The sequence below is a fragment of the Tasmannia lanceolata genome, unplaced genomic scaffold (assembly GCF_043159265.1).
Source record: "Tasmannia lanceolata isolate RefF3 unplaced genomic scaffold, GAP_Taslan_0.1 ptg000012l, whole genome shotgun sequence".
Lineage (NCBI taxonomy): Eukaryota > Viridiplantae > Streptophyta > Magnoliopsida > Canellales > Winteraceae > Tasmannia > Tasmannia lanceolata.
In genome coordinates, this window is record NW_027518689.1 from 19,368,923 (window position 1) to 19,513,101 (window position 144,179).

At 37.9% G+C, this 144,179-nt stretch overlaps 1 protein-coding gene across 2 annotated transcripts; it reads right to left on the reverse strand.

Moving 5' to 3' along the window:
- Nucleotides 1–21,227: 21,227 nt before the first annotated feature.
- On the reverse strand, nucleotides 21,228–85,736 carry LOC143887097 (uncharacterized). 2 transcript variants are annotated; one of them, XR_013254032.1, is made up of 19 exons: nucleotides 85,275–85,736; nucleotides 76,170–76,409; nucleotides 72,378–72,441; nucleotides 72,154–72,283; nucleotides 71,919–72,063; nucleotides 54,279–54,536; nucleotides 54,104–54,188; nucleotides 50,379–50,481; nucleotides 50,037–50,162; nucleotides 49,850–49,963; nucleotides 49,307–49,425; nucleotides 49,062–49,149; nucleotides 48,867–48,959; nucleotides 48,646–48,735; nucleotides 48,421–48,540; nucleotides 48,193–48,284; nucleotides 47,849–47,918; nucleotides 47,672–47,729; nucleotides 21,228–21,620 (listed from the first exon to the last, which is right to left on the reverse strand). XR_013254032.1 is itself a non-coding variant. In XM_077391210.1 (18 exons), the coding sequence occupies exons 1-18, from the start codon at nucleotides 85,450–85,452 to the stop codon at nucleotides 21,564–21,566; spliced, it is 2,160 nt and encodes a 719-aa protein (XP_077247325.1). In that variant the 5' UTR covers nucleotides 85,453–85,736; the 3' UTR covers nucleotides 21,228–21,563. The 2 variants fall into 2 exon arrangements, 1 of the variants encoding a protein (XP_077247325.1); XM_077391210.1 differs by lacking the exon at nucleotides 47,849–47,918.
- Nucleotides 85,737–144,179: the final 58,443 nt, after the last annotated feature.

Consider the following 144,179-nt stretch of genomic DNA (forward strand, 5'->3'; position numbering starts at 1 on the left):
AACTTGGCTCCATACTGAGCCACAGTCAAAGATCCCTGCTTCAGAGACGCAAACTGAGATGCCAATTCCCTCTTAACATGGTTAGGAAAGAATTGGTTGTTGAACCGTACTTTGAATTCGGTCCACGTCTCATTCTTAGCATAAGGATAATTTTGCAGTAAGGATCTCCACCACACTCCTGCTTGGTCCTTTAGTAAAAAGGTAGCCAAACGGATTTTCTGAATATCACTGCACTCCATCACTTCAAAAATTCCTTCCACTTCCAAAATCCAGTGGTCTGCAACCAAAGGGTCTCCCACTCCTGTAAACTCCGATGGCCTGTAGTCCCTGAACTGCCTGTGCAGCTTAGTCGGATCTGCTGCAGGCGCATGGCGAGCTGCTAGAGTGGTTGCAATGTTCTGCAAAGCGGCCTGATTAGCTGCTTGGTTAGCAGCCTGTGCCTGAGCTTGACCTCTAAGGAGATCAGCAATCATGAGTAAAGAATCTTCTCCTTCACCAACATGGGCACCACCACGACCTCTCCTAGCATTACCTCGCAACTCTCTTTGATCCATCTGTCAAAAGAACACACAATTGTTAGTTCATAAAAATTCTAATTTACTTAATTTAATTATGATCATGTAAATTGTGGTTAGGTTGTACTTTAGCTAATTAGGTTCAACTACCCAACCTTAGACATATACCCAGACTCGCACTAGGTTCCTCACTGACTAACCTAGATAAGCTCTGATACCACCTCTGTAACGACCCGGATTCTCAGGCTAAATTTTGAGGCAATTCTGAGCCTAGCTCTTTATAAAACAGAGCAAACGAGCCCCGAAAATCCGGATTGCTACGCCTCTCAAAAAAAAAAAAAAGAGGCACAAAACACATTCATTCTTTCATACAGCGGAAGTCTTAGTAAAAAACAAATCATTTATTTAATGAAATAGAGACAAAAATAAGGGAAGAGAATTTTATTCCAATACTTTCAATAATAACTCCACAAATTTGCCAAATTAAATATCCATGCCCCAAAGGACTTTGGAAAGAAAACTAAAAGAAATAAATAACTGCCTAAACTATGCCATCTCTCCCCATCCCATTGCCTAGGTCATCTCATCAGCAAATGCTCCTTCGTTTTGATCGATTTGCTGGTTTTTTGGATTTTCGCCATTAAAGTCTGTTGAAAAGTTTTAAAGGTCAGGATGCAAGAATAACGGTTATGCAGAGTAATAAAACTTAACTTAGGCAATTGAAGATGTAAAGATATAATCATCTCATATTAGAGGCATATCAAAGAAATTTAGCATATCAAGAAAGACATGGTATTTGGTGCAACAATAAGCAATAATATAGAGGTTTTTCTGATAGCACCTTTGAATTTGCAAAATAGGACTCTTTGTTCAATATGATTGTTCATTAGAGACTATTGCTCTAGTCATTAGAATCTAAGGTTCTAAAATCGTTTAGAGACTATGCTCTTCCCTTTCCTTCCCCATTAATTTCTATACACAATGATACCCATGTAGAATTATAACCTTCGAACTGTTTTTATACGAGGAGTTCACGTAGTTCTTTTGACCTTCTCGCCCCTTTTTGGGTACGAGGGAAATGGTATCAAGGGTATATGAAACTATGGCCTTTAAATCATCTCCATCATAGGGTTTGTGGGTTTTCAATGAAAGCCATGAATTGGATTCAAGAATCAAGAAACAAAAACATAAGAGGTTTTATCTAAATTTTCAAGAACTCTAGTTATAGTGTAGATTACAAAACATAATCCGAAATCTTGCCTTTGCCTTTGAATGGATTGGTTTGATTGATGTGATTGATTACTTGAATTGAGAGAATTGAATGAAGCTTGATGGATCTTGGAGTTGAAAGCCCTTCCTTCTTCTCCCTTTCCTTGAATTCTCCTTTTCTTACTCTCCTCAGGTTTTAGGGTTTTGATTTATGAAGAACATTAGGTTATGATAGTGTATATATATGGTCATGAATCTTTTTAGGGTTTGTTTGGGTGTTAACTCACCCAAAAAGGATGGAAATCGGCACTTCATAGAGAGTTTGGAAACTCTCGGATTCTCAATCCGCGACATTCTCGGAGTTCCGAGGCATTTTCTCGGAGTTCCGAGAATTCTCGGAGTTCCGAGAAATGCTCTCGGAGTTCCGAGAACCGGATTCCAAAACTACTGTTCGATTTCTCGGAATTCCGAGGTTATTTTCTCGGAGTTTCGAGATCTCTCCAGTAGTTCTCGGAGTTCCGAGAATTATTCTCGGAATTCCGAGTTTTAGTTTTTTTTTTTTTTTTTTTTTTTTTTTTTTTAAGGGTTGTTACATTAGCCCTAAGCTAATGCAGGTGATTCCTACAACCTATGTGTAACTAGGCTGTATTTCCTAAGGAAAACAAATAGTGGACTAACGTGCCCTACACTAGTCATCACTCGGCGATGTGGATCGCCGACTGACCGGACGGAGGCGCTCCTATAACTCTAGGACAGACCCCTAACTCTAAAACAAGCACACAACAAACAAACAATCAAACAACCTATCAAAAGAAAAACCCTAACTCTAAAACTCTCTATCTAGGAGAAACTCCTAACTCTAGAGGAAGATCTTTTGACAACAAGATTTTAAAGGTTTTAAAAGAAGGTTTAAAATATTATTTACAAAAAAGTTTGGCTGGACTTGGGATATAAATCTCAAGCTGCACTACGTACCTCGGAAGATGATCAAGCCAACGTAGTTCGAAAACGAACTCTCCTAATTACTGTTTCTAAAACACTCAACACTTTAGACTTTTTTAAAGCTTTTTAAATGTTTTTTATGTTTTAAATTTCTAATGTTTTTTAGTTTTAAATGTTTTAACATGTTTTTGAATTTTAAAGTATTTCAAAAAAAAATTGATTTTTAAATGTTTTAACATGTTTTTTAGATTTTTAAATTTTTGATTTCACCCTTTTGGTCAAAGACTGGAGGGAACATACAAAGCAAAATCCTAGGGCTAAACCCTAAGGAAAATAGGGGAAACCCCTAAACAAAGTAAGCTAGCGCCAAAGACGAGAGAATGATCTAAGATCACAAATAAGAAAAGCTCTAATGAGACTGCTAGTCTCCTATACATAAAGGACAGGTGAGTCAAAGACTCTACAATAGCTACCAAAGGATAAATGAGTCAAAGACTCTCTAATAATGCCACCTAAAAGGACGAATGAATCAAAGACTCTAATAATATCACTAAAAAGACAAACGAGTCAAAAACTTGCTCTAAAAGAAGGGTACTCTAACACGAGGCTAGATAAGCCTCCTAAAAGAAAAACTCCTTAATGAGACAAAACCTGTCTCTTATACAAGAGTGATAGACTACTACCAGACAAAGCTGGTCTTCTACTAACAGGGGAAACAAGTTAGGACACAACTTGGAAAATGCTCCACAAATGAGGCGAGGCACCCCTCCTAAGAACTAGCTCTCTATACAAAACCAAGGTATACCCTCTAAGGGATAAGCTCTAAGCTACAAGGTTTGTCTCCAAATGAGAACTACCTTAATGAGACAGAGTATATCTCCTAGATAGGGACTCTGTAAATGAGGCAAAGCCTGCCTCCTATGGACAAACTCTCTACCAAACTAAAAAGGTCTTTCAGAAGGGAGGTTCTAAATAACAAGGCTTGTCTCCGAGGGAGAAATACCTTAATGAGACAAAGCATGTCTCCTAGTTCAACTCATTATTGAGACCACAGTGATCTCCTAAACAAAAGTCTCCTCTATCTAAAAGATATCTAAAAGACTTAGAAAGTTTCCTAAATAAAAGAGGGGGACGTCACTAGGACTGATCAAGTCCCCTAAGGATAGGTTTTTTCTATAGAGGCACAAATTGTCTCTCCAAAGGGGAGGCTCCGACTATCGCCATCATCGCCCTCAAAAAGAAAGGGGGACCTAAGATTTAAAGATCTTCAAAAGACTAAATAAGTCTACAACACACAGGAGAGAGTAATACTTGGACTCGGTAAGTCCTTTAAAAGACGGGCCTAGGCTGAAACAATCAAAGGGGGAAATGCATGACCTTAGAGCACCATCCAAAATCGCAATTATAAAGCATATAAACTATAGGTCAACAGATATGCACTAATGGACAACGGATATATGCCTTTTAATATCAACCAAATTACAATTATGAAGCGCAGAAATCATAGTACAGCAGTCATGCATTAGTGGACAGCAGATGTGTGCTTTTTAATATCAACCAAATTACAATTATGAAGCACAGAAATCATAGTACAGCAGTCATGCATTAGTGGACAGCAGATGTGTGCCTTTTAATATCAACCAAATTACAATTATGAAGCGCAGAAATCATAGTACAGCAGTCATGCATTAGTGGACAGCAGATATGTGCCTTTTAATATCAACCAAATTACAATTATGAAGCGCAGAAATCATAGTACAGCAGTCATGCATTAGTGGACAGCAGATGTGTGCCTTTTAAAATCAACCAAATTACAATTATGAAGGGCAGAAATCTTAGGACAGCAGTCATGCATTAGTGGACAGCAGATGTGTGCCTTTTAACATCAACCAAATCACAATTATGAAGCGCAGAAATCATAGGACAGCAGTCATGCATTAGTGGACAGCAGATGTGTTCCTTTTAACATCAACCAAATCACAATTATGAAGTACTGGAACTATGGGACAGCAGTGGCGTGCTTTTGAACCCAATAAAGATCATAATTGTGAATATTACTTCAATGAAATAGGCTCAAGTATAAACTATGCTATACACAGTGGTGATAATATTAACAAATCAACAGAAGCATGACTGTTGCCATTCCTGTTGCCATTCCTACTACCACTTCAATCATGAACCTGTTTTGCTAGACATACATCTAAAAAAAATCATGATAGAAGATACACAATTCTATAATATTTTATCATTATGCTTTGCCAGTTATCAAAGCCACCTTGTTTCAAATTTTTCAAAAAATAATGAAATTATGAGGGTGATTCCTAAGACATCCTATTTTTCTTTAAAACTGGCTTCATCACCGTAAAATTACAATTTCCAAAAGAAAACCTTTGCAAAACAATATTTGATATGGAAATATAGTGCTTTGATTAACTCTAACATAAAGTCTAAGTACTTTGATAAGAGAATACAAAGATAATATCACAGACACAACTAAATCAAATGATTGATCAAACTCATCAACTTTCCAGCCCAGCTACAAAGCAGGACAAATTCGCGAGACATGTAGTTAATTTTTAATTCCCAAAGACATGCTATTTCAACAGAACTTGGCTATAATATACAATGCCACAGAGCCTGTATTACTTTAAAACATAATGATAAATTTACTCTTTTACTGGAATATTAAACTAGGGTACATAAAAAACAAATGATGCCAATTACTTCAACGTATCAATTAATGTTACATGCACAGCCTAGGTTGTATAAACTTCATCAATTCTTTTTTTTATTTATATATATATATATATATACAAATAAAAATAAAGTAGGATTAAACCTATGACCTTTTCATTATCCGTGAAACTCAAGTAAAACAGGATTACCAAAAATTGATTTTTAAAATAAATCGCTGTTCAAGAAGATACTCATAAGCGCATTAGTTTCAGCCATTCATAAGGAGCATGATCAATTAACACTGCATATGATGAAAAACATTTAGATGGCCCATGCTAAATGACAATATGAATAATTTTTTATTTGACACTAACACCTTAAAGAATAACTACCATAGCAGGGCTTTTATCAATTTTACAAAAAAAAAAACAACCTGCAATCACCATTTTTACACAATATACCCAAATTCCATTTAATCTATACCATAGGCTTATCCTGTTCAATAATTAGGAGATGGCTAGACCCCTTTATTTATGATAAAAATAAATGCTACATTTTAAATGGCACACACCCAAAATTCTGGGAGTAATTCTTCCGTCAGTGAGCAATCCTACCCAACACTAATCTAACCTTTCATTTCACACTCCTCTTTAAACCATTTAAAAACGACCACCTGATCCAAGAAACTATTAAACCTTAAAGCTAGTAATCCTCTTACAAGCTTTCTTCTTGAAACCAGACATGCGTGATATAGAATGGCTCAATCATCCTTTACCATATTTCCCTCAATAAGAAGAATACATGTCTAGCCTAACCAACGGCTTCAGGGCCCAAGCCTGACTTTCATCCAATACTCCATCTAATGTTTATTCCCAAGCCCCAAAAGGTCTTAAACATTAAATTATATTTCCCACACAGCCAAAGCTCATCAACCATAACACATTTTCATACAAATTTTTACTATGGAAAACTACATAACCCTAATGCATACATCATTAATCTGAACTTTGATCAAAGCTTAAAAGCAAACACGCAAATAGGGATCACAACTATATGTACCACTGCTTTGCCCTAAAAAAAAAACTTTTGTTCATCTTGTCATATATTTATTTGCTTAGAATACAAATTTTACAAGTAATATTGCAAATAAGTGAATCTGCCATCAAATCTTAAGAATGTAGAACATACATATCTGAACCATCATCACAATAAAAATGAATGCAAACATTAATTCCTTAAGACTGATATATTTCACAATTATGATCACACCAAAGCATGCTCCTACAACTCATTAAAAAAAAAATTAGTAACCCCAATTCTTATAGAAACCAAAAATTACTAGATAAAACAAGAAAAATTCCACATAAATAATGTTATCAGATCTTGAATTAACCAATGTGCATGGTCATTTAAGGTTACACATTTCAGTACAATTACAAACACAGATCAATACACATTCAACCTTTTGACTATACCATAATGTCTTTTATCTCATAAAGCAGACAATAAAGGACCAAATTTCAAAACCATATAGGGAAGACAAGGGCCTCCACTATCAAGAAGGCAGGGGTTGCCAACATCACAAAGGGAAATGAGGACAGAAAAGAATTTTAAGATGAATTTACCACTTCCAGTCATAATGTTAACAAAGTAAAAACAAACTGTATCATATCACACAGAGAATAAATATTCTCCCCTCTCTACAGTTTTTCTTATATATATATATTTTTATTTCTTATTTAGTTTCTACTATTCAATTAGTAACAGAAACATCCAGAAGATGATATTGAACATTATTTATTTATGCTCACTACGAAAATCATTCAATCTAAAATATTCAATTAAGAGTATTAAAAAAAAACAGGATTCAGTTTTTTTTTTTTTTTTTTTAAATATCCAAGCAACAGAGCTGGTTTAAGCACAATCAATAAATATGTTAAGGTTAATCAAGGCATATTACTAATATTTTAACACTTGATTTCACTGATTTTCAGAGGAAAAATAACACAATAATATTCTGAGAACAAATCCACATCTCGCATCACATCATATGATTCAAGGACCAAACACAAGCCATTAACAAGATTTTTATTAAAAGAAAATTACAAAATGCAAAATCAAAACATTAAACCTTTAAATCAAGTTCTCTTTTCACAAAATCCATCTCATATAGCATAGTAATCTACCGATCGATACCAATTTTTAGAAAAACAAGAGTCTTATGAATATTCACCTAAGAAAATATCATCAATCTAAAGCCGATTTCACATGCAAATTGAATAAAGAGTATATACAAAGAGAAAAAGTACCTGATATAAGAATTTCCTTTACAGATGATGCAGGTTTAAAGCTTACTTTCTCACCTTTTCTTCTTGAAATTTTAATCTGATCTTCTGTCCTCTCTGCGATTGAAGAATATTGCTCAATTTTGATGGAAATTCATCAGATCTGGAGTTTGTGGCTTTGGCGAAGAAGATGATACTTGATCAAAACAAAAAGGAAAGCTAGGGTTTGGAAAAAAACAGGTTAAGATTTTAAAATTGAAAGAAAATCTTAAAGATATGAGAATATGATGAAGACAAATTTGCAAAGATCATCAAACAAGGTAGCTTGAACAAGATCGCCAGCCGGATCTTGATCGGAATTTGAGGAAATGGCCAATCAGAACTAGGCCAAAGCTTTAGTAGGAAGATCGGAGAAAAAGAAGACTAGGAGTTAGGGTTTCAAAGAATTTCTCTCTCTCTCTCTCTGTCAGATCTGAGATCTCAGATCTGAGATCTCTCTTTCATGGCCGGAGCTCGGAGGCGGGAGAGATAGTGGTGGGGGTGGAGGAAACTGGAAGAAGAAGAAGAAGAAGAAGAAGAAGAAAAAAAAGAAATCGGAGCTTGGTCGGAGGCCTGCCGGAGCTGGATCGGAGAATACGATCAGTGAAAAAAGAAAAACCCAAATTTCTCTCCTTCCCTCTCTCTTTCTCTCTCTCTGCTCTTTTCTACGACAGATGAACAGTGCCCCTTCCTTTCTCTTGATTTTTCTTATATACATCAAAGTATAAGCGCTGATATCAGCACCCCTATAATTGATAAGTGCACAGCATTTGATAGGCGCGCCAATATTTGATGAGCGCGCGAAATCGGATCAGGCTCGGACGGGTTTATGCACCCCCCTTATACATGAAAATGATATCTTTACCTCCTTTTCCCCCATGGACAGCCCCCTTTTCAGATGAATCACCCTCCTTTTGGCCTGCATGGCGCTCACTCTCCTAGCTCGTTCACTGAGCATACGCGCTTGGATCTCGACGAAATTTTACGAAGACTTATGGGAGGCCTTCAACTACCCCAGGGTTCAATTTGGGACTCCACCTCATTGATTTGACGAGGCTTCGCACAAGCAACGAATTTGGGTCCGGTCAAAATGGGGTTTCTACAGGCACATACTATACTTTTTGGCAAGTGGGATTGGGAATTAGGGATCTGCTAGGGACTATTGATCAATTAAATGAATCTGAGAGCAACCACCTTTGTCCCCAAGTTAATAAAATGAATAAGACAAAATCTTAGCCTATGTGTGGGTTGTGTGGCTACTCTCACATGCAATAGCCAAACCGCAACATGCCTGAAGTGATTGTCCCTAGCAAATCTTTAGTTTTAAACCTAACATTTAACAAATTAAAGTGAGAAAGTAAAGTGATTGTCCCCGAAGGATGCGGGGCGGGGAAGGGGAGGGGATGGGGATTAGATATTCCCCGTGGGGAGGGGAGGGGATTTCCCACCATCCCCGTAGTGGGGAGGGGAAGGGGAGAAGGAAAATTCCCCGCAGAGGGGAAGGAGTAGGGGACCCCAACATCCGGCCCCGACCCGCCCCGTTGCCAGCCCTAATCCTAATCTACAACAATATGAACAAGAATAAATATTGGTAGATGAGGAACAACTAGAACCATTAGAATGCATATGATGATAAACATGTTTGTCCTTTTCTTCTTGTACTCTTTGGTTCTTTTTAGAGAGTTCTTCATTTATTAATTTTATCTCATTTAATTGATCTTCAAGGTAATTTATCTTATGAGATGAATTAGTTTTTAATTTTTCTTCATTTTCACAGACAAGTTAATATTTTTCATTTAAATCCTTGTTTGTGATTTCAAGGCTTTATTTTCTTTCTCAAAAGCATTACATATTTGAATTAAGTCATCATTTTTATTTATCAAGATTTTGCTCAATTCATTCCTTTTTAAACTTTCACCAATTTCCATTTTTAATCCATCAATTTGATTCTTGAAATTGGAAATTGAAGTTTCAACATTTTCATTTTTGCAAAAGATTTAAGAGTCTCTTTTTGTTCAAGAATTTTATCGTTTGAAAAGAGACAACTATTTTTCTCAAACTTATTTTCAAGTGTGGTGCAAATGTCTTTTGCATTTAAACATGTTGAAATTTTCACAAAGATGCTTGGGGTTAAACTACAACACAATAAAATCATTGCTTTTGAATTCAAGAAAAATAATTTTAAATCATTTTTACTACATTTCTTTGAAATAGAAAATTCCCTTTCAATGACATCTAACATGTCATAATCTATGGATTTGAGATAGGCAAAAAATTTTACTTTCCGAGCTCCAAAATTCGTTCGATCAAAAAATGGAGGAATTAGAGCGGATTAGCCTAACTCAAAATCTATTTGGACTGTCACGGATCTTTCTCTTATAGATTTTTAAATTTAAAAATCTCTTTAAGAGCCTTAGCTCTGATACCAAATGAAATACAAGTGTGACAACCCAAGAGGGGGGTGAATTGGTCAATTAAAAATTTTGGGCTTAATTAGTTGTATTATTAAAATTAATTTACTAATTAAGCACTAATTAATTTAACTCTTGTTTTAAATATGCAAGACAAACAATCTAGGGTTTAGATGTTACTTTAAGCCTATATACTCTAACCCTTGTTCAATAAAATATAGACACAAATAAAGGGAAAAGATTACCAATCACCACACGTGCAAGAAAATAAGGAGAAGAGAAGCAACCACATAGAACACACGATTTATAGTGGTTCGGTCTATCACAAGATCTACTCTACTCTTCCAAGTTTACCTCCTTGGGATCTCCACTAAAATCTGAGATACTTCAACGGGCGAATCTCAAGCCGTACACCAACGCCTCCAACTCCAAAGGGGTTATACCCTTCCTGCATGAAACCTTGGCGAGGGCGCACTCACTCTTACAATCATTCACCTTTCTTAACAGGCCAAATCGGAGACTGTCACAACGTCTTCACCTTTGTTACCGGGCCGAAGAGAAGACCTTCAAATACAATGAAGAAAATAAATGAAAGAACTCTCAATGCCTCTTAGATAGGCGGATTACAACTTTCAAAGCTCACAAACACTCCAAGGAAAAATAAAATGTAAAGCCTATGGAGTTCCGCTTGATAGAATGTGCAAATGCAAGTTCAAAGAAGTTTAGCTTTTGATAGAAAGGTTTTAACTCAAAGAAATGGGATTTGATCATTTCAAAAATGTTCAAAAGCTTGTAGAGATAGGTTTTAATGATGTATATATAGTGTATTTGAAAATATGACCGTTTGGGGTAAAACTGTAAATAACTGGCTTGAAAAAGTCAAGCTGAAAACGCCCCAACGGCTAGTTATCTCGATCAGGCGGTCGACCGAGCCTATCGAGCGCCCTTTTTTATTTTTTAATTTCTTACCGTCGCAGTCGACCGGCCCTATGGCAGTCGCCCGGCGAGGTCAACCTGTTTGCTCAAAAATTCGGCTCAAAAACCTATCTTGGTCGACCGTCCTACGGCAGTCGCCCTCCCAAACCCATGTCGGAATGTTCTATTTGAAGCAGACACATATCCACGGTCGCTCGGATTGACCCAATCGACCGGGCCGATAAATTTCGAGATGTCCTGGAATTCCAGGTATCATCCCACGGTCGCCCAGCCTATCCCGGTCGACCGGCCCTGTATAAAATTCCATTTTTACTTTAAGAGATTAGGGGCTTTTGGTCTTTGGGCTTAAGTCTTAGGTTTTCAAAACACATTTTTTGGTGTGTGTATGGTTTCCAAAGATGTAAAAAATCAAGTATGAAACCCATTTGAAAACCTTTTGAAAGTGCAATTTTACAAAATATCAAGAGGACTCTAAATACATTCTAAAAATGATACCGTTGAGTCTTCTTTGAATGTATTCGCTCATTTGCACTTCCTTGGACTTCTTTAGCTTGAGTGAACATCTTCAACTTGATTCGGCTCTTGTGACTTCTCCTTCAATCTTCAATACATGTTGAAAGGTGCATGAGGTGTCACCATGGCATATTCAACTCCAACCTCCTTCTTGACACTTGCTAGGAACTTGTGGAATATTCATGTTGAGCTTCTTTACTTGAGCATCTTTAAATGATGATGTCTCCAATGTATGTGCAAGCTCTTGGTTCCTTCGATCCTTTATCCACAAGCCATGTGTTGTGAAGAGTTGTGTAATGGCAATTATGATATGAAATTCCTGTATACAACACAACATCTCAAAGCAACACATTAGTCCATAAATGCTAATCAATTTGGTTTCTTAGCATCAAAACAAGAAGGTAAGGTGAATGATTAACCCATGGGAACCCTTGGGCTTACAATGATCTTTAACTTCCTTCCATCGGAGAAGAGAAGACTTGTCTTGTTCCCTGCATTTCTTCAACAAGTCTACCCATAAGAGATAATATCATCTCAGTCTCTTGGGCCCGCCATACAGTTTCTTGGTGGCACTAAACATAATAATCATGTTACTCCTCAAGAGCATCAATCCATCGTAGACAAGCGACCTCGTAATCACCATAAGAGTAACTGGCATCCAAGCGATACATATAGTGGAGCCCTCGATAGTGTTGCAAATCAATGGTCTTATCAAAGATCAAGGCTAGGTAAAGAGACCAGATTAACTCGAAAATGACGGTCGATGATGCCTTTCTACTCTTCAAAACAAATCTTCCAAGCAACTTCAGCTGTTGTTAAACTCTCGTTCAACTCTCACTTGAGTTGTGTCTGTCCTGTAAGATTTTGCCACTAATGGTGGCTGCTGAAACTGGATTGATATTAAAGCTGATACAACTTCCAGGCTGCATGAAACTGAATTCTATCCAATGCCTAATAAAAGGTCATAACTGGTTCCTCGACATGTAATTTTCAAACATGACAATTCATGTTAGGTCACTAGGAAACAAGACCTTAATGTCAATAAAATATCTGGCGTGATAGGCTAACAACTTCATTTGTGCTCAGTGGAAGCCTTATGATTGTCTGCACTTCAGCAAAGAACAAGGCCAATTCAGATTCTGACCATGTCTGAAATCAAGAAATCAAGCATGTGACAAAATCCAAATTTAGGAAATCCAAGATGGAATTCGAATTCACTGTTCTTTCTAGAATTCTTAAATATAGATCTGACTAAAAGTGTGACACTAAAACTCTTCCCCAATCTCGTGCAGTTAGATTTTAAAGAAAATTAATCGATGGTTGCCCTGCCAAACCATTCAACAAGCTTCATTAATAATTTTTGGTTGTCTGGAGTTCTGTTCTTTGTTAAGCTAAAATTTTTTGAACAAAACTCTTTGGAAAAGAGTCTCAGATGTGAAGGAAGAACAATTGAATTACATAGTTATAAGCAACAAAATTCGGCTCGAGTTTTGCTGGTGCTAGACACCGTTAGTTGGTCTTTAATAATACTATTTAGTTTCAATTCAAGCCATACACAACTACCTAGTTCCACCTATACGGCACTAAGTTCTTTTATACTTTGGTTGGGAACCGCTCCTCATTAAAAATTGATTTTCGGACTCAGAAACCAATGACAGTTTTGGACTGACAATCGATTCTCAAAATAAAAAACAAAAACTCCCTAAGGCGATATAGATTTCTATATGATCTGGAACATTTATGGCTCAACAATATTGACCACATAGATGTGGTTGTGGTATGAGCTGTTTGACCACATATTCATTTCCTTAGACTTATGGCTTTTTCCAATTAATCCACCCTAACTTTTCTCCTAAAATAATTTTAAAAAAAAATGGAGGATGAGAATTCTTGGAGGATAAATCTTCATAGGACAACACTTCGAAAATGGGATTCAGTTCAGAAAATACAAAAGTTAAACAAACGACAATTTGGACTTTTCCATAGTTTTTTCTTGGTATTTCTAAGGATTTGTGCTCCCTTATTTGTTCCCTTGCTCAAGTGTCAGGATAGAGGATATTGTGCTGTTTTTGCAAGAGGGAAATCTGTCTTGCTAGCAATCAACTTAAAATTTTTATCATCAGTTTTGCACTTAAAATCGGTTCTCAAGATCCAATAGGGACAGGCCTTAAAGGGATTTGCTAGGGACCCTTGCAGAAGGCAGTTTAAGGCTGAGCTGTTCCATGTGAGATCGAGCAGCCAGCTCATATGAGTTAAATGAATTAGACAAGAGCAGCCACCTCATATGAATAAAATGAATAAGACAAAATCTGAGCCTGTCTGCCTACTTTAAATGCAACAGCCCAACCGCAAAATGCCTTCTGCGATGGTTGCTAGGAAATCTTCGATAATTACTGTGTAAAGATACGAGCTTTTATGATTTTGTACAAACATAGAGATTCCATTAGAAGAGAGAAACCTTTTCTTTGGCCATTTTTTAACGCCGGAGGTGGGAAAGTTGGGGCAACTTTTTCTATGAAGATTGAAGGTACAGCATTTTAGGTGGCCCCACCGCCCCACTACTCAATTAGTGAAGAAGGAAGAAACCCTATTCCCCATGGGAAGTTATGCTTTTATTTTGTGGTGGACATCTATGGGTGCAACTCGGGTGAGGTTGAGGCCAACCGACTGAGGAACCATTTACTCAACCCGAACGCGCCCCAGTTCCAACCCGATGAGTTCCAACCTGACCAGACATGAGGAACCCTTTTTTCCAACCCGAACCCGACCCGAGTTCAACCCAAACCTACTGACCAAACCTGATTTTTAAGCCTACTAAAAATAAAAAATGCCGGGTTTCACTCGAGTCAGGTAGCCGAAGCCCTCAACCCGAACCCGAACCCAACCCAACGGTTTCAGGTTGCACCCCTAATCCAATGCAGCAAGAAATTAGTTTTCTTTTGAAATTGTAAGAGAGTAGAAAGATTAATTTCCACGAAAAACAATTTCCAATAATATTTTACTATGCATCCAAACAGCTCCTTTGACTAAAGCTCTGTTTGGATTTCAAGGCTACTGATATTTGCAGTGCCATGTCTTGATAGTTGATAATCACACAAACTCACCGTCTTTTATTATTTAACCTAACCAGCTGTCAAATGCTATTACAATTCCAAAAACGCTCTCTGTAGCCAATTAGAAAAGTGAGTTTGTGTCATTATCAAAACATGATAGTCCAAATATTAGCAGCCTTGAAGAAATTTTTGACAAAAGCTTGGAAAAAAAAACCTTCTCAAGAATTTCCAGCTTTTTCATTGTTTTATTGCATCTGGAAAAAAGGTATCTTGAACCACACAGTTCAAGTTTTATTTAGAATCACCTTTAATTTATAAAAATACCCCTCTAAATTAGCAATAACTATTCCACTTTATCAAGTTTCGGAACAAAAAAATTGCTAGGAAAAATTTTGTTGCAAGAAAAGTTTTTCCTGAAATCCAAACTAGGCCTAAAGGGCAAGGAAAGCACAAAGGCCAACGGTAAACTGGATGAGAGTCTTCTACGTAAAGGGAGTGCATTAGAAAGTATAGGCTATGTTTGAACAAAAGGGAGCTGGATTTGGTATGGTCCCACACGTTTACCCTTGGATTCTCTTTGATGAAAACGAAAGACAAGAAATAGGGGGCATCAATTACCTATATAATATAATATAATATTTATATGGTACTCGTGTGAATGCGTAATCAGGACTGTTCATTGATGGGCCCCACAAATTACAGTGATTGAAATCGAATAATCATAACGGTCTAATCAGCAAACTTTTTCCATTCAATTTAAACCATTGATCGTCTAGTATGGTTTAAGATGATTTTATAATATGACTTTTTACATTGAATGCGGTGAAATTTCAAAAGCAAAGCAAATTGATTGTGAGACAAACTGCGGGTCGATCGAGAATATCCTCCCCTTAAATCTCGGACGCGACAACGTCCTTTGAACCTTATTGAGTCCATTTTTGTGTGCCACCCCTGTCCACACCACGAGAAACAAAATCCACCACCAAGATTAAATAGAGAGGCTTGCAAGAAGACTGCGAGGATGTCAGCATGCCCATGACTACCACTCCTGGCATGCCACACCACGTAGGTTTTATGACACACATAAAGGATTCATTAGCCAACCCCAACTAGTCTGGAACAAAGGCTTAGTTGAGCTGAGTGTGTTGGCCGGGCATTCTAGGAGTAGCAGCTCTAGGGTGACAATCTACCATGCTTCCTCAAAGCATAGACTAAGAGACTAGGGGAATAAGTAGAGATGTTATTATCAATATAGAGAGGATGAAGAGAGAGAGAGAAAAACATCATTCCCAATATTTTAAGAAAAATTCTATCCTTTGGTACATTTTGGGTGGAAAGTCATAAGTATGGATTTAAATTTCAGTTTAGGTTTAAATTTCAGCCCTTGGTCGAAACTAAAATTTCGGGCGAAATCCCAAAACTTAGGCTGAAATCCGGTTAAAAAAAGCAATATTTTATTATTTACTAAATTTCAGACGAAAATATTGAAATTTCTGTAATTTCGGCAGAAATTTTGGAAAAACATTAATTTTTTGAACGAAATTTGAATTTCTTGAAATTTAGGCTGAAATTCCTGAAAATTCCGCAAAAATTTGGGTAATCCAAAATTTCAGTTTCGGTCCCAACTAAAATCTCAAATTTTGGCCTGGAATCCAAAATTTCAGACTGAAATTTAAAACCATGGTCATAAGTATGGGGAAAAGAATTCCACCTCAGCACACATGCAATTGATCTCAAGTAGTCTCGCAAGAGTTCAATGATATACTAGCAACCAAATTATGAATGTCATCCCAGATCTAAACAAAATATGACTACCGGAATTTTGTTCAACCAAACCGAGCCTCTGGCCTTATTAGTAAGGCGACAAAAAGCTACTTCAATCTAGGAAAGAGCTTGAAACTCAAGCGCTAGGGATGCTTTATTAGAATTCGAACTACGATCAAGACCAAGACTACGAGTAGTATGAATGGATAGGCTGGGTTTGCCATAAAATAGGTGTAGAATAAACTATACCCTGATTTTAAAGTGAAAAACCCATTTTACGTCCAATGAAATCGGTGCCTAAATAAATTTGCAGGATGCTTTTATCACAACCACAATTTTCTTATGAAATTTTTTGTTTCCATAATTTAGCAGAAAATGTGGGACCTTTTTTATTTCCAAAATTTGGAGGAAAATGATAAATTTTACGGATATCATTATAAATTAAAGGCCCCTCAAACGGGCAGAATTTCCATTACTCCTACCTTTATCGGATGATTGCTTTGGTAGGCCTCCTATAATGTCTTGCTGACATAGTGACATGTAGTCTCGGACTGGGACTACATGTTCTCTAGATCAACCCTTTGTTTGTTTGGGATTTTGAGAATCGATTTTGAGTAAGAAACGGATTATTTGATTCAAAATATTGTTTTTGCTTTGGATTTTAAGAATTGATTTTGAGTCCAGATCTCATTATTGCACCCAAAATTAACGCAATTTTTACTCCAATTCTCAGTTTTGGACTCCAAATCAATCCTCAAAATTCAAAACAAACAGGACCTTGATTAACAAAGTCTCATGTGGGACCCAATGTTCTAAACAGCAATCATTCAGTAAAGGGAAAGATATATTCCTTTTTTGAAGAGAAAGATTGCTTGGAAAAAAACCCATGGAAAGCCATTTCCTCCTTTACAGCAAAACTACACTGTAAACATATTCCTTTTTTGAATGGAAAGAAATCACTTGGAAAAAACACCACAAGATTGCGGTATCTAGCATCTGGGTTGTCTAGAGAAAGGAGCTATAAAACCCCAAACCAAATCAAAAGAAGAAGTTTTTACCAAAAGAAGGAAATCTTGATGCTAACACTAGTTCATTAGAACTTGGTTTTTGGCCTATGAAATTGCAAGTGTAATGGGGCATGAGAAGACTGGTAGTATGGTATATGTCACAATTCTTGTGTGGGCAATCATGGCGTTAACGATATTTGAACTCGTGATCGCCGATGACACAACGGCAGGAATTCCGTCCACAGGTTTACTATGCATAAGCGAGTGCGCTACGTGTCCTGTTATTTGTGCTCCACCCCCACCTTCAGTTGATTACTCGCCACTGCCGAATTATGGTACACAACCACCTCCTTACACAAATGCTTACTCTTTTGCAGCCTCTCCTCCTCCTCCCCCTCCACCTCCGCCTTTCAATACTATTGCCGTCCCATCTATTCAATCGCCGCCTACCATGGAGTCGAGGGGTGGTTACTCGTACCCTTACTACTACTTCTATGCCTCGAGTGCGCCTCGTGGGTCATCGTCATGTTTCTCATCTATGTTTTTGTTCTTTCTCTTCTTTCTCTACTTATTTTCAGTGATGAGTTGAATCTATGGTTGAAGAGTGTGTGAGGAGAGATGGAAGTTCTTATGTGTATTTGGTTGCAGGAAATTTCTTCTTCTTGTTAATAACTTGTATTTGCTTGTCTTCTTCTCTAATAGTTATGCTTTGATTTTAAGATCATGGTATATTATGAAAATTTCAGCTTTCAATGTTGCTTTTGTTTCATGTGGATATTCATTGAGTTTGATTATGCTGACGGTCACTGTTAAGATTGTATCTTAGTGATCACTAGGTCCTATGTACATGGGACATGTGGGTGTAATCAGACCATTGATCTCGTGGACCATGGCGTGCCTATGGGAACGGAATCTGTATAAGATTTAGATCTACAAGGATTACTGAGCTTCTGTTTGGGAACCCTATACAAGCCTTATAGATCAAGTGGCTAAGATCATCCGATCCAGGTTGAGGCAGTGGCAATGAGCAGAATTTTGTTTGCTAGAAAGATCATTGGATCCATTCATGTCCAAGTGGCATGTCCGGTGCCTATGGTGATCTCAAAAATGAAAAATCCTAATAGTGGTCTACTGGTCTGGTTTTATAACATTTTCCTTGTTTGCCGACGGATTGATGAACTTTAGGTAGGTTCGCAACTCGGGTCAAGGCAGTTGGGTTTTCTAGAATCCTACCCTACGCAAGAAACCATCTCAAGTCAGGTTGAGTCCAGTTTCTAATGGGAAAACCCAAGATTCATAAAACTTACCTTACCCGAGATAATTTCTTGAGTCGGGTTGGGTCCAGTTTCTAATGCGAAAACCCGAGATTTATAAAACTTACCTTACCCAAGATAATTTCTTGAGTCAGGTCAGGTCGGGTTTTTCTACATTCTCTTCTATCCTGCTCTACTTAATGTCAGTGATGAGTTGAATGTCTGGTTGAAGAATGTGTAAGTAAAGATGGGACTTCTTATGTGTATTTGGTTGTTGAAGAATGTGCAAGGAAAGATGGGACTTCTTATGTGTATTTGGTTGCAGGGAATCTTTTCTCCTTGTTAATAACTTCTATTTACTTGTCTCCTCTAATTGATAAGCTTTGGATTTAAGATCATGGTCTATTATGGAAATTTCAGCTTTTCATGTCATTTAAATTTTCTCCATATGGTTATACATTGAGTTCGATTACGCTGAAGGTGATCACTGAGTTCTACATGGGAGATGTGCCTGTAATCAGACAACTGATCCGGAGGACCGTGGGGCGCGTTTGGGAATTGAATCTGTATAAAATTTAGGCCTAAGAAGAATAGTACTGAGCTTCTCTTGGCGAAGATAATCCGATCCAGGTGGGGCCAGTGGCAATGGGCAAGATTTTGTTTGCCAGCAAGATCAATGGCTCCAATCATGACCAATTTGGATCCGATCATGTCCTAGTGGCATGCCTGGGGCCAATGGTGATCTCAAAGATGAAAAAAACCTAATAGTGATCTATCTTTAAAACATTTCCCTTGTTTACGAAGGCATTGATGAACTTTAGGTAGGGTTGCAACTCGGGTCATGCGGTTTGGTTTTCTAAAACCCTACCCTATGCAAGAAACTATCTCAGGTCGGGTTTGGTCCAGTTTCTAATGGGAAACCCCGAGATTCATAAACCTTGCCTTACCCAAGATAATTTCTCAGGTTGGGTTTGTCTGGATCTTGCATTGAGCTTTATACAAATCGAAATGTAACCTTATCTTAGACGTGCACATTAAGATGGTAAATGTTAATTTTTTTCTCTTTACTAAATTTAAATATCTACACAACTCAACTAAGCCTTTGTCCCAGACTAGTTGGGGTCGGCTAATGAATCATTTAGAAAATTTTCATGAAGCAGGTGAAAAGATCTACCCGGCACAAATTGACTAAGCCCAATCATGACATTATTTAATTGATGACATATCTTAAAGATATTAAAAAATCAGAGATATATGATACCATAGAGAAGTATATAATAAGGCATCATAATAATTCTTTTTTTTTGAAATGGCAGGCATCATAATAATTCTAATGCACGCTTTTTTAATATTACGCATTCAATTGTGTTTTCTCACGGAAAAACCTAATTTTAAAAGTACAAATATACCATGCAGAGAACTATAGTTGGATGCTTTGATGCCGCCATCCGGATTCAGATAGGAAGAAAACAATTTGTCAAAAACCAGAGTCAAGAACATAAATTTCTGGTGCCAACTGGCTTGATTCTGTTTGATCTAAATAAGCATTTACCATGTCTGTGGGACCAAATATCTTCAGATAAAAACCCTGGGAAAATTGCCAGCGCCAGCACATAATCTATGCTTTGTGGTAGCAATTGTTTGTTAGGTCACAATTGGAAATTTAGTAAAGATATGCAAAAAGAAAGAAGCATAATACCTGACAAGTTACTGATGTTGCTAAAGAACATTAATAAGAGTCAGCAGGAAAACTTTGTGAAAGTTCGGTAAGGCTTCAAGGCCATGAAGATGAGAGACTAAGGCTCTGTTCATTTTAGATTATGGCAACTGATTGTGAGTCCAAAACCAATAGTTGGACTCGAAACCACGTTGGCCATGGCCATGTTTGTTTAAGATTGTGACAACCGATTGTGAGTGCGATTCTTGGACTTAAAATAACGTTTAGGTTTGAGTCCATTAATCGATTTAGCTCTCACAATCGGTGGCCATAATCTAAACAAACAGGGCCTTAACTTTGAGTCAAATAATTGGTTTTCGAATTACAATCGGTTGTTTTAATCTAAAATGAACAGGGCCTAATTTTCTGACCAAACAACCATAGGTTAATGTCATGCAGCAATCAGTTAAGGTTGAATACAATATGCGTAGTTCTCCTGTTCCTTTAAGCAAGCTATTGATGAATGAACTCGTCCATTCACCAAGAAAAGCTGAACCATTAATTTTTGAAGTCCCCTTTTATTAAGCATGCATCTCATGCATGGATAAAGACCATGAGTTCCTCACTCACATCTCATAGATCTCGTTTTCCCATCATATTTGTCATCCAAACAAACTATTTACAAAAGAGCAAAGCTAGCAAATGGGATGAAGTTCTGTTTTGAAAGTGTTTTCCTTTACAAAAAGTTAAGGAAAATAATATCAGCGCTCCAATGTTTTGATAATTCCGCTCAAGTTTATTGTCATTTAGTATTTAAAGGGAAAGGTTATTACAGTTTCCACAAAGCTCTCACAGTCACAAGCCCTTTAAATACTAAAAGACAAGAATCTTGAGCAGAAATATCAAAACATTGGAAGGCTGATATCATTTCCCAAAGTTAATCAATGGTATCAATTGGAAATAAATGTTCCTGTAATATACCCAACAAACTGATCAATAGCACTGATATGCATTTGTCTACCACAGTTATCTACAATCAAATTGATGGAAATGGGGGCATTAGGTGGAAGGATGGTTACTCTTTAACTAAACATTTGAGAAACCTCTTTATTCTTGAACTGATATGTCTCCATTTGTTTATAAATTGGGCAATAACATGCCCTCAATACTGCCAGCTACACATCATATTAACACAAAGAATGAGAAGAATACATTCTACTTACTGTAGGTATTTACATATATGCCGAATGATCTGATAAGCGCAACAAATACAAATACGCAGCAACGGAAGTAGCCAGCCAACCTACGCGTTTGATTCGCCTATCTGAATTGTATCATCTTTCTCATAGCCATGACCATTCTGTTAAACATGAAGGGTATGATAATTTGGAAGATAAACTGATACAAATTATTTAAGTATTTAGTCATTGGAAACAAGATTACAAATATTGGCTCATTAAGCTGCTAATCATCCCTTCTATTTTCTAAAACACAGAATTCCTTCATGCTTCCAGAACAAAGTGTCATGAATGAATGAACTACAGAAGTAGGATTATCCAAGTTCAGAAAAGTTAAAGAGATCCGAAAACACAATTTCTTCTCTACATGTGCCAGTACCTGCTATGGCACACAAAATCTGCTTGAAGAAACAGAGTTTCAGAATTAAATGTAAAGAAAGGGATCTTAAAAAGTATGAATGAGATGGATGCTTGTTATCCAACCATTCTCGTTAGTCCGTATCCCAACAAGGAAAATGGGTGATTTCATAAAAGTTTGAGTTATTGATTCCTAGGAACATAACTATAATTTTCTTTTGAAGTTTCAATTTAGAGGCAAATGTATATTCATCGACAATAGTTAATGCAACTTATGGAAAGTGGATTTGGAATCAATCAACAAAACATAGAGAGAGGCATCGGCTACATGAAAAGATGGCAACTGCAAGTTTAGGCCATCAGTTTTGGATTTTCAGACCCAATTATGAGTACAAAACTGATTACTGGACTAAAATTACATTTAATTTTGAGTCCAACAATCAGTTTTGGATTCACATTCAGTTCTAAATATCTAATAACAAACAGGGCCATAGTAATTTAAATAATTAATGTGGCTGGTAAATGGGCCGGTCATGGGCCTCGTTTTGGTCAAAAAAAAATTTAGACCTGGCCCTTTTGCCCCATTACAAGGTAAATTCTGTAACTAGGAGCATGCTCTGCTCCAAAAACTCAATAAAAAGAAAAAAAACCTCAACTTTCTTGATTTCTTTTCTGCACGAACACACGAGCATTGCACTTCAAAAACTCAATAAAAAGAAAAAGGTTCACGAAAAATTTGGCTCAAAAAATGTATTCTTGATGTTAACTTACCAACTTCTCCAAAGCTTAAGCTGTTGGAGAAACGTGTTATTTATCTTTTATACTTAAACACTCCCCCGCACGTGTGGCCCACTTAACAAACACGTGGCACATGTGGTCCCACTTTGGGCCGACCATCGCATGTGGATTTTTGCTATCTGGGAGGTTTGAACTCGAGACCTTTGGCTCTGATACCATGTGAAACAACCAGTTACTCCAAAAGCTTAAGTTTTTGGAGAAGTCGGTAAGGTTTTTTTTTTTTTCTTAATGGAGAAGTTGGTAAGTTAACATGGTATCAGAGCCAATGGGCTGATCCTTCGAGAAGGAAAGAAGAAGAGTCTATCTCCCTCCACGCCATCATCTCTTTCTCTCGTATCCCTCTTTATCTCCCTATAGTTTCTCCTCAAATCTTCCCTAAGATCTCTCTCTCCTACTGTCTCTCATATTTCTCTGTTTTTTGTTTCAAACCCCTAAAATCTCTCTCAGTATTTTCTGTGCCGTCGTTTCTCTCTCGGCAAACCCATTTTCCTCAGCTGTATTTACTCTTTGTCTTGTTTGGGTTGCCGTATGGAATGTTGTCTTCTTGTCCTTTATCCTCATCTTTGTTTTTCTCCATCTATATTTGTTATGTTTCATGTTTTTTGTCTTCCTCTCCAAGGTGCCCACCAAGTATTTGATAAAATGTCTCAAAGGGGTCTTGTGCCTTGAAAGTCTTCTTTTCGTTTCAAGTTTAAGGCCTTCGGTATCAACTTGAGGGGGAGTGTTGTCTTGTATTATTTTTCTTGTTGTCTTTTATTGTTTCTTGTGGTTCTCTTATTTATTTTGTGTTGGCTGATGTCATCTATTTCTTTACATCTCTTTCTTTACATGGTCTTTTATGTATTGTTTTCTATGTCTTTTATGTAGTTCTTTAAGGCGCACAAAAGTGTTTGCTCAAATGTCTAAGCGAGGTGTAGTGCCTTGTTTGTCTTCGTTTCTTTTTCTTCTTCAAGACGCACACCAAGTGTTCGATGAAATGTCCGAGAGAGGTGCGGTGCCTTGTTTGTCTTCATTTTTTTTCATTGCAAGTTGAAGGTATTTGACTTTCAACTTGAGGGCGAGTGTTCTCATGTAGTTCTTTGCGTCTTTTCTTGGTGAAGTATTGTCTTCTTGAGGGAGTGTTGCTATGTTGTTATGTTGTCTTTTCTTGAGGGAGTGTTATCATCTTCTCTTTATGTTATTCATTAGTCCCCTTGGTGATTATTATCGTCTTTCTTGTTTTCATGTCTCTTCGTGTTGTACAGCTTCATACCTTATCTCTTCGTTTGTTATTGTCCTCCTTGTCTTGTCATTTCCGGGCTCATGTAGTTTCGCCCTAGGGGGTGTTGTTGTGCTCCCTAGTCGGTCTTTTTCTTGTCAGCTTTATGCCTTATTTTCTCTTTTCCGGGTGATGGTTTCCATATCCATCATTGGTCAGCTCTTTTCAGGCGACGATGGTCATGTCGTCGACCTAATCTTCATACGATGGTGTCCTCATCGTTGGATGGTTTATCTTCTCCCTCCTTTCCTTCCTATCTTCAAGCGACGATGTTTATGCCATCGACCTTGTCACCAGACGATGGTTTCCCCATCGTTGGATGGTTATCCTCGTCTTCTTCTTATCTTCAGGCAACAGTTCTCCGTTGACCCAGTCTCTAATGGTTTCCCCATTAGTGGTCTTCTATTGGCATGGTGCTGCTTAGTTGATGTTCTTCCTCGTGGTGCTTCGTTGTGTCCCATGTGCGCGCCCTTGGTGTGCCTATTTTGCTCGCTGGACCGTTGCCGCTTACCACTGTTAGCCCAAGGGCTCCCATGGGTTCATCCAATCACCATGTTTTGATTATCAACAAACACAAATTGATTAGTTCTTTTATGGACTAATGTGTTGCCTTGAGTGTTGTGCTATAGACAGGTTTTAACATGCTAACATATGCTAGCACATCACCATATATGGCCTATGCTTGAGGATGATCCAAATACAAGTCAAAGGAGCAGGATAACACTTGAATCATCTTGCCTTGGAGGTACAACCAAGGAGGAGCTCAATCTCAAGCATCCAAGCAAGTGAACATTCAAAGGAACATCTTTGAAGGCCAAAGCTTGAGGATCGACATGCACAAAGGTCAAACGAGCTTGAACACATTGGCGGCATCATCCTTGGAAGATGTCAAATCAAGAAGCTTGAGTTGAAGATCCCACAAGCAAGCCAAGAACATAAAGATCAATGAAGGCTAGTTGAAGAAATGTTCAAGAGTGTGCATAGAATGGTAGATTGTACACTCCATCTCTTGTGATGTCTTCTAAGGTCAAGGCAGTAATAAAAGGACCTAAAACACACTAAAAATGCCTCAAAATGTTTTCAAAAGTAACACAAAACCAAGTGGCCCTAAAGCCCAAGTGCTAAGTTAAGTTATAAAATGGAAAGACATGAAATTAGCACTTGAAAAATGGATCCAGCACATAAATCGTATCATAACTGGTCCAAAACATTTTCAAATATTTTTGAAAATATTTTTAACAGAAAGATCTCATCGTTTCCATTCAAATCGATTATAAGAATGTCGAAATCGGATAAGAAACGAATGAGATATGAATTTTACAGGTTTCAAGCTGAAATCTGGAATCCAGTTACGGAATTCCATGCACCCCACAGCGTTCTTGTGAAGTGCGCTGGAACTTAAAAAATATAGTTGTTGGAGTTCTAAAAGTTGCACAGAATTACCGTTTTGCCCCTGTAACGGCTAATTTTGATTTTTGTATATATGGGTTTAAACTTGTATTTTAACTTAAGATAACGGTTTTTCAACCCATCTAAGGCCTATACAAACACTTGCAAACTATTTTTGGCTAACATATCTCTCCCCAACCCTTGTGCCTTGATTTTGACAAATCTTCAAGAGATTTGGAATAGGCTTCACTTGTAATATTTTGAGAGAGTTGCAGTGAGCTTTGATTATTGTATACTAAGCCTTCAAGAGACTAAAAGAGTGTTCTTTATTATTCGTCAAGCTTTGTAAAAGGGTCTCCGATTTGCCCAGCTAAGAAAGATGAATCCGGCATTGTAATAGCGTTCTCCGATTCGGCCCTTGAAGAAAGGTGAATCCGGCGTTGTATAAGAGGGTTTCTTGATCCGGCCCGTTAAGAAAGAAGGATCACATAGTAGAAGCGCCAAGGAGGTCTTGGCAAGTGGATGTAGACCTTAGTACAGAGACTAAGGTTGAACCACTCTTCTTCTTCCTCTCTTCTAACCCTAGTTCCATTTCTAACACTTGAAAACAAACTCAGAAATCTCTAGCAAATTTAATAATAATACATAGTTAATGTACACACATTGACCCACACCTGCACGCGCTACACTTTCATATTCCATTCTATAGTTGGCATAAATCAATAGGAATGCCAACTAAGTAGAGTTTATTTATTCATAGAAGCAAAAAGATGATGAATTTGCTTGCTGATGAGAAACTGCTTACACCTCCAAATAATGTTATGTAGGACAACCTGGGGGAAATGATCCACGTAGACGAACCCAACTGGAGCCAGGATTAGAGCCGGGTAGATTCCTTTCACCTTCTCTATGAAATTTTTTTAAAGGATTCATTTAGCCGACCCCAGCTAGTTTGGGACAAAGGCTTAGTTGAGTTGAGTTGAGTTGAGGACAATCTGGGGGAAAAAAGATTGAGGAACAAAGGAAATGGACTATATGGTTATGGATTGATTGATGTATCCTGAGAGACTGTATGTGATTTGACTGCTTCTTATCAGTATGGTTATAGTTATGGTACCGGGTACCCATACAGTACTAACATATAGAAGCAGTCACAACAGAGGGAATCATATGGGTATGTGATGCTCGATGCCATATGACTTATATGCACTTGCATATGGGGATGAATCATCTTCATACGAAGCAGCACCAAAAGCAACTGGCCTTATTGCCATGTACCGACGTTTGGAATTGTTGATATAGGTTAAGCACTATGTCTTTGATTATTATGTCCAGCAACACCAACAGACATATGCGGTTAATATGTCATGGCAGGAATATTAGTTTTTTGAAGACAAGATTGCTCAGTAGATGCATCGTGCCCATCATGACAGAGAGGGATGATAGATTTGAACCGCCTTGTAACTTGATGTCGTATTGACATAGACGTAGCATCCTTGGAGGGATGATGGTCATTATATTGTCTCTATATTCTTCTTTACTTTGAGTTTAGAATTCACTTTATTGTTCCAGTCATGTGCGATAGCACATATCACTATGCATTGACATTGTTAAACTATTATGGATGGCTTTCTTACTTATGTGATGGTTTCTATGTGTACATTTGTGGTTATTCTAGCATTTCCTGAAGTTTAATCTTAAAATTAAATCACTTGCATATGTTTCTATTCGAAGCTCCATTGGAGAGAAGGACGAAAGTAGAGAGAAAAGAGAAGAGAGAAGAATGTCTTTCCCTATTAAACATGTATTATATATGTGACTAGGGTTCATGTACAATGACTAGAATAACCTAACATGGGTATCTAATTACACCACTACATCCAACACTCACCCACAAGCTGAAGTGTATATATCATACATCCACAGCTTGGTACACATATCACTTAGCCTTGCTCTACCTAGAGGTTTAGTAAACATGTCAACTATCTCATGATGACGAGGATAAGCCAATCTCTAAAAAAACTGATCTCAATCAAATTAATTCACATGTATGAACCATGGCACTGTACTCTGCTTATGCACTTGACCTGGCTACCACATCCTGCTTTTACTTTTCCATTAAACCAAGTTGCCCCCAATAAAGGTGTAGTACCCCTGTAGTAGATCCCCTATATGCAAGTTGGGACCTCTGGTCCCCAATGTAACTTCCATAGTATCAATAAAATTGTCATCTTTCAAAAAATATATCTCAAAAATCTGGGTGAATGCCGTCCAATGAGATTTACGTGGTGAGCTCATGAACTGGCTAACTACACTGATTGTAAATGAGATATCTGGACGAATTGCAGTAAGATATATTAGCTTCCCAACTATTAGTATGTATCTGCCTGGATCCACTAGTAACTCCCCCTGATCAGGAAGGAATTTGATATCGGGGTCCTTAGGTACCTCAGTTGGCGTGACTCCAAAAAATAGTGTGTCTTCCAATACATCCAATGCATACTTCCTCTGTGATAGAGATAATCCACCATGTGAATATCCACTCCAAGAAAATACCTAAGGTGGATAAGATCTTTGGTGCTTGTCCTTCTGAAGAAAATCCTTTAGTCTATGTATGCCTTCGTTGTTGCTCCCAGTAATAATAATATCATCCACATAAACGATTAGAAAGAAGCACACTTCTTTAGACTAAGACCTAAAACGAGAATGATCAACAACACATTGTTTCAGGCCAAATCGCGTTACTGCCTCACTAAACCTCCCAAACCAGGGACGAGGCGATTGCTTAAGGACATACAACGCTTTACTCAAACGACAAACTGCATGATTCATCTCCCCATGAGCAACATACTCAGGAGGTTGCTCCATGTAGACTTCTTGCAAATCGTCATCCAAGAAGGCATTTTTAACGTCCAACTGAAAAAGAGGCCCGCATATGTTCACTGCTTGAGAGATCAAGATCTTCTCCCGTGGATGTTGGCACACCGCTGAACCACGTAAATCTTTTGTGTTTCTTGCGTGTTGTGTTCTTTGCATTGTTTTCTTTACATTTTTGCTGCATATCATGTTCAATCCTTGTTGAGAAGGTATTTCTCAGTTTTTCTACACATCAGCGCATGGATTGGTATTTCTAGCTCAAACACATGCATGTTGATATCCATGCCGACTCAGATTCCAATTGTGAAGGTATGATCAAATAAAGACAAGACCTGGTTATTTTGCTATCATAAATGTTTTGTGTAGCCTCATGGAGCAATAAGAAACAAAGGATTGTTGCTAGAGCGCGCGCAAAAACTGTGTAGATCAACAGCTGCAGCTTGGTTACGATACTTAATAAGAATGTCAAGATCATGTGTTCTTCATCGTGACAACCAAAATAAAATCAAGTTATCTCAAAGTCAGGTTTCCCATGCTCGATGTAGACACCAAGGTTATCAAAATCATACGATTTACAATTCGAATCGTACAATTCGAATCGAATCGTAGAGCCACTGATTCAAATCGGATTACTGAATCAATTTTACAAAGAATCGTACGATTCATTCTTGAATCGTGCGATTCGATCTTGAATCGTGCGATTCAATCTTGAATCTTACGATTCAATGGAATCGTACGATTCAAGTTTAAACTCATTTTCTAAACTCTGTGGGCCCCAACAACTTAACGTAATAGGTATAATACGTTGTTTTTAATCATATCCCTCGACTTTTTCCATCTTCGCCGAATTAGGGCTCGAGGAGAGAAAGAAAACCCACTTTGCCGTCGACTTTGGGTTTGCTAAAACCCCTCCTCCATTCGGTTCTCCTCCCTAAGGTAGAGAAGAGAAACAAGAAGAAGAAAAAGAAGAAAAAGAAGAAGAAAAAGAAGAGGTACGTTCTTTTCTTTTCTTTTTTTCTCCCCTTCCACCTCTTCCTCTGCTCCTTCCTTTCCCCTTCTTTTTCATTTCCCCTCCACGTTTTGTTTTGGATTTTGAGAACCGATTGGACTCCAATCAGTTTTTAAAATCCAAAACAAATAGGGCTGGCAATCTGTTATAAGGGGGCTCTGTTTTTTTTTTTTTGGTTTTTGAGAACAAATAGGGCTGGCAATCTCTCCCTAAGGCTCTGTTTTAAAAAAAAAAAAAAACTAGAATGGGCTCTGTTTTTTTTGGGCCAAATAATCTGTTATGGTCTCACAATCTGTTCTCAAAATCCAAAACAAACATAGCCTTAATTTTGAGTCCAAATCATCATTTTTGTAACTTACTTTTGAGGCTCTGTTTGTTTTGGATTTTGAGAACTGATTTCGTGTCCAAAATTGATTATTAGACCCAATTTTACATTTAATTTTGGCTCAAATAATCTGTTATGGACTCACAATCTGATCTCAAAATCCAAAACAAACAGAGCCTTAATGTTGAATTCAAAATCTTCATTTTGTAACTTCATAGCCCTGTTTGTTTTGAGTTTTGAGAACTGATTTCGAGTCCAAAACTGATTATTAGACCCAAATTTATGTTTAATTTTGGGTCAAATAATCTGTTATGGACTGATAAATTTGAGGTTGTGTTTGTTTTGGATTTTAAGAACTGATTTCGAGTCCAAAACTGATTATTAGACCCAAATTTACGTTTAATTTTTGGTCAAATAATATGTTATGGACTCATAAATTTGAGGCTCTGTTTGTTTTGGACTCACAATCTGTTCACAAAATCCAACAGAAACAGAGCCTTAAATTTTATTGTCTTTTGTTGGTCAAATTTATTTCTTTTGGATTTTGAGAACTGATTTAGAGTCCAAAACTGATTAGGCTCTGTTTGTTTTAGATTTTGAGAACCGATTAGACTCCATTCAGTTCTTAAAATCCAAAACAAATAGGACGGACTGACCCCTTTTAGGCTCTGTTTGTTTTGGATTTTGAGAACTGATTTAGAGTCCAAAACTAATTTTGAGGTCAAAATGTTCAGTATTGGATTGCTTTAATGTGGGGCATTGGGGCTGTTTGATTGCTTTAATGTGTTGCTGTTGGATTGGTTTAATGTGGGACCATAAGGCTATTTTTCCTTTTGTCATCTATTTTTATTTCAGGCATTGGATTTACAAGTTTGTATTTCCTTAAGAAGTTTGAAGTGTAGTATAAAGAAAGATGGTTAAAGCTACAGAAGTCGATGTGACATAGGAGCATTGTACGACGGTCGTTCCCAATAACAAGACAAGATTACGATATAATTATCGTTGGAAAGAGTATTCTGGAGGTGTCTTTAGAATGAAGCATCATTTGGGACGTACAAAATAGAATGTAGCTGCTTGTACACAAAATCCGTATGACGTTGTTGATAAATTTAAGTTACTATTGAAGGAAATTGAAGAAGAGAAGGAGAAAAGAGATGATGCAAAGTATGATGTGGGGCGGCCGGACTTCTATTATCAAGATAGGGAGGAAATAGAGAATGCACGTGTTGCTAGAGGGAAGAGGAAAATGGATGATTTTGTAGTGAGGGGGGACAAAAAAACCGGCAAGCAAGCAACTATCAATCAAATTTGGAAAAAGGGGGATAGGGATAAAGTTTGCCAAAACATAGTAAGGTTCTTTTACTCGAATGCATTGTCTTTCAACCTTGTTAAATGCCCGTTTTTTGACACCATGGTTGAATCCATAACCCATTTTGAACATGGATTAAAAGTCCCAAGCTACCATGAGATGAGGAATACATTCCTTAAAAGAGAAGTACAGAACATAGAGTCTATGATGGATGAATATAAGAAAGAATGGAAGAAGACGGGTTGCACGCTTAGGTCAGATGGTTGGACGGATGGGGTGAACAGATCCATTACTAATTTCTTGATTAATAGTCCAAAGGGGACAATTTTTTTGAGATCAGCAGATACCTCTGATATCTCAAAAAATGCAGATAACTTGTTTGCTCTACTTGATTCGGTTGTGGAAGAAGTGGGAGAGGAAAATGTACTCCAAGTTATCACGGATAGTGCGGCTGCATATGTGAGCAGGGGAGTTGTTAATGGAGAAGAGGAAAAAATTATTTTGGTCTCCTTGTGCCGCTCATTGCATAGATTTGAAGCTTGAAGACACCTAAAAAATTACCAACCCATGCATAGACCATCGCAAAGGCCAGGATGATCACAGTGTACATTTACAATCATAGTTGGGTTTTGCATCTAATGCGTAAGCATACGAAAGGGGAATTGACAAGGCCAGCTGTGACACGTTTTACAACGTGCTTCCTGACATTGAAGAGTCTAAGAGAGAGAAGGGCGGGCTTGATGCAGATGTTTGCCTCGGATGATCGGCAAAAAAGCCCATATTCCAAAAAAGCCGATGGGAGCAAGATATGCGGAATTGTGTTGGGCGATTCCACATTTTGGCCTAGTGTATATTAATGTTTGAAATGCACATCCCCATTGGTGAAAGTCCTACGCTTAGTGGATTCAGATGAGAGGCTTGTCATGGGGTACATTTATGAGGCTATGGACTGAGCCAAAAAAGCCATTGCAAAGAATTTGGGCAACATAAAGAAGAAATATGAGCAAATTTGGAATATCATTGATGAATGTTGGGATAGGCAACTTCATACGCCCTTGTACGCAGCGGGTTACTTTTTAAATCCGCGGTTTCAGTATGAGACTTCAAATGACGTGGACAATGAAATTAAGGTGGGGCTATTGGATGGGTTAGAAAGAATGATTTCAAGTTCAAAAGAGAGGGTGTTAATTGGTAACCAAATTGATAAGTTCAAGAAAGCAGAGGGTCTCTTTGGACGGGAAATGGCAAAGTTAATGAGGAAAGAACAGTTACCAGGTAAATTCTTTAACTAAAAATTTTTAATTGAATTCTTATCTTATGTATTTAGAAATTATCATAATTATTTTTTGGAAAAAAAGGTTTATGGTGGCCTTTGGAGATGAATGTCCCAAGTTGCAAAATTTGCAATTCGAATTGAAAGCCTGACGTGTAGTGCTAGCGGTTGCGAACGCAACTGGAGCACATTTGAGCAGGTAAATGTTAGTAAGTCTACTTTTTTTATTCATATCTTTTTATTTGTATCCCTTTAATTTTTATTATTAACGTTTTTTATTTTAGATACATTCAAAAAGAAGAAACTGACTCGAACAAAAGAGGATGAATGCACTTGTTTTTGTCAAATACAATCTTCAACTTTGAGTTCGCAATTCAAAGAGGAAGGACAACAAAGGATTTGATCATATTTCGTTATCTGACATGGACTCAGACGATGAGTGGATAACAGAAAAGGATGGACTTGTGCTTCCAGAAGACACGACTTGGTTGGATATGGGTGAATGTTTAGTGGAAGAAGCTACAGGAGATGAGACGGGCGCCGGCTCCAGCCATGCGCCTCAACAAAAGAAAAGACGTAAGCTATTTGTAATTTCTTTTCTTAGTAATAAAGAGTTAAAGACATGATTTATTGATATTCATTCTTGTAAATGTAACAGGCGTTAGAAACCTCAACAAAAGGAAGGACAAGCACCAACTGCAAGATGAAGAAGAAGAATTTGGTTCTGCTTCCGACACAGATGATGGAGATGAGGGTGTTAATATTGAGGGAAGAACTACCGATGCCGATGACGAAAATAATGATAAGGATGTGAATGGGATCGACGACATCCACGATCTATATTTTATACAATCATGATATGTTTCATGTTTTGTTTTGTGGTTCATATGTGAGACTTTAAAGTTTTTTTTATCTTTTTGAGATCGTTATAGAGAGAATGAATGGATTTTGCCATTTTGGTAATGAATGGTTAATTAATTTTAATTATGACAATCGGTTAAGTGATTATCAAGCATTTCATGTTATTTATATTTTAATGGTTTTGAATGGAAAAGTGATAATTACTCTTTTTATTCTTATTTATAATTTTTCCTATTTTTTATTATTTTTTTCTGATTTTTATATATAAATCTGAAAGATCTTACGATTTAGGATTCGACCCCTCTTACGATTTACGATACGATTCCGATTTTCAGAACCTTGGTAGACACATTGAGATTGATTCTTGTGCAAACATTGTGTAGATCAACGGCTGCAGCTTGGTTATGATACTTGATAAGAATTGTCAAGATCTATAGTATTAGAGGCTCTTGTTAGGTGAACTAATACTTGTAGCCTTAGCAAGATGCAGCTAACGTTTTACAAAAGAACATCAGGGGAATTGTATAGGAGTATGCAATGGAACAGTTGAAAGGAATTTTTGTACTTCATCATTTTGGTTATCTTTGAATTGGTCTTGGGTATGCTCATGCCAAAACATGTTAATATCTTGTATTGCAGGCTTGGACTCCTGGTCCCGAATGCTATCTGAATATTAATGAAATTTGTCAATTTTCAAAAAAAAGAATTGTCAAGATCATGTGTTCTTCATCGTGACAACCAAAATAAAATCAAGTTATCTCAAAATCAGGTTTCTCATGCACGGTGTAGACACATTGAGATTGATTCTTGTTTTAATCAGGAAAAGGATGAAGTACAAAATTTATTCTTACTGACTTGCGGGGCAGCACTAGAGATACTGTTTTTTTCACTTGTGAGGCCCCAACCCCAATGGCGTTTTCATCTTTTGATACATTCATTTGTAACATGTTTAAAATAGGTTCTGATCTATAAACATATTTATACATTTATAAAATCAGATCACTTTAACTCCCAGTTTAATAACATCTAAGGGTAGATTAGGTATTATATGTAGTATAGAGGGTATTATAGTCATTGTACACATGTTGCCCTATTTGGGCCTATATCTTCATCATTTACATGAGCTCCCTTAGTGGAGACTCTCCATCTCTCCATTCCTCTTCTTCTTCCTCATTAACCTAATCCCCATTAGTAACATGGTATCAGAGCTTTAGGGCTGATCCTCAAAGAAAGGAGAAGAAGAAGAGTTCCATCCCTATCACAAGCCATCCACGCATCTCTCTCCCTCTCACGTGTCTGTTTTTTTCGCAAAACCATTCTTAGGGTTTTTCAATTTCCCCAATTCCCTCTTCTGCGAAAATCTCTCTCAAATCTCTCCTTATGTTTTCTTTCGTCTTTTCTCTCCTCATTTACAACTCCATTGTTGCCGTAAATCTCTCTGCCTTACTTTTTTGCGCAAAACCCTTTTTTTGGGGTTTTTGAGTAAAACCCCCTAAAATCTCTCTACGCATCTCTCTCAATGCACACACCTATTTTTTGGATTTTCCAAAAATCTCTCCCTAATCTTGATTTGCACATTTTTTTTGGGTTTTTTTTGTTTTTCGTAACCTTATTTTCTCTCCATGTTTTGTCGAACCACAAATCCCTCAAATCTTTCCAATTTCCTCCTCTCTCTCTCTCTCTCTCTCTCTCTCTCTCTCTCTCTCTCTCTCTCTCGAACAAATCTTTCTCTTGCACTATTGAGCAAACCCACCCTTGGGTTTGCCGTAAATCCCAAATCCTTTACTACTACTAAAAGGGAAAATCCCTGAAAAATCGTCTGCTTCTTTCATACTATTTCCTTATGCGTCCCGCCTTAATTTCCCTAAAACTCCCAAGTATGTCCTTTTTCACTACTTCTTTTTCGTCATTTCCGCTTCTCATATGCCTTCCACAAGAGTTAAAAAAAAGACACCAGTTGTCTCCTTTTTGCCTTTTTTGTTCGTAATTGTCATAATTTTTCAATTTTATTTGTACTTTTGGCCATAATTGTCATATTTTAGTACCCTCGTTCGGTATTTTTTTCGTAATTTTTCTGCTTTGCTTCCATTTTTAGTAATTTTTCATTTAAAACTTAGTACCCGCGCATGATTATTATTTATTGCTATTATGTATTGCTAGCCACCTTTGCACAAACCGTACTTCGCAGCAAAGGATGGGCGAACAAGCAGAAAAGTACGCTCGGCGAAGGTGGCTAGCAAATCCCTATAAAAAAAAATCTTCGCTCGGCGAAGGTGGCTAGCAAATACCTATAAAAAATTCTTAAAAACATACGTCAAAAAACCGGTTGACCCGCGGGCCGAGTGCGGGTCCAAGCCCAATGACCCGTAAAATTTCTCGTCACTTTGACTCGGCCAGTTTGACCCGTTTCCCCATGATTTAGAGGGAAATTATGTGATTATGAGAGTTTTTATATATAGTGTAAGTCCTTACAGTGAGTATTGTTCTTCAAAAAGCACTGTATAACTTACATCTTAGGATGATCCAAACTGTCCATTTGATGGGCCACAATGTAAGTAGGTTGTGTGCCAAAATTCATTTCCATAGGATAATTACAACCCTCCAATCAATAAATGTTTCCTAAATATGCCGTTCCTCTATAGACTGCATGGCTAGGATCATCGCATGGAAATGTGTTTTTTGGGAACATCCCATTTATGATGTGGCCCATCAATTGGATGGTTTGGATCATCCTATGGTGTAAGTTATACAATACTTTTTTTTTAATAGGGAGTGTAAGCTTTGTCACAAAATTCTTGTTACAATATATATGGTGTAAGCCCATGTAGTGAACTATTTTTTAATAAGCCGGTAGGGGTCCCCACAAAACCCCAACTTACCTATCAAAAATTGGAGTGAATATTTTACCGCCTACACCATAGGATGATCCAAACCATCCATTTGATCATTCCGAAATGATGATCGCATCCCTACAATCTATAGATAATCGACATAATTTGGAAACCCCGCAACTGTATTGGGATCATCCTATGGAAATGATTTTTGGCATACAACCTATGGTGTAAGTCCGTACAATCAAGTATTTTTCAGAAGAATCGCACGCCTTGTACCATAGGATGATCCAAACCGTCCATTTAATGGGCCACAGTATAAATTGATTGTTCCCAGAAAATAATTACATATGATAATTCCATGCCCTTCTTTTAGAAAAACTTCCTACTGTATGCTATTAGCTGGGGGCATTTAATTCATTTTGATGCTAGAAGTTTCTCGGAATGAGAAATGATTTGAGGGTACAATCGTCAATTGCATAAGAAAAGTATCGACATATGGTACCTGTCTATGACAATTACGAAAAAAAACTACCAAAAAGAGGTATAGACATATGACAATGACGAAAAAACTACGTTATATGACGCATTAGGGACAAGTTACAAAATATTGACGGATGCCGAGCACCTGAAGAGGAACAACAATTATGGAAACCTCTATCGATTGGAGAGCTACGATCAGCCTATGGAAATGATTTTACGGGCACAACCGATTGATGTTGTGTTCCATCACATGGACGATTTGGATCAACCTATAACCCTCTATAGATCGGAGGGTTAGGATCAACCTATGAAAATTATTTTTAGGGCACAACCTATTTAGGCAGTGGCCCATCTAATGGACGGTTTGGATCATCCTATGGTACGGGCCATACCGTACATTTTAACAAAGTGAGGAGTGCGATCATCAAAATACGGTGAGTAGTGCCATTATAAAATATGGCAGTGAGGACATTAGCACTATATATAATTTGAAACCATCGATGTTCTTGGATATTCCCACGCGGGTCGGGTTCAACCCAAATTTGGGTTGGGTCGGGTTAAGATTTTTCACAAATCGGGTTGGGTTGGGTTGGGAAAAATCAACCCGAATTGGAAATCGGGTTGGGTCGGGTTGGGTTGTCGGGCAACCCGACCCGACCAGAAACCTGAATTTGGGTTCCATCTGAAGAAGTTCTGTATATGTGTTTTTCTTTTTCAACATTGAAATAGTCTCCACAGTCCACAATGAACGGTTTGGATAATCCTATGGTGCGGGCCATACCGTACTTTAATCAAGTGAGGACTGTGATCATCAAAATATAGTACTGCGGATAACATTTCCCTTTGTTAATTGTTAGTCCCTGTTTGTTTTGGATTTTGAGAACCGATTGTGAGTTAAAAACTGATTATTGGTGACTCACTATTGGATCCCAAAATCCAAAACAACCCGGCTTCAGTTGAGGTGGTCAACAATTGGTACCATATCAAATTGGGTCAACCCGACCCAACCCAGCCCGAATTGGAAATCGGGTTGGGTCCGGTTGAGGAAATTGCAAATCGGGTTGGGTCGGGTTGAACCCAACCCGGTTGGACACCGGGTTGGGTCGGGTTGGGTTGGAAAAATGGGTTCCTCGGATTGGCCTCAACCCGACCCGAGTTACACCCCTAACGATGACGAAAAAACTACTTTTCCTTATTCACTATGTGAGGGTCAAATTACGGAAAGTTTGATATTACGAATGCAGGACACCTATAAAAATATTGACGAATTCCGGGCACCTTAAGAGGAACAACAATTATGGAAACCTCTATAGATTGGAGGGCTAGGATCAGCCTATGGAAATTATTTTATGGGCACAACCTATTTATGTTGTGTTCCATCAAATGGACGGTTTGGATCAACCTATGATGTGGTCTGTACAATTCTTTGTCGGCCCGTGCATCGCACGGGGCCCTTGCCTTCAATGCTGCAATGTCCCTACCATTTCACTAAGTCGGATTTGTCTAGGGTACTTTCGCCATTTCACTGCTGCAATGTCCCTGCCATTTGCCATGTTATTTGTGGGAATTCTTATTTCTGTATATTTTTTTATTTCTCAGTCGGAAATCCCGGTCAGGTGCCTATGGTTTTCAAAAGAAAATCCGTATAGACAGTACAATATCTATTTTAAATTGATTTACATTTTATTTTTATCAATCTTAGTAGGTAAAATTGTCACTAAGAGCCCAGTCTCTCCAATGGATCAAAAGCTTCGGGAAGAGTTGTGCGTGTTCTGCTGATGTTTTGAAATAGGGTTTGGAGATTTTTATCATGCTTTTTGTTCTTTTGGTTCTTAGAAACCGCTAGATAGCGAGATCTTGTTCGATGGTGGAAGCTGGCAATTGGAGAATTGCATGTTGATAGGTTGCTGAAATGATAGAATTAGGTTCTGCTGGAACTATCATTATGATTTGATTTTTTATAGATTCAAAACTTGATGCAGATTTGCTTAGGTTTGTGATATGTATATGATACATTTACAGTCTTATCTCTCTGCCTCTCAAACACTCTCTCCTCCTTGCAAAAAAATATCCCCTTTCTTTCAAGAAGAATGCTGAATTGAAGGGAGCCTCTGGAAAAATGCAGTTTCAGGCAAACATTCGATCAATGCCACCCCACAACATTTATTTCTTCCTCCAATAAATCAGAGAAGTTTATTTGTTTTTTCAAAGAAATTTTTTCCCTGTTTCTTCTACTAATTGATCATATTGTCATTTCTTTGATTATTCTAATATAAAATTTCTGCTGAAATTAACAATAATTACGTAGTAATATTGAACAATATTTGAACAATATTTTTAAAAACTTATACTAATTCATTAATAAATATTGAAATAAACAAATTGTAAAATACCTTAGTGGCACGTGCGGTGCACGTGCATATTTTACTAGTAAAAAAAACAAACAAACAAAAAAGAAAAATAAAACTCAACTCTTGTTGCCGTGAACCCTCATTCCCATACCCATTTTTTTTGGGTTCTCCTCCTGTCCTCCACCACCTATTCCTCCATATTACCCCAAATCTCCATTATACAACCCAAGACCCCCAATCTCAACCTCAAATCCCTTATTTTATCTTTTCTATATTTTTTGGCTTGTCTTTACTTAGATCTACTTCCCAAAACCCTTTTCGATTCCCAAAACTCCACTCCACTCCAAATCCTTTATTTTCTCTTTTCTATATATATATATGAGGAAATGGTTTGTGTGCAGCTGCACAAATAAGCTATATGTGCACGGCTGCACAAACTATGGGGGGCCACATTTTGTGGGGGATCCAAAGCATTCATTTGGAAGGCCCTTCCATGGATAGGGTGTGTACCAAAAATCAGGGCTTTAGGATCATCTTAACCCTGCCATTTGTGGAAGGAAAAAATGGGCACACACAGTGTTTGTCCATTTTCCCCTCCAACTTTGATTGGGTTAGGATGATCCTATAGGGCTGATTTGTGGTACAGACCCTATCCATGGAAGGGCCTTCCAAATGAATCCTCTGGATCCCCCAAAAAATGTGCCCCCCCCCCCCATAGGGCCATGCACAGATAGCTTATCTATGCAGCTGCACACAAACCATTTCCTATATATATATATATATATATATATATTGCCTCTATAGCCTTTGCCTTTCATCTCCAAGGTCCCCAAGTGTTTGATGAAATGTCCGGGAGAGGTAAGGTGCCTTGAGAGTTTTTCTTTTCATTTCAAGTTGAAGGCCTTTGGCATCAACTCGAGGGGGAGTGTTGTCCTATACTCCTTTGTTGTTGTCATGTAGTTCTTTGTTGTCCTTTCTTATCTTGGCGTTGTCTTCCATGTTGGTGTTGTCTTATTGGTTGTCTTTTCTTGTGTTGTCTCCAAGCTCATGTAATCTCGCCCAAGGGGGAGTGTTGTTGTGTTCTCTTTACATTTTAGGTCTTTATTGGTTGGTTAATGATTGTTCTTCCTCGTCTGTCTTATTGTCTTCTCTAATTGATGTTTGTTCACCCTTCTATCGTGGTTTTGTCTCTTCCTTGCATTGTCATTTCTTCCTTCGCATTGTTAGTTGTTCCATCGTTCTTCACATTGTTTGTTGTTTCTGCTTCGTGTTCTAGGCATAGTTTTACGTATTCCTGTCCAGCTATATGCACAGTCATTAGTGTTGCTTTCGGCCTTATCTGCCCCGGACGGCGTGCTTTCCGCCGACGTTGGTCGGTGTTCTCTCCAGGCGACGGTTTCCTCCGTCGACCTTGTCTCCAAACGATGGTGTCTCCATCGTTGGTTGGTTCTCTCCAAGCAACGATGTCCTGCCGTCAACCTTGTCTCAAGACGATGGAGTCCCCATCGTTGGTTAGTTATCTTCAGGCGACAGTTTCCCTGTTGATCTTGTCTATCTAGACAACGGTGTCCCCCGTCGTTGGTTGGTTTTGATCACGTTTCCGGTGGTTGCTCGTTGGATCGTTACGAGTTCCCTACCGAGGTGCCTCCGTTCGATCCTTCGTGGTTTGTAAATTTATTTGTCGAGATCTCATTCAAGGAGAGGCCCTGTTCTAATCGCTCTCACCATCACTGATTTAGAGGGAGCTACTCTTTTTGATGCATGTTGATCTCGCTGCTATACGCTTGTGGCCGTTGCTTTTATTATTACTATGTCTTTCATTATGTATTCAGCACACCAACTTGAGTGTTGTACCAAGCTGGATGTGTATATGAGATTATTGTACTTTTTGTTGTTTTTAGTTGGTTGGTGTAGTTTTCTTTGTAGCAAGCTGGAGTTCCATAATATATACACTCCAGCTTGAGGGGGAGTGTTGAATAACATGTAAGGGTAGATTAGGTATTATATGTAGTGTATTATATGTACCGTAGATGGTAATGTAGTCATTTTACACATGTTGCCCTATTTGGGCCTATATATACATCATTTATATGAGGAGCTCCCTTAGTAGAGACTCTTCCATCTCTCCATTCCACTTCTTCCTCATTAACCTAATCCCCATTTCTTTTCTTTTTTTTTTGAAAAATGAAAATATCTTCATATACTGAGATCATTACAAGGCAAAGGCATAGGATTGATTCTTATGCCCAAAAAGAAAACCTACTGAGTCTACAAGGAGACATTACATTTCCATAAATTAACTTAAACTTAAACCTACTGTATCTTCACCCAATCATTCATAAAACATTTCAGATACCCATTCACACTAGCAAAATAGAGATTAACAGAGGATAATTCCTCCAGCAACGTATGGCCAAATTCCCTCAAACACGCTCAGATAATCTCATTATCATCCGATTCCTCAATTAAGGTAAAGGGTTCAGTAACCAAACCAATAACAACTTTCCTCCTTCCATCTTCCACCAACATCCAAACCAAACAACCTTTTTAAGCCTTCGACAAACAAAAATCACCAAGACAACTCGCAGAAATCCACCAAAAAACATTTATACCTGAAGAAATAATACCCCTCACTTCTTTAAAGCCTTAACTCCCGGCTGCCCCTACCTGGCATCTTCCCCTTTTCCACCGCGTCTCGCTTCTCTATGTCCAGAAGCATCTCCTTTGTTTTCTCCACGTTTTCCTTAAAGCCAATGCCCAGCGACTTACACATTTCTAACATCTCATCAAATTCTTCCAGGAATGCCTGCTTCTCCTTGTCTAATAACTCCACATTTTCTTCCACCGAATCATGTTCAGCCATTTCCAGACAACCTTTAGTCTTCCCACTTAGATCTGCATCCATAGAGTCTCTAGATTGAGCAGTCTCTTGAGAAGGCCCCTTACTACATCCTCCCAATCCTCCTCTGAGTCTGTCCCCCTCTTCCAAGGCATTCTTTTCTTCCACCAACACGTTTTTGAACTGGGGGAGCTCGTGGAGAGGAATACAGACATCCTCCATCGTTTTCTTGCATGTAAGGGCTTCAGTCACTGCTTACCATTTGCATCAACCATAATTTCCCTGGTATCGCTAACCTCATGTGGTTGCTCGCTAAAAATATGCCACGTGTACAATGGAGATTGTAGGAACGACCTCTTCTGATGAGACCCCGTGAAACGCGCGAACTATATAGCACCAGACCTCTTTTATTAATATGTACAGTACAGCCCCATCATGCCTCCATGCATAAACATATCATTGAAGCATGAAGAGTGGGTTTAGCATGGTGATGCAGATTGTAGGCCCAATAAGAGGCATATTTGCCCAATAGGACTTTTAAATTTTTATTTCTTTCTTGCCTGTAAGGGCTTCAGTCTCCGCTTCCTTACCCTTTGCTGCCTCTATCAGTTTCTTCCACTGGTGCTCCAGATAAGCCTGTGCGATTTCCCCTCGTGAGGCTCATTGTTAACGCTTCGTCCTTTTAGCATGGTGATGCAGATTGTAGGCCCAATAGGAGGCATATTTGCCCAATAGGACTTTTAAATATTTCTTTCTTTCTTGCCTGTAAGGGCTTCAGTCTCCACTTCCTTACCCTTTGCTTCCTCTATCAGTTTCTTCCACTGGTGCTCCAGATAAGCCTGTGCGATTTCCCCTCGTGAGGCTGATTGTTGACGCTTCATCCTTTTAGCATGGTGATGCAGATTGTAGGCCCAATAAGAGGCATATTTGCCCAATAGGACTTTTAAATATTTATTTCCATGTTATTTCAGTTTCCAGGATTTATTTTCCATATTATTTAGAATTAGGAAGGTTAGTCTTTTAGGGATTCTTAAAAGCCTATTTATAGGCCAATTTATAGCTCTATTGTTAACTTTGATGATTATTGAATAAAGATTGATTGGCTTCTCCCCTCTACAGGTTTCTTCTCCTTCCTCTATTCCTATTCTCTTCTCCCCTAATTTCTTCTTCTATTCTCTTCCTCCCCTACTCTCCTCGTATTCTCTTCTTCTTCTCTTTTTCTCCCTTTTCTTCTATTTCCCTTCCTGGCCCTACATCAAATTTGGTATCAGGGCAAAAGATCCAAGAGTTCAGGCGAATTTATCTGAGTCAAAATATCGAACCATGCTGGAATTTTTTTTCGCCCCGTAAATCATTGGGATTTTTCACAACACAACCAGCCGCCCTATCCCCTCATCTCAAGACATACCCAGTTAGCAAACCTACCCTTTTGGCCATAAACACCCTGCAGAAAACCCGCCATAACAGCAGCCCAATACATTATTAAACCCTAGCCCTAACTGCCCAATACATCATAAAGTGCAGAAATCTACACTTTCATCTCCACCCCTCTTGCTGACCAGGAACACCTACATCGACCACACCCAAAACTCCCACCATGAACCGTAATCCTAACCCTAATTATCAGCCTCTTCTAAAAAATCTAACCATTAACCCTAACCCTAAACCTAGCCCTACCCCATCCCTTCTTGACCGAACACAACCCCAAATCCTCCATTTGGAACCCTCTAACCTCAGTTTTCAAGGTTCAAACTTCAAACCCCATTGACATAAAACCCCTCTTTATCTCCATCACTACCACCTGCTGCTCCATCTTTAGGCCGAATCATCAACCGGGTTCACCATCAGATCGTTGCTGATCGAAAGCTCTCCATCAATCGTGCGACTTGCCGAAAGAAATTTTTTTATTGCAGCCACCCCAGCAGATCGCCATTGTTTTCTCTCCGTCCAGATCGATCATGTAACCCGATTGAGATGTAAAAGGGGGCGCGATTCTCGTCCTGAAATTTTGCCTCTCTGATCTTATCTTTCGTGCAAGATAAGCAAGCGTGTGAATCAAGAGTTTCCAAGAAAAAGAGGCAACGAAATTAGTACGTTTCCTGGGCTAGGAAAGGATATAAGAGGCAAGGGTTAAAAGGCATCTTGCACAATATGTTTCCTGGGCAGTTTCCAGCGCAGGTGATATAGAGGTAAAGTACATCTAATGTCTTTATTTTACCTGTAACTTGCAATCACAGGTAAAAAGAGGTTTAGTTTTCTTTACCTGTTACGTGCAATAAGAGGTAATAGACAGGGTTGCTTGACATGCATCTATCTAACTTTATCTGTAGAATAGCTTTTAGCTACAAGAGAAGGCACATGTCCAACAAAACCAAGGCACTGTGATAACCGTAGCTTGGTGCAAAGGTTACACAGTGAATCTGTTCCGCAACAGAGTTACGTTACCTGAGAAAAAAAGCGAAAAAAAAGAAAAAATAAGAGCGACTTTCTCTCTCTACATTCTCACTCCTCTCTCCATCACATTTTCTCTCTCTTCATTCGGGTGATTTTTGCTCAAAATTGGGTTTTGCCGTCAACACGAAAGTTGTTTGAAACAACATTTCGAGTATATCAAGCCCACTTTCAGTGGTCAACAACGAGTGCAAGCATTACAATGACCAACTTCCATCGTCCGTCCATTTTTGTTTGACCGCTGATCCGAGCCATCTGGGAGATCCGAGATAGGCATTGTGTACCTTTTGACATGACAGACAGATCAGACGGTTGATTTTATTTTTTGACGCCGATCCCAATGGCTCCACCATATGTTCCATATTTTGACGGGTACGACGATAGTTATTTGAAAGGCTAGACTCACTATAGCTATTATAAGGATGCATGTCTACAATGGATCTATACTTTTGATGCATATTATGTGTACTACGACTATGATGACCGCGCACCCAACTACTGACTCCGAAAAACTGTAAGAGGACAAGCTCAGTCATTTTGGACCCACATGGTGACACAGCGCCATAACTTAGGCAAACCTCCATAAAGTCGATGGGAGGATGTCCGTCATGATTTTTTGAGAGCTTATGCGCCAGTGCCTCTTTATCGCTACAAGGTGAGGTGGGTACACGAGGAGGCAACCCGTCGTGCACAAGAGGCCGAAATTGAAGCAGAAAACAGATATTTGGAGCGCCGCATGCATGAGAAGGAAGTTCTGAACATTATTGAGGACCTAGATGCTAGTGTTGATAAGTCCTTGAGTATGTCAGATACAGAGTCCATGATGACAGATACTGAGTTAGAGATGTCCGATTTAGAGCTAGAGAGTCCAGTGATTGCTGAGGCCGACGTCGATGAGCATGACGACTCAGAGATTTCCTCAGCATTGGTTACCAAGCATCTAGAGAGACAACCTGACACTTCCACAGTCGAGGCAGATATTGTGGCAGGACCACGTGAGGCAGATCCATTGACAAAGTAGATCGAGCACCGTCATGGGTCAGAGGCGACTGACCTGACTATTGAGCACCGTCGATGAGCATGAGCCAGATCCATTTACAGCGTTATTGTTGACTTTGATGATTATTGAATAAAGATTGATTGGCTTCTCCCCTCTACAGATTTCTTCTCCTTCCTCTATTCCTATTCTCTTCTTTTCTAATTTCTTCTTCTATTCTCTTCTTCCCCTACTCTTCTTCTATTCTTCTCCTTCTCTTTTTCTCCCCTTTCTTCTATTTCCCTTCCCGGTCCTACATCACATGGCCATGTCTTTTGAATGAAATTTTTTCTTCCACACCTAAACCTTCCTCCCTCGCCATCTTTCTTTTACATGTTCTGTCAAATCTTCTTTCTTTAGCGGAGGAACTGGAATTCCCGTCCATGTTAAAGGACTCAAAGAGGTAAAGGAGGGTAGAGACCAATTTCCTTCTTTTTTTATTCGTGTCTGTCAAAACCCGTACCCTACCTAATTTTATATAAGAGAGGGCCGACTCTTGAGTGCCTTGAGAAATTATTATTCTCATTTTCATAACTAGGATGGATGTAGGATGCGGGATTAGTACGAAATCTTTTCATACACTTCTTTCAGTACTTTCCTCGATTTCTAGGATCGGGACGCGAGGCAATCTATCTGTGGTTATCTTTTCGAAGATCCAACTGATGGTTATCTTTTTCAGGTGAATTGACTTCCTTCTCCTGCCTTGGGACCCAGTGAAATTTTAGACCTTGTTTCGCCAAACCTCTTTCTTGGCTTTCCATTCTCTCCTCGCCACGTGTAGGGTCATTTAATGCCCTACGCTTAGTCATCTCCAGAGGCCGACCTTCTTCTGCCACATGGTCCCGTGTTCTCAGCATACCGGCCAATGAGGATTGAGCCTCATTAGAGCCTAAATCAAATTTGAAACTGAGGTGCAACTTTCCTTTGTCCTTGCCCTGATGGAGATAATTTCTATCTTTGCTGACCTCATCAAAGGAAGCCCTCTCCTCCGGTGCTGGAGTACTGGTGATAGGCACCACCCTTTCAACTGGATTCCGATCCACCCCCTGATAACTTACATCGTTTTCATGCACATGACCTCCAATAATGACTTATACGAAAGGCATGGTTCTTATACAAATTAAATAGATTTTGTCCTCTACTTTCATCTTAATAGATGGTGACACGTATTTCCAATGTGAGGTAAGGACCTTAACAGAAGCAAACTCTAAACAATTACCATGATTCCCCGATAGTTGGACCTGAAGAACCTCCCCGAAGATATTCCCAAGGGTTTCTGCTGTAGATAGTGTTCACGCGTGGAGAGGGATACCATAGAATCTCAAGCAGATCGTTTTTGCTCCATTTTGAAGGGTCGGGGTCCAGGTTTGTAGTTTGTACGCTTTCTATGTAAATTCTCATCGCGTCACCACATTCCTGAGGGCTCGAATGGCTTGCTTTTCTTATTCGAAGTAAAAAAGAATCGCTGACAAGTTAATAACATATGGTTTGGTAAGGTGAGGAAGATCCCATGTTCTTCTCACCCAATGCCAAACCTCTTCAAGTTTCCACAAAGCTCCTTTCATTCGACCCACTAAGCATTTTTTTAAGGATCTACTTCCGTTCTTCCACCTCTTTTCCAGGCACAGTAATTTCCGGGTGTCTCTCAACAGGCTCCGGATCTGAGTTATCCCTTTCCAAAACCCTCCCCCTCCTTTCACGATTGGACTTTCTACCTGTTGCTGCATCCTCTCTAGGCAGCAAGCATTTTCTGCAGCAGCTTCGACTACCAAAATTATAGTATCCACATTCTGTACACGTCCAATCGCCATCCAAAAGATGATTTGAGCTTGGACTTCCTCTCTCAATCCATCCTCCTGACCTTCTGCAATCAGATAGTTTCCTCCTATCGGGGATAGGATATTCCCCATCATTGCTCAATTCTGAAACAGGTTTGTGTAAACTCCTTTGTGACGATCGGGGTGAAGAGTTTAAACTTTATCCATTACTTAGGAGAATAAGGTTTTTCCTACAACAGTTTATGTGGATCTCCAGCGATTGGAGAGCTTCTGATAGAGAGTAGCCAGCCGCGATGATGTCTAGGTAGACATCTTTGAAACTCTCTATTCTATATCCACAGCTACACAGTCCTTTGGCTATGGTACTACCCAGTAGGAGTACCCCCGGAGAGTTCTCCCGTCGGCGGCCAAAGAACTCCCACACCCCATCAGATAGTCAGTGTTTCCGACCTAATCCTCATTTCTAACACTCCCTTATCATTACTTTATTCACATTCTTTTTTCTCTTTTTTTTGGTAGGCATTCCACTTTGCCTCATTTTTCACTTCAAAAAGGAAATGAAATATCGACACATGTAGTTTGAATTACATCGGAAGAATGTGTTTGTGGCTTCTACTTGGACATTAGGGTTGGTTCCATTATTGACAGATGAGTCTAGTTTGAATTACATCGGAAGAATGTGTTTGTGGCTTCTACTTGGACATTAGTCTAGTTTCCTAGATGTTAACTCTTCTTTGTGCAGTGTACAACTTCTATAATATTTACTCGTCTTTTGTCCAATGAACAAAATACAAAATCTGGTGGGTTTCTGAATCATCATTGAGAGAATAAAGGAAAAATAAAACAGAGCTTCACAAAATAGGATATGTTAAGATATTTAATCACTTGAAATGCATGAAAATTTATGACAATTATAAAAATTGCTCATTCTGGAGAAAATATACTTACATCCACAGGAAGATTGGCAGGAAACAAATTTATGGAACCAGGATTGAAACTGAAACCACTGAGAGAAGAACATATGATAAGTACAAGTCAATAAGGATTTTGAAACCATAGGTGGCAAGTAAGAACACAGCTACCAAAATCAAATGCAACAGTAAATTGAAAATAGAGCGATGCTACCATTTATCCAAGACCATATCATCAGAATGGGGTGAAGATAGAAGTATAAGTTGTGTAGTTCTTGTAATTTCTGAGACAATAAGTTCCAAATTGGTGGTCATGGAAGTTCATAAAAAGAGGTTTTTCTTCAAGAAAAATAAAAAATAAATAAATAAATTACATGAAGAGGTACAGCTTCACATGTAAACATTAATACAGTTTGCAGCACAAAAAATTTAGTACCAAGCCAGCTTGTTTCATAGGTTAACTCTTGAACCTCTTGGGTTTGGATCTTTTTTGTTGGAAGCGTAAAAGGTAGACATATTGAAATATAATCAATTACAACAGAAAAGTAGCAAGAATACCTGTGAGATAGAACTAATTTCCACACATATGGGATAAAGAACTCCTCAGGATGATTCTCTTGCTCATATGTGAAGCGTAACTGGGTAAACATCTGTTCAAATCCAAAACCCAAAATTTCCCTCAGTGATTGATTTGCATGTATTGCAATGTTAACTAAATTAAAACGAAACTCATATAATGACAATCCTATCACTTTACAAGATTAAAAATGTTCAATTCCATTTCACCTTCATCCCTTCCCCACGCCAGGATCGGCAATTAATGATTATGACTTGTAGGACTTTCTCCACCGACCATTCACCATCCAGTTTCTGTGCATCCATCCGGCTATTGAAGAAATCCAATACCTACAAAGGAAATTAATCATTCAAATCTGTTGTGCTCACATGAATAGGAAGGTTTAAATCAATTCAAGAACAGTAATCATATAAAGCATTAATTAAAAAATATACCGTGTAAATGTTTTCAAGGAGCTCATTAAAGCGTGGGTGATTCTTGAAGGGCTGAAGGACCTCCTGTCGGTGCATTATTGCATATACAACCTGTCCAATCACAACAAATGAGGAAACAAATAAACTTGAAAAGTGACGGGATGATTTTTATCTTGAGCACAATCCAGTTTCATATACTACCCAATTGAAAACAATCGCAACAATTACTAATTAGATAATACCTCAGGATTCCGAGGCAGAGCATATGTAAGGATTGCATTTAAGATTTCCAGTACAATTCTTAGGAAGTCGGTATAAATGTGCAGCTCCGTTGACTGCAATTAAAGTGGGAGAATAGAAAAAAGTGAGCATAGAAATATGTAAACCAACATTGTCAAGTTGATGATTTTTAAGCACCAGAACTATAGAAAGACTACCATATCTTCTGCTATGCTTTCCCCTTCTACAGAATTGGCATTAGCTTTAAAGATCTTATCATCACTTAGGTCTGCTAGTTTGGTATACCTGGAGGAAATTTGAGGACATAAAACCCACAAATAAATAATAGTAAGAAACCACAACTACTTCTATCTCAGGGAAGTAAAAGTGCCATAAATATAAAAAAGCCATAATTCCAACTGTGAAAGAATTAAAAGTAAAAAGGCTGAAAATGGTAGCATACTTGCGCGACAACATGTCAAAAAGGCTAACTAGCCTCTGTGATGCATAGGCACTCAACCTGTGAACATGTGGTGCCATGTTTGCCAATGTTGCAAGGCAGTTTGTGTGGAGGTAGATATCCTGCAATTCCATAGATACGTAACAGGGAACGGATCATTATGGTAACAAATAATTAAATATCACAATCACATCCCACATCTTTAGTTTAACGAAACCCATAGGACACATCCACATAATGCATTAAAAGAATCAGAATAGTATGTTAGAAGGTTTATGCCTAAAAAGTTTAACGCATATCGCAATCATGGTTTTAAATTTTGGCCGAAATCCAAAATTTCGGATTTCTGTTGGGACTGAAATCTGAAAATTTCGGAATTCGGTTTGGATTTTGGCCGAAATTTGGTCATGTTGACCGAAATGACTGAAATTTAAAAATAAATTGGTTTCGATACCGAAACCAAATTTAAATCCATTATTGCAATACACGAAAGGTTCTTCATGAAATTCTCTGAGAAAGCAGCTAGATGGATATTGAAAGATATACCCGTAGCTTAGAAAGATTGTACTTCACAGTCCTTATGAGTACTATAACCATCAGAGAACCAAGAGAGGTATGATGGAGAAGGCGTTCTTCATACCATGGTACATTTGGGAGCATCTGTGAAAGAAAAAATAGTATTAACAAAACATTCAGAAGACATGCAAAATGTGATTCTGGAAGCAATTCTTACCAGTTTATATATGCTGGCATTGAAAGAAGAATCCTGACTTAGAATGAGAAGGATAATCAGCAACATATAAATTTGATTAGAAGTCCTCCTTGAAGCATTATAAAGTGTTTCGAGAATAGGCATCAGCTGTTGAGTCCATCGCCACAGAAATACACATCTCATATCATAAAACCATTCTTAAAGTCGGCAATAGTTTATATCCTAATTTTGAAAAAGGTACCTATTATTCTAGTGCAACGATAACCGATATAAAAGATTCTTTGTTATTTAGGACAAACAAAACTATTTTGAAAATTCAATAACCACAACTAAATTGAGTGACTGTAAATTGCGGAAACATACCAATGTGTCCATATCAGTTCGCACCAAGACATACTCCAAAAAGTCAGAGTTCCCATGTACCAACGAGTAGAGGAGTAAGACAGAACTCTCATCAGCCAAGCACCTGCACGGTCATACCAGTTAGGACAAACTTGGAAAATCAGAAGAACTGTAGAAGAAGCAAATAATGTCCCAAGCAAACCTAAGAATTGCTTTAGATGCATAAATCAAAAAGATCTTTTAAGTTAGGTCCTAACTGGATACAAAAAGAAAAATTCTTTGGATGGTCGTTTTCCAAATATAGATCAATACAACAACACATTATTTGGTACTTTATAAAATATGCAACTGAGATTTTGGAGTAAGGAACTCGTTAATTTTTCCTTTAATCTGCACGCCATATATCATGGAAAGTTGTGTTTCAACCATCCCAGAATTATACAAGATAATAATATATAGATTAAAAGCTGAAAGTTGGAATAGAATAAAAATTAATAATTTACACCAAAAGTTTTTTTGTTATGGTTAATTTACACCAAAAATTTCACGGTCATATGGGAAAGTGAACTCCAAGGTCTGGAACCGGGGGGTTGCTCCAAGAAATCCTTTCTTTCTCGTCCACTCTAGAGGATGAGGACACACCTGTGCGGATTACAAGTGACGCGTAATGGGAAAGTGAACTCCTAGGTCTGGAACCAGGGAGGTTGCTCTGAGAAATCCTTTCTTTCTAGTCCTCCACAGTGCATATCCATACTAATAATAGAGAAATTATATGGTTGCTAACCATGAAATCCTGTGAAGGTGGTACGTCAGACGTACAACCTTAGAAGCACGAAGCGGGGGCGGGGCAGCGTGGGGTCTAGAAGAGTCTAAGTTTGGGAGGGCCATGGGAGCGTGTAATGTAATATTTTCTTCATATATCTTTCAAAATTCAAGTACATAAAAAAATAATAGTTTCTAACCATTTTCATATGTGTCTTTCAAAGTTAAGTACATCAAAAACCAGTAATTTCTAACCATCTTTGAAGAGTAATTTATAACCATCTAAATTTGGGAGCGCCTCGTTCTTCGTGCCGTCTGAAGATGCACAAGCCTTTCTGCTTGCTCCAATGAAGTACATTAAAGAGTTGGAGTTTGATGCATGGAAGTTGGTGATGGTGGGACTTATGGAGTAATAGAAGCACTCTGGGAGCGTCATGGGAGCAGTTCCCGCTCTTTGGGGTCGTGCTCCCTAGAAGCTTCTTCATAAGGAGCGCCAAATTGAGGTTCCGAGGTGGGAGCGGCACTCCGAGGGAAGATTCCTGCTTCTAAGCGTAAAACCCTTGATATTTGATCCAACAGCAGCTTTTTAAAAAGTGCACTGCTGTTGGATCAAATATCAAGGCCGGTACCTCTTTCACGGTACTTGACGATCGGGCACCATATAAAAACTCCTAATAATAATGCCAAAAGATATTTATTTCTAGAGTCAAAACTATCATGCCTATAGAAACACCGTCAAAGATCTATTAACTTCCACAAAAGCACCATGGGAGAAGAAATGACACCACCCATGGGCTCATGAGCTCACACCAAGTCACGTGGATGGAAACTAGCTATAATCGTAATCCTATAGTATCCACCATGCCAAAATGATAAAATCTTGAAAATCATATTGAGGCTACGAACAGACTAATAGGTTTAAAATCTTGCCAGTTCTCAATATCTTCTTTCTTAGGCACTGAAACACCATCGATTTGTATAAATGTGGAACTTATAAAGAAACACAAGCAACTTACCATTGACAATCTCTTAGCAGGCCTATAGAGATGTCATCAAGAGACCATCCAAGCAATGACATCAATCCCTGACAACAGGCAAGAAAATCGCCCCATTGGAGGCGTGGGTAGTTGACCTTTTGACATAACTTTAAGGACGATCACCGATCTTGTTTCCCTTCCTAGGATTTTTTTATAAGGTGTTTGACTTCCATTATGTTGTTGATAGGAGTTGGGCTCTAAACCCCACAAGGATATTTTTTATTAGGTCTTTCATTCATTGTTTGGTGAAAGGGAATCAACCAGCTTTTAGAGGATGCTAACTTGGAAATCTTATACGCCAATCAAGGACCAAGGCTTTTGCTGGACGTTGGTGCCCCAAAAGATTAACAGACTTGATATCTTCAGGAGGACAAGTTTCAACTTGGCAAATATGTGTGTGCTTTGTCTGAAAGCCTAGGAGTCATCTAATCAAATATTTCTTCATTGCAATATGGCAAGGAGAATACGGTGCTACATATTCCATATCTTTGGCATTCAGTGGGTTCTACCATAGTCATTCAGGGAGCTTCTTGAGGTTTGATAGTGTTGGCACCTTGGGAAGAAGGGGCAGTGCATCCTTAGGATGTTATCTTCATTCACGGTGGCTTGGTTTTAATGGAAAGAATGACATAGAGGAAGTTCCACAACAAACGAGGGTAAAGTTATTGGTGAGGTTAAAGGCCTCCTCTTTTGTCCAGCGATTGTTAGAAAAGAATTTTTTCATTACTCCACTCGAGACCTTTATCAGGAGTGGGGATGTTAGCGGACAAGGATAAAAGGAAAGTGAAATGGACCCCTTCCCCTCTCAGCACTATAAAGTTTAATTTTGATGGTTTTTTCACATCAATCCAAGCCCGGTAGGGGTTGGGGGCATTTTCAGGGATCACACAGGTGACATCATGTTTGCCTTCTCTGGTATGATGAGGAGAGATGATACAAAAAAAGTTGCAGATGCAGGTTCCCCTTTGGGGGGGGGGGGGGGGGTGGGTTGTGAAATGTAACTCCTAGGGCATAGAATCTCTCCCTTGGGACATGGAGAGTAGCTGAAATTACCAAAGAGATTTCTGTTCAATATTATTTCCAACTACTTTTCCCTTGCTCATCTCCCAATGTGCGAACAAGATTGTTGATCGTTTTAAATCTCGGTTTAGGTTTTGGACTCAGCCGAAACCGAAATCTCGGCCGAAATTCAGTAAAAAGATACGAAATTTCATTTCTTTGGGCCGAAATTTCAGGCGAAATTACCGAAATTTCAGTGATTTCGGCCAAATTTCAGTAAAAAATATAGAAAAAGGCATTTTATTGAAATTTGGAAAATTTTGGAAACTCCGGTTTCAGTCTTGACTGAAATCCGAAAGTTTGAATTTCGGTCAAAATTTAAAACCATGGCGAAGGTTGGAATGTATAGTCTAGGGAATCCATGTATGTGGGGCAATCTCTGCCCCCGTTGTAAATGTTTCTTGCATTTGTTTTCCTATACAGCTTCAAAAAAAAAATATCTATCAAAATCACGCAGCTCTAAAACAATAGGGACCAATAAAATCATTAGAAACCAAAAAATGTTTAACTAAGAGAAGATATCACAACGGGAAAGTATGCTACTAATCAGAGGCCAAAATCAGGTGGCATGAATTGATATCCTGGTTATCAGACATAGGTGCATAGATATGTTCTGCACATATTGACCTAATCAGAGTCAAAACCTTTGCGAAGATGAGGTTGATGAGTCTAACTAAAAGATATTGCCAGAGAAAGTATGCTACTAATAAGTGGCCTAAATCAAGAAGAATGCTAACTAGAAACGAAAAACAGAAATTTGGTGAGTGGAAAAAGTAGTGTAAATTCAAACACATGCAGCAAATTTTGTTGTGTATTGACTCTGAAAATAAAAAACCTGCTTCTGAATGTCTACAAATATAGGACCCAAAAGGTATAATAGATACTTACACTCCAAGGGTGTCAAACAAAGAAGCAAAAGGCAGTCTCACAAGTTGTCCAACGTGTGCATTTCCCTCAATGTCTACACGATCAACTGCAAGAAAGTATGCATTTGCATAGCACTGGATTTAAGCAAAAAACAAAATGCCCAACCTCCAAAAGAGTAAAAGAGAGACGATCCTACATTCAATATCCTTCGCATTTTCTAAGGCCTTGCAGTACGGGTTCTCAGAAAAATATGAATGCTCTTTCAGTAGAGAGTCAGAGTCGGTACCATCGTCCCTTCTATTTTCCAAGGACTCATCCACCAGAACGCACTTCCGATAATGAATGAGAATAAGCAAAACAAGAAGACTACTATCTGCCAATGGGCTTCTTGAACCATCAGCACTTGAACTTACAAGATAGTTGAAAGTGTAATATGGCAATAGTACAAAATTTGCTGCAAGACCAGGAAAAACACATGATTGGTAGTTTCGAGTACCAAAAAAAGAAGTTATTTATCAAAAGTGAGGAGTAACATTGACAGTATTTTATAGAACTGTTAAGCTTTAAAACCATCAAAAATAAAAGGCAGTTCTGCAGAGAACAAAAGAAGAATTTGGTTCCAAGCAAATCCGTTGCATATCCACCCTTTTTGTTATGATTCCATAGAAAAACAGTGAATGAGAGCAGGGCAATCATATGACCACTTGACAAGCACAAAAAATAAAATGAAACAAAATGGTGTATGTCCCGGAGGCTAATGTGAGCGTGTAATGCGCAAGTCTGAATAAGGAGTAAAGGATTGCATCAAGATCACAGGATAGATGCCACAGCACGAAGCCTAAGAATAGAATAGAAGTTTAACCTCAGGTAAATGTTGTAAGGAATGAAAAATGAATGCTATTCATCCAACAAAAGTAGTATCTCTACACAATGGCGTGGAAAATCCAAGGGCTTGTGAAAAAATGGAAACAACAATTTCAATCCAATTATTAAATCATAAGCTCATAAAGTTTAACCCTTTAGATAAAGAAACCTTTCCTAGTGAAGAAAGGTTATCCCCTTCGGGCAAGATCGCTATGCGCAACGGAATCAAAATCGAATATAACTTTAGATTTTTCTTTTCGATCTTGCAATTGCCCAAGATCCTAGAGTCTAGATTACTTAATTATGTTAATAAAAAATAAATAAATACCCCTTTGAAGAAGAAATCAAGGAACCACGTTGCTTGATTTACTCATCGAACGGTTGCGAACGTTCTGAACGCCGCGAACACCGCAAGTTGAACCGATGGATTCTTTTTCTATGCACGGACTATTGTGGATGTGAATAACTCTTATTCACCTCTTTAAGGTCTGATCTAATCAGTCCTTTGTTGTAGAGAATAAAGAAATTGATTGGAAACCTTTCCCTTTGAAACTATTTCAATTGAAAGAGAGATAGAGAGAGAGAGATGGAAAACGATTTTTTCCAAAGGGGGAGCAAGGGGGAACGAATTTTGGAGTAGTCCACACTTAAAATTTCGTTCATCCCTCTCTCCTTTATAGAAAATAGAGTTTTGGTTTCATAAATCCTTGTTTCTCTCTCCCAATTCCTATCCAATTGATAAACCAACTTAAATTGAGACTCCTCGAGTGAATGGGACTCTCCCAAACCTCCAAGGATGTGTGGGGACACTCAAAATACATGGGATAACGTGTATGGATGCTTCTCTCCAGCCCTTGTGGCCTTATCTCATAAGAGTTGGTGTTGGAAACAAATTGCTTGCTTTGTAGATCCTACAATTTAGCAATTCTTATCCAAAAAGGAGTTTGATTGCAACTCAAAGTCCTTGAGCAATTGGGACTCTTTTCCCCAACTCTCCAACTGATTTAGGAGTGTTGTGGGCCAAACAAACCTTATACAAATGTGTAGTCCTATCCCAATTCCCAATTCTGTTCCAATTCCTCAACTTTTGCAAAACCGGTTTGCGAATAACGATCCTCATTTGGATTACACATTATTATACTTATTATTAATCAAATTAATAATACATAATAATGTATAATAATTAAACAATTAATTAATAAATTTATTTTGGGAAATTAGCTCTAGGATATAGTTATATCCGAATGTGACTCTAAAAAGGAATCACTATAAGATAGACTAAGACCCTAGAACGGAGCCGACAGACCAATAAGATCCCTCATGTTTAAGGACATGTTAAGGGTCCTGACTGGAAGAAAAACTTCATACTTTCTTGTCCACAAGTTGTTCTTTATTTGATCCGGTTCGGTTGCGTGATTCAATCGTCGCACCCACTCTTCTTGCTTAGGGTCCACTACCTAGATGACCCAGATAAGTCACCACACGACACGTGCATGTAGGCAAGACTGGTGCTAGTTGTATATAGAAAGAGATGTCCAGTCTCTTTCCCAACTAAGAACTATTAAGGCTTGCATAGAACCGAGATGCCATATCTCCTTGCTCTCTTGGATCTGTGAAACCTTTGAGCATGGCATTTCTACAATGCTACCTAAGGATGAACATGTGTCAATAAACAAGCACATCACACACATTCATTAATATAATCACCCATTTATGTCATGAAATAAACCTTTATTAATTAATAAATCTCATTCTTTTGGCTTTTCAGGGCATATACTCTAACAATCTCTCACTTGCCCTCAGAGTCAGTCATGCATGTAACTTAAACACATTCCCTCCAGATGCTTGTCAAATACCTTTTGACTAAAGGACTTGGTCAAAAGATCTGCCACGTTGTCCACTGAAGCTACTTTAGCTATAGTCACATCCCCTCCAACGATAATCTCACGTATCACATGATATTTGCAAATGACGTGCTTTGACTTCTGATGAGACCTTGGTTCCTTTGCTTTGACTTCTGATGAGACCTTGGTTCCTTTGCTTGAGTGATCGCCCCACTATTATCACAATAGAGCATAATAGGTCTCGCAACAGAGGGCACGAGCATCACTCGCAGCGATGTATTCTGCCTCGGTCGTGGAGTCCGCCATGGTGTCTTGCTTGCAACTCCTCCATGAAACTGCTCCATTAGCTAAGGTGAAGACAAAACCTGATGAGAATTTCATGTCGTCAACATCTGACTGAAAATCCGTATGGGTATATCCAAAAATGACTAATTCATCTCCTTCATATACTAGACAGTAATGTTTAGTTCTTCGGAGGTACTTAAAGATATGCTTAACTGTTGTCCAATGCTCTGAACCTGGGTCTGATTGATATTAACTAACCACGCTTACAGAGAAACAAATATCTAGCCTTGTATACAAAATGGCATACATCAAGCTTCCCACTGCCGAAGCGTAGGGAATCCTGTTCATTTCTTCCTTCTCTTCAAATGTCTTAGGAGACATCATCTTAGAGAGCTTGATTCAATGCCTAAAAGGTATTAACCCTTTCTTGGAATCTGTCATATGATAGTTGGCCAATATCTGATTTATCTAAGCTTCCTGTGATAGTCAAGTGTTCTATTCCTACGGTCTCTAAACAATTTAAGGGCAAGCATATAAGACGATTCACCCAAATTCTTCATAGCAAAGGTACTAGATAGCCATACTTTTGTATTAGACAACATTCCAGCATCATTCCCAATGAGTAGAATGTCATCTACATACAAAACAAGAAATGTCACAGCACTACCACTGATCCATTTGTAAACACAAGCCTCATCTATGTTTTGAGTATAGCCAAACTCTTTGACTGCTTGATCAAAACGAAGATTCCAACTGCGGGATGCTTGCTTTAATCCATAAATGGATCTTTGCAACTTGCACACTTTCTGACTTCCTTCTCCGGCAGCTTCAAAACCTTATGGCTGGATCATATAGATATCCTCTTAAATGTTTCCAATGAAGAAAGCGGTTTTGACATCCATCTGCCATATCTCGTAGTCATATCTGCCATATCTCGTAGTCATAGTGTGCTGAAATAATTAATAGAATCCTAATAGACTTTAGCATGGCTAACGGTGAGAAGGTTTCCTCATTGTCAATTTCAGCCTTTTGACTATATCCCTTCGCCATTAACCGTGCTTTGTGGGTCTCTACCTTACCGTCAGGGCCTTTCTTCCTCTTGAAGATCCATTTGCATCCAATGGGCTTAATGCCCTCTGGTGGATCAACCAAAATTTAGACCTACATGGAATCCATTTTGGATTTCATAACTTCCATCCATTTTCCCACATCGATGTCTAACATCGCTTCTTTGTAGTTAAGGGGGTCATTATCATTTTTATCTGAAATCAGATCCTATTTCTCACCCAAGTAGACTAATCTATCAGGTTGTGTGATCACCATTCTACTACGTCAGAGTGTTTCTAAAGGTATTAGTGGGTTCTTGCTCAGTGTCTTCTTTTTCAATTGGAGTTTCAGGTTGCTTTTCCAAGGCAATCATATCCCTCTTGACAGTATCTTGGATGAACTCTTCTTCCAAAACTACTGCACTCCTGCTTATAAAAGAGTTTTGCTCGCTTGGGTTATAGAATATATAACCCTTTTTGTTTCCTTAGGATATCCAATTAAAATACACCTTTCGGTTCTTGTCTCTAACTTATCAGCACTTATCTTTTTAACATGTGCGGAACACCCCCATATCCTTGTATGATTCAATGAGGGTTTTCTGCCTATCCATATGAGATATGGAATAGATGGTACTGATTTAGTTGGGACACGATTTAAGACAGAGCGTCGTTTCTAGGGCATTTCACCATAGAAACAGAGGTGCTTCTACGAAACTCATCATAGACCGGACCATGTCTAACAAAGTCTTATTTCTACGTTCTGAAACATCATTCAATTCTGGAGTTGCAGGTGGGGTCCATTGAGAGATGATTCCATTGTCCTTTAAGTAATCCTTAAACTCATTCGAGAGATACTCTCCACCTCTATCAGAGCGAAGAGTCTTTATTCTTTTATTTAACTGATTCTCTACTTCATTCTTGAACTCTTTGAACTTTTCAAAGGTCTCAGACTTACATCGCATAAGTTACAAATATCCGTACCTTGAATGGTCATCCGTAAAAGTCACGAAGTATATCAGCCCTCCTCTTGCCGGATGAGAAATGGGACCACATACATCACTATGTATAATCTCCAACAATTCTTAGGATCTTCCACTCTTGTCCTTGAAGGGAATTTTGGTCATTTTACCTTGAAGACATGGTTCACAAGTTGGAAAGAATCCCACTTGGATAGAATCCAATGAATCATCTTTTACCAATCTTGTAATCCTATCTAAGTTAATATGGCCTAATCGAAGATGCCATAGATGTGTGGGATTAGTAGTATTCCTTGCCCTTTTGAGATTTTTGAATAGGAATATTCTCAATGTTACTTACATTTTCTAAGGTATTTACTATAAATAATTCGTCAACTAATGTACCTTCTGTAATTAAGGAATTTTCGTGTTTGATAAAAACACTACATTTATCAAAAGTTGTTGAATAATCATCAATCAAAAGTTTATAAACTGAAATCAAATTCCTTCTAATGGAAGGTACATAAAGACAATTATTTAAATATAAATATCCTCATGAAAATGCTAGTAGTAGATCACCCACAGCTTGGACTGCAACCGTTGCATCCGTTCCAACCTGCAGGTAGAGTTTGCCCTCAGTCAACCTTCTGCCTCTCCTGAACTCCTGGAGAGGTCTTGGTTGACTTCTTCTTGAAAGTTTTCTTGTTCTTGACTTTTGAAATGTTTTTCTTAGTACCCTGGCCTTTACCCTTTCTTTTTCCCTTGCCTTTCGGTTTGGGAGTTAAGACTACATTAGCTTCAATTAAGAAAAAGAATTTTTATTCTTTTTCTGAATATCTTCAGTAGATTGAAGATGATTCAACAACTCTGTCAAAGTTATTGACAGTTTGTTCATATGGTAATTCATGACAAAGTCATTGAATGATGGTGGTAGGGATGCTAACACAATATCGACTTGCGACTCTCCATCTAACATGGCCCCTAAAACTTCGAGCTCATTTAGATAGCCCATCATCTTCAACATATGATCTCTAAATTGGGTTCCTTCCACCATTTTAGTGGAAACCAGGCATTTAATCGCTATTTGTCTGGCACTGCGATTTTGTTCTCCAAGTACATAAACCAATAAAATCATTAATTATTACATTGCGGACTTTAAATTGCTACATTCCAGCAATATCAAACTATAAAAATAAATAACAAACATCCACAAATGTTATCCATATGCATCTCATGCATGGATAGAGGTCGAATAAACCTTTTTGCCCAATTTTCACCAATAGCGATCTAATCATGCTGAAATTAAATTAAATATTTTTTATTTCAACCATAAAAACTTTTTTTTTCTTACATGTAAAGAAACTTGATATAATCAATCCTTACGATGTCAAAAGTCACCACAAAAAATTTCGAGTAAAAACAAAATCGTTTGAACTAGAAAAGCTCAAAATAGTGGTTATCGGGAACCCTTTCAAAATAACATAATTTTCGAATATTTTAAGTGGAAGAAAAATTATTCGGACTACCATATTAGTTACTGATTGTGCTTAGAATACACCCAAATAATGTTTGAAAATTTTAATCTTAGGCTATAATTTTTTTCTAACTATGGAGCCATTCTGAAATAAAACATGTAATTCCGGAAATAAAAATCAGCAAAAGCCTGCACTTTTGGCCTAACTTGTAAAAATCTTATCTCCGAATCTGCTCTTCGGATTTTGATGATTCTTGATGCGCTGGACCGAGTCTACTTTTTAACCTTCAAGGTTGATCAGATCAAAAATCACATTTAGTAGATCGAAATTACAGATCTTTACAAAACAGTCCATATGTTGATTAATTAATACTACGGACTAACAACCTCGGATAGCTGGGATAGAACGTCCGGACTCACAGCGGATATACCACATGATCTATCTTTGGTTAATTTAATCCCCTAATCTGAGCCCTAGTTGCTCTGATACTACTTGAAGGAAGGTTATCTCCTTCCGGCAAGATCGTTATGCGCAGCGGAATAAAAATCGAATAGAACTTTAAATTTTTCTTTCCGATCTTGCAACTGCCCCAGATCCTAGAGTCTAGATTAGATAATTCTGTTAATAAAAAATAAATAAATACACCAATGAAGAAGAAATCAAGGAACCACGCTGCTTGATCAACTCCTCAAACAGTTGCGATCATTACGAACACCGCGAACCCCGCAAATTGAACCGATGGATTCCTTTTCTTTGCTCGAACTATTGTAGATGTGAATAACTCTTATTCACCTCTTTAAGGTCTGATCTAATCAGTACCTTTGTTGTAGAGAATAGAGAAATTGATTGGAAGCCTTTCCCTTTGAAACTATTTCAATTGAAAGAGAGAGAGAAAGAGAGATGGAAAACGATTTTCCCAAAGGGGGGAGCAAGGGAGAACGAATTTTGGAGTATTCCACACTTAAAATTTCGTTCATCCCTCTCTCCTTTATAGAAAATAGAGTTTTGGTTTCATAAATCCTTATTTCTCTCTCCCAATTCCTATCCAATTGAGAAACCAACTTGAATTGAGACTCCTCGAGTGAATGGGACTCTCCCAAACCTCCAAGGCTGTGTGGGGACTCTCAAGATACATGAGAGAACGTGTATGGATGCTTCTCTCCAGCCCTTGTGGCCTTACCTCATAAGAGTTGGTGTTGGAAACAAATTGCTTGCTTTGTAGATCCTCCAATTTAGCAATTCTTATCCAACAGGGAGTTTAAGTGCAACTCAAAGTCCTTGAGCAATTGTGACTCTTTTCCCCAGCTCTTCAACTGATTTAGGAGTGTTGTGGGCCCCACAAACCTTATACAAATGTGTAGTCCAATCCCAATTCCGTTCCAATTCCGCAACTTTTGCAAAACCGGTTTGGGAATAACGATCCTCATTTGGATTACACATTATTATGCTTATTATTAATCAAATTAATAATACATAATAATATATAATAATTAAATAATTAATTAATAACTCACATCCAATGGGAGTTATTTCAGCTCCAATTTGTCTTCGAAAAATTCTCTTACTGTCTCTTCTTACTTAACAAAGACATGTATATATACATACATCAACATATATATATACTACATTAATATCCACATTAATTTAACAGATCATATCCGTCCGTGCAATTACATAAAATGTGGAACCCTAATCCGTTTGGATGTTACCGGGTCATTCGAGTTATGAGTAAGATCGTCGCAAGGATCCGACGGTCGATCCTACAAAACCCTATGGTGGGCTCCACTGCGATCTCGCTTTGTAGTTAAACTACATTCGCATTAAGTCAGTGGCCTCCATCGAGACATAACCCTGAAGATGACCGTCAAATCATCTTACCCCTAATCAGATCATGTATGTGAAAGTCCTTTCTTCGTAACTACATCTACTGAGTTGAGTCATACGAAAGGTGGACACCATTTTCCCCCTTGGCCCACTCTTGGTATACCATTTTGGTCAAGCGGTGTTCTGCCTCCACATGCATTTGTAAAATCCTTCGAGAACAATTCAATATTTCATAAAACTTTCCGACAAATATTTTATCAAATCCGCCTGGCCAGGTTATTTAATAGGCCTACCGCTCTGACAAAATTGTAGATGTCAATCTCTAAATTTTATGGTGAAGAATCCCTTGCAGAGTATCACTATTGGTCTCGAGGGTTTGCTCTAGGATATAGCTATATCCGAATGTGACTCTAAAAAAGAATCACTATAAGACAGACTAAGACTCTAGAACGGGCCGACAGACCAATAAGATCCCTCATGTCTAAGAAAATGTGAAGGGTCCTGTCTGGAAGAACAACTTTATACTTTCTTGTCTACAAGTTGTTCTTTATTTGATCCGGTTCGGTTGCGCGATCCAATCGTCGCCCCACTCTTCTTGCTTAGGATCCACTACCTAGATGACCGAGATAAGTCATCTCACGCACGTGCATGTAGGCAAGACTGGTGTTAGTTGTATACAGAAAGAGATGTCCAGTCTCTTTCCCAACTAGGAACTATTAAGGCTTGCATATAACCATGGTTTTAAATTTCGGCCGAAATATTCGGTTTCGGCATAAAACGAAACGAAATGTACATAGTTTCGAAAATATACAAAATTTCGGCCAAAATTTCAAAAAATTTGGCCTAAACGTTTCGTTCGTCCGAAATTTCGTACCGAAACCAAAACCAAGATTTAAAACCTTGCATAGAACCAAGATGCAATATCTTCTTGCTCCCTTGGATCTGTGAATCCTTTGAGCATGGCATTTCTCCAATCCTACCTAAGGACGAACATGCGTCAATAAACAAGCACATCACACACATTCATTACTATAATTACCCATTAATGTCATGAAATAAACCTTTATTAATTAATAAATGTCATTCTACTGGCTTTTCAAAGCATATGCTCTAACACCTTAGTTCATGCATTTGGCTTAGCTGTATGACACAATGATTGGGACATCAACGAAGGAGGAGGATTTAAAGTTGACAAGCGAAGAAAGAATCGTGGGAAGGAGGACTGATTTTTGCATGAGATGGACGTTCACACATGCTACATATACCACATGTGTTGTGCCACATGCCACATGGCGTCCACTCTATGTTGATGTTTTTCTTTTCGTTGTTTTTTTTATTATTTACTTTCTATTTTCTTTTAGTTGTTTTTTTTTTATTATTTACTTTCTATTTTCGTCATTGTATTTGTAGCCTACTTTTTAGGTATCAAATCTCATCCGTTTAGCTTGTTTTTGGTATTATTAGAAAGGTTTTTCAATTACCTATTTAATGGGCTCAAGATCACATGATTTGGATGTGATTTGAGCAAGTTATGAGTGTTTTTAGGAAGTGGTATATGTCTATTACGGGATTATTATTTTAGGTAAATTTTTAACTTTATTTAGTTTGCTTTGAAAAGATGAATAATTGAGAGTAGTTGCTTTGCTTAGGTCTTAGGTTATCTTCTAGGGTTTCTTTTCTTATAAATACATCTTATGAAAGCAATGTAAGGGGCTTTTTAATATTGAAGAAAGAATTAAAATTTTGCAAAAGAAGCTATTGAAGCTTGGAACTTCTTCTCTTCTCTCTTCTTGGTGACTTGGAGCCATTCTTCTCAATCCCCTCTCATCTTCACTTCTATTCTACTCTCAAATCAGCCATAAACAAAATTTTATTACTGTTTTCATTGGATTACTATTGATTTATCATCCTAAATAAGGTTTAATTCATAGGTTTTGGTACTGTTTTAATTATTCTACTTGGTCGAACGTTTAAAACCCCGTTTTAGACTAATTTTGCCGTTAGCTGGTTACCCGAAAGGTCTTCTAACTGCTGAGTACTTTGTGCAAGGTTTATTTAATTGCTAATTGATATTTTTCCATCTCTTATTGTTGTTATAAGCCTTGATATTGCTATTGTCCGCAAAATAAATTCACAATAAATCAACCTAAGTGGTTCCCGTAGGTGCCTTTAGCCTTTAGATTCAGCCCTAAGAGTTCCTATAGTCTTTAATCCCATTAGGAGTGTAGGATTCTCCCTAAATTAGGTATGGTCCTGCATCACACAATCTAAGATTCCAATGGCATCAAGATATAGCATCTTTTATGAAGATTAGTAAGGTTCTAAATACAGTGAATTCTTTCAGGTAGCCACTGCCACCACAAGGATTCTACTTTTGGAAATGGACTAAAAGCAAAATTACCAACAAAATGTTTCAATCAACAACCCGAATTATCATTAAATAACAGTAATGACTCAGAGCTGTTCAATTTCCCAAAAAAATAAGAACATTCTAAAGTTTTCCTTCGGGTGTGTCCATCACGCAATTCAGAATTAGATTTTCTTCTAAAGGTTTCCCCTTTTCTCTTTTAAGGATTCCACATTCAGGCACGGGCTATTACCAACATTACCAACCAAATGTTTCAATCATCAACAGCATGAATTATCATAGAGTAACAGAAATGGTTCATAGCTGTCCAATTTCCACAAAAATATGAACATTCTAGAGTTATAATATGCCTGAATTAAATACCATCACTAATTAGGGATACTGAATAACTGAAGCCTTGTCAAGAAAAGTATAATAGCATCCTAAACACTTTGACAAGGTGAAACCCCAATAGGCAAACCAAGAGGGGGGTGAATTGGGTCTAATTAAAATTCTCTACAATTTGCAATTTGTTTAAGCCCTAGAAATTTAAAGTGCGACTAGCCATTGTTGATTAATGAATGAACAAGTAAAAGATATTACCACAATCTTGCACAAAGGAGAGAAGAGAGAAGGAGACAATGTACACGAGATTTATACTGGTTCGGTCTATCACAAGACCTACTCCACTCTTCACGTCCACGCGCGAGTTCCACTATCTCGATCCTCCTTCAAATGGCCGGATCAATGAGCCAATTACAATGATCAAGGTTCTCCTTTCGTGGGCCGTAGCGTAGAACCCTTTACAACCAAGCTTTTCTTTTCTCAAGGGCCAAAGCGTAAAACCCCTCTCACAAGCTTCTCCTTCCTCAATGGCCGAAGCGTGAAACCCTCTCCTCAAACAAGCTTCTTCTTCCATAGGGTTGAAGCGTAAAAACCCTCTTTACAAAAATTGGAAGAAAGAAAGAAATGAAAGCTCTCAAGTCTCTTAAAGGCAAATACAAACAATCAAAGCTCACAAACACTCCAAGGAATAGATACAAATGTAAAGCCTATGGAGATCCTCTTGATATAAAGTAAAAATACAAGTTCAAAGAGGTTTAACCTTTCATATAAAAGTTTAGGTTCAAGAAGATAGGATTTGATCTTTGCAAAAGATTGTTTAGAAAGGTTTAGATACTGTATATATAGCCCACAAGGAAATATGACCGTTTGGGGGTAAACTGTAAATTACAGGGTTGAAAAAGTCAACCTGCGAAAGCCCCAATGGATCTATTTCCAAGCTGCAGTGATCGACCGAGGCACGGCGGTCGCCCTCCCTTATCGGGCTCTTCTTTTGAAATTCAAAATTCATACCGGCGCGGTCGACCGGCCCAAGGGCGGTTGCCAGGCGAGGGCATCCTGTTTGAATTAAATTTTCTGCTCAAAACACTATCGCCGTCGACCGGACCCATGGCGGTCGACCTCCAAGACCAACCTGGATTGTTTTTGTTTCAAACAGAAAAATATCCGCGGTCGTCCGGCTTACCCCAGTCAACCGGCCCGCTAAATTTCAAGATGCCCTAGAATTCCAAGTTCCAGCTCGCGGTCGCCCGGCATAGCCCGGTCGACCAGCCCTGAGTGAAATTACATTTTTAACTTTAAAAACCAGGGGCTTTGAGCTTTGGTCTTTGGGCTTTAGTACTAGGTTTTCAAACACATTTTTGGGTGTATTGATGGTTTTCAAAGATGTAAAAACTTAAGTATGAAAACCTATTGAAAGTGCATTTAAAACATAAAACCAAGAGGACTCGAAATACATTCTAAAAATAAGAACCTTGAGTCATCTTGGAATGTCTTGGCTCCTTTGCACTTTCTTGAACTTCTTCGGCTTGAGTGAACTTCTTGAACTTCGTTTGACTATTGTGACTCCTCCAATCTTCAATGCATGTTGGAAGGTGCATGAGGTGTCATCAATGACTTGTTCAACTCCAAGCTTCTTCTTGACACTTGTTGGGAACTTGTAGGATCTTTATGTTGAGCTTCTTGACTTGAACATCTTCAAGTGAGGATGCATCCAATGTAGGTGCAAGCTCTTGGTTCCTTTGCTTTCTTGATCCACAAGCTATGTGTTGAGAAGAGTTGTGTAATGGCGATTATGACGTGAAAATCCTGTATATACCACAACACCTCAAAGCAACACATCAGTCTAGAAATGCTAATCAATTTAGTTTGCTAGCATCAAAACAAGAAGGTAAGATGAATGATTAACCCATGGGAACCCTTGGGCTTACACAAGGGCTTCACAGAATTATTAGCTGTATCTACCATGCCCTGGAGAACCAATTTAAATTTCTCCAAAGAAAACACAGCGCTGCTGCTCTACATGTCTATAAGAGCATAAAGTGAAATCGATAAGGAGATCTAGAATCTTCTGTTACTGATAAAGGAAAGCACTATAAGGTGCCAGTAAAATCTGTTACAGAATGTGGAGGAAACCGACCGTTAAATCTTTCCTCCCAACATTCTGATGTTCTAAATGCCATCCCTTGAAATTTTCCTGCTATATCTAGAGACAATGATGATGAACCATCAGAGTGGCTTCTTAATTTGATTAGTAGGTTGTTTGCATAAAATAAAAAAGCCGTGAAAACTCAGTCAACACACGTGCAACCTGAGGCATTTGATTTTACTTCCATTAATTATTATCTCGTGGATATCTTAAACCTATAAACTTTCGGGCACTGATGCTCATAAACTTTTTCTAGTAGTTTTATGTGACACTTTTTTTAAACCATTCAAAAAAAAACTTAAGCTGTGTGATGACCACAAATTCATGATGATTAAGACACCCTTAATTCCATTAGTTGGTGGGCCCGGAAGTTAGGGGAAATTGATTAAAAAGGGATTTCGTAAAACCCAAATTTCCTCAAAAATAGCCGTACGCACACTCCCACTTTTGGGAGTGCGTGCACGCATGGTGGGCCCCACTCTTTGTTGTTTGTGTTTGTTAACTTACCAACTTCTCGAAAAGCTTAAGCTGTTGGAGAAAGGCGTTATTTATCTTTTATACTTCAACACTCCCCCACACGTGTGGCCCACTTGGCAAACACGTGGCACATGTGGCCCCACTTTGGGCCGACCATCGCATGTGGATTTTTGCTATCCAGGAGGTTTGAAATCAAGACCTTTGGCTCTGATACCATGTTAACTTACCAACTTCTCCAAAAGTTAAAGGCGTTATTTATCTTTTATACTTTAACAGTGTTGATTAAATTAAAACCTCAAATCCACTTGAATGATTTGACAAGGACACCCTTCTTTAATTGCTAAAATCTAATTAATATTCGAGTAGGGAGCTAAAAGAGGGAGAGAAAGAGTGCGATTAGGAAACCCGTAAAGGTGGGGGGGTGTATTATAAACTACTCATCTTGCATGAGATTATTTTTCCCACGAAAATAGCCGCTAGCCACTTTCTCCCCACAAAAGTAGCTGCACGCCCCTTTTCTCCTTCTTCCAGTCTCAGCCGAGAGAGTGGAAAGAGAGAGAAAGGGAGAAAAACCGAGAGCAAAAGAGGGAGGGAAGAAGAGAAAAAAAAAAGGGGGAAAGGAAAGGGAAGAGAGGAGGAAAGAAAGAAAAGAAGAGGAGAGAAAGAAAGAGGAGAAAAGATAAAGGAAGAGAAGAAGAAAGGAAAGAGAAAATTAGAGTTGTCCGTCGAATTTTGATTCTTTTTCAAGTAAGTACCCTAAATCATGTCTTTTTATTAAATTTGGGTTTTATTTGTATTTTAAGAGCGTAGATGAGTTCTTGAAAGAAAAAAAAAAGAGGAGTTTTGTGATTTTTGTTAGGGTTTGGATGGGAAATCTTAACCTAGATGATTAGAGAAATTGTTTTTCAAATTAGGGCCATTCATGAGACCCATATTAATTTTAATTAGGTCTTTTTAGTAAAATCAGCAGTTTTTAAGGGTTAATTTTCGAAGAAAAAAGTGTGTATTTGCTATGTGATGTATATGTATGATTTTCCGAAGTCGTCGCAGTGTGGTAGTGAGTCGGTGAATTAGGGTTAGGTTTTCAAAAAAATTAAGCATGCAAAAATAGGTTTTAAAGGGCTGTTTTGGAGGGTACTTTTTTGGCTTAATTATGTTATAAATTATGTTTCTGAAGCTATGTCGAAGATACTATATAGGTGGAAGATATGAGAGTGTTTGGATGTAGTTTTGATAAAAAATCAGCAACAATAAGGAGCTGGAATTTTGTTTAAAAACCTTGTTTTTGGAAGGATTTTATGTAAGAGAGTGATGTGTGAACGTATGTTAATGTAAAGTAACGTTATGTAAGTATTAGTTGAGTTGGAGGATTTTTGTTGGGTGTAATGATAAAATATAAGGGTGATTAGTGAGAAAAAGAAAGAAGGGGTCAAGTAAGATAAGAGTTGTAATTTCAAGAGTTAGTTGTATACAAGGATAAATTAGAAATAATTATACTAAGGAAAAATAAATAGAATAAGGGGAACAAATGGAATTAAGGAGATACTAAAAACATTAGGATAGAAGGGTTGACACTTTTGATACTTGAATTTACAGGTAATCTCACGAGTGACCTGTAGAGCTCGAGACTTCATTTATTTTCCACACAGAAACAAACAAGGCAAGTGCTAGTGACTGTCATATTAATAGTTCCCACGAATAAAATCGTATTATAATTGTATTCATGTGATTTTAGGTAGTTCCCACGAATAAAATCGTATTATAATTGTATTCATGTGATTTTAGGCTGTTTTAGTTAATATTAAATTGTAGAAATGGATAATATGCTCGTTTTTTTTTTAGATTATTGATGAATATAATAGAAATTGTTAAAGACTAACGATGTTGGTACGACTAAGGCAAAAGCCCTCATCATAAAGAGGAAAAGAGTTATGTATAGAATAAGGAATGCATGCATGAATAAAGAGGGAGGGCGGACTAAGGAGGCCCCTTAGATCCAACCTTGGGCATAGCACCAAAAGCTATTCCGACTGAGAGCGTACGACCTCGGACTGGCAATGCATTTCAGGTGGTCCTGTATAGGGTGACCCAAAGAAAATCCTACAGAGGAGCACACTCATACGTAGGTGGAGGGTCCTTGATGGTCGGGAACCAACGGCAGGTATGAATTACCAATAAATGAATTTTGATTAAATAAAAGGGTGGTGGAATGCCGTATGGTCCTGGGGTCGTTGAGCATATGTGATTGTATCTTTTATTTTCATGCACTTGCATCTTTCCTTTCTGACTTACATTATATTATTATGATTGTCTAACCTATATCTCGTTCGGATTTACCTTTTCGATAAATATTGTGCAATGCCTGTAATCATGAGAAAACTTTTATACTACGAATTTTGTTTTTGGTGGACTCTTAATGTGTGAGCCACAAGATGATGTTACACAGCTTTTGGTAACCCCGTTTTCCTCCACATGTTTCGAGGGAACCGAGGAAGGAGCTTTTACGAATGAACAAACATAAATCAACATCATGGGATCGGGAAACGTAATCGTAGAGTGGGAGCTTTGTTGTCATATCCAGTAGTCGGATATTTAGTTATTCGTTTTATTTTCAGACTTTCAATAGTAGTTGAGATAAGTTGCAGTTTATTTTATTAGTGGTCATATTATTAAATTTGAATTGGATAATGTTATGGATTTTAGTAATGGAATGAATGCAAAGTTATTTTATCATAAATGGATCCCTCTCATGTATTTATGGTTTTTTTTTTAAATTGTGGTTTTTATTTGTTTCTTTGTTCGTACCAACCACTCTGATTGAGGGTCGTTACATATGCTCATAAACTAAGTACTCATTTTGAAATTCGGCTAAGTTGACTTAAGCTGTGCTCTGAGTATTAAGGCCAAAATCATTTTTTTCATAAAAAACAGACAAGTTTCATTTAGATTGTGGAAGACCAATTGCTCAGATCAAGGATTGACATCTGACCATTTTATATATAGTTTATAAGTAAATTCAAATGATTATCAGCTAAGAGTAGATATAGATGTGGTATTCTAGTCAGGCTTGACAAATTGCCCGTAATTTCATATGCTGCTACAAATGGAAATACATTAGACCAGTGTTTTAAAATGCGGATGCGGACCACAATTCGGCCAAAGTAAATCCTATTTGACTTGGTGTGGCGCAAAAGAGTACTCGGTTGACAAGGTCATAACTCGGGAGAGTCAAAAGAGTTTTGACTGACTTCATAGAGCAAAATGTGGACTCAGACCTGAACACCTATGAAGCACGGGTACGGGGTGCTGGTACGACACGACACGGGTACGTGGGTACGTGATTTGCCAAAAAAACTGGATGCGGGTACGTTCGGGTACGCCGAATATAATAATATATTTTAATATTTTATTATATATTTATAAAAATTTTAAAAAATAATTGTAGAGCAATCAAATAACAATAACATCACCAAAATGGAAAATTCTAATATACTCTTCATTTCATAAGTGATTAAGTTCCATATTTCATAACATGAGGCATCAATACATCATTCATTAGAAAAAAAAGTCTGTCACCAGTGTGTTGGCCAGTGTGTTGACCAATGTGTTGACCAATGCCTGACAAGATAAATAATTTTTAGAGATCAAATTATGAGACTTTTTTTACCGGACTTTTGGGATTTAATAATGTTTGGACACGATAGATTTTATGAATTTTTAAAATTTGAAAAATACCCCACCGTTTGGAAGTTAAGAAAGTTAAAATTTTGACCCGACCCTTTTTCTTTGAATTTTGTACTAGAACAGGAGAGTTGACTTTTTTTCCTTTTAGATTTGGGTCTTGAAACTATTTTTAATAAAGCCAAATGGGGGGTATTCCGTTATTTACATGTAAATCTTAAGTAAATGGACAATAAAATAGTAGGCACCCCATACGTGTCGGGTGCGGGTGCTCCGGGAGAGTACCCGTGCTTCCTAGCTGAACACGGTCAAGATAAAAGGGAGTCGACTCCTGACGCGAGAGAGTTTTGAAACTATGCATTAGACACATGTGTGGAAGTCCATGTTACTACCTGCATGGCATCCCTATCCCAACCATATGGCATCACACCAATGACAATAGCTTGGACTTCTTAAGTTGAACCCAATGGAAAATAAAGAGACAGAAAGGGAACCAAGATAGAATTCCTTCTAATAAATGAGCATCAAGTGATGGAAGCAACATACCAGCGGCCGAACCAACTCTTTGCAAAACGCCAGCTTGACTTCCTTCAGAAAACAAGGGATAAGATGCACCATTTAAAGGGATACGTGGTCGGGCAATGTAATTAAGCAGTAGCCTGCAAACAACAGAACCAACCAAAGCACTATCCTGCAAAAGAAAAGTAGATTGTTAAACTATTACAGTTAATTTTAAAGACTCCTGAACCACTAAAAGAAGTTAAATTTACTCTATTATTACCGAAAGCATTGCTGCATTGATGAATGGATTTACATCTTTTAGCACCGGAGATGGCCCGGAACAAAGTTGAGTTGACATGGCCACAAGCATCAAATTAAGCAGTTCATGATGGAGGAGGCATGTGTGGGGGCTTGCAACCAAAATATAACAGAAAATTAGGATCACAAAAGGAGAAACTCAAGTATACGGGAACTATTTGAAGGGACAGAAAAAATAGAATATACCTTACATCTGACATGCCAATAAAATTAAGCACACCACGCATGACAAAATGTTCGATGCTTTGATCTATATCAAACAAACCAAAGCTGTAATTCTTACAAATTTAACTACCAGATAAACGTGTAATAATAGAAAGATTGCCAAGACTTAACAGTGGTAGGAGGAGATTCCATCAAGGGCCTCTCTCTCTCAGTGGACAGCTAAACAAGGAAATTGTGGGTTCACAACATACATGGGTATTCCAACCAACTTCAGACCTAGACATACAATTAAGCACTAGACATCTTAAAAAGTGGATAATGCACCATAATTATATTGCAAATTATAAAAGAAAATGATATAGGAGAATCTAGAAAACTATTAGATATAATGATTTTCTGCACTTTCTAAATATAGATCTCCTCTCAAAGGTCTCGAAATCACTAATTAGGATGGATCTTAGCAATCTCAACCAAGATCGGACAGATCCAACTGTTGGCTTCCAAGAAATACTCTTATTAGAAAAGCAGATATCTGAGATCAATCTAATATGATCGTTAGATAACAGATCTGAACCATCCAGATTAATAGCAATAACACATTTATCAAAACACTTAAATAACATGAAACAAAGAACTAGCGACGAGTAGTCGTGGGAAAGATCTTAAGCCTCAAATAAGAAGAACAAAGAATGTTTTCTTGGGTGAAGATCCTCACTGATTTTAAGTTCATATAGAGTTTGACCAATGTTACCTGGAACGCGGTTCATTCCGGTACGGGAACAGGTACGGGGTACGATGGTAGCCCAGTACGCTGTATGATGAGGGTATGTTGGTTCACTATTTTGGGTTCCGGGTCAGTTTGGAGCGCTAATCTGGGTCGCTTTGGTGCTCTCTCACTCTAATTTAATGTTATGCCAAGAGATGCTAAAGTATTGTTAGGCCTTAACTTAAATATGACGGTCAAGCATATTAACTGGTGGCTACTGATAGTTTTTCGGGAAAGGTAATCACATTTGACAGGTATTTTAAAAAAGATTAAAACTTTAGTGCCAATATCAGTTTTTGGGAAAGGTAAAAACATTTGATAGCTATTTTGATAAGAAGTTAAAACTTGTCATGGCCAAATTGCCAATATCAGTAGGCTTGTTGTCGGATTTTTTTTGTTTAGGGTTTTAAGTGGCTACATACCTTCCACGGTTTCCCTTTTCCCTCCTCTCTTATGCCATTTAGAAAAAACCCTCCCCTCTCTGTTTCTCCCTGCAAATGAAAGGAAACAGGGAGAGGGTTTTACAATATTGTACATGGATTATATTTCGACAGGTGATCTTCAGTGGAAGTTTATGCCGGAATAACATCTGTTTCAAGTTAGTCTCTTTACCTCATTCTTTGTTTCTTCTTTTTCTTCTTCCTTTTTTTTTTTTTTTGGCCTCCAATGAGGTATGATTAAATTAAAGCGGGGAAGGAAATTTTTTTTATTCTCTTTCCCCCTTCTTCCCAATCTCTCTCTTTCTATGCATCTCTCCCTTTCCTACGGGTCGCCCGGTCACCATTTTTTGCAATCCGGGTCGCAAATGACCCATGTTTGGGGTCGGCGACCCCGGATCGCGGGTCGGAGGATGGGAGGGCGATCCCGGTAACCTTGGTTTTGACCTTAAACGAAAATGGAGGGAGGTCTGCTTAAGCAAGGAGCTGGCCTAGGTTCCCTTCCTCATCATCCAGGTTTAGTAAAGCTTAACTTTGACAGATCAAGCTTGGACAACCCGGGTCCAGATGGAGTTGGGGGCCTTCTCAGGGGCGAAACCGACTACACCAGTGGGTTTTTCCTATCCCTATTGGGGCCACCGAATCTAATTAAGCAAAACTTAGGGCAGTGCTTTAGAGCATCAAGAGGACAATATGATTTGGGTTGGCTGATTGTGGAGGGAGACTCTCTCAACATCCTAAGGTGGATGGATGGGAGTTGACCCCCATCCATGGAGATATGTGAACATGACCGAGGAAATCCATGATCTGGTAGAGAGGTACCCAGTCCGGTTCCAACATGTTAAAAGGTTGTAATGTTGTTCGATTAGTGCCAGCGGGCGTTGACAGTGATTGTTTGGAGATCTTTGACTTCCTTCCCCCTTAGGTTTTTCTTTGGCTTTGCTTAGTTTGGTATCAAGTTTTCTTCGCTTCTCCCTTGTAGTGACCATCTTGGTCGCCTTTTTGCTCTTTTCCGTAAATAAATTATCTATTATTTTAAAAAATTATAAAAAAAAACTTAAATAACATCAAATAAAGAACCAGTAGCAAGGCGTCGCCAGAATGACCTTGAGGTTCTAAAGATAAATACAACAAATGATTCAGTATTACCTTGGAATGATAGATAGAAGAGGTATTTTTTTCATAGCAACAGATGTAATTCCCACGTAGAAGAACCCAACTAGAGCCTGGATTAGAGCCGGGTAGATTCCTTCTTCATGAAATTTTTCTAAAGGATTCATTTAGCCGACCGCAACTAGTTTGGGACAAAGGCTTTGTTGGGTTGGGTTGAGTTGAGTTGAGTTGAGTTGAGTTGAGTTGAGTTGAGCAAAAGATGTAATTTATGAGTAATGCCAAACTCAGGGGTGCCCTTGCAGAAATCGGATGAAAGGGTGGCCCCATTGGTTGGAACTTGGAAGTCACCAAAATGCAATTAATGCTTTTCGACTTTTACATATCAAAAATGCAGTTTGGTAACTTCCAAGTTCCAACCAATGGGGGAGCCCTTTCATCCGATTTCTGCAAGGGCGCCCTTCAGTTTAGCATTCCTTTTTTCATAATCATATTGTTGAATGCCCTGAGGCTATATATTTATAAAGGGACTCAATGTTTCTGAAACCCTAATCAAAAGCAGATCTTTTTGCCCTTATGAAATCCAAAAGCTATTTCCCTTCCCTCTTGAGCAAAAAAGCGGTATTTCCCTCTTTATTGAAGTCAAGAGCATGGGTGGGCCCTATTTCATGACTTGGTCACTAAGTGATATAAGTGACGAAATTAAAATACATAATTTGCCCTTATTGAATTAAACATAAATAAAACCTTAATAACAATCCAATTGACTCCCAGATGGAGCTCACGCTTTCAACTCTTCACTTGAACTCCAAACCAAGGCTTGGGGTTGAGTGGTTTAACTAAGGGTGCCCTAGAAATGACCATTCTGCCATTTCTTGTGCTTATGCTTGCAAACTTTGAATTGATCCTTAATAGAAAGTATCAGGAAGACACTACAAAAATGAAAATTAGGACTCAAGAAAATGATGTTCCACCATGATCTTCTAACAAATAAATTGAAATTGATATTGTTGAAAGCAGCTATTCCTAATGCCCCTGACATGGCTAAATACCAAGTCAACTCCAACAACAAGAGGGGAAACACCAAATTTGACTGTCATAATACATGAGAAGATAACTCTAGGAAGAATAATCTTCATTGTGACTTGGTAACGAATATTGAAGAAATGCGTGAATTCAAGTTGCTCTGATTTTGACAATAAATAGACAATGCTACAATAGCATGCTTTCTTCTCTAGTAGGATCAAGTGCCCAGAGATATTCTGTTTCCTAAATCTTGTTCTACAATACAGCAAAAATAAATATCACAAAATTAAACTTTCTCTGGTGCTACCTATTTTAGCTATCCCATAAAACAGAAGATATTATATTTCTCAAAAATAGAAGACAATATAATGAATAACAAGAAAATTGTAAATATAGATGGTGTCTTACAAGTATTGACATGGTAGAGACCTAATAAAATATTTGTAACCAATGAGTTAAGAACTGATCAATTACCATGTGGGAGACCTTTTTGTGTTGCTTCTCCTTCATCAAGGCAGAGATATAATTCTTGAAAATCACCACTTTCGGCATTTTCAATTAAGTATTTTAGAAATATGGATGATATGTATGCTGCATTTACAGCCTTCATATAAACTCTTGATGGCCCAGCCAAAGTCGACATTGAGTCTTCCAAACACCAAACTAGATGAACCACAATCTTTGCAAGATGCCTTGTGTGGTAGTTGTTCTGCGCTGCACAGGCATAATAGAAGAAAACTAAATGAGCAGACAAATTGCAGTAAATACTTTGTAAACAAATTCACAAAGAATCAAATTAAAAAGAACAAGCAGAATGAAACTATGAGAGGCAGATAAGAAGCCTATTCTGGGCCAACGCAAATGACACTAGCATGATCCAAACCCAAATGAAATTAGCATGATTCAAACCCTCAATTACATAGGTTGTATTACTGAGACAACATGACTAGAAAACCACATTTATCAATCCAAACTGTCACTCACATATCTTTTTTTGTTTGAATGATAACCGATTAATTTATTGCCAGTGAAGAGAAGATCGAGACGGTCAAAGTACAAAGAAAAACAAAAAAACAAAGGAGCCGAGGCACCCCAAAAATACAAGAATCAAGAAGGAAGAGCATCGAATAGAGCTAAAACATCCCTAGAAACTCCATCTCTCGCTAAGGAATCCACCACTGCATTAGCAGATCGACGAACATGCTGAAAGCTTGAAACACAATCTGATTTGATCCAATCCAATCAAGGATGACATTTTAAAGGAATCTAGCCAGTAAAAAAAAATCAAGGATCTCATCAAATAGACTATCGAATCTCCAAGGATGCTTTTGCAGGCCTTTTAGCAAACGGATGACATTTAAAGAGCCCCCTTCAACCACTACAGTAGTCATTTGCTCTCGCTCCAACAATTTCAAGCCTTGGTGAACTGCAAGAACTTCCGCCTCCGTCGCATCCGCTACCCCAATTGGCCCTGCAAAGGCCATAACACCTCCCCACTATAGTTTCTGAGAATGCCTCCAATCTTATCCAATCCAAGATTCCCCAAGCTAGATCCATCAAAATTCAACTTAAGGAAGCCCCTTAAGGAAGCCCCAGGAGGAGGAGCCCAATCCTACACAACTTTTTGTTTTATCTCAACACTGGTGCACACTTCCCTCCACCCTTCCCATAAGTCAAAAGCGGAAACAAATTTAAAGCAGGGGAGCATCTTAACCCACGGAATCATTAGTGCAATTGCTTTGACGAATAAGAAGGAAGAGCTTTTAGAAACTCCTTTGAAGACCCTTGGATTTCTTTCTTTCCATAGAACCCATATTGTAGCTAAAAAGGGACATGTTCCAAAGAATCTTTCATTTTCTCTTCCATGGGATGAGCAACCAACCGTCAAAGAGATCCATGAGATTGGATGGGAACACCCATTCCATCCCAAATCTGCTAAGCAATTTTCCCCATACTTCCCTAGCCATTTTAAAATTCAAGAACATGTAATTTACTCATTCTTGATGTGATCCGAGGGGGGAATAGAAGATTGAGGGGAAAAGAGAAGGAGAAGGGGAAGAGAATAAGTGTAGAAGAAAGGAAGGGGAAGAGATAAGAAGAAAGATGAGGGAAGACAAGAAATTAGAGGGGAGAAATAGGAAAAGAAGAATAAGAGAAGAAGAGGAATAGGGGAGAATCTCTGTTCTCAAATCATTCATCATCAAAATCTGAAAACCCTAATAGAAGAGGCCTATATATAGGCAATTAAAATACCTTGAAATAAAATAAAATCCGTAAAAACTAAAACCCGAAAATAAAAATCAAAGAAACTAAATGACATGGAAATAAAAATCCGAAAAATGGACAAATATGCTACTTATTGGGCCTATAATACGCATCATTCTCCCCTTGTTGAAAAGAACTCGCCTCGAGTTCTAGTCCACCTGGATCAAATATATATATGGCCCACTCTCGCAGCAGGAGTAGAAGGCCGTCGAAGTCACATCTAATAAAAGCCATCAGAAGCGATCCATCTAAGTGAGTGAGACGGACTGGAAAAGTGGCCACCCGGCTGAGGCCAATCATAGACTGTAAATGGTGACTCGGGGTAGCTGCATAAAAGATCGCGACCGTGTCAAATATAAAATCCATAAGCATCACGATATCCACATGAACAACGTCTGTCAAAACCTCCTCTATAACAGTGGGACCATCTGCAACATCAGTATCAACATGCACAATGCTCATCATGGCCTCTATGTCTGCAATCTCTGTAATAGACTCAAACTTAGTATGCTCAGCAACTGGATCATCAATGTCAACCTCATCACCAAGAACATCCGGCCCCTCACTAGCCTCATTTGCGTCTGGCATGTCGTGGGAGTCGACAATATCGGTCGTGGCATCTTCCACCCCTTCTTGAGATGTAACCTCATCAACAAGGGAAGAAGGAGACGGGTAGGCTAAGCATGAATTCCTAGTAGTCGTGGCCTCCCTGGGAGCCTTAAGCCCAAGATGCTTGGTAATGAGATCCAAGGTTGCTTTCATATCAGCTATCATGTCTGAGTGCTGATCCAAAGTAGCTTGAGTGTGTTTTTCCCAATCCCCTCGTGGCTGGACTTGTCTTTGCCTCTGATGATATCAATAATAAGCCTTTCGAGCATATACCTTTGTGAACTCACCACGGAGATCTTGCCATCGACTAAAACAAGGCATGCCTAAGTCACTGCGCTCTCGCAAGAAGTATCTCCATTTCACCTTGGCATCTCTGCATATTGTATCCTTGACTCGACGAATGATCATTTGATGATCATAACCATAGTACGTATGGTATGCATTAAGAGCCTTGATTCATTGTAGGCACGCAACATCGTAATCTCCATAGGGATAGTAGTAGGCATCGGAATCATAGAAATACGGAACCCATGGTGCAACCATTGTGGGGAGAATCAATGTCGTATGACCCCAAAATGGAATATGAGTGATGAGAGAGTAACGATGAAGAGATTGATGTTCTGATCTCTTCGATTTTGAGAGCCGTCACTATTTTGCGGTATGATCTAATGTTCTGATCAGATTCTTAAATCCAATTTGATGTGTACGACGAATTATGCCTTGATCCGATGAAGATCGGCACTCGATCTAAATCGACGGATGAGATCAATCCTTGATCTGATAGTGGAGGCGTGGAGCCTTAGAAGCACGAAGCGGGTGCGGGGGCGGGGGCGGGGGCGGGGGCGGAGGCGGGAGCGGGGAAGCGTGGGGTCTAGAAGAGTCTAAGTTTGGGAGCGCCATGGGAGCTTGTATGTAATATTTTCTTTATATATTTTTCAAAATTCAAGTACATAAAAAAATAATAGTTTCTAACCATTTTCATATGTATCTTTCAAAATTTAAGTAATCTAAAAGCAAATTTCTAACCGTCTCCACCGTCTTCATTTGTGTGCACTCGTTCCTCGTGCCTTCTGAAGATGCACAAGCCTTTGTGCTTGCTCTAATGAGGTACTTTGAAGAGTTGGAGGAGTTTGATGCAAGGAAGTTGGTGATGGTGGGACTTATAGAGTAATAGAAGCAATAGAAGCAGGCTGTGAGCGTCATTAGAGCGATTCCCGTCTCTCTGGGGTCGCGCTCCCTGGAAGCTCCTTCCTAAGGAGCACCAAATCGAGGTTCCGAGGTGGGAGCGGCACCCCGAGAGAAGGTTCCTGCTTCTAAGCGTGGAGCACAAACAATTCTGAATCAGAGAGCTATAAGTGTTGTGGTATGATCAGATCGTTTTAATTCAAATTCCTGCGCAAAAGGTGTTTGCAACGGACCCCACCTCAATCTAATGAAGTTTCCCACTTGGTCCTAATAAACGGCTGAGATCAATCTTCAATCCGATGTCTGGCTGGCTTCAAGAGTTCAGACGGTCTGCTAACAATGCCAGGAGCAAAAGTGCCGAAGAAAATGACACAAAAAGATGGCCCAAAGTGCTCCTTTAATTCTCCTCTGTTTCGTCGCAGGCTACATCAATGGGTGGCCACAAAGACTATTGGATTCGGGTGGCTCACAGCTTACCAAACTGTAGGTAGTATCACTACCTTATGGCTTTCCTCTCGTTGTTCAAAAATGGCAACAGAACCAACATTAGCCCCTTTTTTCACTTGGTATGCATTTATGTGCCTCATTTTAGGAGCAATACAAAACGCCTTAACATATTTTCCGATAATGCCACCACCCCCTTTTTCTAAACTTCCTTTTTATTTTATTCTCAGATAGGTAACAGAGAAGATTTCTCTTATTACCTTAGTGGGCACGTGACCACTTAAGGCAAGGAGGTGGAGAAGTAGCCTTTACCTACTAATACAGGTTACCATAAGGTCAAAAAGTAAACATTAATGTTTCTGACCTGCCACTGCAGACAAGAAGAGAAAGTATTCCTTACCTTTTCACGAGATATCCTTGCTTAGCATTTATTAGGAAACTTGCTTGGCAAGTTATCTCATATCCTTAGTATCTTTAGAAAGCCAGAGACGTTAGGAGATTGGGTGTTCTTTCATTACCAATTATGTAGAGAACAAGAAAGGACGCTCGCGTCTCCTCCCCTCACACGGCACAAAGAAAGAAGGGAGAAGTTGAAGTGGTTTTGATGGGGAAGAAGATGAAATTGTGCTGGAGAATATGGTGACAGTTGTAGAAGAAGATTCTCCTCCTTGGACTGCCGAAACGAAGAGGTAAGGTTGGCTGAGAAATATAGCCGTGGCAGAAAGAATAAAAGATTTTGGATGGGGTTTGGGTAGGTGAAAGAGGGAGTGAAAAGTTGAAAATAGGGTGCCACAAAAGGGTATTGCCTATGGGGTTTGCAATGGGCTGTTTCAAACAAGGTTTTAAATTTCGGTTTCGATACCGGTTTCGGACCCCCTGGAAATCGAAATTTCGGCCGAAATCCGGCGAAACAAAGAAAACAGTATTTTATTTAATATAAAATTTCAGTAATTTCGGTCGAAATTTCAGTAAAATATTAAAATAACTATAAAAAACAGGTTTTTTTGGTGAAATTTCACCCAAAATTCCAAAATTTCGGCCGAAATAAAATACCGTTTCGGATAAGTGTGATTTCGGTGTCGGTCTCCACCGAAATCCGAAATTTCGGATTTCGGTCGAAATTAAAACCATGGTTTCAAAGGCTCGGGCTGAGAGTAAACATTCAATCGATCGAATTTCTGGGTTCTATTAACAATCGTAGCAAGGGATTTTCGTGGGCCGTTGATAGGAACAAAAACTGGGTTTAGGGGTTTGGGGACAGGTTATGGGATGGCTGAGAATGAACAGGCATAAAGATGGTGCGCGGGACTGGTTTTAGGACGTAGTCTTGAGGGGTAAACAAGGAAGATGCAAGCGGCTGTTGTAGGTTGAAAGACAGACAGCAAAGGGGCAGTTTCTGCATCTAAAACTAAGGGACTGGGGGTAATTTAGGAAGTAGTTTTTGGCTGATCTATAGAGGGCTGAAACATGTGGTGTTTGGCTATCAATTTGAACCATAAACTGGTACTCCGGTAGCAGATTTTGGGGGCCACTTTCAACATGAAAGATAGGAGGAGAGAAATAGAATTGGGATCTTAGGATCTTTGGCTTTGATACCAAACTAATGTGATCCAGGGAGGGGGAAATAGAAGATTGAGGGGAAAAGAGAAGGAGAAGGAGAAGAGAATAAGAGTAGAAGAAAGGAAGGGGAAGAGATTAGACGAAAGAAGAGGGAAGACAAGAAATTAGAATGGAGAAATAGGAAAAGAAGAATAAGAGAAGAAGAGAAAGGGAGGAAGAAGAGTGATAAGGAAGAATTTTTGTTCTCAATTCATTCATTCATCATCAAAATCTGAAAACCCTAATACAAGAGGCCTATATATAGGCAATTAAAATACCTTGAAATAAAATAACATGGAAAATAAAATCTGTAAAAACTAAAACCTGAAAATAAAAATCCTAGAAACTAAATGACGTGGAAATAAAAATCTTAAAAGCTCTAATGGACAGATATGCCACTTATTGGGCCTACAATACGCATCAATTCTCCATCCTCAATGCATAAGGCACAATGGTCCCCATACTTCCCCACACTCCCATATATATATATATATATATATATATATATATATATATATATATATATATAGTAGAAGAGAAAAGAAGAGAATTTTTTGAATTTTTTTAAAATTCTATGAGAATTACACATCACTTTTTTTGACTTTTTTCAACAAATGCACCCATTCAACCCACATATTTTCAATCCTACCCCTTCCTTTATGCTTTTTAACAAAGGCACCCATTAAAGCCACATAATTTCAATCTTACCCCTCTCCTTTATGCTTTTTTAATAAAAAATCTATAGGGTGATCTTAACCATCCGATTGAAGAATTATGGAAACCTCTATAGATTGGAGGGCTAGGATCAGCCTATGGAAATGATTTTTGGGGCACAAACTATTTATGTTGTGTTCCATCACATGGACGGTTTAGATCAACCTATGATGTGGTCTATAGAATTCTTTGTCGGCCCGTGCATCGCACAGGGTTTTTTGCTAGTGTGTGTGTGTGTGTGTGTGTATATATATATATATATATATATATATATATATATATATATATATATATAATATAATATAGACACACACACGCACACACACACACATAGGGCGCTGATATTTGCACGACCATGTTTTGATAATGAGACAAACTCATCTTGTCTTTTATTATTAACTAGCTGTCAAAAAGCTATTACAATTCCCAAAAAGCTCAACCAATATATAGATGAGTTTACTCATAAAAAAATATAGATGAGTTTGTCTCATTATCAAAACATGGTCTTTTTTAATGAATTCAGCTGCCATTCAAATATATATATGAGAGAACATTTCCTACACACTTGTGTAGGTAAGTTACCTACACACTACCTTAAAATACAGTGGGGGCCCACATTGTTTGGGTGATCCAAACAATTCATTTGAATGGTCCTCACATAGATAGGGTGTCCACAAAAAATCAGATTCATAGGATCATCGCAACCCTACGATTTGTGGAGGTAAAATGGACGTGTATAAACCTTCACAAATTAGTCCATTTTTTGCCTCCATAGTTTGAATGGTTAGGATGATCCTATGGATCTGATTTTTTGTGGACACCCTATCTATGTGAGGATCATTCAAATGAATGGTTTGGATCACCCAAACAATGTGGGCCCCCACTGTATTTTAAGGTAGTGTGTAGGTAACTTACCTACACAAGTGTGTAGGAAATGTTCTCTCTCTCTCTCTCTCTCTCTCTCTCTCTCTCTCTCTCTCTCTCTCTATATATATATATATATATATATATATATATATATATATATATATATATATATATATATGGGAGTGAACTCACAATGTATCATTAGGTGATCTACCAACTTTGCATCCACCTCCAATTTGTAGATGGACAAATGTTTATTAGGTAAAATTTTGATGTATGAAAAGAGTGGTGCTCCAACAAGATATTGTCGGAGCTACGGTGATATAGAAGTCCCAAGAACGTCTAAGGAGTGGAACCAACAAAGAGAGTGGACAAGAATGCTCATAGAAGAACAAGAGAGAATACTAAAGCACAGATTGCAGTGATTGATCTATTGTTAGAAATTTTGAACTCAAAGTGTTGTATTTTGAACAAAATTTTTGGATAGAAGATTCAAAATAAAGAATCTCCCTTTTTTGTTTTCAACTCTCCTGTCCTTTGTGTTGCTTTGAGACTTGAACCCCAAACCTAGTGTGGTGTGTGAGTGGGTTTGAACTCCAATGCATGTTTTTTTAGTCCCACATTAGAAAGTTGAGGAGACTTTCACCTCCATAGAAGACGTAGGGTGGAACAAAGGCCTAGAACTTTCAGGGGTCATTGGAATTTGTTGGGTGACCAGTTTTACATGAAGCAAAGTTCATAAACACGTGCACGTGCCGGGCCATGGCCCTGGCTTGTCACATGTGGTCTGAGGTCCGAGGTCTGGGTCTAAGTAAATAAAATATATATTTTTGGATAAAATGGTTTTGTTTCTCTTTAATTGGTTGTTAATAATTTATAAAATCTTGGGGCTTTATTTCCTTAACGGTTTTTTTAGTTGTGCCCCTTAATCCTTTTACTGTTTTTGAACCGTTTCATCTTCTCCAAACAACCCCAAGAAGTGACTGTTGGAGAGGACATTTTTCCCTATTGAATGGGTGTCTCTTCCTCTTCAAAGGTGGTGTTCTATCTATAAAATACGAACTGTACTTCTGCCCGAGATACAGAGAACAGAAGCACAGGCGATTGCGCACAGTTTTTACAGATTTCTCTCCTTGACTTTTTACTCCCTCCTCCATTCCGTTCCATGTCTGACACGGTTCTAAGGTGATTCGAAATGGACCAGTAGCGAGTGCACGTCTGCTGGAGCCTATTAGGGTTTTTTTTTAGCTTGGAGTGTCGATTTGTGGATCCCGGTTGTACCCTAGGTGGCAAATACGATCCTTAAGGAGAGTGACCAAGTGGCACGACTCAGCCATTCTTCCTTCCTCTTCAACAATCGGAATTTCGTAAAGGGTTTTTCATCAAATCAATAAGTGCAATCTGACTTCGACAGTTTATTCGCATTCTGAATTTTACAACAGTAAAGAAAATTTGGGTTCAAGTCGCACCAAAGTTTGGTTCGAGTAACCAAAAATTGGGTCCAAGTAGCACCAAAATTGGCTTCGAGTAAGCCAAAGAATCAGTTCAATCTCTACTTTCTTCAACATCCATACATTCCCTAGTTTTTGCACAACCCAAACGCAGAAAAAAACACCAAGCAAGCCAATCTTTATAAATTTAATTCCATTGGCAATGTTTCAAGAACCAAGCAGTGTCATGGACTCATTAGTATAAGATTACACAAAAATTACTGCATTTTTCAACTATAATCACACTCCCAAGATTCAAGAACCCAGCCACAATTCCACAATTCTAAAACCCAACCTATAATCCCAACAATAACAATAACAATGAAATTGAACAAGTACAACAAATAAAATACAGGAGAAGGATTCATATTTGAAAAAAAAAAAGAGTGTAAGAAGAACCAGTCACCAAAAATCTGGCAGGCTTGAAGAACTTGGTGCTCTGGCCATTGGAGGGTGAGTGGAAGCTCAAGCAATTTGTCCCAAAAATCAGAAGAAAGAGGGTAAGATTTCTCCCCAACAAAGGCTCCAATTAGGTACTCCGCGGTATCTTGCGGCCGCGCGTTCTTCGAAGGCAGGGCCCCCATTATACCCTAAATTTCCTCCTCCAAGCAAATTGAAAACTCTTTCCCCATGAAAAATAAATAAATCTAAGAGAACAGATCCACAAAGAAAGGCTGAAGATAGGAAGGTTTGAAAAAAAAGATCTGATATAGAGGGAAAGAGAATAAGCCCTTTTATTCAAAGCGGTATGAAGAAAAAGAAAGAGAAGGAAGAAAGTTTTAAATTAAGAGAAGGAAAAAATGGGGATTTTTGCCTCTTTTTTCTTCTTTGGTTTTGTTTGCATTGGATCCTCTTGGGTTTGTTTGTTTGTTTTTCTTGAAGACGATGAGGAAGTAAACTTAACGTCTAGTGAAAAGACGAAAATAGCCTTGGATTTTGGATTAGTTGTTGTGACTTTGTGAGAAATATTTGTCTTTTTGTAAATTTGACATAAAGAGTAAGGACTATAAAAATCAACGGTTTAGATTTTATTGGTGGAGAAAAGGGACTTATGTCATTTGATCAATGTGTACGGCAATGGGTCGGATTGTTTTTGTTTAACAAGGTCAGATCAGTGGACCCGATTACCACGTGGCAATGTAGTGGCAATGGATGTTTGAAAAGAGACTGACTACTCTTGCCTTTCTTTTTAGCATTTTTCATATGAACTATTCTAAGCTAAAAGGAGAGTAACTGTTATGCTCCTTTCTAGAAGTTCATTAATTGTTGGGACCTACTTGAGAACACCTTGATTGGATAATCATAGGCCCTTGATCAAGGCCATGTGCATCCTACAAGATCAATGGTCATAATTTTGAATACATTTCCCTGCTATTGCCTTTGTAGGACCCAAATTGACTTTTACCATTGATCATAAAAGTGACTTTAATGACTTTCTAAGTAAGTGCTCCTTTTTAGTATATATTATCAACTTGTTCCTCAAACCAAAGCATGACTTGTTCTAAGGATCATCCAAGAGCTAGGTGAATGATCGGACGCTCCAGATCAACCACCACCCATCTTGTGAAGGTGATTTTGGCTTTTCCTTAGGTTGGGTGTTTGACTGTGATGTTGGCATGTTGTTTCTTTGTTGCTTTTAGGAGAAGAGAGGGCACGTCGTTCGTGTTGTTAGTCAACTCATTGAAGTCTAGATAAGGATGCTTGGACACTAAGGAGTTATGGAAATTGTAATTTGTAAATGCACTTCCTTGTTTTCAATAATGACACTCTTAGATTTTGTTTTATAAAAGGGTTGTCTATGCACATGCAACTATTAATTGCAGTGTTTAAAAATGCTGATATGATGCGGAACGCGGCCAAGAACGCGGTTGACGCGGTCATAACTTGGGAGAGTTAAAGGAGTTAATTTACTCTGTAGGGTAAAACGCGGAATGCGGATGGGGTGGAATGCGGCCAAGGAAAAAAGAAGTCGACTCGGGCGAGTTCCTTGTCGAGTCGAGGAGTTTTTAAACACTGATTAATTGTTGCCCAAACAGTCTTAATAAGGTGAGGAGTGCCGTTATCCCAAACAAGGTGATATGGATATGATTTTTATGTACTCTGTAGGTGTTTCTATAAGGACCAACATTTTTGGCCCATGCTATGCGTGAGTGCAAAATAATGGGCCCCATATCCCATCAAAACATGAGGTGTAAATAGTGGCTCCATCCTATGCATGGGCTTGAGTGGGAATTGTGGGGCTCACCCCATCAAAATATGAGGTGATATGATGAGCCTCACTCAGTACACACGTGTTTGAGTGTACTTAGTGGGACTCACCCTATCAAACACGTGGTGTAAAATGGTAGGCCCCACCCTATGCAAGGATTTCGTGGAGATGGTGGCCCACTTATAGGTGTAAAATGGCGGCCCCTACTATATGCATGGATTTGCGTAGAGAAGTGAGCCTTACCATATCAAAATATGAGGTGTAAACTGTTGGGCCCCACCCATACTATGCGTAGGCATAACATGATGGCTCTCAACATATCAAAACATGTGTTGTAAAATTATGGGAGTGGGCCATGCGTAGCATGAGATGTTAAAAAAAATCACTATAGAAAAAGAGAAATGATAAATGCACCCATTTTCATTACTAGGGACACCCAGCTAGTGTATCTCTAACTGCAAAGGTGCTGATGTTCTTCACATTTGAAGGAATTAAGTGACCTGATTGCCACATACAATGCAGCTGGGTGTCCCAAGTGATGAAAGGGCACATTTATCATTTCCCTAGAAAAAATCCAATAATTTTTTTTTTGAAAAGTGACAAATATACATTATAACTCAAACAAGAATTACATAAGTTAGGGACCAGCAGTCCCTTACATATTTACAACGTCTGGGATCCAGGGGATCATTACTCGGCCATAAGAAAAGCCAAAAAAACCAAAAAAATCCTTAACACTTTCCCATTCATCAGGTTACATCCTTCAAAAACTATAACCATTTAAACAAAATACTTCTATACCACTACCCCTGAAAAAACCTTGGAATTGTGAAAACATGTACTACCTACTATTGGAAAGCTCCCCTTAAGTTGAGCATTTATGTAAGTCCGACAGAAGCCTGATAATCTCAGATGCAAAGACCTCCTCATCGAGACTGATAGCAGAGAGCTCCTCATCAGTTGGTTCCTTTTCTCCAGATGCCCTTTTCCGATTGATCATAGCCTCCAATCTCTGAATCCCCGACGCTTTATCTCCTTCCCACCGAAGAAGCCTCGAGTTCTTTTCATCCACCGGCACCTTAGTAAAGAAAGGATGCTTATGCATGGGTGAATGAGGTTCTTTAACGTTGTGCGACCCAATCACACTAAAAAATACTTCAGATCTTCTATTAGCCGCCTCTTTGAATAGCTTCCATTGTCTCTTCAAGAAGTCCCTAATGACTTCTCTCGGTGTTGGCAACAGTTTGGAAGCTAATTCTTCATTGTAAACCATAGCTTTTATCCTGCTTAACGATTCCTCCATCTCGATTAAATCTACAGACCGTTTCCTCTTCCAAGCCAATACCAAAGAACTCGAGGAAGTTCGAGCAATGGATGTATCGTTTAAGTTTTCCATCTGGTATTCTGGTGTGTTTGCTTTTCCTCTACTCTTACTATTTAGAAGGAAAGTGAAGAGGCGAGGAGGGTGGCTTTTCCTATTTTGGTGATACACCGCCTCAGGATGACCACTGACTAAGGACCAGGTGTCCAAACTCACGCTCGATATGGTGTGCAAAGATCTTCTTCTGCCATAAATGTGCATTAATGGCGCTGTAGTACTCATTGCAATCCATCCCAATACAAATCGACCTTTTCAACTTCCCAAGATATATTAAAACCCCAAAAAATTGAATACTTTAATCAAAACTTTTGAAATACCTTAGGTGCTTGTCCCAAATCAGATATCTCAGTCACTCCTTTCATAAATAAGAACAATCATTCCTCCATTTAGCAGCATCACTACAGTTCCAATGTAAGGATAAAGGTGAATATAACCTTCCTTGACACTATCCCATTCTTCAAGCACCCTCAAAATACTCCTAAGCCTAAGGCTTGAGATACCCCTTCATCCACAAGTTGCACATACATTGCGTAGCAGGGGGACCCCACCATAACTCCCAATGTTTACCTTTTTAACCTTTAACCCTTCTGAAGTGAGCTTCGTGGGAACATCTGCTTTTTTCATGGATAATTTTCCACAAGGGTACGCCCCACGATGGCCGGACATTTCCGCTTTGGATCTTTGCTTCCTTGGAAAACTAGATTTCACCTTTCGAAATTTAGACTTTGACTTTAGAAATGCCCCAGGAAAATATATTCAAGAAGTCCCAGGCCTACTGGCTCCCAACCCTTTCCTAGGCTTCACAAATCTACCCTTCGGGTCAAGGTACGTGTGAAACTGGCACACCTAGCACACCTAGGAGATTGTTTAGGATGACTCCCCTTCATCCTGAAACCTTTCTTAGTAAGACCCGATAAAGTGGGTAAAGGGCATTCTAGTGTAGGATGATTTCTTGGTAACCCCAAGGCACTATCGTCAATCAGAGAAAGAGACAGAGAGGGGAGATGAGCTTTACCCTGCGGATGTCCTAACACTTCAGCAAAGGGATGAAATTTGAAATTCGAGTTCAACGAAGCGGGCCCCATAGGATCAACGGTCCCCCTGCCTTGATTTTTTGAAAGATGTAATGGCCTCATCACCGGTGTCGATGGGAGCCTTTCCAGATTCGGAATACAGTTCCTCAAATGGCCATTTTCCGAGAGGGGTAGTAGCCCCGAACAGTGGGATGGCACACAGTGATCAATGTCGGAGCCCAACTAAGGTCCATTGTTCTGGACTTCGACTCCGACAGTGTAACACTGACCCGAGATCCGAATCTGATCAAGGGATGGGGCTAACTTCCACCATGGAGCAAGAATTTTAGTAGACATAAAGTTCATACATTGATTATGGCCCCCTTCCATTTTCGCCTCCAGAACTCGACCAAATAAGTTTCCTAGTGCTTCAACCATTGATGTGGCCCATACATGTAGTGGGATGGCGTAGAAATTAACCCAGAGCACATCCGTGCCTTGAACATATTCTCTACTCCAGGTAAATAGACAATATAATTGACTACCCCATTAGGCAGCCTTTTAGGGATTCCAATCTCGTTTCCACCTCCTTACCCGAGATAGTTAATGACAGAATACCTCCCTCGACCGATGAAGAGATCATCCCAGAGTCAAGCCATCGGTCAACCTCCTTACTAGCATTAGACGATGAGGCTTCCGGATTGATATGATTCACACCAGAAAAGGAAGTACCTTCCTTTCTATCAAAGTGGCACCTCCGGCATCTGCCCCTCCATCTGAAATTAAGGTAGTCGCAAGATGAGCAACGCCAATCCCCAGGTCCCCGGTTAAATTCCTCCTTGTTTCTTCTTTTCCACGAACCCCTCTGTGGATATGAGGTTATAACTCCAGTTGGATGATCCCAATTGTTTTGCTTACACCATCAGCAACAACGCTGCCATTTGAATTTACAATAAGCACAAACTAAGCAAAACCAATCCCCCATCCGTCTCCCCAGAAGGTCAAGGGATAATAATCCAATGATCGAATAAATTCCAACCGAAACTCTGTTTGAATGACCATCCAATAAAAAATTTCAATATAATAAGTTTTCCAAAAATATTTAAAAATGAAAAGAAAACAGTTTAGTATATATTGCTAGTGTTCTTGGCCTGTATAGGATATGTACGGGTGTAACATAATGGGCCCATGACGCGGGGTAGTGTAGTAGTGGAAGATCTGATATCTGATGCACAATCTCTGTAGCGGAAGTTTGGATTTTCAAAGGGGAAATAAAGAAAAGGGATGTAGAAAAGTTGAAAAAGATTATCAGAATCTTAGAAAAATATGTGAAACTAATGGAAACACCAATGTGTATGGAATCCGATGAGTGAATTAATGGAATGTCAATAAAGGTGAAAGAGTTGTTAATGAATCAAGAAAGGGGTGGTGTGGGACCCGATCCCGCGAGAGGGTTGAGGCGCGAGCCGCCATGCTCTCTCTCTTGGTCTTTCGTACCCACGCGAATAGCGTGTTTTTTATTAATGATTTTAATTACCCAACCAAGCAGGCAGCAACCAAGCCATAGGGTGCAAACAAACATGCAACCCAGTACCCATAAGGGCAGGGGTAAGCCGCCGAGCTTAGCGAGGTGTGATTTAATTCATCTTTTCCGTGAACTTGGGATCACTAAGGCAATTCGAATTCCACGCAAAAGAGAGTGACAGAGTCGCCACCTAGATGAGGGATCTAGGACCCACAATTGACCAGAAATCTAGACTCGTTACCTGGTTACGAGAATAGAAGGTATGTGGAGTTACCACCACATGCACCATTCTTGCCCGATAATCGGTCTTCAATTTCAAAAGTTAACTCTTTTGAATTTCTTTTAAATGGCTCATTTAACTCTATATTAATGTGCGAATTACGTGAGATACATCCTAAGATCTAATTTCAACATAATTCCTAAATGTGTATCTTGATTTTCTTAATTTGTCTGAATTCAATCTAAGTGAAAGTTCTCCTAAAATTCTAATTTCATGTAAAGTCCTAAGTGATTTCATTACTTTTAATTTAGGATTAATATACAAAACCCCACTACTTATGTGTGGAGCCGACTCGGGCTTGGTATGCCACTCAAGTATCCAAGTTGCCTACGTATCCCAGCCTCACTAGAAACAGAGTCGATCGTAGTTCGGTGCACCTAAACTAAGCTACTTATGCCTAACTCATCTAGGACACCGATCTAGACTGGATGGACTCTTTCAACAGTTTAAGAGAGATTATCTAGTTCAAGTTGAGTAACTTTTATTATCCTAGGACTTCATCTAAGATGCTATATGATCCTAGCTAAGTGCAAGACGTCCCCTTAGACTAATGCAGGTTAACCTACATCCTAGGTAACTAGGCTTGTCCCATTGGAAAAAGGGATAAGTAGTGTGACTAGATCTATGACTCAATTGCTAATAATATCAATCGGTCGTTATGAGGCTGAACTCCCTAACTCAAGGACTCCCTAAAACCTAGGACACGACATGACGTAAGTGTTCCTAAGGGGGCCCTAAAGGTTCCTACGATGGGAAGCCGTAATCCAACGGTTCTAAAGACATGGAGTGAGCTAGTTCAATTTGTTGAACTCGATGATTTTTGATTTCAAGGATTGTCGATTCCTAAACATCTAAGGAATACCAAAGTCTCTATGGTTCGCAAGTTTTGACCTCGAATCGCAACCATGGAAGGGAATCATACTCTCAACCCTTGTATAATTTTAGCACGTAAGTTATGGTATCTTATTGCCTGGCATATTTCTCAGGATTTTCGTGGACAGTGGACCTCGGAGCCAATAACATACTATAATTTACGCACTCCAATTATGCTGGATCGATCGTAATTAATATACGATTATGGTTACAATCTCGGCATCTAAATTATCCTAGCATGTTATTTTACAAAGCAAATCTATTATTCCTAAGATTTTTGTTTCAGATGGCTTAGTGATTTACATGATGAAAAGTTAGAGTTCTCTGAAAATTTTCAGGGTGCTTTGAATTAATTTGGATTTTAAAATGAATTGATCACAATTGGATCAGATTAATGATTTTACAAAGCAGCCTATATCTAATTTATCTGTTTCAGAACCTTTAGGATATGATGTGTTCTAGAAAAATATATTCTGCTTTAATTGCTCATGATTTTAAAGATTGAAATTCGATTTCTAATTGATTTTCCACTTTCGAGTCAGATTGATGTCAATACACTAACAAATATAGCAAATTAATTCCTAATCCAACCAAACTTTTACTAGAACATTCTCGGACAAATAGAAAATTATGAGAAAATATTCAGACATTATTTCGATAATTATCTATTTGTAACTGATATATTCATATTCTGGCCAGAGCAATTAAAAATCAATAAAAATATTAAAATTTGCCCAAAATTTCTTAGAAATTTACAATATGATTCTGACTGGTCAGTTCATCTTGCTAACAAATTTCAGCTTTTAAAGAGTTCGTTTAATGATATGTCCTTAATCTACATGAAAATCAGTGATTTTATCAAAACAATTCCAGTAGAAATAATAAATCAACTCCAAATCTTTTGAAAATTTTTGTATGATATTTAAACATAAATAATCTACTGAGGACCAAATTTCAATAAGTTTTGAATTGTTTTGTTATACGAACAATTTTTAGAACCATCAAAATCCTATTTCTGGGTATATTTTTTAACGAATTTTTGAGCCATCAAAACAAATGAAATCTACCAGAATTTTTAAATCTTTGGTGTTCTTTTAACCTCATTAAGACCTAGAAAATATATCCTCGTGAAAAATCCTTGGTTTTAAAACACTCACTTTGTAAAACTATTCAAAAGCCACTAGATATCCCATTTGGTTAAACACCCAATTTTCTCATATAACGATTCTTTTTTTTTACCAAAATTGATAATCAAATAAACTGACATAACAAAATCATATTAGATCATGCATGGTAGCTTTTACGAAAATCATGAAGAAAACAAAGAAAAAACAACCCTAAGCATGCTTTTCTACCTTTGATATTATAAAAATAGAGGAACCTACCGTTGATCGCGCTCTTTATCTCTAGGGTGCGTAAATCCGAGGTATACGCTTTGTCGTACCCTTTTGTATGCTCTAAAAAAAATCCCTTTGATGAAGTTGCAAACGGAAGCTATGTGCGAAAACTCGCGGAAAGACGGCTTCTTCGTAATAGAGAGAGAGAAGGTTCCTCGGCTTCTTTTGAAGAAATTTTACCAAGTTATTGTTGAGTTGCAGACACTTGAGGAAGAAAATTTCACCACAATGTTGAATAACAGATACGGCACCAATAAGATGCGGCCGCAAGATTGAATATTTCGTCCACCAAAGGGAGAACCTTACCAAAGCTTCGGATCAAAGAGGTTTCGGTTCCAAAGGTTGCACCACACAATTTCGGATCCAATGATTAGATCAGTGTCAAGTTTCGACCACAAAAGATTTAAATACCCAATGATGGTTCGGTCACCAAGAGTTATCCAAATCCAAAACAGGTTTCGGCCTTCTCATATTTTTGGGTTTCAAAAGGTATTTAGCCAAGGATTTTGGTCTTCAAGTGATTCAGCCACCAAAGTTTTGTACCCAAAAATATCCAGCCGAGAGGAAGTAATGAAGGACAAGATAGCTAATTGAAATCCCCTAAGGGTAAAAAAGGGAAGTTGAAATTCAAGACCAAGGATAATGGGCTTCGGCTGTCTTTGTTTGCAGGTATGAGAAAAAGAGAGGGTCACAGTGCATGAGCTTTTTCTTTATGAAATGAGAGAACTATTGAGATCCAAGGCTGTGTGGAGCAAAGGAGTGGCTTCTTCTTCTTTTTAAAGTGGAGAGAGCCCGGCCATCTAAAAAAATCATTGCTATTCTTCTCTTTTTTTATTCTCGAAAAATAGAACCTTGCTAAAATCCAAAAAAAGAAAGACCAACTTCTTTCACAGCAACTTTTTTATATAATATATTTTGCTTTTTAAGTGGAGAGAGCCAGTCCATGGAAAAAGATCATTGCTATTCTTCTCTTTTTTTATTATCGAAAAATAGAACCTTGCTAAAATCCAAAAAAGAAAGAAAGACCAACTTCTTTCACAGCAACTTTATTTATATAATATATACTCTTCTTCTTCTTTCTATTATTTTATTTGAAAAATGATATGGAGATCAACTTGGGTATAGAAAGGAACCAAACCAACAACACATTCACATGATTAAAAAAAACCTTAGTTACCTTAAATGGCGAAACTACCCCTCATGGCACATTCGACCAAGGCCCTCTCAAATTGGTTTCTTCGAGGTGATCCCAACTGTCCAAATGATTGGGCCATAGTATAAGTTAGTTGCGCCTCCTAAAATTTTCCCATTGGATGATCTAAACCATTCATTTGGTGGACCACGATATAAGTTGGTTGCACCCCTTCTTAAATCAGTCCAATGAGATAATCCAAACGGTCCAATTGATGGGCTTTGACATAAATTGATGGTGCCCGCCAAACTATTTACATAGGCTGATCCAAACCATCGATTCGATGGGCGACTATGTAAACCGGTTGCACCCCCTGAATTGCTTTAGTGGAATGATCCGTACCATTGAAATGATGGTCCAATATGTAAATTGGTTGTGCCTCTCAAAATTAATTCTTATTACAATGATCTCGACCATGAATTTGATGATCCACCGCTCAAAACCAATTTCATAATCAGGATCTAAACCGTTCATTTGATGGACCACAATGCAATTATTCGTACCCGCAAACCATTTTCATAGGATCATCCGAACCGCCCAATTGATAGGCTACGTTGTGAATTGATTTGTTCTCCAAATCATTTACATAAGATGATCCTTACCGCCCGATTGATGGGACCCCATGGTAAATTTAATTGTGCTCTCAAATTAACTTCACATGATAATCCAAACTATTTATTCGGTGGGCCACTATGTAACTTGGGCGGGCCTCGCAATCTTTGTAGGATGATCCGATCCGTCCAATGTGGGCCCACCAAATGAGTCCAAATTTTCTTTTGTTTGAATTCTTGCGAATAACCCTTTTCCAAAAAAAAAAAAGGAAATGCAAAACATGGCGGAATGTCCGAAAAGCTTGAGAAAATGTAAAAGACGGACACGAAAAGGGAAGACAATGAAAAAGACAGATAGAAAAATACTAATTCCTTTGCTGGTTAAAGTGGGGCAAAATGGGGGTGTCTACAAGTGGATTTGAAGAATAGGTTACAAAAAACAAGATTCAGTGGAGGGTAGGGGTGTTCATTATTCGGTTATAACTGAACCGAACCGAATTGGTTTGGTCGGTTCGGTTCGGTTTTTTTCCTTTTCGGTTCGGTTTCAGTTATTTTTTTTTGGAAATTCGGTTATTCGGGTTCGGGTTCGGTTATCTCAAAAAAAATTCGGTTAGGCGAATAGCCGAAATTATGATAAAAACCATTATTTTTTCCAAAAAGTGATATATCGGCACTCCGTAGGACGATCAAAACCGTCCATTTGATTGATCACAACTTAATTAGGTTGTGCTCAAAAATCATTTCGACATGATAATCCTAGCCCTCCGATCCAAACCGAGATTTTGCTTTTTTCCCTCTTTTTCTCCCACTATTCGGTTATCCGATTATAACTGAATTTTTAATTGGTTCAGTTTCGGTTTGGTTTTTAGAAATTTCGGTTCGGTTTCGGTTTTTGAAATTTGATAATTGAAATTATTTCGGTTATCAAATTTCGGTCTATTCGGTTCGGTTATAACCGAACGAACACCCCTAGTGGATGTGGGTTTATTTGTTGAATCACTTAGGAAACTTTAGAGGGGGCAGTTCCTAGTGATTAAAGAATAAAAAATTGATAATTTCAATATTTGCTGGGTTGGCTAATAATGCGAAGGTGGCGATCAATTAATTGTTTTATGATTGTTACAATGGCATTTAAACGAATGAAATATGTTGATTTTCGAACTATTTTTGAAGGATTTTAGGGAGGTGTATCTACAGGGTTTAAGGGATTGGTTGGGCGGCTACTATGAAGATGATAGTTGGCTGAAGATAACAAGTGATGGGTGCAATAAAACCTTGATTGGAAAGGGCAACAGGGGACTGGGTTGATTGTCTAAAGATAGGTGAAGGTTTGGGATTGGTTTAAGTGAGGTTGCTATGTCAAAACAAGATTGGATTCTGGCTATTATTTAGGGACTGGTTAAGGCCATTCGCATCTATTGTTTAGGAAGGGAAAACAAGGTATTCTTGGCTGACAAGGGAAGAGAGGTTTGTGGTGTTATTTGTGGCTAAAAATAGGGTGGAGTTGGAAACTGGGTGAGGGATTAGTTGGGCATCAAAACACCTAGGAAACAGGGGGTTCTCAGATATATAATATGTCAATGGGTGTGCGGATGAGAACAAATAGGTGTTTTTGCTGGGTTGGTTGTATACAGGTTTGTTGGATGCTCTCGGATGAACCGAGAATAGGTCCTATGCACCTATTTTCTATGCTATTTTGGCATAGGATTGAAGGGGTTAGAAGCAAAAGTTTTGGAGGCTTATGGTACTAGCTTACTGCTGCGAAACTAGCAGGAAGTCGGACAGCAACTTGCAATCAAATCAGTAGCTTTCAGAAGATGGAAATCCGGGCTGATCTTTGAAGCAAGTATGGGCTTCTTCTCTACGAGTTGAGCTTTTTTGTGGCAAACTTTGAGGGCGGATCGTGAAGGATGAAGCAGAAAAGGCTGCTTCAATGGAGCTTTCTGCTATTGGTATCCAAGAGAAGAAGAAGTACAAGAAATTTGTTTCGGTTTTTCCTTTGCAATTCCAAGAGAAAAGAGGTAAGATAAAAAGAATAAACCTAAGCAAACTTCAAGTTTTATTCATAATAACTCAACCATCAATTTTTGGTATATTTTTTATATTTATAGACTTTGCATGACTTTTCCTAATTCAACTCAGACAATGAGAACAACTTCACACGTCTAATTCAAAATAAACTTCCTAAAAAAATCTCAAATCTTATTAAAATAAAACTCCTAAATTATCTCTTAAATTCGTCCATTAAGAAGTTCCAAAAAAAAAATATCAAAAATCATAATCAGATTAACATAAGTCTAACTTTCTAGTCAATGGGAAAATTTTCAAATAAAACAAACTAAAATTAACCATTGGTTTTTCGAACTCGATATCTTTGGCATGCCGATCTTGGGTATGGGTAATCTCGTCAGATGCACCTGCACCATCCTCTCCTTGTTGAAAATACTTGATATACCCCACACATTTTTCCCTATGTAAATTCGTTGAAAAGGGAGGATTATTTCGGTCCACAGTGATGGAATCTGGATTAGGGTTATTAAGAGGGCTATAAATACTAAGAGAAAACTGTGTCTACTTTATAGAGCAGATAAGTTATCTACTCCGTCGGCCCCAAATACAGTGGGGGCCCACATTGTTTGGGTGATGCTAATCATTCATTTGATGGGCCCTTACATAGATAGGGTGTGACCAAAAAATCAGCTCCATAGGATCATCCCAACCCTTCGATTTGTGGAGGTTAAAATGGATGGCCGAAGAAAGTGAAATTCCACTGAAACAGTTAATATATTTTCCTTTCGTTTCGGTAGGCTTCGCATGTTGCTAAAGGTGCACAACACTCCAAATCACGCTTCGGTCCTCTCTTCATGGCGAGAAGGGAAAGACCTCGGCTTGCTTACCAAGAAAAGAATCCTTCTCACTAAGCGAAGTGTACCTTGAACTTGAACCATTGACTTGACTTTTTTCCTAGAAACAGGCTTGTCTTCTCGATCGTCTAAGAATTGACTTGAGAATTGGGCTTTGTTGCACCTTGTGGGAGCCGATTTTTTCCCGCCGCTCGCTCTTTGGAAGCGCGGGGTCACCACATCGGGTTTTTTTAGAGTGGGGGGTGTTTGTTTGTCTTCATTTTTTGTGAACTCAGGATCGGGGTCCGGATATCACAACAAAGAGAGTTTCAGAGTCACCACCTAGGTTAGGGCCTAAGACCCGTGCCTGCTTTTCTATTGAAACAGGGATAAAGATCCGAGTTTCAATAAAGGAGCAGTAACTAAAGTTGTACTCTAGGATTGGGGCCTAGAACCCGTAATTTTGCTCTGCTTGTTAAGACTTGGTCTTTACAAAGATCTGAGTAAGGGTCATGGTTACATTCGGGGAAGGTGTTAGGCATCCCCATGCTTGGGTAAACCCAATGTCTTGACTTGATTTAGCATTTTTAAAAAACTTTACAAAAAATCTTCACTTTTTATCCTTTATTACGTTTAGGCTTAATTCCTGAACATAAATGAAGTGGATTTGCAAAGAAAAGATGAAAAATTGGTTTGGACGTTATCCTGATTGAAATCATGTAAACACTGTGTATTTCGAGTCCCATGAGGATTTAACAATGTAATCTCAATCAGGATAACTAAAACAAACAGAAATGATGAGACATAAATGAAAAAACAGTGGGTTTCTAATTCCCTCTGTTTGTCCAACGCCGTTGGAGCAACATGTTAGAGTATATGCCCTAAAAAGCTAGTAGAATGACATTTACAAATTAATAAAGGTCTATTTCATGACATGAATGGGTAATTATAATAATGAATGTGTATGATGTGCTTGTTTATCGACACATATTTGTCCTTAGCTAGCGTAGTAGAAATGTCATGCTCAAAGGATTCACAGATCCAAGGGAGCAAGGAGATATGGCATCTCGGTTTTATGCAAGCCTTAATAGTTCCTAGTTGGGAAAGAGACTTGACATCTCTTTCTGTATACAACTAGCACCAGTCTTGCCTACATGCACGTGTCGTGAGGTGATTTATCTCGATCATCTGGGTAGTGGACCCTAGCAAGAAGAGTAGGTGCGACGATTGGATAGCGCAACCGAACCGGATCAAATAAAGAACAACTTGTGGACAAGAAAGTATAAAGTTGTTCTTCCAGACAGGACCCTTCACAAGTCCTTAGACCTGAGGGATCTTGTTGGTCTGCCGGCCTGTTCTAGGGTCTTAGTCTATCTTATAGTGATTCTATTTTAGAGTCACATTTGGATAGACCTATATCCTAGAGCAAACCCTCGAGACCAATAGTGATACTCAACAAGGGATTCTTCACCAAAAAATTTAGGGATTGACATCTACAATTTTGTCAGAGCGGTAGGCCTATTAAATAGCCTGGGGCAAATTTGATAAAATATTTATCGAAAAGTTTTATGAAACATTGAATTATTTTTCAAAGAATTTTACAAATTGTGGACCTCGATCCGAGAGAGGTGGGGGATGAGCCCCCGAAAGTCTTTGGATCATCCACGTGAAGGAGAGCTCTACCAAGGAACTATCGAAAGAGTGCCCCTCACAGCATGAGTGGTAACGTAAAGTGAGATACCTCTCGATTCGGGGACTAGCCCGGATTCGAGACGTACCTTAAACCAAGAAGAGTCGCCATCAAAGGAAGTCGGCCCTTGATCCCATACTATGCTCTGTTGCAATGGATAACCAGAGATATAAAAGGTTCATGCATAGTTACGAACTTGGAAGGTCCGAAGAGCACATCATCCGCCCATGTGTAAGCACCTGGTCTCTTATGCCATTTATTTATTGATTTTGAAGAGTTTTGGGTAAAAATCATGTGAAATGGGAACCTGTATCTCCGAGAAGACGTCTATCTAATCATGCATGTCTCGGAGATGAATAATAAGCACACACAAAATAAATGAAAGAAATATCACCTAAGAATAGTTAGGTTATGAGTGTCATGCCTAATTGGTGTCTAAGTTCTGATGGGCAAACGCATGCATGCTATATAGCTAAAGGTATAAGGTCTGTACACGATGAGAAATCTAAAACTAGCAGTTAATCATGAAATGAATTAAGAATACGGTAAACGAAATAAAGAATAAACAAAATGACAGGCAGATAAAAGAATAATAAAATATAACCTAGGGCGAACACATAGCGCCTATCTACATTAGGGCGAACACATAGCGCATAATATAATATAAAATCCTAACACATCCCATCTAGAAAGCAGTAAATGACAGATATTATAAGCAGTAATGAAATAAAAACCTAGGGCGAACACATAGCGCCTATCTACATTAAGGCAAACACATAGCGCCTAATATAATATAAAATCCTAACACATCTCATCTAGAAAGCAGTAAATGACAGATATGATAAGCAGTAATGAAATAAAAACGTAGGGCGAACACATAGCGCCTATCTGCATTAGAGCGAACACATAGCGCCTAATATAATATAAAATCCTAACACATCCCATCTTGAAAGCAGTAAATGATAGATATGATAAGCAGTAAAATAGTAAAGCGCTACAGCTAACTGATAATCAAAGCAGGTAAGTGCTACAGCTAAACATGAAAGTAAAACGAATAAGCAGATAAATTGAAATTCCAAGGGTGGTCCCGAGTACGGCAACTATGAGGAGTGAAAATTAATTAGGTTTCTATCAAGTTTTAATCTTTTGAAAACTCAAACCTAAATTGGAGATTAAGAGATCAAAATGAAATTCGAGCAAACAAGTTAAATCTAGAGGGGCAATGCAAAATAAAGAGCTAGTGTTCAAGAGAGAGTGCACCCGAGATTTAAAGTGGTTCGGTCCTCAAAACGCGAGGCCTACTCCACTCCACCAACAAAGACCCGTTGATGGCTTCACTAAGTGATCTTCTTAACTTCGGCGAAGATCGGTGCCGATTACAAATTCCGATTACCTTTAACCTTGGTGGCAATCTTCACTACGGAGAGTGGGCTACGCTTCTTAGAACACTCGCCCGAATACAATTTCTTGAATAAGAAAGAAAGAACAAAAATCCCTCACAAGGGTTTACAACTTTGTAGAAGATGTACAAATATAGCCTAAAGATCCAAATCCTAATCTTAGATGATGAGAGGCATAAACAAGTTTGATTCACTCTAAGGATGTTCAAGTAGGTTTTTAGAGTGTTAGGATTGATGGTTTGGAAGTTTAGAATGCCCATATATATAGGAAAACCAAAATATGACCGTTCAATGGCATTGTGGTAATTCCAGCAAAATTTCCAACGGCTCAAAATATGACCGTTACAGTGTTCTCGGAGTTCCGAGAAAAAATCTCGGAGTTCCGGGAATACTAACAGAAGATGAAAAAAAGTCTACTGGACCATTTCTCGGAGTTCCGAGAATTCTCGGAATTCCGAGAAGCCTATGAAGAGCAGATTTTCACTTCATGTTTTTGGGCTTCCAACTTTACACCAAGTTGGGATTGTTATGAGGGTTCCAAGGTGTTGGAACACCACAAAGACAATCACATATAAATTTAGGGTGTGTGTTTATTTCCTTAATTATGCCTCTTAAAATCTAAAACTAAGATTGGATTTTATACAATCTAAATTGACTTCGATCTTCAATGCGATTCTTCAAGTCTTCATTTGTCTTGGATCTCCGATGTCTTTAGCCTTCAAAAGCGGTCCAATGCGAGCTTCTTTGGCCTTAATCCAAGCAATGATGTCTTTAAGCAATTATGATCTACAACTTAGATAATCAAACACATTAGTGATCATAAATCACTTGTGTATTGGAATCATCAAAATAAGATGGGAATTGCCAAGGTGGAAACCATTGGGCTTACATAAATGCTACAGCTAAACGTTTAAGTAAAATAAGTAATGAACACACACTATCATGATCCTACGCAAAAATCATCATCAATATACAAACCCTAAAGTGCTAACAACAGACCCTAAGACTCTAATGCTTAAGCCCGAGTCTTTAGATGATCTGATATTCATTCAAAGAAGCCTACGTATCCCCGCCTCTTACAGGAATCCAGACAACGTAGTTCTTCGCACGTCTATTCTAAACTACAATGCCTAACACATCTAGGACTGCTATCCTAGACTCGACCTAGAAGACTTGACCTATTCTTAAAGATTCATTTGCGATAATTTAGATTCAAGTGAATTATGAATTTTTAGGACTCCCTATATGTCCTAACTAAATGCAGTTTGGTTATCCTGAACTAATGCAAGTGGGCCCTACATCTTATGTATAACTAGGCTGTGTCCCTAGGGAAAACAATGGGTTCACTAACGCATCCTAGTCTAGTCATCAGTTGGTGAAAAGTATCGCCAACTGACCGGACAAAGGCGTAACCTACTCCTAGCTAGGACAGATTCCTAACTCTATAATAAACACAACCAGGACAGACTACTAACTCTAAAACACCCCTAACATCTAGGACAAACTTCTAACTCTAGGGGAAGATCTTTTTGAAAAAAAATTTAAAGAATTTTTGTATTTTGGAAGGTTTGAAATATTTATTTTGAAAGGTTTGACTGAACTTGGGATATGGATCCCAAGCTGCCTACGTACCTCGTGGAAGAGGATCAAGCCAACGTAGTTCGGAACAAACTTTCCTAACCACACTTCTAATGACTCAATGCCATTTCAGATGTTTCAATGTTTTTGGGTTTTGAAATATTTTCAATGTTTTTGATGTTTTTGACTCAAGAGGACCTAATCCTATCATCATAAGGGGAGGACAGACTCCTGATATCCCGCAAAGGTTGGACATAATCTTATACTTTATGGGGGGGTAGACAGAAACTCTGCAAGGGTTGGACAGAATCAAATGACTTATGAAAGGTTGGACAGAGTCCTAACCCCTATGATGATATGACAGACTCCTGAAATTGAAGGACCGACTCTCTAACTAAGGACGGGCTCTTATGCTGATGGACAGAATCCTAAGCTAATAGACAATTTCCTAGAAAAGGTCCTAAATAATAATAAAAGATTAACCCTAAAGATGAAGGAAGACCTTTAACCTGTGAAATCTCTAAGATAGGAAGAGAAGGGGTTATTGAAATATCGATGAAAAGATCAAACGCTAGTGACTATCGCAAACACTAATGAAAGTCCTGCTAACAAAATGATGCTCAAAGAATCCCAAATGAAACTCGAATATCTACACAAAATCCGGAGGAGAAAAGGGAAAAGGAGAGCCTCCGAGTAACAACCTTTCCCAATGTTCTCAGTATTTAAATCCTAACATTTTCAAATGAGAATTCCCAAACAAAGAGGTAAACCATGTACTGATAAATCATCATAGACTCTCAAATTTCCGGACATGATGAATGGAGATCTAAGATATATTTCAAAGAGGAAGTCCTGCTTCTGAAATGATTGCCTTAATGAAACAGTTGCTTAGGAATCTAACAATCCTACACTCAAAATCCTATGGGCAAGAAGACAAAGCTAATATAAACACAAATCCAACTCCGAAATTGAGTAAAGTCAATGGTGTCAAGGAATGACATATGTATGACTCCAAACTAAAGTGAGCTGAATAGGCATACTCACATTCCACATATACACGAGTAGGAATCAACAAGTAGGTCAATCCGTTATTCCAAACCTTGGAACAAAAAACAAATGGGTGATTGGAATAAAAAATCGATAAAACACGACTATGATCATGTAGACCACATTACAACATGGCCCTAGTGAAAACTGAGTTAGCTGATCTCAATTCTGTGCTTAGATTACCAGAGAGCAATCAATTAATCTTGTAAAGAAACCCCATCTCTATTCTCTTATCAAACAGAGGGTCAACCATTAAGGGTTATGCAAAACCAAGCTAACAGGCCATACCATTTGACTAAGGTTCAGAATCTTAGAAATAGAAAAATGAGCTTCACAATAGGGATGCCATTTTTAAAAGAACAAAGTGAAGAGAAGCTAAATATTAGACCCTTTTTTCTGCGCTAGTTGAATGAAATAATTCCGACCAAAAGAATTAACAACTTAAGATCAACACTATCTATTCTCAGGTAGGAATCTCTAGAATGAATACCACAGATGAAGACTATTTTAAAATCAAATATATGAGCTAAAAAAACGAAAAAAAACAAATCAATACAAGGAAGAACTAAGCAGAGCAAACATGTAATGATCAAACAAAATGATCTCTGTAGTGGAGAAGATACCTTCTTTTACCGTCAATCGTGGCCGAGCTTTAGCTTGATCATTACCATTAGTAAATAGTATCAGTACACCTATGTTTTAAAATTTTCCCCAACCCATCTTTTCTTTTTGTCTTTAAAGAATCATATGTTACTACAGTTTTGTCACCAGCTCCTTACAAGCCAACTAGAAAAAAAAGATAAAACAAAACCGTGCAACTAACAAAACATGGTGGTATTGAATAGGGATATGATATTAACAAAATCATGCTTTGATAATTCCACCAGGTACTTCATCTCTTAGTGATAAAAAAAACTTTCATAATGCTACCACAGTCCCCAAAAGCTCTCACAAACCAATCTAGAGGAAAATGCTCAAGCCTTGATGCAGAGGAGATAATATGGGTATGCAATGAGATGAGGCTCTATCTAAGAGTGCAAACTGGGCATGTAGAAGATGAAATGGGGGGAAGCTACTGACATATACAATATTGCATCTCTACTAATTTAACCTGCCTTCACTCCATTGATAGGCTTGTGTAAGCTTACTAGGAATTATAATGACCATTGATAACTGATACCCTGAAGAGCATGAATAGATTGTTCCCATGCTAATGAAATATTTATAATCTAAGAAGGGATTGCATGCTTTGAAACTACTACTGAGAGAAACAATCATCAGTTAACAACCAATGACAGGTTACAAAACATTGAAGTAGTTGCTACCAATATATGGCAATGCAAATATCGGCCCCTAAACTGAAATGAATGTGACACAACGCCATCACCAGAGGTCACCAATTCTTATAGCAAAGATTCATTAACCCGAGCTCACCATAGCTCTAGGAGGAAAAATAATCGAGAACAAGAGTAATAAAAGAGGCAAGCTAATTACATAATTCTTGCTAAACATGATTATGCTGATAGTATTCCTAAAAAGGGGGTACATAAAGGAAATGTTCTTTTAGTTGCATGTAAGAAGAAATTTTGGAATTCAAATTAAAGTTATGACTCAAACACCTTGACTACCATGGAATTACTTAACTACTCAAGAACATAGAAGACTGCAAACCAATTCCAAACCCCAAACTGCCCCAGCTATCAAGATTTACATGATCTCATTCGAATCACAAATTAAGAAGAGAAGAAAAGATAACCTGAGATGAGCTTGATGGAATCCTTGGACAGAAATTAGCTCTGAGAGATCTTTCTTCTAACTCGATCAAGTGTTAGTAATGGCCGGAAGTGACAGAGGCATCGATAACATTGATATGAATTCCGGCCGAATTGCCAGAGAAGAAGATAAACGATCTTCTCTCTCTCTCTCTTTCTCTCTCTCTCTCTCTCTCTTGCAATTTTCCCTTAATCTTTAGATCTCAGAGAATAGAAAAGAAATAATGTAGATCTAAGAAATTACATAGTAGTGGAAATAGTTGAGACAATGGAAGATAAGTGATAGAAATTGATGCTTTCCCGTCGGATTCCGACAAGATCTACCGGAAATAATGGAGGTCGAGGTAATCAGACGATGTGAAAGATGGATCTGCTATGGGAGAAGACCAGATCTGAGGAGATTAGCGAAAGGATATAAACGATTTGGAGCTTAGGGTTTTTTTTTAGAAGAAGAAGACAGAGATGGTTGTGGTTTAGATGAAGGTGAAAGAAAAAAGAAATGGTGGAATGATGATGAGGCCGGAGACGGAGCTCGGATTTGCCGGCGGGAATGGGCTAGCCGGAGAAGATGGGTGATGGGAATCGGAGAAGATCAGAATTAGGGTTTGAGCTGCGAAAATCCCTTTTCTCTTTCTTTCTCTCTCTCTATGCTAAAATCAACGAAAATGAAAAATCTTTCTTGATGGTTTGATCGATGGTTAAGTAGGGGAAATGATACATTCGACCCCCGCTTTTCCATGGGCAGCCCCCATCTCATGTATTTGTGACCACTCTTTTTTACACTATGAGGGTGGCCTGGGTAAAAATGGGCCTGAAAAGAAAACCCAACATTGGCTCCCTTTTTCTTTCTGGATTGATATGGGCACACCTTATCCTGATATTTCACACCTCCTTTTGACTAATTTGGGGAAAAAATAAGGATTGGGTGCAACACAGGTCAAGTAATTTTATTCGATCTCGGGACCTTATTTGGTGTTAAAATTCTCATTTGATTTTGGGATTTAGGGTTCGGTCAAAATGGGGTGTCTACAGATGCCCCTCTTTAACATAGCGTGCTTGTCACGCGAATGGCAAAGCTGACAAGACAACACATTTTTGCCAGCCCGAGATTCGAGAGAGAGGTGGGGGACGAACCCCCAACAGCCTCTTGGATCATCCACGTGTGAAGGAGAGCTCTACCAAGGAACTCTCGAAACGGTTGCCACCCTCATAGCATAGCACGAGTGGCGATATAAAAGAGATACCTCTCGATTCGGGAACAAGTCCAGATTCGAAATGTATCTAAACAAACTCAGAGTCGCCATCCACGGTATACGGCCATGGATCCTTTAAACAAAAATATGCTCTGTATACCATGGATAACCAGAAATATATATGGGTTCGTGCCTGATTACGAATGGAGAAGGTCTGAGAACACCCCCAATTCGTCCGAGTGCAAGCACTTGGTCTCTTATGCCATTTATTATTAACCTCGAAGAGTTTCGGGCGAAAATCATATGAAATAGGAACAATTCTCAGGAATCGTCTACCTAAGCATGCATTTCCTGAGAATAAAGAAATAAGCACAAACAAAATGAAATGAAAAAAATGTGCAACCTAAGCAAAACTAGGTTATGAGTGACATATCTAATGGGTGTCTAAGTTCTGGTGGACATACACATGCAAGTTACAGCTAAAGGTATAGTATCAGTACAAGAAAATAAGAAAACACATTAAAACATAAAACACAAATCAAACCTATATATGACAGGACAAGACAAGTCCTAACTCTAATGCGACTTGACTCGGACCAAGATGGCCGTCCATCCCAGCTGCTCTACGTATCCCGGCCTCGGGAAGAATCGGAGTCAACGTAGTTCGAATGACCTATTCTAAACTACGATGCCTAACTATCTAGAACCGCTATCCTAGACTCGATCCACTAGACTCGACTGATTTTTAAAGCTTTTTATACAATTTTTTAAATTCATGTGAATTGTAATTCTTAGGACTCTCTATATGCCCTAACTAATGCAAGTTGATTAGCCTTAAGCTAATGCAGGTGTGTCCTACATCCTATGTGTAACTAGGCTGTGCAACCTAAAAAAATCCATGGGCTAACTATATGCTTCCTAGTCTAGCCATCGGTTCGACTAAATGTCTAACCGATCGACTCGAGGCCTCCTAACTCTAGGGACACTCACACGACAGGACACACCATATCAATACAAATCAAGACAAACTCCTAACTCTAGAACACACTAAACAGCTAGGACAGACTCCTAACTCTAGAGGAAGATCTTTTAAAAAGATTTTGAAGAAGCTTTGTATTTTCTTGACGGTTTGAAAATGTTTATTTAAAGATTTGGCTGGACTTGGGATGTGTATCCCAAGCTGCACTACGTACCTCGTGAAAGAAGATCAAGCCAACGTAGTTCGAAATGAACTCTCCTAATTATCACTAAAAGCTTAACATTCCAAATGATTTAAAGCTTTTGATATTTTTTAAAGTTGTCATATGTTTTTGAATTTTAAGATATTTTCAAATGTTTTTGAATTTTAAAATATTTCAAATATTTTTGTTTTGAATTTTAAAGTGTTCAAGTTTTTTTTTTTAGATTTTTTTTAAAAACATTTTCACTCTTTTGGTCAAAGACCTAAAGAGAACACACAAAACAACAAACTAGGGCAAAAACCCTAAAGCTACGGGAAAACCCCGAACAAGCAAACTAGTGTCAAAGACACTTGAACTAAACCTCAAACAAGTAACTGAAATCTAAAGTAAAAGAGAAAGGATAAGGTCTCTAACTAATCAAACTCGAACAAGAATACGCCAGTCTCTAAGGATAAACTTCTAAACCAAGCGACACTAAAAAAGGGATTACAAATTGAGGTACAAGAAATGGAAGGTTCTATAAATGAGACACTGTATCCCTCCTATGGGTATCTCTCTATTAAACCAAGGAACACTCCCTAAGGGTAAAATTAAAACGAGGATTATCTCCAAATGAGAACCACCTAATGAGACATAGTGTGTCTCCTAATGAGGGCTCTACTATTTAAGAGGTGTCTAAAAGACTGTGTTAGTCTACTAAATAAAGAGGGGAGCACTACTTGGACTGAGTAAGTCCCGTAAGGATGGGCTTGGGCTAGTTTAATAACATAGAATAGGAACAGAACTTGAACTAGTTTTTTTTTTTTTTTTAATTTTTTATGAACAAACTTTAAAGCACAAAATAGACTAAAATATATACAAAATATGAACTAGGTAACAAATAAAACATGTTAGACTCACTGTACAAGAACTAAACCAATACATCTTGTAGCATAAAAGTGAAGAGGAGAATTGAATCTATGCAATTTAAAACGCAAACATTTCAGAGAGAAATTGAACTATATATAATAATAAGGTGAACCAATGCACTATCTGAATTAGTGAAATCAAACCAATGTGTTAGCAAGTTGTACCAATGAATATAATAGTGAATCCAAACCAATGTATGATCTGAACCAGTAAAATGTACAAGTCTATGAAACAGTAGTCATATAGTTATAGTGTGCAGAAATTTATAGGGGCAACCATTAAATTCTAAAATTCATCAGACTATAGAGAGCTAATAGTTCTTAAGTCTTTTCATAAACCACATTCATGCCTTAACATTCTAGCTATTAATTCCATCAAACCAAATTTTCCAGCTAATGCCCTTTTTCATAACATTGAAGGCAAACTTGAGGATTTTTAAATGACATAGGCTAAACAAGATGAGTCTTCATGCACACTCTTAAGGGAAAATACAAATGAATATAATTACCCAGCTATCCTCTGTTCCAGACATAGTATATTGTACCAAAATTTATATACCATCAACTACGGCAAGCATATTATACACATCTCTATGGCCTGAACTTTGTGATAAACAAAGGCTGAGTTATGTTTGAAACAGGGACAGATTTGTATTCAAAACTGAGACAAATTCGTGGGTGAAATTTGTGTTAAAAACAGGAGAAATACGAATAGATATGTGTCAGAACTGGGGCCATGATCATGGGATGAAGTGAGGTTGAATTTGTATTGAAATAAAGGACAACAACGGGGCTGAAATGGACTAGCATTGGACTAAAACATGGGACAGATTTTAATCTAAAATAAGGACAGATTTGTACAAAAGCTGAACTAAAATCTGAACAGATTTTATGTAAAAACTGAGGCAAAACCAAGACAAATTTGCATACATGAATCTTGTATAGAAAATTAGCTAAAACCTGTACCAAACAGTGAAAAATTATGGGCAGAAACTTGTGTCAAAACAAAGCAGATTTATGGACTAAAACTGGGTGCAAAAATCTGGACAGATTTTATGTAAGAACTGAGGCAAAACTGAGACAGATTTGTATACATGAATCTTGTATAGAAAATGAACTAAAACCTGTACCAAACAGTGGAAAATTATGGACATCACTATGCTTACACGATAGAATGGGGGCTGCAATGTGCTAAAAACAAGGACTAAATGATTGACAGAAGTACACCTCAAACAGGGAACAGATTTATGTGTGTCCACTGTGTTAAACAGGGACATATTTACGTATTTTGAGCCATACAAAACAGGGCTGACTTCAGCTATCATACAGAAACTACCTCAATTGGCATCATTTAATGAGCTGGAGATTACGAACTAGTCCTAATAAAAATCAGATTCTAGAAATTTCAACTATAATTCCAATGACCCTATAATCCATTCAAACTAGACTTCAAAATGAACAAGCAAACACAGATCTTAAAAAAAATTAATATGATTATCATATACCATAACACCCATCATTTTCAACCTATACACAGAGATAAAACATCTATCATTTGGCATTCTCTGGGGTCAAATTTGTACAGTCTTCACTTGATTTACATCCATTATAAATAACACTATGCATATATAATCCCATTAGACTTCAACCAGTAAATACAACATATAACCATTAATAGACTTGACTAATATAATGATAAGAAATAACATCAAGGTATGCAAAGGCTACCAACATCAAGGTGCGCACACCAAGATGGGAAAAAGGCTGTCAATATCAAATGAATATGAATTGTCATAATCAAGGGTGTGTGGGGCTACCACAATCAAAATGGTAAGGGCTGTTATTATTAAAAATAGTTAGGGAACTACACATATCAAAATGGTTAGGGGATGAACATATCAAAATGGTTAGGGGCTACACATATCAAAATGATCTGGGCTGATGTTATTTTGTATCAAAATGAGGAACAATATGACTTTGTATCATCCAAATAATGAGACATATGATTCTTTATGGTGATCAAAACTCTGTGTAATATATATATTTTTAGCCTAATATCTCATTATCTAAACAGTGCAGTTCAACATAAACCCCTCCTTTTTACATGTTTCAATGATAACAAATAATCTTTGCCCCTCATAACCATGACAGCCACATATATATATACATAAAAGAATACTAAAACTGATGAGAACATACTTGTCCATCGAACCCAAAGATATAGTAACAAAACATTGTCAAAACAATCAAACCGTAAAATATATCACAAAACTTCTACTATATGATTAGGACCTCATGAAATCTGTTTGCATGAACCAAAACTCACGTCTACTTTACAATTCACAAACCATTTATGAACATTATTCACCAGACCACACTCAGAATATAATACATCGTACCATCTTTATGCCACTTTATAATATATCATTCCAAAGATTTATAGAGGAAAACAAAGTGAGTGATTTAAACCAAGCCAACAGAAATGGGAAAATTCAAAAAATACAAACATCAGTCTCCTTACAAAAAATCAATGAAAACAATACAATCTTAAAAATAACCTAAATATATAGGTCATAACTACTTCCTCTCTTTTGAAAAGATTTATAAACATCGGATTTAAACAACAATCTTATATAATAACCATCAAGATACGCAATAAACAATTAAATGAATAAAACTTTAGTGAATATGAGGTGGAGTTGCAGACACACACATATGTATACACTCACAAACATGCCGAGTCTATATAATAATATGTGTTGAAATTTAGCACTCTTTAAGACCAAGACACAGCGAACCACAAACAAAGGAAACATAAATTTAGGATTCTATTCATTCATCACATAATGAGCTAATCAAGCATTATCATTTTAACAAAGAAGAGGCTATCACTTTCATTTTAATACTTGATTTCACTGATTTTCAAAGGGAAAAAAAATGCCATAACAATATTCAGAGACCAAATCAAAATCTCGCACCACAACATATGATTCAAGGATCAAACAGCAAGATATTAACAAGATTTTTATCACAAGAAAATTACAAAATCCAAAATCAGAACATTAAACTTTCGAATCAAGCTTTTTTACACAAGATCTATCTCATAAGCATAGCAATCTACTGATCGATACCAATTTCTAAAAAAAAACAAGAGTCTTATGAATATTCATCTAAGAAAATATCATCAACCTAAAGCCGATTTCTCATACTAATTGCACAAAGAGTATATACAAAAGAAAAATACCTGATGTAAGAATTTACTTTCCGGATGATGCAGGTTTAAAGCCAAAGCTTATTTTCTCACCTTTTCTTCTTCCTTTTGAAATACTCGATTCTCTCGATACTCCTCCAATGTTTTGCGGTGATGAAGAACAAAATCGAGATTACAAAATCAGAGAATACAAGATCAGATCAGATCTTCTCAGATTAAACCCCCAAAGATAATGATTTTCGCTCAAAAATTCTAGATCCGAGCTTATGAGGAGTAGACCTAAAGCTTTCCAAAATAGATCTAAAGATTATAACCTAAACTAGAATTTTGAGAACTTAAACTGAGATTTAAAAGATGTTCAAAGAGGAGCAACGGCAGTATAAGGGATTAATGAAGAAAATCAACGCAGTGATGGCTGATCGGAGCTAGGTCGGAGAAAAGATGAAGAGGTTAGGATTTGAAACCTAAGAAGAAAAGATTTTAACTGAGATTTGAATAGAATAGCAAAGATCTAGAGTTTCTAAGTTGAGAGAGATGAAGAACACAGGTAAATGACCGAAGGATAACCGAGATCCGGCAAGATCCAACGAAGAAGATGATCGGAAAAGGTAAAAAAAAAGGTTTCGATTTACAGATCTATTTTCTCTCTCTTTTCTCTCTCTAAAAATTAAGCTAAGAAATCTTGATCCAAAATATATGAGAGGGTTAGTTTTGTATTTATTGACAGAAGGGAAAGTTGATATTGGCACTTCTAGTTGATGGGCGCACATTTGGCAGAATTTTTGATAAGCGCACGAACGAATCGTGTCTTTTTCTGATTTGGATTACACCGTCTCAGGATAAATTCGCCCCCTCTCATGATAAACTCACCCCCCTTTCTGATTTACACTACGGTCTTCTCTCGACTCATTCGCTAGGCAAACGTACTCGGATTTCGACAAAATTTTGCAGAGACCACGGTGGGACTCCAACCTAGCTTAGGGTGAAGCTTGGGATCCTACCTAGCTGATTTGATGGGGTTTCACACAAACATGGGAAGCTTAGGGTACGGTCAAAATGGGGTGTCTACAGCGAGACTGCGAATGAGTCAAAGGCTCAAAGGATTGACTCGGTTGTGAATGAACCGAAAAGTCGAGGATATGAGCGAGACTGTGAATGAGTCAAAGGCTCAAATGATTGACCTGGTTACGAATGAACCAAAAGGTCGAGGATATGAGCGAGACTGCGAATGAGTCAAAGGCTCAAAAGATTGACTCGGTTGCGAATGAACCAAAAGGTCAAAGATATGAGCTAGACTGCGAATGAGTCAAAGGCTAAAAGGATGGTGAGATAGACTCTCAAGGGAATGGTGAGACAGACTCTCAATCGAATAGTGAGATAGACTCTCAATTGAAGGACTAGACAGACTCTCGATGAAATAGCTATCTCTTGCCGAGAATAATTGGGAGTATGAGTTCCTTACTGAGAACCAGACTCAGATAACTTGCTGGGATTTGGGTTATTGACTTTCTATTTTTTCGTACCAAGAGAACTATATTCTGCTGGGTACTAAAGGCTGCGAGAGCAAATTCTAGACTCCGCTGGGGAAACTGATTTTCTTGGAAAGTTGACTCTTTTAGAAAGAGGGCTCATTTGAAGAGTTCAGATATTTGGCTCAAGATGTGCTCGTATCTCTCTTATCTCAACTTATTGTAAATATTGGCACTGATTGCCTTTGTGTGTTTGATATCTTTTATGACGCAAGTCATAAAAGATGCCCCTAGTGTGTTGTACTTCCATAACAAGAATCTCAAGAAAAGCAGAACCAGGGTAGGTAAGGAAGATTTAGATTTGCATAGGTTCTTTCTTCAGAATAAGTAAAATAATAGCTGAGCCCGAGAATTTCTCCTTTCAATAATGTTCATCACTTGAGGTTTTCTTCTTTCCAATACTCACTGCTTGTGAGATTTGACATCTTCACCATGTCTGAACAGGATATTTCTTGCCTTTCTCTAGGTCTATTCTTTTTTTTTCTTTCATTTCGGAAGGTATGCACCCATTCTTCAAGTGCCATACAACTTGGACCTTGAAGGAAAACAGATAAGAATGAGGAATAGACTTTCAAAGACTCTATCAAAGAAGATGTACGTTATTCGAAGTACTCGACTTAATTTTTACTCACTCTTAGACCTCATGTGTTTTTTTTATAGTAAGGCTAAGCACTCTCAAAATAATTTCGAAAACCATGTCAAAAGGCACTAATTTCCTCAATCAGGATTTCCGTCATGGTTATTACCCCCTTCAGATTGCTCAGTCTTAATGCCCCTAGTTTAGAAAGATGTCACAGTATGTCTCACTGACACTGCTCGGATTCCAAGATCCTACCCTGTGTAGTGATCGCTACTCCATCTCATTGATTCTCTTCTCACAAGAATCCATGACTACTGCTTTCCAGGTTTCTGATCTAGCAGATCATTTGCTTCACCTTTTGCCTGGAATTCTCACACTACCTGAATTCTTGAGTTCTTCATGACCGAGGAAGGAGACTCATTCTGTATCTCATCAACTCTATCTTTGTGGGAAGTCTTTGCCCTTGACTGGATTCATTTTTCATATTTTTCAATCCCGTAAACCGCTACCCTTACTTTTGTATAAGTCAACTCCTTTGAGTGTTAACTTAGAAAATGCATGACTATCATTTTTGTCTAGGCCGCCCTTTCGGGTTTCCAACCTAGTGGGTCTTCGACTCTTGTTATTTTCTTTTCTTTCTATTTTTGTTTGCTTTTAACCTCTGCTTGTTTCACCAGAAGGACTTTCTAGGTGGACTTGGGTTCAAAAGGGTAAGATATATAAGGTTCTAAGGATTTGGACTGAATCTGGTCTAGCCAGACTACCTACGCACCCCAAAAATGGAGGATCAGGTCCAGGTAGTTCGCTTTGGGGTTTAACAAAGAATGGTTTAACCTTTTAGCTTCAAAATTTTGGAACAGGGATGATTTAGCATTTATTCCAAAGGTTGACCGAACCTGAATTGATCAGGTTGCCTACGTACCCCTAAAGAGCTGGGGATCAGGTCCAACGTAGTTCAGGTGCATAAAATGCCCTTGGTTTATAATGTGGTTGAAAGAATTATTTGGTTTTAAAGTGTTGGCTCAAAGGGCTCACAAAAAGATTTTTAAACGTTGGGATTTTGGCTATAAAGGCTCAAACGTCCAAGGATGGCCTCCTGATGTTTTGACATACAAGCTTTTTGAGAAATAAGGTTCAACAGCTTTGAATGTTTTTGTCGAGTACTCTGGCGGTATTTTCAGGCAAGACTTCAACCACGATTTCCACTCTCATCTCTGAAATCTTGGATTTTATGTTCGAGATTCTTCAACTATCATTAGTCTCCAAATGCTGAAGACAATTCCATATTCAATTTATCTCATTGAGTCCACATCTGAGTCTTTGATATTCTTAAGGAGCTGTCTTAGGGACACATTCCCTTCCCCTTTTGTCTTTCTCTCATACATTTCTTTCTCTTGAATATTTTCTTTTGGACATAAGAACTGTCCGTACTCATGAAATATTTCAACTTGGAATCTCATCAAAGATGTGCAACCCAAGTGTTCTTTTGAGGTCACTCTATGACTTCATTTTATGGAAAGTCTTCTCTCAATTTCTCATCAGCTCCACTGGATGTCTGATGTTCATCTCTCTCAAATTCTTGCTTTTCGACTTAATGTCTAAAGCTGATGGAGTCTTGCTTTTCATCACGACATGACATTCACCCAGTTTATCCTTATATGATCAAACAAGACTACCTCAAACCCCTCTAAATAGGTTTATCAATTCTTTGCGCTCCTCAGGTGTGGGACCCGATCTTGCGAGAGGGGTGGGGCGTGAGCCGACACGCTCTCTCTTGGTCTCTCGTACCCACGCGATTGGCGTGTGCATTTTAATTATTGATTTTAATTCATCTTTTATGTGAACTTGGGATCACTAAAGCAATCCGAATTCCACACAAAAGAGACTAACAGAGTCGCCACCTAGATGTGGGATCTAGGACCCATAATTAACCAGAAATCTAGACTCATTACCTGGTTATAAGAATGGAAGGTATGGGAAATTTTCCACCACATGCACCATTCCTGCCCGATAATCGGTCTTCAATTCCAAAAGTTAACTCTTTTAAATTTATTTTAAATGGCTCATTCAACTCTCTGTTAATGTGCGAACTAAGTGACATGCATCCTAAAATCTAATTTCAATATGAATCCTAAATGTGTATCTTGATTTCTTAATTTGTCTGGATTCAATCTAAGTGAAAGTTTTCATAAAATTCTAATTTCATGGAAAGTCCTAAGTGATTAAATTTTACAAGAAAATTAATATACAAAAACCCCACAATTTGTTGTGGAGCCGACTCGCGGTTGGTATCCCATCAGACATCCAAGCTGCCTACGTACCGAAGCCTCACTGGGATCAAAGTCGACGTAGTTCCGTGCACCTAAGCTAAGCTACTTATGCCTAACTCAACCAAGACACCGACCTAGACTGGATTGACTGTTTCAACAGTTTTAAGAGAAGTTATTTAATTAAAGTTGAAGATTTTATTATCCTAGGATTTCATCTAAGATGCTATATGATCCTATCTAAATGCAAGTTATCCCTTAGACTAATGCAGGTTAACCTACATCCTAGGTAACTAGGCTCGTCCTAGGGAAAGATTGGGTGGTTAGTATAACTAGACCTATGGCACGGTTGCTATCCATAGCAAACGTCCGTGATGAGGCTGGACTCCTAACTCTAGGACTCCCTAAAACCTAGGACACAACGTGACGTAAGTGTTCCTAAGGGGCCCTAAAGGTTCCTACGATAGGAGACCGTAATCCAACGGCTCCTACGACACGGATCGAGTTAATTTGATTTGTTGAACTTAATGATTTTCAATTTTTGAAGATTTTTTATTCCTAAACATCTAAGGAATACCAAAAGCTCTATGGTTCGCAAGTTTCGGCCTCGAATCACAACCATGGAAGGGAATCGTGCTCTCAACCCTTGTATAATTTAGCACGTAAATTATAGTATCTTATTGCCTGGTATATTTCTCAGGATTTCCGTGGACAGTGGACCTCGGAACCAATATCATACTATAATTTACGCACTCCAATTATGCAGGATTAATCGCAATTAGTTTACGATTACGGTTGCGATCTCGGCAGTTAAATTGTCACAGAATAGCCAATTTACAAAGGCAATCTATGAACCCTAAGATTTCTGTTTCAAAAAAGTTAGGGATTGCATTTATGATGAAAACTTAAGGTTTTTTGGAGATTTTTACTGACTTTTGTATTGATTTGCTATTAAATTGTGATTTAATATCATTAAGACCAGATTGCTAGGAATACACAGTAACCCTAAGCAATCGAACTCCAAATTAGTTAAAAATTTTCTAGTAACAAGATATGGATGATTGTGACTTACTGAAAAAATTTCATGAATTATCATTAAGATTTGATATTAATTCCTAATTTTTAAAAATCCAAATCAGATTATAGATTAACACAGTAACCTATAGCATATCAATTTCAAATCAACTTAAACTCTTACAGTATAAAGATAATCATGAGATTAGACTACTGTATGACTTTCATGGATTTGTATGACGATTTGATGCCCATTTAAATTCACACAAAAATCAGATGAAACCAAAGAATTACTTAAAAAGCAAACCTAATGGTATCCTAAAATCAAATGAAAAATTCCAGTAGATATATAATAGATTATAGAATTTATTACCAAAATTGTAAAACTTAAAACTTAAATATCCTCCATAAAATTGGTTTTTAAATATAAGAGATCAATTTGTTTCCTAGGCGTTAAAACCCGTTTATTAAAATAAATTTTAAAACCTTATTAAATCTTTGCAAAATTAATTGAAAATATTTCTCTAACATTCCAGTAACCAAAGTTACTGGTTTGTAAAGAAAAATTTTGAAAATATATTAATTTAATAAGAAAAGAAATTATGGCACGTAAAACGGGGAAGCGATTAGAAAACAGTAAAAATCATATTTGTTTTAAAAATATTTTTCATTTATTATTAGGCTTTAATTCTGGAAAGTTTCATCAATTTTTAAAATGATTTGGTATTTATTAAAAATAGCCGAAATTTAAAATAATTAATAATTTAATTAAATAAACTCCAAAAAATATGAAAATTTTTGGGTGATCTAAAAACCTTGTAAAACTACTGGAAACAAACTTTCACTAAATTTGAACATGATTTGATATACTTTTGGCTCCATTAATCAAGAAATAACTCTTTTCGGGGTTATTCTTTGAAAAATAGAATGAAAAATAAAACGGTTGAACCGCGGTTGGAAATTAAGTTTCCAGTAGTTTTGTATTTTATATAAAATCCAAAAAATACCATCTTTGAAAAATAACCATGTTTTCAAACACTTGCTTTGATAATCTAATTTAAATCCTTATTGAATAAAAACAAAAGAAAACCATTTTTAAATGGAGGAAAATTAATTTTTGGATCAAATTTTGGATTTTGAAAACTCATAATCTATATTATAACATACTGAAATTTCAAAGAAAAACTCGTTGATTTGATCCATCAAAATTAAAACCCTAGCATGCTTTTTCTACTTCACAAAGATGAGGAATCATTACCGTTGATCGCGTTCCTTGTCTCTAGGGTGCGTAGATCCGAGGTATACGCTTTGTCGCATCCTTTTATATGATGAAGAAGACCCAAAGAACACTCCAATAATTCTTGATTGTGTGATGCCTTGGAGAAGAAGAAGGAATTCAAGAATTCCTTTTGTGAAGAACACTTGAGAGAGAGATCACACTTCAAGAGAAAATAGATTTTTTTTTCTTCTTAGGAGGAGAGAGAAAAAATGAATTTTGATATTTTTCCAATCTTTTTTAGGATTGTTTGCTTTGATTTTTATACAAAAAAGCTAGGGTTAAGAGAGAAATAGTAGTTTCCAATATGAAGGCTCTCATTTTTGGCTTGTTTCCAAATTTCCCCTCTTGCTTGCTTTCTTTCTTGTTTCCAAATTGGATTTGATTCCAATCTTAATTTATTATCTATCAAGACATGCTATTTTTTATTCCACATTGCTTCTTTGGAAGAAAACATTTTTTAAGCAATCATTCATCTTTTCCTTCTTTCCTTCTTTTCTTTTTTTTATTCTTTTTATTTTTCTTTTAACAAATATGATGTCACTATTGTGACATATCAAGGTTGGATGCTCAATTCATGTGGGTCAACCATGTGGGGCTCCCACCATGGTGGTCGACCCATATGGGTGAACCCACATGAGCTCCATCTTTACGGGCTTTAGCCCAATGGGCCATTTCACACGGGTTTCGGGTTTTTCCGTAAAAATTCAATAAAATCTTTCTAAATTCAACATTCTATATATGGACCCAACCCATTTGACATTTATGGTGCATCCCTCACACATGATCGAACCATCTTTTTTGGGAAAATAATTTTTCGGACCAAAATGCCCCTATTTGACAATTACACATCCAAATGTGACCAAAAGAACCTTAAATTGGTTCACCCCTAAAGGAAAATGTTAAAAATGGAAAGTCTTTGTGATCAAACTTCAAAAAATAGAAACTTTTAAAGTTGGGTCTTTTTGATGAGCAATATCAAACAGGATCATTTGGTACCCCCTGAAAATACCCAAAATGCCTTCAACACTTAGAATTTCCAAATTAAGCGAAACTCCTGAGAAATTCTAAATTTAGCAGGTTTTCCAAAATTCAAGAAATCATTCATAATCTCTCAGACATATTTCGTGGATCAAAAGAATTACACAGGAAAAGACCAAATTACCCCGAGGTGCTAGAATTTGGCGAGACTAGGGAAAACCTTGAGAAATTCTAAAAATAGCAGATTTTCAAAAATTTATAAAATCACTCAAGATTTCTCAAATATAACTCGGGGGGTCAAACGAGACACATCGGGAATGACCAAAATACCCCAGTGGTGCAAAATAGGCAAAAATGAGGGAAACCCTGAAATTTCTAAAAATAGCAGGTTTTTTCATTTGCTTGGAAACTTGAACTTTCATCTTTCAGAGGCCAAAGGAACCCCCTAGAGACCTTCAGGATATCGAATCAACTTCAAAACTCTCATAATGAAATGAAATCTATCCTAAAATGCATGGATGCCTAATCTAATGCTGAATACGGATTCAAAACTCGATGATACTACCGAATCTTTTGCTTTTTAAAGCGTAACAAAATGGGGGTGTCTACATCGAGAGATAAATTTTTGCCAATCCATCTTTTCCGAGCTTCAGATTTCGATACCACTATCAACAGCTTCGATTTTTTCTTTGAGTGGCTATGCTCGACACTCTTCATCTCGTTTGATCATTTTTCAGATCTCGAGGGGAATTTCATCTGCATCCTCATCCGAGGAGGGTGTCTTTAGTTATTTTAAACATTAGATCTAAGAGTGAATCATAAGACATTGAAGATACAAAATCAAATGCTTTATTGAATTGAAAACTCTAAGTACATTAATGACTCTTGGAATGCCTCTATGGGCTTTACATCTGCTGTGATAGAAGACTGGACTCTGACTCAATGAAAAGACTGACAGACATGACACACATTTTTTTTTTACATTGACACTATGACTCACCAACTTTCAAGAGTTGATATACACTTGATAGAAACAAAATCTTGAAATATGACACTTGGAATATGACTTTCGAACAGAGACAAGGGTTTGGCATTGAAGTTCGCAAGTAGCACACCTTCCTCCATGATGTTATCGGCTAGTGGTTTCGGTCCTGGTATAGGAATATAGGAAGAGGTGGTCCCATGTAGTTCTGTCGACCTGGCCCAAACTGCCCTTGAAAACCTGCTGGTGGCATCAAGTTCCATGCCCTGATATTCTTAGGAGGTTCAAATTCTGACATCTTTCCTTTTCTTTTCGATTCATTTCTCAGCTCTGAGGTGGTATAAGCAGAAGTGGTGGGGCATTTGAAGCGTTGAATGAGTCTAACCGGTGCATTATTCACAAAAGCATGGAGTTCAGGAAGAATGGAAGAGTCTCCGTCTATCTTGTCCTGAATTTTGTGTTTCAATGCCAAGCACTTTTCTGTTGTATGACCAATACCTCCGTGGTACTCGCAATACTGGTCTCTCCTCCAGTGCTTGGGGAGTGGGTTAGGAAGAAGCCTCAGATCTAAAAGTGTCAAACAACCTTCATTGACCCATTTCTTCATGATAACTTCCTGAGAACAAGGTAGGTGAGTGAATTCCCTCCTCAGTCTCTGACCCATCCTTTCTTCTATTACTATTATTGGCTTCTTAAGGGGTTGATGATAGGGCCCAACATTCTTAATTTCACTGGGAATAATGACATGCTTTGTCCTACTATGCAAATCAACATATCTGTCAAGAATTAAACTCTGAACTGATGCTTCTTCTGTCATAGTCCCCTCATCAACAAACTTCTTTGTAGCTGAATCACATCTGGTGGATAAGCATTGCATCTGGACTTTCATCTCTCTAACTTCTTCAGTTAGCATGGCCATCTGACCAAAGAGTTTAACCATCCAGTTTTTCATTCTGATGAGGGCCCACCTTTCAAAAGATTCCTCCATTGGTCGAGAGTTTGATGGAACAGGTGGTGAATCTGAAATTGGACGGATAAGGGATGCAGGATCTAATAATGGTTCATCCATAGAGATGGCTCCTACCATAGGTAAAGGGCCAACTGATTTTGCACTGGTTTTCTGGTAGCACCGGGTTCTCCAACAACTACCGTTTCATCCTTGATAAGTTTTAGGATCTTATGCTTCAAGGCTTGGCAACTGTTAGTTGAATGTCCATGAACTCGATGATATTCACAAAAATCTTGTTCATAAAAGTTGCTAGGAAGAGGATTTGGAGGAGGAGAAGGTTCAGGAAGTTCAAGTTTACCCGCTTCGACCAATTCTCTCAAAGCTTTTTCAAGATTCTTTTGCAATGGAGGAATCTCTTTACTTGGCTTCTGAATAGGTTTGTTTCCTTTCTCGGCTAACTTATTGAAAGGTTGACGAGAGTTCTCCACATTGTTAACCTCTTTAAAAACCAACTGAGGTTTCTTCTCATTTCTCGAATTAGCAGACAATTTCGCAACCAGACCTTTAGCAAAAGCATCTTCGGTTCCAGTTCCCGTCTTAACCAAATGATTAAAGTCTGGATAATATTGAACAGCCATAAAATGGAAATATTGAGAAGATAGGCTTTTTATGACAATCTTGATCTGATTCTCAACTGACAACCTAGGGGTCACTTGAGTAGCCTTCCTTTTCCATCTTCGAATGAAGGAGGTGAAAGTTTCATTATGCCCCTATTTCAACATTTTCAGATCCGTTTTGGTTACATCTATCCCTTCCTCCATAGAAAACTGTTCTACGAACTTGTTAGCAATATCTTCCAGGTTTCTAATCTCTTCAGACTTCAAACTTAGGTACCACTTCTTAGCTGTTCCGACTAGAGACACAGGGAATACGAGAGCAATCTGCTCTGGAGAAAGTCCATGTTGCTGCAGAAGAGGAATGACGGATTTCAGATGACTTGTCGGGCATCCCATCCCATCATACTTATCAAGATAAGGTACCTTGAACTTCAGAGGTAGAACGACTCCCGGGACTATCATAAAATAGGCCATGTTCAGCTTCTTCGGACCTTGGAATTCCATACTCTCCACTTCTTGAGTTAGCTTCTCTAATTTGTCGACTAACCCTTTTTCTTTATCAGGCCTGTCAAGGTGAGGGAGGCAATTTTCTTCTGCATATTGCTCATCGTCAAAGTCATCTTCAACGGTCAGTACAGTAGGCCCAGTCACCACAGGAGGTGCAAGAGGTACAACTGAAGGGTGTTGGGGTGCAGGTTCCTTAGAGGTAGAACCTTTGTCACTTTTCAGACAAGCTACATCTTCATTTAGGGTATTCAATTGTAATAGAATAGTCTTCATCATCTCATTCATGTTGGGTGTAATATTTTCAGTCTCAACCATTTGTTCAGGGGTGGGTTGAATAGAAATTGGTATTGTAAATGAGTGAAGCCAACAAGATCAGACTCCTGCCATGGAATTGACAAACACTAGAGTTCAGTATAGGGTAACCAAATGAAAATGCCATATGTAAGTTGAGAAAAAAGATGATACGAATATATCCTCCTATAGATAAAATCCGACAGCATAACATCTATGTAAGGAGATGTGGTAAAGTAAGCACACAGAGTTTTTCACAAGTCTAAAGGATAATGACCAAGCTCAAGGTATTTGGAGAAAATTCGGTATCCTAATAGCTATATAAAGAGGGTCTAAAGCTGCTAAGCATAATGGGTATGCCAACAGGGTTAAGATAAAGCGAGGCTCTCCACAAGAATACATACACTTGAATAAATGTCAGCAAGATAAACTCACAATCAACAGATGGAACATAATCTGATCGTGATCAATCATATGAGAATGATACAATAGGCAACACTGAATTTTTCATTCACGATCAAAGATGATCAGTAGATCAGAAAGAAGACCACGGCCACAAAATAACAGAAGTAGGCCATAGACCGGATCTAAATCTGAAAGATGGACGTCAAACTGTATGATCAAAAGATCGACAATGATAGACTATGGCCATAAAGACAACGGACAAGCTATCGACCATATCTAAGACAAAACAGGTAACAAGTAAAAATCTGAGTAATACATATGTAATATGAATCTATGATACAACAAAAGAATGGATGAATGAGATTTGAATTTGAAGGATAATAACAAGAAGAATTTATCATTACTAGATCAAGGAATAAACCACGGCTATAAGTGTGACTAGTAGGAGTCACCAACCGGGTTTAAATTTGAAAGATGAATTTTACATGATTGACTGCTTCAGACTAGGAATCCCCACTAGAAAGTAGGTCCCTGTCTTATAATCAAGGAAGTATACAGACGGATTATCCATGAATAGTTCAAAAGATAGTGTAGACACCCCATTTTGACCGTGCCCTACTCCCTCCATTTTTGTGTAAAAACGTATCAAATCAGTGAGGTAGGACCCCAAATTTTACCTCAATGTAGGTTAGGCTCCCAGCTAGGTCCCCATAAAATTTCGTCAAAATTCGAGCGCGTTTGCCTGGCGAACGAGCTGAGATGGTGTCGTGGTGCAAATACAGAAGGGGGGCGAATTATCCTGAATAGGACCGAGCTTGGGCCATATGGGACATGATGATGTCGTGTGCCCATCAAATTTCCGCGCAAACCGCGAGCCCATCAATTCTTGGAGTGCCAATATCAACTTCCAAATTTGTCTATAAATAGCAATTTAACCCCCCTCATTTGGTTTTAATCTAGGTTATCTTAATCTAGAGAGAGAAAGAGAGGATTTTAGAGAGGGAAAGTAGATATGATCGTCTTCTCCGACAAAATACTAGAAAATTCGAGTTTTCCGGCCAGATCCAGCTATGTTCTAATGATTTCTAACATTAGCTTCATTATATTCGTCTTCTTCCTCTGTTTTTCCCTTTAATTGTCTATAAAAAAAACCTAACTGAGCTTCACTTTTGCCGAATCCTAATCCCTTCTCTCATCTTCTCCGGCGAATCATTGGTCGGATTCCGATCACTCTCTGATGTGCAATCCTCTGTTCAATTACTATTACATCAAGGCTAGGTTCTCATTTGAATCTTCCTAAATCTCATTTTCCACATCTCTGAAACTTCTTAATTTTGAAACCCTAACATTCGTTCATTTTTCCGATCATAATCCGACAAGGCTCCGGCAATATTTCTTCTCTTCCGGCCGGATTATCTTCTTTGGCAGAGCTTTGTAAGCTTGATTGGAAATTGAAGAAGTGAAGATAAAGATCATGAGAAATCAGAGGTTTGAAATTTGTTACTCCATCAGGTAAGTTGATTTGATCTCTATGTTTGAAATAATGATGATGATGAATGAATAGAGTGTGAAAAATGCAAGCTATGTTCTATTCATTGTGATTGTAATGTAAGATTTTAGATCTTCATGTCCTGATAAAATTTCATTTTACTTTTGTCTGAGTTATTTGTATGTTGTAATGGTTCCAAAGCTCATTTTTTTAGAGCATAAAGATTAGCGTTATTTTATTTTTATTTTTAAATTAGCTTTTCAGAATGTTGATTTCAATTCTTGTTTTTTTAGCTTCAGTATGTGTTGTGACATGAGATTTTTCATCATGAGAATGATAAACCGGATTTTATTTTAGCATAGCCATCACCTCAGTTCGGTTATGTCTCAAGTATTTTGTGCACAACTATAACCTTGTTCCAGTTCATCAATGTCTTCTTAATTGAATTCTATTTAATATCTTATCTTTTGTCTATGATCCTATTTTCATTTGCTTATTTTGATTTAGATTTGAAAATTTTGAAATAAAATATATGCCTGAAAAACTGTCCTGTTTTTTTTAAGTTCATTTAATCATGCTTTGTTCCTTGGAGTTAATATCTACTAATTTCATGACTATATGATAGATTTATAAGATGAGCTTATGTAGTTAAGTTCTGTATTGATGCTTGTATAACTCATGATAGATCATGATTATTTGATGGTAGCTACATACATACATTATTTCCCTTCATTAACCTATTTCAATGAAATCAATTTCCAGGTTAAGCGTATTATCTCTTGAGGTTTATGACATCTTGTTGTAGACACCCCATTTTGACCGTGCCTTAAACCATCTAATTTTGTACAAAATACCATCAAATGATTGAATTAGGGTCCCAAACTTCACCCTAGGCTAGCTTTGGGTCTCATCTAAGTCACCATAAAATTTCGTCGAAATCCGAGCGCGTTTGCCTAGCGAACGAGTGAAGCAATGCCCGTAGTGTAAACCAGAAAGGGGGGTGAATTTATCCTGAAGGGGGGGGGGGCGAATTTATCCTGGAAAGGATGCGGCCTGGGGCAGAAAAGACGTGACTATTTGTGCGCTTATCAATTTTCGCGCAACCACGCGTCTCATCAAATGGGAGTGCCAATATCAATTATAAAAAATGCCTATAAATAGCCACTTAATCTCATTTAAAAAAATCGAAATTTTCCCTAATCTTTATAGAGAGAGAGTGAGAAAACCAGAGAGAGAAAGTAAATCTCAAGCCCTAGCCTTCTTCTCCGGCAAGATCTCGCCGGAATCCGGTCGTTCCGCCGTAGATCTGACCGCCGGAGTTCTTCCATATCATCATTACTACATCCTTTTCCCTCTTATACTCATCCAAATTCAAGATTCACACTCTCAAGCCTTAGATCTACCTTCCAAACCCTAAACCAAACCCCTAACTTCTTATCTTTTTCCGATGACATCACCGGAATCTGGTAATTCTCCATGGAATCCGGCCATTAACCATAGAATCCGGCAATGCTTCATGAAATCCGGACAAAGATCATAAAACCTAACTTTTTTTTTCTGCAAATCTGACCCTAAGATCTTTATTTCCTTCACTAAAATTTATCCAAGAGAGTGAAGTCTAATAGATAAAAATCAGAGAGGAGAAAGAGGAAGAGTAGAATATTTTTTTTTTACAGCAAAAGAAAAAAAACAGTGGAGGATTTGGTGGATTTGGTTGAAAATTTTGTGTGGATCTGTGCATAATAATCGAGTAAAGCTGAGGGATTTTAGTGGAAAAGCTGATTGAAATGGAGTGATAAATGATAATTTTAGTTTTGCCTTAATTGATACTGGACAACATTCAATCTTGGTAGCTATCAAGGAGATCTTCATCATGAAGACAAGAGGAAATCGGGTCAATTCAAGTAATCCTAGTACTTTGTCTTATACTCTTTTGGATTGATTTTCTATATACCTCTTTGGCATTATCAACTTAAGAGTTGATGGTTGATTTTCTTTTATGCATCAATTCTCATTCTATGCTCTGTTTTGGACTTTGCATGGACTATTCAATCAGCTATAGTAAATTTTTACCTTTCAAAATTTTGGGTTCATCCATGCAAAAATTATGTTGTACATGTCTCTTGAATGGCTTCCTTGTGGTCTTGGGTGTTAATTGTGTGGTAGGTATGTGTTATGACAGCTTATGCAAGTTGCACTTGTTAATGGTACATGACCAAACAATTAATAAGAATTTCAAGACCTGCTGTGATGTAGGTATGGACACATGTTTCATGTTAGGACATCAATATTGCTCGTTGTTTTTCTATTGATCTTACTTCTCACTGTTTATGTCTTTAATTTAATTATAGTTCATTCAGCCCCTTGCTTTCTTTTCAATACATTTTAGTTCAAATTTCCATTTTTTTATACTCATGATTCACAGTCATTTAATTTCAATCGGGATTAGATTTTTGATCCAACATTGGACTTTTGTGCCTCCATTTTAAGTCTTCTTTTTACAATTTGTAGTCCAATGGTTTTGGGTTTTAATACCTTTCTCCAGGTTTTAGTTTTCATGTCCAAAAACTCCAAATTTTGGATTTTGGTAATTTTTTGGCTTTCAGCACTCATGCTCGGATTTTGGTTCCTGCTCATGTTTGGCATTGTGTAGATTTTGGTAGCCACCGCTTTACCTTTGATATTGGCTGCCCTCACATTCTTATGATAATGGCAGCTACCACTCCACTTTGATATTGGCAGCCACCACTTCCTTTTGATTTTGGCAGTCACTATTTCACTGTAATATTTTGGCAGCCACTACTTTACTTTTATAATGGCAGCCACCATCACCTTGTTATTAGCAGCCCTCATAACCTCTTTGATAATAACAGCCCCCATAACCTCTTTGATAATAACAGCCCTCATATTTATTATTGAAACATGGAAATGCCATTCATACAAAGGGTCTTTTGGGTCAATTTCATCAGAGTTCAAGATTGATATGGGCAGTCAAAAGTGATTTGGGGTAGGGGCGAGCAAGGGAGTTTTGTCTATGCAACCCATTTTGGTTATTCTTACATGAGAGTTTATTCTTTTGAAGACCATGAATTAAAGAGAACTTATTTGTTTGTACTCAATTGCAATCTCTGTATCATCGTTCCTCTTCCCACAAATTCTGATTGAGCATCATCTGTGTATAATATGGGAATTATCTTCGGATGGGCTTCCTTATGTGGCACTGGCAAAGGTAATCCTTTACAGTCCGGATAACATCTCAGGTAATTTGAAACTCATTTCTGTTTATTATCTGTTAATATTGTGGTTCATATATATTTATATCATTTGATTTTGATTACGGCACTGAGATCACATGATTTATCTTTGGAACTAGCTAATATTATATATATATATATATATATATATATATATATATAGATATATATAATAATATATATAAGGTCTGCATATATCGTTTTTTTTTTACATTAACCAGAATTCAGAAATTAATAACATGGTTCATTATGCTGGCCTATGTTAAGATATTCTTGAATTAATTCCGATGGACTCTTTAGGGTAATCTAAATATGTTAGGGAGTGAACACTCTTTTAGCATAAAAATTATAAATTCTTTCTACGGGCTGTAATTTTCTTCTCTTCTATAATTCTCATTTTTTTTAAGATTGTGATGGTCTTCATGTTTCCATTTGGTCTTTCGTATTGCTGTGTGGTATTTGTTCTTGATTCAAATTAGACATTCCCATCGTTAATCTGAGTAGTCTATTTCTCTTTCTAGTTGGTTTATCTGTAAAAGAAAAATAATGATACTAAAGAAAACGTATAAAGAAATGAGGTAGAGTCCATGTCATTTCAGTTATATCCTTGATATAAAGATTCTTAGTCTTTTGAAGCCTGTCATTAGAGGGACTTACCTGGATATGGTGGTACCCTCTTTTCTCCTCTTTCCTCTTATTTAGGTAGAGTGTTCTTAGTCTTTTAGGTGCCCTTAACCCATAAGTAACCTTCATTGCTAGGGCGATGAAGGAGTCATCCCAAGCCCATCATTAGGGGACTAGCTTAGTCCATATAATGTTCCGCTCTATTTTCTTTTCTTTTAGAAGATTCTCTAAATCTTTTAGAAAACCTTCTATCATAGTATATGATTCTCTCAATTTAATTATTTTTGCTTGCCCTTTTCTTTTGGAGAAAAGTTTTGTCTCATTTGTTTTAGGGATGTCACCTCCTTTAGACATGTTTTATCTGATTGGCGTTTCACTCGTTTGTGATCATGCTAGTTTACTTGTTTGTGACCACACTGGTGTACCTGTTTGTGAGCACGCTAGTTTACTTGTTTGTGAATCACATATGTTTACTTGTTTAATGTCTTTATCTCGGAATGTGTTCCGAACTACGTTGGCTTGATCCCTTCCACAGGGTACGTAGTGCAGCTTGGGATTCATATCCCAAGTCCAGCCAAATATTTTAAAATAACATTTCTGTAAGCCCAAGGGTCTACTCTCCTATCTTGTTTTGATGATTCTAAACATAATTGATTGTGTTTTTGAATACTAATCAATTTGCTTTGAAGTGTTGTGTTTAAGATAGGATTGATCATTGAAAAAACCAACACACAACATGGTCATGCTTGAAGATGTACCCAACAAGAGTCAAATGAGCTAAGTGGAGCTCACATCATCTCTCAAGCAAACATACAAAGATGGAAGATCAACTTGAAGACCAAAGCTAAAGAGAAATTGAAGGTTGCATAGGTATCATTGTACATCTCCTCTCTTTAGATTTTCAAGTCAAGGCAAAGTATTTTCAAAATATTTTTCAAAGAACTTTAAAGGTTTAGTGAATGATTATGTGGTGGACCAACATGTTGGGACCCTCATAAACATTCCATAATTATCATAGGAGTTGAGTTCCAAAAGCCAAAAATCAAACAAGCAATAAAATCTCAAATTTGCTGATTTTTTAGGCTTCTCGGAACTCCGAGCTCGGAACTCCGAGAAAAGGTCCAGTAGCTTCTGGACATTTTCTCGGAACTCCGAGAATATTTCTCGGAACTCCGAGAATATTTCTCGGAACTCCGAGAATATTTCTCGGAACTCCGAGAATATTTCTCGGAACTCCGAGAATATTTCTCGGAACTCCGAGAAATGGTCCAGTAGAAAAATTCCATTTTCTGGCCGTTCTCTCGGAACTCCGAGAATATTTCTCGGAACTCCGAGAATGGTTCTCGGAACTCCGAGAACCTTGCGATAGCTCAAAAAAGAGCCGTTGGGATTTGAATTAATTTGTGGTTTTTGTTATTTCCAGCCCCAAACGGTCATATTTTGAGGAGAGACTATTTATACAACATCTAGAGGATTATTTCCTCTCTCTTGATGATTTGAAAACTTCCTTAAGCATTGAAGAAAACTTGCAACCCATTTTGTGCTTAAGATTTGATTTTTCCCAAACTTGCCTTGCACTTGCAAATTTCTTGAGTTGGGATATTTAGAGCTTTCACTTGCAACTACCATCATTGAAGTGCAATCAAGGGTCTACAAAGAGCATCAAGCTTTCAAGAAGAAGCCAAGCTATTCAATCTTCATTTCTTGCAAAGGTGGCTAGGGCATCCTACTTTAATACCCTAGGGAGCACCGCTTAGAACTCGGCGGAGAAGGAGAGTCTTTTGTAAAGGTGTAAGGGCATCCTTATTTAATATCCCTTGGAAGTGTAACCGCCTCGGAGCTGGGCATCGTGGAGGTCTCCAATAGTGGAAATCCTTAAGGACGATCTTAAGAAGAGTGGAGTAGGGCTTTGCCCGAACCACTATACATCGGTGTGTCTCTTCCATTATCTTGCACTTTCATTCTTTTTGGTTTAGCATTTCACGTTGTCTTTTAATCTTAGTTGCACTAACCAAAAATTCATTCAAGAGAAGAAAATTCAAATTAGGGTTTATAATTAATTTTCAAAAGGGCTAATTAAGTGTTAAAATCAATTCACACCCCCCTCTTGGTTATTTCAATTGGTATCAGAGCCTCGTCTCTAATTTTTTAAAACCCTAACCGGTCTAGAGTAAAGATTCAAAAAAAATAAAAATGGCAAACCATCCTCAACACCGTGAATGTTACTCAAACAGTAGGCCACCCTATTTTGATGGAACAAACTATGATTTTTGGAAAACTAAAATGAAAATCTTTTTAACCCAAGATTATCAAATGTGGAGAGCAATTAATAATGAATACACATTACCCACAAGAAATCTAAATGATTGGACCGAAGCCGAACAACAAGCTTCAAATTATAATGCCAAAGCTATGAATTCCCTTATTTGTGTTCTATCTCCCGGAGAATTCAATAGAGTATCAAATTTGAATTCGGCTAAGGAAATTTGGGATACCTTAGAGGTCACCCATGAAGGAACCAATCAAGTCAAAGAATCTAAAATGAATCATCTTTTTCGGCAATATGAACTCTTTCAAATGAGACCCGATGAAATAATTGCCGACATGTACACTAGATTCACCAATCTTGTAAATGGACTAAGGGGTCTTGGAAAATAATTTTCGAATAGAGATTTAGTGACCAAAATCCTTAGGTAGGGACCTTTGTCATGGGAATCCAAAACCTCCGCAATCACGGAAGCCAAGGACATGAATACATTAAACCTAGATGAACTAATAGGATCTTTGATCACCCATGAGATGATTTTCAAAACAAAAGAACATAGCAAGATTAGGAAGATTTGGGTACCTAAGGGATCTCACTTGCCTATTCATATGTAGATATGCCTTAAAAGCCATAACAAGGAGAACACATGGTACCTTGATATTGGATGCTCTAGACACATGACAGGAGACCTTACTCAATTCGCATCCCTATCACTCAAGGATGGTGGAGACGTTACCTTTGGAGATGATAAGAAAGGAAAAGTCAAAGGTGAAGGCACCATAGGTAACTCTACCTCTCCCATACATGATGTACTATTTGTTGATGGCTTGTCCCATAATCTTATTAGCATTAGTCAATTATGTGATAATGGGTTTGAAGTAGTCTTCAGTCCCGACAAATGCATTGTTAAAAATAAGATAGATGGAAAAGTAAAATTCATAGGTTCTAGAGACAATAACATTTACACAATTGGACTAGATGATCTTAGACTCCAAAATGTGACTTGTCTTAATGCCATTAGTGAGGATTCTTGGCTATGGCATAGGAGGTTGGGTCATGCCGGAATGGAACTCATTTCGACCCTCTCCTCAAAAGAAATTGTTAGAGGATTGCCTAAGTTCAAATACACCAAAGATCACATTTGTAGAACTTGTCAATTAGGAAAACAATTGAAGAGCTCATTTGCACCTAAAAATATGATATCAACTTCCTACCCCTTGGAGCTACTTCATATGGATCTTTTTGGACCAATGAAGACAAGTAGCCTAGGTGGAAAGAGGTACGTGTTTGTAGTTGTGGATGACTACTCACGATTTACATGGGTCATATTTCTAGCACACAAAGATGAGACTTATGAAAATTTCCTTATATTGTGCAATCAAATACAAAATGAAAAAGGTGTTGCTATCTCTTACATTAGAAGTGATCATGGAACAGAATTTGAAAATGTACATTTTGACACTTACTGTAATGAACATGGGATGAAACATAATTTTTTCGCACCTAGAACACCTCAACAAAATGGAGTTGTAGAAAGAAAGAATCATACTCTCCAAGAAATGGCTAGAACTATGTTGCATGAAAATGATCTCCCTAGATATTTTTGGGCGGAAGCGGTTAGCACCGCTTGCTATATCATAAACAGGGTATATGTAAGGCCAATTTCTAAGAAAACACCTTATGAGCTTTGGAAAAACTTGAAACCAAATATAAACTATTTTAGAGTGTTTGGATGTAAATGCTTCATTTTAAACATTAAAGATAATTTACACAAATTTGATAAGAAGTCGGATGATGGAATATTCTTAGGGTACTCTTCACATAGCAAGGCATATAGAGTATTTAATAGAAGAACCCTAGTTGTCGAAGAATCCATGCACGTGACATTTGATGAGAGAGAGCCAACACCTCAAGAAATGCCACATGATGAGGATGAACCTATTGAACATCTTTTACCTAAATTAAGTGCTCCTCCCCATGCATCTACAAGTCATACATTACCTAGTGAGGAAGTAGAAAATGAAAATGATGACTCATTGCCTAGGGATAGGAGAACATTGGTAGATCATCCTGAATCCCAAATCTTAGGTGATGCCACATCGCCGGTAAGAACTAGATCATACTATCGTAGTGTGAGCAATAACTTGGCGTTCCTATCCGAATTAGAGCCTAAGTCCATCAAGGAAGCCGAAAAGGATGAATATTGGTTGATGGCTATGCAAGAAGAACTAAGTCAATTCGAAAGGAATAAGGTGTGGAGGCTAGTGCCTAGACCTAGTGATCATCCAGTCATTGGCACGAGATGGGTGTATAGAAACAAATTGGATGAAAATAGAATTATCACTAGAAATAAAGCTAGGCTTGTAACCCAAGGGTACAATCAGGAGGAGGGAATAGACTATGATGAGACATTTGCTCCTATTGCCCGTATGGAGGCTATTAGGATACTCTTGGCATATGCATCTCATAAGGGATTTAAACTATATCAAATGGATGTCAAAAGTGCCTTCCTAAATGGCTATATCCAAGAGGAAGTGTATGTTGAGCAACCTCCAGGTTTTGAAGACTTCAAACATCCAAATCATGTCTTCAAGCTTGATAAAGCTTTGTATGGGTTAAAGGAAGCTCCTAGAGCTTGGTATGAGAGGCTTTGCACTTTCTTGGTTGAAAAAGGATTTGAGATGGGAAAGGTGGATAAAATATTATTTATCAAAAGAGAAAATCAAGATATCCTCCTTGTCCAGATATATGTAGATGATACCATATGTGGCTCAACTAATCAAAAATTGTGTGATGAATTTGCAACTTTAATGAAAAATGAATTTGAAATGAGCATGATGGGTGAGTTAACCTATTTCTTAGGACTCCAAATTAAACAATACAAAAATGGAATATTTTTAAATCAAGAAAAATATACAAAGGAATTATTAAAGAAGTATGGCATGGATAGCAGTAAGACATCAAGAATTCCCATGAGTACTACTGCTAAGCTAGAAAAGGATGAATTTGGCAAATCTGTGGACCAGAAGATGTATAGGGGTATGATAGGTAGTTTACTCTATTTGACAGCCAGCAGACCAGACATTATGTTTACTGTCTGTCTCTGTGCTCGATTTCAATCGGATCCAAAAGAGTCTCACCTATCAGCAGTCAAGAAGATCTTCAAGTATTTAAGAGGAACACAAAGTCTAGGACTATGGTATGAAAGATCATCTTCCTTTACTCTCATCGGATATTCAGATGCAGACTTCGCCGGATGTAGAGTAGATAGGAAAAGCACTAGTGGAACTTGCCAATTCTTGGGTAAATCACTTGTTTCATGGTTTAGCAAGAAGCAAAATTCAGTAGCTCTGTCCACAACAGAAGCAGAATATGTGGCAGTTGGAGCCTGCTGTGCTCAAGTCCTATGGATGAAAAGCACATTGATGGACTATGCAATTAAAATGGAAAATATTCTCATCCAATGTGACAACACTAGTGCTATAAGCTTGACAAAGAACCCCATACAACACTCAAGAACAAAACATATTGAGATTAGGCACCACTTCATTAGAGATCACTCACAAAAAGGAGATATTTGCTTAAAATATATCAACACTGAAGATCAAATAGCGGATATCTTTACAAAACCCCTTAGTGATGATAGAATTTGTTATATCCGAAGTGCTTTAAACATTTGGAGTGCGGATCAAGTCAAAGAAATTGCCAAATAAATACTTTGTGCCTTTCACCAGCTTATCTATATAGTATTTATATATATCATCTTTGCTTGGTCGTATCTGCATTAATGAGATGTCAAAAATTAATCTTAAAAATCACTCAATTGGTACTCTTAGCCTTCTTAGTTTTCTAAGTTGGAGAGGTACTTTCACTTTAATTAAAATACCTAACATTTTGACATATGTCAACATCTCGATCATGAACAGGTATATGTGCATTACTTGGTTATTTCAGCATTGATTTAGGGGGAGTACCTAACTCAATCTTATCTACTCCTAAATTGCTTTACTTTTTTTTTACACCATTTTCTGTCGATGACAAAAGGGGGAGAAGTTTGAAATTGATTATCTATTCAATTGACTTTATGCACCATATGCTTTTATTGTTATCATTTATCTGTGTGCATATATTGAGGGGGAGTTCCAGTATTCACTTGCCTACTATGTCACTCCACACACACACCTCATAATCAATTTTGTTTGTCATCATCAAAAAGGGGGGAGATTGTAAGCCCAAGGGTCTACTCTCCTATCTTCTTTTGATGATTCTAAACATAATTGATTGTGTTTTTGAATACTAATCAATTTGCTTTGAAGTGTTGTGTTTAAGATAGGATTGATCATTGAAGAAACCAACACACAACATGTTGATGCTTGAAGATGTACCCAACAAGAGTCAAAGGAGCTAAGTGGAGCTCACATCATCTCTCAAGCAAACATACAAAGATGGAAGATCAACTTGAAGACCAAAGCTAAAGAGAAATTGAAGGTTGCATAGGTATCATTGTACATCTCCTCTCTTTAGATTTTCAAGTCAAGGCAAAGTATTTTCAAAATGTTTTTCAAAGAACTTTAAAGGTTTAGTGAATGATTATGTGGTGGACCAACATGTTGGGACCCTCATAAACATTCCATAATTATCATAGGAGTTGAGTTCTAAAAGCCAAAAATCAAACAAGCAATAAAATCTCAAATTTGCTGATTTTTTAGGCTTCTCGGAACTCCGAGATTTTTCTCGGAGCTCCGAGCTCGGAACTCCGAGAGCTCAGAACTCCAAGAATATTTCTCGGAACTCCGAGAAATGGTCCAGTAGAAAAATTCCATTTTCTGGCCGTTCTCTTGGAGCTCCGAGAACCTTGCGACAGCTCAAAAAAGAGCCGTTGGGATTTGAATTAATTTGTGGTTTTTGTTATTTTCACCCCCAAACGGTCATATTTTGAGGAGAGACTATTTATACAACATTTAGAGGATTATTTCCTCTCTCTTGATGATTTGAAAACCTCCTTAAGCATTGAAGAAAACTTGCAACCCATTTTGTGCTTAAGATTTGATTTTTCCCAAACTTGCCTTGCACTTGTAAATTTCTTGAGTTGGGATATTTAGAGCTTTCACTTGCAACTACCATCATTGAAGAGCAATCAAGGGTCTACAAAGAGCATCAAGCTTTCAAGAAGAAACCAAGCTATTCAATCTTCATTTCTTGCAAAGGTGGCTAGGGCATCCTACTTTAATACCCTAGGGAGCACCGCTTAGAACTCGGCGGAGAAGGAGAGACTTTTGTAAAGGTGTAAGGGCATCCTTATTTAATATCCCTTGGAAGTGTAACCGCCTAGGAGCCGGGCATCGTGGAGGTCTCCAATAATGGAAATCCTTAAGGACGATCTTAAGAAGAGTGGAGTAGGGCTTTGCCCGAACCACTATACATCGGTGTGTCTCTTCCATTATCTTGCACTTTCATTCTTTTTGGTTTAGCATTCCACGTTGTCTTTTGATCTTAGTTGCACTAACCAAAAATTCAATCAAGAGAAGAAAATTCAAATTAGGGTTTATAATTAATTTTCAAAAGGGCTAATTAAGTGTTAAAATCAATTCACCCCCCCTCTTGGTTATTTCAATTTCAAACCTTCAAAAAATACAAAAATTCTTCAAAACCTTTTCAAAAAGATCTTTCCCTAGAGTTAGGAGTCTGTCCTAGATATTTGGGGTGTTTTAGAGTTAGGAGGCTGTCCTGATTTGTATTGATATGGTGTGTCCTGTCGTGTGAGTGTCCCTAGAGTTAGGAGGCCTCGAGTTGATCGGTTAGACATTTAGTCGAACCGATGGCTAGACTAGGAAGCATATAGTCAGCCCATGGTTTTCCTTAGAATGCACAGCCTAGATACACATAGGGTATAGGGCCCACCTGCATTAGCTTAAGGCTAATCAATTTGCATTAGTTAGGGCATATAGAGAGTCCTAAAAATTACAATTCACATGAACTTAAGCAATAGTACGAAAAGCTTTAAAAATCAGTCGGGTCTAGTGGATCGAGTCTAGGATAGCGGTTCTAGATGGTTAGGCATCGTAGTTTAGAATAGGTCATCGAACTACGTTGACTCCGATTCTTCCCGAGGCCGGGATACGTAGAGCAGCTGGGATGGACGGCCATCTTGGTTCGAGTCAAGTCCTGCATTAGAGTTTTATGATTTGTCTTGTCCAGTCATGTATAGAGTTGATTTGTGTTGTGTGTTTTGCTGTGTTTTTTTATTTTCTTGTACTGATCCTATACCTTTAGCTGTAGCTTGCATGTGTATGTCCACTAGAACTTAGACACCAGTTAGGCATGTCACTCACAACCTAGTTGTCATTAGGTGACGCATCTTTTATCTTATTTTATGTGTGCTTATTATTTCATCCCCGAGTCATACATGATTAGGTAGACGCTCACTCGGGGATATTTGTTCCCATTTCATATGATTTTACCCAAAATTCTTTGGAGCTAATAATAAATGGCATAAGAGACCAAGTGCTTTCACTCGGACGAATTGGGGGTGCTCTTCAGAACTTCTCCATTCGTAATCAGGCACGAACCCATTCATTTCTGGTTATCCATGGTATACAGAGCATATATTTTTTAGGATCCATGGCCGTATACCATGGATGGCGACTCTGAGTTTTGTTTGTTTCGAGAGATCCTTGGTAGAGCTCTCCTTCACGTGGATGAACCGAAAGGACCGACAGGGAAGCTCGTTTCCTTGCCGTCTCCTCCGGATCGGGGTCCACACTTGTGTGCTAAGATCATTTCGGTTTTAGATGAATTTCTAGAAACAGGGGAGTATGACCTTATACATTTGATGCAAAGGAGTATTATATATAGAATTTTTTAAGTGAATATATTACTATAATCCTCTTGAATATTCAAAGGAAGGGATATTTATCTAATTATGTTCAGTTATTAAGGCATGGCAATATAGCTTAAGCACTAAAAGAAAATGTGAATTGGAGTAGTTAATGAAGCATGCAGGTGTTAATAAATAATCACATCATCACCTAGGATCGTATCCGGCATCCACACTCTTCTGTCATCTCCTTGGAAAATTGGAACCGGGCCGCCACGCTACTACTATGGTAGTAGGCCTGCCTTAGGGGTTAAGGCCTGAATGGTAGCCTTTATAGATAAAGAACTCCTATCCTCAAACCCGAGCTGGGGCGTCATTTCATTCTCGTAACGGGAGTGAGTGCACCGCAAGACCAGACAAGTTGCTTAATCGGTATCATTGTATTTCCCTAGTTAGTACAGCCATGTCCTAACAATTGTATAACTTTACCTCGATATTTCTTTTCATGGAGACTTGTGAATTTTTGGGGAGAATAATAGCTTTTAGGAAGTCCCATAAATACAAAAGATAAGATGGTGCTTGTTGATATTGTGCTAATCGTTTAGTAGTGGCTTAAATGTCTTAGTTTTCATACCAATGCTTCTTTTTTTTTGAAATTAGATAAAAGTATGAAACCATACTGATTTCTTTTAATGATGACATCTTTTAAAATTTGGAATAGGTCATATTTTCTATTGAGAGGTGGTAGAGGTTATATGTACTTAAAATTTAATTTGTTATAAGTTAGATTAAAAAAAAAAGGCTTAGTAAATGACACTTTTTCTTTAAGGAGGATTTTCTCTTGGACATCATTATTTGGAAAGTCATACAATATGATGATATTGGTAATTTTTACACAAGTATAATTATTCATGTATTTGGTGTCATTCTTCAGTAATTATGTGGTTGTATTTTATTTTTGTTCCCTTTTATTTTGGCTAGTAGATGCTTTATCTGAAAATAGATTATTGGCCTACTTATGAAATCCATGGGAACTGAATGCATTTTGACATATTTTAAAATTCCCATTTTGGATTTTACTTTATTTTAATGCTTGGTTTGTATGGTCAGTTCACTATAAACAAGGGGTATGATTGGAATATCAAGCTATGTGATTAGATAAAGGTGTCCTTATTTTCAATTCAGAATTGTAGCTGATGCATCATAAAAAGATTTATAGGTATCTTGTCTAAGTATTCTTTTTTTTTTCTATTCTAAAGATGTCTTTTAAGGGCTGCTTTGATTGTGAATATTGGTTCAGTTATAAGATGCAGGTGAGTGAGTGTTTTAAATAGGACCTTCTGATAAGATAGCATAATTGATGAGAGTATAAATTCATTTTATCTATTAGTATATGTTTGTTTTAATGAAATGACTGCATTTTGGGAGATAATTCTGGTATAGTCAAGTAATGGTAGAAAGGTCTAGAATAGGTTCCACCAATTTAAGTTTGTGCCATTACACCTTTATTGGTTAAGGATTTTATAAAAGATGTTTGAAAAGGGGTTTTTTTTAAAAAAAAAATGGGAGTAATCTATTCTGTTTGTCTACAAAGAAGGCATTTATTTGAAGTGATTGGTTATATTTTGCAAAGAAAGCTTATGAAATGAATTCTTGGATGTATTTGCATTCACTTTGGGGTAGGCTTGATCTTTTACATCATATTTAAAAGAAAAGAAAATAAAATCTTTCTCATGTAAGTGTTTTACTATGACATCCTATCCTAGTAACCTGGGAGTGAGATTTGAGTCATGGTTGAGTAAGCGATGTTGAAAATTGGTTACACAACAATTTAACTTTTAGCATAGCTTCAGGACAAGCTTTTACTCTAAAAATCTGAAGATTTAAGCATTGATTACGTGCTTGCTCAGAGAACTGTTGATAAGGTCAGTTAAATAGAAGGCATAAATTCTCTTAATATATTGTTTAATATTTAATAGATGTTAAACTCTTATTATATTTATCACTTTCGTGAATTATTTGTGATGCTAGAGAAATATATAGTATGGTTTATCTTTATTGGTCTCATAGTTAGAGAAATATTAGACTTTTAGCATGCAGGTCTGAATATCATATATTTTGTGCGTGTCTTGGGACTCATCTTATTAAATTGTTCATATTTTTAAAACATCTTAACAGGGGGGTATAAAAGTTTTAGAGAAAATGATATCGCAATTTATTGTTATGTTATTAATATCTTAATTTTTTTATATATAAGTGCCTTGATCTTATACATGTTTAGATTATCTTCATATTGAACAGTTTTATTTGAATGTAATCCCGTTGTCAGAAGCCATTTATTTAATATTGCAAAATTAATAAGATTTATTTGAACATAAGATATTGTCTGTGAGTTATCTTTTGGAATATAGGACATATTTTGTTCATTATATGGAGTTGAATTTTAAAGAGTTTTAGGTTGATAAAAGTTTAAAGGAAAATGTATTCTCTGTATAGGCTATATTGTGATTCAAAAGATATTATTTCTTAAGCTAGGCCATTATTTGCTCAAGGTTACTTATTTTGCTTTTTTAGTTGTGTTGCAGAATTGCATCTTTATTACTTCTTTCATTTCTAGGAGAGTTTCTTTAGTCTCATTAGAATATCCTTTTGTCCTTCTTTCCTTAGGAGAATGGCATAGCGTAGTTTTACTAGTAATATATCCCTTATGATTTCATTTCCCTTCTATTATTTGATGTTTGCATAGTTATTTAAATTAGTCTTTATTTCATTCTTCATTGCAAGGGCGATGAAGGCGTTAGCCCAAGCCCATCCTTAGAGGGACTTACCCAGTCGTGGTAGTTCCCCCTTCTTTTTTCTTTTCTCTTTAGACTTGCATAGTCTTTAGAAACCTTTAGAATTTGTCCTCTCATTGCAAGGGCAATGAAAGAGCTATCTAGAGCCCTTCTTAGGAGACAGGCCGTGTCTCATTTATCCTAGTGGTCACCTTTTGGGGAGACAAGCTTTGTTTCTTTTGTTCTACTCGTCACATTTTTTTAAGGAGACTTGCCCAGTCTCATGCTTTCCTTTTAGGAGACTCGCTCAGTCTCATATTCTTATCAATTCTTCTCTTATAAGAGACAGTCCATGTCTCATTGCTCCAAGTAGTCATTTTCATTTGAGAAACATGCCTTGTCTCATCTACACATTCTTTCAGGGAAGAGCAGTGCAAGACTTCATTTTGATTTAGTTCTTCTCCCTTCTCTTAGGGTCTAACTCAGTCTTCTTAGGTTTTCACACCTTCTTGGGATTCCTTCCATTCTATCATCTATTTGAGACACCGATTTGCTTAGATCACAGGAGTGTTCTTCTTCTTCTGATTGTCTCTTTGTTTCCCCTTTGCTAGAAGGGAGAATCTTTTAAAAAATAAAAAACACTTGAAAAACCAGAAAATCTTCAAAACATTCTAAATGTCAAGAGTCATTGTGAGAGTAGCTAGGAAGTTATGTTTCCGAACTATGTTGGCTTGATCCCTTTTCCCAGGATACGTAGTGCAGCTTGGGATCCATATCCCAAGTCCAGCCAAACTTTTCAAAATAAACATTTTAAACCTTCCAAAAATATAAAAAAATTTCAAAATCTTTTTCAAAAAGATCTTCCCCTAGAGTTAGTAGTCTGTCCTAGATATTTGGGGTGTTTTAGAGTTAGGAGTCTGTCCTGATTGTGTTGATATGCCGTGTCTTGTCATGTGAGTGTCCCTAGAGTTAGGAGGCCTCGAGTCGTGGTCGGTTAGACACTTAGTCGAGCCGATGGCTAGACTAGCAAATATTTAGTTAGCCCATGGTTTTCCTTAAGACACACAGCCTAGTTACACATAGGATATAGGAACCACCTGCATTAGCTTATGACTAACCAACTTGCATTAGTTAGGGCATATAGGGAGTCCTAAAAATTATAATTCACTTGAACTTAAGCAATCGTACAAAAATCTTTAAAAACTAGTTGGGTCTAGTTGATCGAGTCTAGGATAGCGGTCTTAGATGGTTAGGCATCGTAGTTTAGAATAGGTCATCGAACTACGTTGATTCTGATTCTTCCCGAGGCCGGGATACGTAGAGCAGCTGGGATGGATGGTCATCCTGGTCTGAGTCAAGTATCACATTAGAGTCTAGGATTTGTCATGTCGAGTTGTGTTGTGTTGTATATTTTGTTTTGTTTTCTTATTTTCATGTACAGACCTTATACCTTTAGCTGTAGCATGCATGTGTTTGCCCATCAGAATTTAGACACCAATTAGGCATGACACTCATAACCTAGCTATTCTTAGGTGACATTTCTTTCATTTTTTTTTGCGTGTGCTCATTATTCATCTCCGAGACATGCATGGTTAGATAGACGTCTTCTCGGAGATATATGTTCCCATTTCACATGACTTTCGCCCAAAACTCTTCCAAATCAATAAATAAATGGCATAAAAGACCAGGTGTTTGCACTTGAGCGGATGAGCTGCTCTTCGGACCTTACAAATTCGTAACCGGCACGAGCCTTCTTTTATATCTCTGGTTATCCATTGCAACTGAGCATAGTATGCGATCCAGGGCCTACTTCCTTGGATGACGACTATTCTTTGTTTAAGGTACGTCTCGAATTTGGGCTAGTCCCCGAATCGAGAGGTATCTCACTTTATATCGCCACTCATGCTGTGAGAGGCACTTTTTCGAGAGTTCCTTAGTAGAGCTCTCCTTCACGTGGATGATCTAGAGACTTCCGGGGGCTCGTCCCCCGCCTCTCTCGGATCGGGGTCCACAGGCTGGCGACTCTGCTGGGGAGTTCTTGAAACATTGCCTAACTTTGTAAAAATACCATTTTTACTAATTTTGAAGAAATTTGGGCTAAAATCATTTTAAATGAGAGCCTTTTCTGTTAGAATGCCAGGTGCACCAGATAGGTGCGTAAATAAAACAAGGGTTTACACACCACTCTCATTCCTGCATATATTATCTGTTTTGTGGTTACTTTCTGCTATGGTTTGATGTGGATATACTTGTGGGACATGATCCCGCGAGAGGGGCGTGGGGCGCGAGCCGCCGCGCCTCTCTCTCTCTTGGTCTCTCGTACCCACGCGATTGGCGTGTGCTTCTTAGTGTTGATTTAGATTCGTCTTTTATGTGAACTTGGGATCACTAAGGCAATCCGAATTCCACATAAAAGAGACTGACAGAGTCGCCACCTAGATGTGGGATCTAGGACCCGTAATTAACCAGAAATCTAGACTCGCTACCTAGTTACAAGAATGGAAGGTATGGGGAGTTATCCACCACATGCACCATTCCTGCCCGATAATCGGTCTTCGATTCCAAAAGCTAACTCTTTTAAATTTATTTTAAATGGCTCATTCAACTCTATGTTAATGTGCGAACTAAGTGACATGCATCCTAGAATCTAATTTCAATGTGAATCCTAGATGTGTATCTTGATTTATTAATTTGTCTGGATTCATTCTAAGTGAAAGTTCTCCTAGAATTCTAATTTCATGGAAAACCCTAACTGATTTGATTAAGTATTTACAAGAAAATTAATATACAAAACACCACAATTTGTTGTGGTGCCGACTCGCGGGTGGTATGCCGTCAGACATCCAAGCTGCCTACGTACCCAAGCCTCACTGGGATCAGAGTCGACGTAGTTCGGTGCACCTAAGCTAAGCTACATATGCCTAACTCAACTAGGACACCGACTTAGACGGATTTGACCGTTTCAACAGTTTTAAGAGGAATTATTTAATTCAAGTTGAGGATTTTATTATCTTAGGATTTCATCTAAGATGCTATATGATTCTTATCTGAATGCAAGTTGTCCCTTAGACTAATGCAGGTTTGCCTACATCCTAGTTTACTAGGCTTGTCTTAAGGAAAGATTGGGTGACTAGTGTAACTAGACCTATGGTACGGTTGCTATACATAGCAAGCGTCCGTGATGAGGCTGGACTCCTAACTCTAGGACTCCCTAAAATTTAGGACACGACACAACACTAGTGTTCCTAAATTGGGCTCTAATGGTTCTTAGATTGGAAACCATAATCCAATGGTTCCGAAAGACTCGAGACAAATCAATTCAAATTCTTGAAGTTAATTAATTTCAGATTTCATGGATTTTCAATTTATGGACACTTGAGGATTACCAATGGTTCTAGGGTTCACCAATTTCGGCCCAGAATAGCATCCAAGGAAGGGAATCGTG

What these genes read in the sequence shown, in the direction of transcription:
- LOC143887097 (XM_077391210.1), bottom strand. Translation starts at nt 85,452, where the DNA reads ATGGGGGCCCTGCCTTCGAAGAACGCGCGGCCGCAAGATACCGCGGAG. An exon ending in TCAAGCCTGCCAGATTTTTG is followed by an intron (nt 76,410 to 85,274) that starts GTGACTGGTTCT and finishes ATGCCTGTGCAG; the next exon opens with CGCAGAACAACTACCACACA. An exon ending in ACAATCTTTCTAAGCTACGG is followed by an intron (nt 49,426 to 49,849) that starts GTATATCTTTCA and finishes ATGGAATTGCAG; the next exon opens with GATATCTACCTCCACACAAA.